The sequence below is a fragment of the Cyprinus carpio genome, chromosome B13, assembly GCF_018340385.1.
Source record: "Cyprinus carpio isolate SPL01 chromosome B13, ASM1834038v1, whole genome shotgun sequence".
Classification (NCBI taxonomy): domain Eukaryota; kingdom Metazoa; phylum Chordata; class Actinopteri; order Cypriniformes; family Cyprinidae; genus Cyprinus; species Cyprinus carpio.
In genome coordinates, this window is record NC_056609.1 from 10,076,555 (window position 1) to 10,220,733 (window position 144,179).

The window sequence follows — 144,179 nt, forward strand, 5'->3', positions numbered from 1 at the left end:
ACTTATAGGGGGCACTAGGACTTTGGCCCTCAGGAGGATCTCTTTACCCCCCGAGGGGACAATGAGCTTGTGAAGGCAGGAGATGGAGATGGAGATTTCATTCAGAGCTGTCATTCCATCACACACATCTTTGTTCCCTTTGACCCAGGAAAGCACATGAAAAACAAAACTGACCCAGCAGGCGAAAATGAAGGGTGCAATGCGAGCAGGAATCCTCGAAAATCCTCCATATTCATTAAACACATGGGTCTAATGAGTCACTTTGAGGTGAAAGGCTCTCTAAGTGAAATAAGCAAGTTAGGCCTTGATCATGGTGGAATCTCATGATAAACACGTTCTTAATGGCGGTGTGACTTCATGAGCCAAAGGGTTTTTGGAATCAACACCATGGACTGATTATTCTCAAGTGCTCCGTTAACTAAAAAAAGCACATGTTTTACAATGTTCCCTAATTTGCTTACTGATTCAAGTCATTATTACAACAGACGTGAACCTTTTTATTACAGGTCAATGAGTATAAAGAGTGTTTTGAAGATTCCTAATTCTTTTTGGCTTGGATGGATAAAACAATCCCTGAGCACAGGGAATGCTGGGCCACATTCTCATTAGATGAAGTCCACATTAAAATGCCATAGTGGTTTTATTGGACAGGTCGTAAAAATCTTAAGTAATAGCCTTTTTTAGGAGCTCTGACCTTCCCTTTATGGTTTGTAGGATATTACACCCAGGCCATCTACATAATGTTCATTTTAAGGATTTATTTAATGTCCAGTGATCGGCTATTCATCACCATCAGCTGGTGTGTGACAGTTTTATGTACTGTGGGATTGGCCGTGCCATTGCCTTGCCTCCGGTAAGCAGAGAAGGCTATAAATACACCCGCCCACTGCTGACCTAACATCCACATTTTCTCTGATCCCATGCTCTTTTAAGTGACACAAAAAGAGGAGGTGAAAGAGAAAGGCCTTGACTGACAGTTAATAATAGGTTCACATAAAGCGCTATCGATTCCACAGCATTTGTGATATAATGATGAGTATTACCAGAAATAATTTCGACTTGGTCCCTCAGCTTAAGACAGAATATCACACAAATCTCACACAAAAAGGCCAAACCATGTGTGACACCGTAAAGTGGCAAGAACTGGTTCCATTTTCAAACAAATACCAGAACTGAATGACGCCGTTAACAATAAAAATTTAATCTCAACACAATTTTTAAACACACGCTTTTTGCATTTGTGTGGTGTCCGTTGTACAGTTTTCAATAAATTTAGAATAAATGTTAGTACAAAAGTTATTGGTGAATCCAGATTTATTCTTGAATATGTTCATACACAGATTTCTAACACACATCTTTGTGTACTTACACAATGAGACTCATTATTTGTCAATAGTATTTTAGAAACAGTGTAAAATAAGAAAACATTTTATTTAGTTGGCCTATTGTGCACTCTGCTCACATATTATTGTAGCACAGTTTGAGCTGAATACTTTAGCTATTAATATGTTGGCCCTAAAACCCACTCAGTCCCCAAAGGGGTTAATATATAGTTAAGACCAATAATTGAATTGCATTTGTGCTGCCTATGAAAAAAGACTGTGAAAAATCACAATTTTTTTTTTTTTTATCTCATCTATTCTTTTTCCCCACAAATATTTATTCCTTAAAAGTACTAAAAGAATCATAAGAACTCTTAAGGAACCAGAATCATTTAGAGGACTCAAACTAGAATTGTTAAATGTAAATGTTCCATCCCAACAGTGGAGGCTAGAAACATGTCATTAAGTAACCATGATTTAGAAAACTGAGGGAAGAGTCTAAATATATATTTTGTAGTTAATTATACCACAAATGCTGTAAATTCAGCTAAAATGGCGCTAGACCTCGGAGTGCTGCCCTAGTGGAAGGACTTGTGTTGGAGGAAGGAGACAAAGAAAGTGAAAATCAGGATGAGAGAGAGCTGGAGACATGAGACGCACAGCAGGTGTGTCGTGCAAGAGACAAGAGATCGGAAGAGAGAGTGAGAACGATGCATTGCAAGAGGAAGATGCTTTCATTACATCCCCTATCATGTGTCCTGATCACTTTCCCAGTCCCAAAGCCCAGTCTCACTAACACAACAAACATCTCCCTCTCGCTCTCTCTCTCCTGATTCCCAAACCTGCAAAGCCCATCAGGGCAAGAGGGGAGGGAGCATCCCGCCATTCTTTCCCCAACTCCCTGCGGCGGAAAAAAGACTGAAACTCAACAAAAGACAGACAGCTGGTTTTTGGGAGAAAGAGCCGCTCTTTAGATTGATCTGTCTCGCTGTAAAGATTGGGCGGTAATGAGAATGTCTCTTCATAAAGCCCAGCAGCATATTGTCCCCTGTTGGTTTGTAAATGACTTCCTTCTTGAACAAAACTTCAACCTGACAGCTAATTATCGAAGGGCATATACCTTACCCTGGTTTTGTAGACCACATCAAGAATTTCACAAGAAAGCCAAACCATAGACTTTTTGGAGCCAATATCATAAAGCACATGGATCAATGACATATAAGATGGTCTAGGTTAAAGTAAAGGAAAAATCATTTTAAAATGAGGATTAAAATAAAAAACACGTGCCAAGTTCTTACTCATTGTATTCATGTTGGTGTTATATGGTTTTAAACGTATGTACCATTTTCAAAAAAAATTATCTTAAATTGTTCTTACAGTTTTTTTTTCAACTACTTACATTTTCAAAATTTGCCTCTTTTTTTCAGAACTTTAGACACTAATCCAAGAATTGCATGCACAAAATGCAAAGTGCCTCACATCTCTTGCAAAATGAAGCACTGCATTCAAAATATCACAAGCACATCTCAAAAGCAAACATTTGCCAAAACTAATATTAATTCCTGTTAGATTTTTGTGTGTTACATAAAGAATTAGCAGAATTAGTGTATGGTTTTACAGATTAGGTGTGTAGTTCTGGTTTCGGAAACTGTGTGACTGGAAAAGATTTTGAAAAACTGGAAGCAGTAAAAAAAAAGAAAGAAAGAAAAACCCAGTAATTTGAATGTAATTTGGTATAACATCAAGTAAAAAAGTAACATTTTCTTTACACTTTGAACATTTCCAAACATTAATTTTGCCATTGATTGTAATAATCCAGTGATATTTTTGTTTGTACAAGGAGTCTGACAGCAGCCAGTGCTCCACAGAGAGATCTGATCTGATCATCATGAGTCTGTCTGAAATAACATGAAGAAACAGAACAAACTGAGACAGACTCAATCCAGAAGAACTGTGGCAACGTCTCCAAGATGCTTCAAGAAACCTAGCTGCAAAGCTACAGTACTGTTATGCTGTAAATTCTGTAAAATGAGGATGCTGTTAAAAATAATGTCATAAATAGATTTTCTTTATAAATTAACTTCTATTATCTAAATTAAATCAACATTTGATAACTTCAGCTCCTACTCGCTGATATAACCATCATAAACAGACACTGTCGATAACCAGAGCTCCTTTTCCACACAAATCCTAGCCAATCTGCGTTTCTGCTTTGTTTTCGAAAACATCAGAAGAATGGTGTTCCACCCCAACAGTGGGATATGTGAGAAAAGGCACCTTGCATAAGTCCCGCTGGGCCTGAATGGGTTATAGTCCTCTCAGAGAGACTGCTGATGCCTTTTTCAGACATGGACTTGAGAAACAACATGAGAGGATGCAGCGGAGTGTTTTATCTGCCCCGACTGCTCTGCTCTATCGATACTCTCTGCCAGTCCTCTCAACTCAAGTCATGCAGAAACTGCTGGAATCTGTAAAGACAAATTTATGATTACAACATGATTTAGAGCCTAATCAGAAACCACGTAAAAGGACACATGCGTCTGGAGACTGAAACCGCTATAAGTGATTTTGTGTGATGACTGAATGCTTTAGGGCACAAGCTATTGTACTGTCCTTACAGTCTTGAGCTAAATTTAGAGGCAGATGTTCTGCTTTTTAAAGTTCAGGTGGTTTCATATGATAGTGATAAATGTCCTGTGTGATATTGATTCCATCCGTTGTTGCAGAGAGGAACAGACATTCAATTCTAAGGCTATTTTTGGCTTCCGCTGCTCCTCGGGAAGACAGATCAATCATGCTGCTTCAGTGATCAGCGTCAAACACTTTTTTACTGGCCTCACTATGACAGAACCATCAATTTCTATTTTTTAGCAGTGTACACTACTTATAAAATGTTTTGGGGTTGGTAAGATTTGTTTTTGAAAGAAGTCTCTCATGCTCACCAAGGCTGCATTTAAGTATAAAAATAAATACGTACATGCATGCATACATACATAGATACATAAAAATAAAAAAGTAATATTGGGAACATTATTACAAATTAAAATATTTTAATATATTTATATATTAACATTTATATGTGTGTGTGTGTGTGTGTGTGTGTGTGTGTGTGTGTGTGTGTGTGTGTGTGTGTGTGTAATTTTATAATTTTTTAAAATGATTATTATGAAAATATTTCACATATAATTTCACAATTCTTTCTAATAAGATGAATAATATTGAAAACAACATATACATGTATATACTTTTGTAACATTGTAAATGTCTAAATGTCTTTCCTGTCACTTTTGATCAATTTAATGCATCCTTGATAAATAAAACAATTTCTTTCAACAACAACAAAAAAACTTGCTGAAACAAATGTTTCAACTGTAGTGTATTTTATACGTATATACAGGTCCTTCTCAATTAGCAAATTAGCATATTGTGAAAAAGTTCATTATTTTCCATAATGTAATGATAAAAATTAAACTTTCATATATTTTAGATTAATTGCACACCAACTGAAATATTTCAGGTCTTTTATTGTTTTAATACTGATGATTTTGGCATACAGCTCATGAAAACCCAAAATTCCTATCTCAAAAAATTAGCATATTTCATCCCATCCGACCAATAAAAGAAAAGTGTTTTTAATACAAAAAAGTCAACCTTCAAATAATTATGTTCAGTTATGCACTCAATACTTGGTCGGGAATCCTTTTGCAGAAATGACTGCTTCAATGCGGCGTGGCATGGAGGCCATCAGCCTGTGGCACTGCTGAGGTGTTATGGAGGCCCAGGATGCTTCGATAGCGGCCTTAAGCTCATCCAGAGTGTTGGGTCTTGTGTCTCTCAACTTTCTCTTCACAATATCCCACAGATTCTCTATGGGGTTCAGGTCAGGAGAGTTGGCAGGCCAATTGAGCACAGTAATACCATGGTCAGTAAACCATTTACCAGTGGTTTTGGCACTGTGAGCAGGTGCCAGGTCGTGCTGAAAAACGAAATCTTCATCTCCATAAAGCTTTTCAGCAGATAGAAGCATGAAGTGATCCAAAATCTCCTGATAGCTAGCTGCATTGACCCTGCCCTTGATAACAACACAGTGGACCAACACCAGCAGCTGACATGGCACCCCAGACCATCACTGACTGTGGGTACTTGACACTGGACTTCAGGCATTTTGGCATTTCCTTCTCCCCAGTCTTCCTCCAGACTCTGGCACCTTGATTTCCGAAGGACATGCAAAATTTGCTATCATCCAAAAAAAGTACTTTGGACCACTGAGCAACAGTCCAGTGCTGCTTCTCTGTAGCCCAGGTCAGGCGCTTCTGCCGCTGTTTCTGTTCAAAAGCACACGCCTGTGCACGGTGGCTCTGGATGTTTCTACTCCAGACTCAGTCCACTGCTTCCGCAGGTCCCCCAAGGTCTGGAATCGGTCCTTCTCCACAATCTTCCTCAGGGTCTGTTCACCTCTTCTCGTTGTGCAGCGTTTTTTGCCACACTTTTTCCTTCCCACAGACTTCCCACTGAGGTGCCTTGATACAGCACTCTGGGAACAGCCTATTCGTTCACAAATTTCTTTCTGTGTCTTACCCTCTCGCTTGAGGGTGTCAATGATGGCCTTCTGGACAGCAGTCAGGTCGGCAGTCTTACCCATGATTGCGGTTTTGAGTAATGAACCAGGCTGGGAGTTTTTAAAAGCCTCAGGAATCTTTTGCAGGTGTTTAGAGTTAATTAGTTGATTCAGATGATTAGGTTAATAGCTCGTTTAGAGAACCTTTTCATGATATGCTAATTTTTTGAGAAGGACCTGTATATATGATTTGTTTATTAAACTGTTACAAAAAAAGTGCAACATGCAAGAAATTACACATCTTTATCTTGTGTAGCTCCATAAATTCATAAGCACATTACTTTTGCTGAAAAATGATGGCATATTATACAACATATTACTGGTTAGCTTTCCACACATTCTTATTGATGTTTCTGCAGTTCTGCAACTCGTTACTGCAATGCAAATCGGCAGAATTTGCATCAAAGTTGAATACATTGGAGAATAACAAACATTTATGTATGTAAGGCATACAAATTTATGTACGATACCAATAAATGTCCATTGTTTAGTGGCAGTGCAGAACTAGCCTGAAAGGACAAGAGTTTTATCAACTGACCCAAAACTGTCTCAGACTCGCCCCAGGCCAGTAGGCTTGTTATGTGATTCTACATGAGGAATTTATAGCTCAGGTGATTGGCTCAAAATGTTCTGTGACACAAAGATGGCAGATTATAAATTGCATACTTGTTCAGGGACCAATCGAGCAACTGCCATTGAGTAAATTGGATTGCTAATGGAAAGCATTTTTCCTTCAGGGTCAAACCATTAAATGTTTTTTGAAAACACGGTTAACAAGCATTGCCAGTATGTTGGGATAATTGTGTCGTTTTGCCCAAAAGCTTAACATCATGAGGTGGCTTTTGTTTGAAGCGTCCAAAGCTCCATGCCACCTTTATCTACCATAAATACTGATTGCTGAGAGTGTGTTGCTGTGATTGCCCTCAGCTGTGGGACGTATGCAGCCCTTTTTCTAACAGCTCAAAAGGCCTACAGGATGACTTGGATGCTGTCCATCGGTTATTTAGGAGATCACAGGAGAGAACAGTATGCTTAAGCATTAAATAGTCTACTTTTGAGGAAAAGTGAAAACAGCTGGCAGGCTCTGGATGTCAGCACAAGTAATATGGATGACAGATAAGTCCAAGCTTTAGTGAATAGAGAATACATTCACTCTCAGAAGCAGACACGCTGCTCTGTTTGGCCAGTGGGTGAATGTTTTTACCGAGATCATTTGTTATTTCATTAGTATTTTAAAATGACAGTTTAATGAGAAAATTCTTGCCATAATAATGTGCACAGGAACTGCTATTACCTAAGAGCATTTTCATGTCATATCCATTCTGTTTGTTCTGTTGGGGTTATCACTTCTTATATTTAGATCAATGATGTGATATTTTCCTCCCAGATTTATTGTTATTCAGTAAAAACTACAGTATTCACTAAAAATCCAATTCATAACAGTGCTTTGGATTCATTTAAAGTTTGAAATGCTTAAAAAGTTTACATAACATTTATGATTCCAAAATTCTGAAAATACATTTAACCTTGAATTATGTTTTGATTGATTCTTGAATTAATCTAAAATGCTTTCAATGATAATAAAATTTGGTATTTTAGATTTTAGTATTTTTTTTATGAAAATGTTATAATCAATTTTCAAAAATATATCAAATAAGCATGGAAACAAAAAAAATATTTTTCTAAGAACTTGGCAATTAAAACTACATGTTGCACATTTGAGTTTTAGAATAGAATTATATGTCAAATATTATTAAATTATATTAAATGCATTAAAAACTACTTTAGTAAAAAAGGAAGATATTTAAAAAAAAAAAATATTTAGTACTATATAGTTTAAATCCATTAACATATTTATTGACATATCACTCAAGACTTACTGATATAAAAATTTAAATTAATAAATAAAAAATTATAAAATAATAAAAAAAATTGTAGTACTTCTTGTGCACAATGCACATTTCTTTTTGGGTGTTTTTGACTTTTGACCACTTTGACACAATAGTGGACAGCAGACAGGAAGTGAAGTGGGAGACAGAGAGGGGAGATGGATCGGGAAAGATCCTCAAGACAGGATTTGAACTCGGGACGCCCGTAGTGTAACAGCACTACAGTTTATGTCGGCACACTTGCCCTAGGCTATTGGCACAGACACAATGCACATTTCTTACTATCTTATCTTTTTCACTGGGTAGCAGAACTATCTTTGTGTGTGTGTGTGTGTGTGTGTGTGTGTGTGTGTGTGTGTGTGTGTGTGTGTGTGTGTGTGTGTGTGTGTGTGTGTGTGTGTGTGTGTGTGTGTGTGTGTGTGTGTGTGTGTGTGTGGGTGTGTGTGGGTGTGTGTGTGTGTGTGTGTTGAATGGAAGTGTTTTTAGATTTTTTCCAATTCGTATTGAACACTAAGCCCCTAAATGCAACACCACCCCTTTCAAGTAGGTGTTTGGTCTTTAGCTTTAATCACTTTTGTCTCTTTCAAGCAGCTACTATGAGTCTAGTGAAAGCAGGGGCCACATGTGTGGTCTGTGTTGTTCCTTTGTTTCTCAAAATATGCCAGTCACACCAAAGCAGAAAGGAGCAATGTTTTGACAGGGTTTGACAGGGGCGGCAGCATCCTGGTCCAGGATTGTGCTCTGACTGTTAATAAAAGTACAGCCTTCTTTAAAAGTGTTTACTCTGTGTCAGAGTGTTTTGATACTTCAGCAGTCACGCTCCACTCAAAAACACCCATCTCCAAAATGGACTGGCCTCCTACGTCTATCATAACAACATCAATTTATACGCATGGGAACACTTTTTTTTCTTCTTCTCTGAAGACGTGAAGCATTTGCAAATTCCTTTTCAGTGTGACCCAGGGACATGTTGATGACAGGTTTCATCTCCAGGTTCTTCTCTAGACTATACAAAGCAGCTCGCTGGTCCACAGTGGCATGCTTTCAACAGGTATCATGGAAAGTCAAAAGAAACCGTTATGTGAACACTCCGAAGTGTGTTAGTAATTTGTGTCTCCAAATGTGAAATCTCCATGTCTGACGCGAGCAATGACCCTGAAATAGTAGCTACTGTGATTTCAGAAAGAAAAACCTGGAGTGGATCAGGAGCGGAGTGAGAAAGAGGAGAAATCGCTCTGTTCCATTCATATACAGTGTACCAGACCGGGTTTTAATCTGTTTTGGCTTCTGTTGGAATTATTTTTCTACTCTTGTAGAATAAATGAAGCCAGTTTTGTGGCCAAATGAATTATGCCTACACTTCTGTGCAGATTTAGTTGTATGAAAAGTAAATAAGTGTTCAGAAGAAGCAGACATGGCTAGCCTGAGCCCACCCTAGACCAGCTCTAATGTTTCAATGTTTATGCACGAACACATCTGCTTCTCAAAGAACTCAGCCTTTCAAATGCAGTGCAGATGTCAACTGTGTTTATAAGAGAAAGAGAGCATTTGGATTCAAGCGTTTTATGAAGAAGTGTGGTCAGTCTCTTGCCCTTTTCTCTGTAAACCTGTCCTTGGCTCACACAAGCACCTGTGGCTAGTGGAAGCAGGTCAGACATCAAAAGAACCTGTGGTTTTGAGACTTCACTTACTGCAGTTACTGTCCACTCGTATGAATATGTATAAAAAAAAAAAATTAAAAAAAAGTGCATATATTACTATTTTGATTTTCTTTCAAAAAGGCTTAAATTATAGCTCAACCGAAAATTAAAATGTACTTGTATGTCTTTTATTGAACACAAAAGGAGATATTTTGAAGAATGTTAATGCTGCTCTAAATGGGCTGTCATTCTCCAAAAAAGGACAATAAAAACATAAGAGTAGAATATATGACTCACAATATGTTAAAAATCTGAAGTCATAGATTTGTGTGAGGACTGTGATTAAAATTATTATTCACTAAAAATCTCTCTCACATTGCTACAAATTCATGTATGATGATTCATAATGACACATTATAATTTTTTACATTTTTATTGTTAATATAATGTCAATACACATTTTCTGATTCTTTAAAGTTACATATATGAAAACACTACCATTTAAAAGTTTACTTTTATAAAGAGATTAATGCTTTGTACAGCAAGGACCCATTAAATTGATCAAAAGTGACACTAATGACACTAAAAATGTTGGAAAAGATTTCTACTTCAAATAAATTCTGTTCTTCTCCGTTTTCTTTCATCATAGAATACATGACGTATTAGTTTTGCACAAAAACATTAAGAAGCACAACTGTTTTCAATATTGATGATAATAAAGAACAGCAAGTCGGCAGATTAGAAAGATTTCTGAAGGATCATGTGACACTGAAGACTGAAGTAATAGAAATAAATTACATTTTAAAATATATTCTAATAGATATTAAAGCATTAGTGCAAAGAGACTTAATTGAAAATCTTACTGGCCCCAAAATCTTTCAACAGTACAGTATGATTTTCATAAATCTCACTGATCAAACATTTCACACTAGATATTTCATAATAATCACACTTGCTATTAAACAACAGAACAGTCTTGTCTCCAGATTGTACTTTCTTTAATAAAGATGGTTAACAGAATCAGTTTTATTCTTGAAAATCCTTTGATTCTGCCAGTTTGCAGCTTTGATCTCACAAGTACCATAACCTCTTAAACTGACTGTGAGTTTCTGCTATCATTCATCTTCTGAACAACAAACTGAACAAGTTTGATCTGAAACAAAGGACAAACAGGATGTCTCTCTGAATTTCTCACACTAAATCACACGGCACTCAGTACAGCACTTAAGAAGTGCAGATTACACATCGCCGTATACACCAGACTGGACACTTGGGCGGCCGGTGGGCAGGTGATTTATGGCAGGTAACTCAGACCTCCTCCTCAAACCTGCTGACGTCTGTTATTACGATGTGATTCATTCTTCCTCCAACAAGCCGGCCTGATGGTTTTAGCAGCCTTGCTGCTGCAGCAGTCTGGTCTGAGGAGGAGCTGAAGGAGGAGGAAGGGGGCGTCCAGAGAAAGGGTCCAGCGCTGGTGACAGGGTGGGACAGAAATTAGTAGTTTGCACTGTAAACGTACGTATCATTACCCTAATATTGGATATTGGATTACTGGATGACAGTAATCTGAATGATGGTGCCTCACAGTACTTAGTACTGTCGTTATATCTTCTTTTATTGCATAAAAGGTGAAGGGTGGAATTTCTTTCTTCTATGTACAGTAGTATAAAGTGTAAAGACAACAGCTGATTTCCCTAAAGAGTGTGTGAACATCCTGGTCAGACTGACAAAGCAACAGTGGTTCAACCAATAGCAATAACCAATTGCAATATTACAAGTTAGCTAAATATATATGTGTTTTATATATATATATATATATATATATATATATATATATATATATATATATATATATATATATATATATATATATATATATATATATATATATATATATATATATATATAACCGATGCAAATCCCAGTAAAATAGATTTATCTTAAAGGTATTTTTATGACTCACATACAGGTGTATGAATATATTCATATTTAATTGCCCATTTTTTTTAATGAATATGTCTTAATTACAAATTTTTATACTTAACCCATAGCATGACATCACATGAGAGGTTAATGTGAAAGGCTTTCTGAATGCACTTGTGGTCCATATATAACTCCCATCTATAGGGAATGACTCATTTTGCTTTCCATTAAATGGCTGTGTGCTCACAGAGGTTCAGTGGGGCACACCAATCCAGAAGGTGGACAGACAACACAAACATCCCTTTCCGAGGGGGACAGGAGCAGCCCTTTGGAGTGCTGGAGCTGTGTTATTGATAGTTCCCAGGCATGTGGGAGTATTATCCTTGCAGCTGAACAGGCCCTAAAGATAGAAGCGGGCCCACTTTTATGCCATTCATGTTTACACGCATCCACAGAACAGTGAAAGAGTGCGTCACTGTCCACCTCATTACCAGACGACACTTCACATGCTCATTTATTAGCTTCTCTTTTACAGGATGTTTCTTTGTTGATGCTTGATTTCCCTGCCTCTTTGAAGCTGTTTTTGCTATGCTACAGAACATGTATGCTACTGTATGCAGTCTTATGCTTTCGGTTTAAAATCTGATATTTATAAAAAAAAAAAAAAAAATTAAAAGAACAAAACAATTGAAAGAACATTAACGAGAAAAAAAATCTTCACGTTACAGTTTTTCTCAAATGCTAAAACACAAAAGCCAATCCTCTAAACCAAATGACCAGTTGTCTAAACACATTTACTAAATCTAGCCATCATTTTCCAATATCATAAACACATTTCACATGAAGACACAATTCACAAAACACAATCCTCTGTTCTCATAAATCTTAACACATTTTTTTTTTTTTGCTAAAACACAAGTTGCAAAAGAACTCTGCTCATATTCTCAAATGAAAGCTCATGTGATGCAAAATGCTTGCCACAGTCAGCAATATTTGAACACAATGAACACACCTGGTGTCATTCATTACACACAACGACTCAAAACTGAAGACACTTGTTGCTAATGCTGTGACCACATGTAAAAAAGCAAGTTCAGAGTGCACAGTTTGCTGAAGATTCCAAACAAACACAATGGATGAAGGCAAAGTCAGGGGAAGAGGAATTTGAGTCAGAGGAGGGAGAAGAGCTGGCCATGGAAGAAGAGGAGCAGGCCAACGAGGAAGAGGAGTTCAAATCAGTGGAGGAAGAGGAGCAGGGCAACGAGGAAGAGGAGTTCAAATCAGTGGAGGAAGAGGAGCAGGGCAACGAGGAAGAGGAGTTCATGGAGGAGGAGTTCAAATCAGAGGAGAGGAGTTCAAATCAGAGGAGGAAGAGGCAGGCCAACGAGGAAGAGGAGTTCAAATCAGAGGAGGAAGAGGAGCAGGCCAACGAGGGAGAGGAGAAGGTCCAGGAGGGAGAACAAGACAACCTCGCACCATCATTACGGACGAGATGCGAGCAACAGTCATTGACCATGTCATTGTCCATGGCATGACAATGGCTGAAGCAGGACTACGAGTCAGTCCAAACCTGAGTAGGTTCACCGTGGCCACCATTATCAGGGCATTCAGACAACACAACAGGTATTGTACTCTATTGCTTTCTTTGTCACAATACAATTTTACAAGCCTGTGAAAGTAGTCTATTGGTTTCAAATCAGTTATTACTGTATTGTAAAACATGTCAATTGACAACACGTTTCTTTCTTTAGATTTGAAAGAATGCCACATAGAGGTGGGAGGGTTGCCATATTTACAGCGGCACAAGAAACCCTCATTGTGGATATGGTTCGTGAGAACAACCTCATCAGACTCCGGAAGATCAGAGACAAAGTCATTGCCGATAATGTCAACTTTGAGAGCATTGATGATGTCAGCTTGGCCACAATAGACCGAGTTCTCCGGCGCCAAAATATGCGGATGAAACAGGTCTATAGGGTTCCCTTTGAGCGCAACTCTGCGCGACACAAAGACCTACGTTACGAGTATGTGCAAGCAAGTATACATCCATGTCCACAGTACAGTTAGTGGACATACTGTGTTGCTCAGTGGCCTACATTACTTCTGGACAATACTGTGCTACCTGATTGACTGTTGTTCTGAACACCTGTGCACTTTCACATTTTCACAGAGGATATTACAGTTGGACGCAATGGCCAGACCTCATGAGTACCTCTTCCTGGATGAGGCTGCTTCAACCTGCAGAAACGAAGGCAAAGAGGCCATAACATCATTGGCCAAAGAGCCATCACTGAGGTTCCTGGCCAACGGGGGGGTAATATTACTCTTTGGGCCATGGGTTTGGAGGGCTTGTCAACCGGCATGCTGTCCTTGGGTCTTACAACACCCAACGTCTCCTCACCTTCCTAGAGGAGCTAAAAGACATCCTCCTGGACTGCCAACAACACCATCCTGGGCCCGCATATCACATGTATGTGATCATTTGGGACAATGTACGCTTCCACAAAACAAACCAAATCAGAGAGTGGTTCACCACCAACAGTAACCACTTTTTAAACGTTTGTCTGCCACCCTACTCCCCTTTCCTGAACCCTATAGAGGAGTTTTTCTCATCGTGGAGATGGAAGGTTTATGACAGACAACCATACACTAGAGAGAACCTCCTAAGGGCAATGGAGCTGGCCTGTGCCGACATCCCAGTGGAGGCCTTCCAAGGATGGATTTGCCATTCCAGGGCGTTTTTCCCGCGGTGCCTGGCAAGAGACAATATAGCCTGCGATGTGGATGAGGTGATGTGTCCCGATGCAGCTCAGCGACATGATGCCGCACAGTGATTGTGGTGTGTGTGGTGTGAATAAAGTAAATAAAAAAACTTCACACCCTGATCATGTTTTCAAGAGTACTGTTGTGTGCAATAGATTCTGTTTTTGCATTGAGTTGTGTTACAGTAGTGTACATGCAGAATTTACTATAGATTTATACTCTTCATATGAAACTCACAAATCTAAATGCCTAATCCTCTGCAGAGATCTAAGAACATCCATTACTGTAAAGTTTCTAAAAATATGCATTGGCAGTTATGAAACAAAGAATCTTCTCACAAATTGAGCATTGGGTTTTCAATTGTTTTGCTGTAGTGTGTATAGTGTTTACATTTTTGAAAGCTTTGAGCTGCTCTTTTGGTATGAAAGTTTGAGTTTTGAAGTGAGAAGGTGTGGTTGTGTTTATGTAGCTTTATAAAAGGGTGTTGTGTTTAGACATTGGGGAACATGGAGGAAACGTTTGTGAAATGTTTAAGCATTTGAGAAAAACTGTAATAGCTATAAGGGCTGCACGATTTGCGGTAAAATATAGTTATTTTTAAATGTGATTATGATTTAATATGCAATTTTTTTTAAAGCTCAGTTTTTGTAGTGCATGTTTATATATATCAATATGAGTATAATATAAAAATTAGCAGGTAACACTTTACAACTGTCACAATCTGGTGCACGAGGAAACGAAATGAGAACAAAGATGAAATACAATGTCTTTAATAATCCACAGAGACGGTAATCCACACACGTACACCTATAAGTAAACTCAATACCATTCAGGAGGAGGGCCTGCAGACAGAGACCACGAATGAAGGAGCCAGAGAGGAAACGAAGGAGCGAGGTGCCAGGGAGGAGACAGGAGGGACCCGGAGCAGGAATGGCACAGCAGGACCCAGGCCACAGCCATAACAGCGGCCCAAAGTGGAGCAGTCGGTGGGAGGAGACATGAAGGAGGATCCCAAGATGGAGACGGATAGCCAAAAATCCAGGGTGACTGGGAGGATCCGGAGATCCTAGGTGGAACCGATGGCGCAGGATGGTCGACACCCAAGGCGGAGCCGGAGGAACGAGGGAGCCAGGCGGAGCTTGTGGACTGCCGGGCCACAATGAAGAGAAGGGTGCTAGGAGCCATGGTGGAGCCGATGGGTCAACGGGCTGAGGCGGAGTCCAGGCCTAGGGCGGGCATTTTTGAGGAGCAGGCACTGGAGGGCCAGAAGCCCCCTCAGGGCTAGACGAGGTAACCAAGGACAAAGGAGAGCTGGATGGGACCAGTGGAGACGACGGAGAGAGGAGAGGGGGCAGTTCAACTTCCAGTTCTGACTCCCTGTCGATGAGATCCTCCTCCTTGTTTTGGCCCTTTTGTCATGCCATATCCAACTCACCCTCAGCCGCGGTGCAGGGGGCGGACCTCCTCTCTGCACTCACCCCATCAGTGTCTTTCTCCCTCGGGGAGATGGTGGGTTGGGCTCTGAGTCCGGAGTGGACCTGGCGAGATCCTCCATGGGGCAGATGGCAAGTGGCGACCCGCTTCTCGCCAGAGTCCACTCCATGAAGGTGGCGAATTCCTCCCGAGGACCATCTTCGGGCGACAACGCTCTGCACTTGGCATTCAGGCTTGCCTCATAGAAAGCACAGAGTGCATCGTCCGGGTAGCTGGTAATGTGAGCTAGCAACAGGAACTGTCTGGTATGGTCCTCGAGAGATCGTTCTTCCTACTCCAGCAGGAGGAGGAGGAATTTGGGGTGAAGGAGGGGATCCATGAACACACAACGGAAACAAAACACTGAGAAAAAAATCCGAAACAAAACGGAGGGTAGACAAACAGAGGTAACTGTTTAAGGTCTGGTATTCTGTCACAATCTGGGGCACAAGGAAACGAAATGAGATCGAAGATGAAATACAACATCTTTAATAATTCACAGAGAGGGTAATTCACATCTAAGTAAACTCAATCCCGGACAACCAAAGACTGAACAGAGTACAACTTATAAGGGGAACGTTAATGAGAATAATGAATGACACACCTGAACATGATGACATAATCAAGGGAAGACAGAAACTAGGTCATACTGAGCACATGGGGAATGGAACACATGGAGGGAAAACACAACATAATGAGTCCAGGGGCGTGACAACAACAAGGTCCCACTAAAATTATTATGGAGCAAAATTTAATGCAAGCCACTGAAAACACTGTATCATGAATGGCTCATGTGTAAATGAACACATCACTCTGAAACACTGAAACACATTTACTTATTTATTTTGCAGCCTTTGCGATTTGACAGTTGCATTAAGCCATATCATGATTTTGATTTTATTTCAATTAATAATGCAGCCTTAGTACTAAAGAAGTGTTTTCTCCAGTCAAACAATTGTATATGCCTCATCTAAATGGTATCTCCACATCGTAAAAACAAGTCTTAAAAAGTTGAAAATCATTCAGATAAATGTCTATGATCTCATTTAAAGTGTCTGTTCTGGGCAGGTAAGTCTATGATTCTCTGAGAAAACCATCTGCAACTTTTATTAATGGAAAACATAAAGGTTTTTGAGCCAATCACTAGAGCAACTAGGAAAACGTTGCATATTGCTTGCAATATGGCAAAAAAATAAAAAATAAATAAAAAATTGTGGCCAAAATATTTTTCAAATATTTGCTAAATATATGTTGCAAACAGTGAAGATAAATTAAATTAAATTAAATTAATTATTTAAATGAAAAATTAACATTAACAAAATGTAGATTAATAATGATTCACAAATGTTTAATATTTTATATATTGCAATATTTCAGTTTAAACAACATAATTTTAAATGATGTTCCTTGCTGAGGTTTTTTCAAATGTTTTATATTTTCACGTATTATAGACAACAAATCAGGTTTTTCACACAAAAATTGCCAAAAATGTACATATATTTTTAGAAAATATAATATATTTCGAAACATATTTTAGCTTTTTTTTTTTTCTTTTTTTTTCTTTCTTTTTTTCTTTTTTTGGTTATAAAGCACTTATTAATGCCTTATTCTGCCTGACCATATTTAAGATCCATGAATCCTACCCCATACCTAAACTTACCAACTATTAATTAACTATTTAATAAGTCAAGTCAAGTCAAGTCAAGTCAAGTCTGCTTTATTGTCAATTCTTCCACATGTACAGTACATACATACAGAGAATCGAAATTGCGTTACTCTCAGACCCCCGGTGCATACAGATAACACTAACAGTACAGCCTAAAAATTTAGATCAAATATAAAATATAAGATAAAACTTTACAATAAGGGAATGTAAAAAAGACATAATAGAAAAAAATAAAATAAAAATAAGGTTAAATAAAAGCAGTGCAAGGCACATGGCAGCTAGAGTGCAAACCAGTGAACAAACAGTGCAGATAAAAAGATTTTTAGTGCATAAAAAAAATAGCTTATTCAGTCTGATTAAAAGTGACAAAGTGACAAAGGGCTCAAGAGCAGTTATTTTATTATAAGTAGCAAACTGAGAGTTTAATCAATCAATAAAGGTCAATGAAGAAAGATTTTTCGGGGGGTCCAGATGGTGCAGTTATGATATCTACCAGCAGCAGCTAACTGGACCAGCTAAACAGAAACACGTGCTTTTACAAGTCATGCATATGAAAAGAAGAAAGAAACAAGAACAAAACATACAAAACCTTGACGAATTTCAAGATGATAGAATAAAGCAAGATATGCAGTTGTATTTGCCTTTCCTTCAGTGATAAACACACTAACTTTGTCTGTTTGGCCTACCTACTCACAAATCACTCCTGCACATCTGCCACATTACTTATGATACACATTTTCCTGTGCTGCTCTGCTATTACTCAGCTTCAAATGAGTCAGCCAAATTCACCTAATGAACTTTCATTGCTTGCAGAATGATAAACACAAAGAGCTAAATAAATCTCTCTCTTCAAAACACTGCAAACTAATTCTCAGCTGGATTAATGTGACATATATAGCATCTAACAGAGCATACAGTAGGTGCTATAAATGCTTCAATATTTTTAGATCCAGGATGTGGTTTTGATTTCGGCAGCTGAGATCTCTATCTTTGCTGCATGTCTACATTTGGGCTATTCCCTTCGAAGCACTCATCATCACGCAGTTTTGTGGAAATGAACCATAATGGGCTTTCTAGGGGCTGAAAAATCATTTTTCAAGCAAAACCATGATTTAATTAGGAACAGATTTAATTTAAGTCAGATTACGGGAAAAGTGCAGTAATTATGACTCGTTATGAGTAAGTGAGTGAACAGCAACTGGGTAAAATGAGTTCTAACTTTGGCATTTTACATGGCTGCTTTGTGTCTTGTATAGGTGCATTTGACTAGCTCTGCTTAATAGAGCAGACTAAGTTGTCATTCAAACTCAGAAGGTCCATTTCAAATATGCAGCAAGCAAAGCAACACACAGGCTGTAAAATGTTCAATAGAAAAATAACAAGCTGTTTTCATCATTTTACTGCAGGTAGACATGTCTTTTGGTGAGGGTTCGTGTCATATTGAGATGATCCTGCAGATCTGAACATCCGTTTCCCATCTCTTCATCGTGACAGTTATTCACACCTTCCTTAAGGACTTGTCTTCAATGTGTGGTATGAGAGACATGAGACGCTTCAAAGCGCAGGGGCGGAGCTAAATGTTCTACTCGTTTCCAAATAGACACCTTTCAGCCATGTAAGCTCAGCGTCTCATTGGCTGATTCACTCGGATCTAGTCTTACATAGTGCATTAAGACACTGCCAGTCCATTAAATACCTGCATAACTCTGCTGCTTTTTTAGTGCTCTCATATTTTGCATAACTTTCTGCAACACATTTTAAACTTGTGGTTTATGCTAGGCACATTAATGAATTGTGGCCTGTTATGGTTTTTGAAATCCAACCCATCATTGTAATCATTAGGATATTATGGAAGTATTAGGATATTAGGATAAGATCATGTTCCATATAAATCTCCTACCATAAATATATCAAAACTTAGTTTTAGCATTCTTCAAAAGGTCTAGCATTCTAGCAAGTTTCTAACATTCATGTAAATGTTTTTAACTCTCATTCTTATAATGTAAAAGAAACCTGTAATAAATTTAGAAAATAATACAAAATAGAATAATTTTCACTATTGTCTCAGCAGTGACCAATTAAAAACTGCACAATAGTTCTCTTCGCAGAAAAAGGTAACGAAATAAAATGTAATAACATTATTAATAGTACAAGCACAAAAAAAGTTATGTCATCTAAGAAAAGATCCAAAAGCAAAACTAAATCATCTAAAAGATATTGCGTGTAACGCAAGTTAGTCTAACTATAACACAGTTCTTCTGCAGGCATTGGTCAGGATCAGGGTGATATCACTGGTCTTCTGTGGTCACAGCTCCTCTTTGACAGAGTCCCATTCTTGACCGGGACCTTTCATCTCCCTCTTAGCTCTGAGGGTCGCAGGACAGGCGGTATATCATTTCAAAAAGAACAGAAAAGCTTTCAAGTGAGGACGTCCCTTGAAAGACTAGCCAGAATGTAATTATAGTGTTGTGAGGATTTGAGCTTTGAGCTGTGCTGAAGATAACTGTGGTGACGCGGACGAGTGCCGCTCTGCATCTCCTGAGAGAGAATGAAGAGAGGGAAAACTCACAGGGAACATGAGCAAAATCTACTGAGGACATAATGGCTTTTGAGGTTAAACCACACAGTACCTCATAGTAAACCACCACAGAGACCAGCAGAAGAAGTGAAGACTTGACAGAAAGTCTCTGAGAAGGTCCAAAAGTCTGCCACCATAATAAAAATCTGATATTTGACTTTTTTGATTTAAACTTGTTTTTTTATTTAAACAAATTTGTGATGCTGAACATGTGACTTCTTTATACAAAAGGTCAGATGTTCTTGCTTGGTTGCACTATAGTTGCTTTCTACCAAGCTATAGTCTCAAATGCTGTTTGAAGACCTTCCCTTTTTTGCTTTGGGGTAACTTAGTCATACACAGGCCCTTCAAAAACCGTTTTAACATCTGTCCCACCAGCATACTGTTTTTAGTGGGAACACCATTTCCAGAATCCGTATATCTGCCTTCAGCATTTCAGAGGAGGAGGAACACACAAAACGAAAAATAAACCAGATGCAAACCAGATGTTTGGGTTAGGTGATCAGGTCAGAACTTAATCCCAAAACTATTAATCCAGTATTTTGCTCTCTCTGTACATTTCTTCTTCTTTCAAAATGTGAGGCAAATGCTTCAATGTGGAAAGAGGAAAGGCCTGCACACATCTTCATACACTCACTCACTCACTCTTTTCCCCATTCAAAACACGTCACTGCCAATTAAAACGAGCATCAATTTGTTATAATTAAAGCAATCCTTTAAAAATAGGATGGTAAAACAGCAGCTTGACAGTAGACCATAAATAACCATGGACTGACTCACTCAGACGCCTTCTGCTGATGCACACACAGTCTTAGACTTATTCTTTTCTTCACATTCTCTGCTCTGATTTTCAAAAGAAAAAGTGTTATTTTAGTACTGTTTATATACTGTTATAGTATTTATTGTTATTTAAAATTGGCCTCTACTTTTAAAGTTTTTTTTTTATTATTGTTTTACTAACTTATGTGTTATGTGCTCTTGTCATTTATTTTTTATTGCTATTTATCTTTAAATTACTTTAATTTCAGTTTAAGTTTTAGTAATTATAGTACATTTATATCAGTTAGTTGCCAAGGCTACACTTCAAATTTCTATATTTTTTTTCATCTAATATTTTATTTTATTTTATTTTTATTTTATACATACAGTATATATATATATATATATATATATATATATATATATATATATATATATATATATATATATATATATATATATATATTACGACATCTGAGAGTTGCCTTAGGTTAGCCATAATATGCAAATTGAAGAATTGCTATTAAAATATTAATAACAATAATATTTTAGGTTAAAATTCATATATGGATCATGTAAAGTGCCTTTCTCAAGTCCTGTTGTTTTTAACCATCATGAAAATCATCTATATTGGTCTCTTATTGTGAACGATTCACGATGTACAGTATGTATCTTCTTTTTTTTTCCAACCTCACAATGTTTAATCAAAATGTTATAACTTCTTGGTCTTCTGGTGAAAACGACAGTCTTCTTCCTGGTTCATTTAGTCCACTTAAACATCCATGGTCGACTTTAAGAGTTCATTTTTCATCTGTTTGATTACGTCTTTACTTAATTTTTCCGTATATTTCTGCAATATGTACATAAACTGACAGTCACCACTGATAAGCTACTACTGAATATTGTAGAAACTTTGTTTTGTATTGTAAAAAGCGCTATACAAATAATTTTGAATTGAATTGAATTGCATTTTTGCATCTCCCACATCTCAACATCCAATCAATAACCCTTTTTTTTCGATAATCCATTACAGTATTCTTTTTTGATAAACTATTAATCTTGGATGTACATCGCAATATGTTAAGCATCTTAAATTAATATAAGATTGTAAAAGCTGCATGTATAAATATAACAAAAAAGGCAAACTTTTGTAAAAAATATATTTTTAAATATAAATGTCACCGCAACACATATATGAAATTTAAGTAAAGTTTTAGTAAACAGTACTTAATTACAACAATATTGCATTCAAATAATAAAAGACTGAGAATTACACTGAAAATAAGACACAGATTGGCTGGAGATCAAATAAAAGACTGGTTTTGGTTTTGCTATAGCATTTTGAGCACACAGAGAGAAGTCCTTGAGTTCAGGTCAGAGTAAGCGGTGACCACCTGGAGGTGTCACATGTCCTGGGCCGTGGATCTCATCCTCTACATCTCTAGGCATGTGAAGGCTGCAGAGCTACTTTAGGCCTCCTACAGGGTCGCTGTAGCACAACCCTTCCCTTAACATCCACAAATCACCCTCTTTCTCAAGGACCTGTCATCCGTACAGTGCTGAGATAGTCCAAGACCAGTTAGTCGTGAGATTGCGTTTGTTTCCTTTGGCAGCTTTGTCAGTTATATACTGAATACTGTGGATATCCATAACATGTTCTATTGTCTGCATATGAAAAAACATTATATTACAGCAATGGATAATTTCACAAAACAGTGGGGTCCAAAAGTCTGAGACCACCGGTGAAAATGCCTCTAATTTGCATCCGGTAACACTATATTACTTAATTTAGATACCAAATAAACATGGCATTGTATAGCATGAATACTGTCGGATCTTTTGCCGAATTGTTTTATTCCTCTTTTGTAAATCACTTTAGATAAAGGCATCTGCTAAATGCATAAATGTAAATGTATTTTAAGGTGTAGTTGCATGTTACATGTATGTAATATATACTTTATAATAACAATAAAGCAGGCATAATTACAAGCAACTAACCCTAACCTTTACAGTACTTGTAATTAATTAATATTACAGAGTATGTATTTATGTAATTACACTGTAACACTGTAAAGGTGTTCTTGTTACATTGTAATACTGAATAATATTAATTAACTGAATGTACTTACTATATGGTTAGGGTTAGGTTTAGGGTTACTTGCATGGAATTATGCATAATATTATAATAGCAACGTGTAACAAGGACACCTTAAAATAAAGTGTTACCAAAGAAAGTATAACCTTGCATTCTTCTAAGCTGAATTGAAAAATTAACATGAATTAATATGTATATCTTAGTTTTTGAAAGTTTGTGTCAAACATCATGAACTGACGATCTGACCGTCTGTACAAAGAGTCACACGATCAAAGACAGAAATGTACTTATTTCATACAGACCTAGAAATAGTGCAGAATATAATTTTTGTATTTTTTTAATTCACAAGAGAGTGTGTTTTCCTTTTCATTATTTTTTAAAATCCTAAACCTTTTTGTCTCTGGGCCTCACTTTATATTTTAGGGAAGGTCAGAGGTCAGTAGGTGAGTGGGTGTCACAGGGCCGGAGCAACAAGGCCGTGTTGAAGAGGTCTATCATGGAGACATGGCCTGTGTTGACCTCAGGGGTGCACCGGGTGACATTCTAACTCAGGTTAGCATGCTGTGTCAAATCACAGGAGGGTCTGCTGATGGAGGAGTGGACAGGTGTCTTTCTTCCACAGCTGTATTCATAAATCATAACAAGCAGGACCAGTAGCTACCAGCTTCACTTCTTTTGCCTTTATTTGCAGGGATTAGGTTTGACTTGATGGATTGATCAATGATTTAATATGAGAGCTGTAAATTCTCTTCTCTGTCATTCTCCATTCTTAATACAACTAAGCACCAGGTGTGTCGTTTTCATATTCATTTATCCATATTTTCATCTTCTGGCTGAATTAAACACACAGCAATCTTATTTGGAAGTTTTCAGAGCCATTAAAGGCAATGAGGCGATACATACCTGAATGCCACAGCGGAGCCCAAACAGGCCATGCCCTGGGGCTTAAATAAACTCTTCCTCCCCAGGGTCAAGGACTTCTCTCAGGTTGCTCTGCCAACAGGTCAGCACCCCATTATGAGTGCAGCTCCAGAGGTCACTGAACCTGCTCTACAAACACTGTGCTCAGTCACGTCTAAAATAAAGTGGAGATGCGATGAATGGAGCTCATGTCACAGCCTTCGTTTCCATATTCAGACCTCAGTCGGTCTGCTCAGATGTGAGATATTTACATCCACAAACTCCATAATGAGTGTCAAAATACTAATCTAATGACTTTGATAGAAATTGAGCTAAAACAACACATTTTTATAATAAAACATACACTGCTTTGCAGGGGTTGGTAAGATTTTTCAGTGTTTTTTGAAAAATGTCTCATATGCTTAGCAAGGTTGCATTTACTTGATAAAAAATATTCTGTAACAAACACATTGTGTAATATTATTACAACCATTTTCTATTTGGATATATTTTAAAATGCATTTTATTCCTGTGATGCAAAGCTGAATTTTCAGCATCATTACTCTAGTTTTCAGTGTCACGTGATCCTTCAGAAATCATTCTGATATGCTGATTTGCTGCACAAGAAACATTTCTCATTATTATTAATAAAAAACAGTTGTACTGCTTGATATTTTTGTACAAACCCTATTTTTTATGATTCTTTGATGAACAGAAAGTTCAAATGAACAGCAGTGTGAAAGCCTTTTCAGTCATTTTTTGAACAATTTAACAATTTCATCCTTTCTGAATAATGTTTTCCGAGAAAAAAAAAAACCTTTTTTATTTATTTACATTTGACAATACATCGAATAGAAAAAAAGCTTATTTTGTGAATACCAAGACATTTTTTTTTTCAGGATTTTCAGGATAAGTTAAAAATCCATAAGCATTTAACAGCCTCCTTCTCCACCTAAAATAAAATAATACAAAAAAAATCTTTCACTATTTCTATGCTCTTATTTGTTTATTGCCATCTTATGATGAATTACTTGTTGTTTTCCTCAACTGTAAATGGTTTTGGATTAAAGCATCTGCCAAATTAATAAAAGTAAATGTAAATGTTAAAAAGAACAGAATTTATTCGAAATAGAAATCTTTTGTAACATTATAATGTCTTTATCTAATCTAATTACTGCATCCTTAGTAAAAAATAAAAGTATTAAATTCTTCTGCCCCACACCTTCTTCCCCCTAATATTCTTACTAACCCCAAACTTTTGAACAGTATATATATATATATATATATATATATATATATATATATATATATATATATATATATATATATATATATATATATATATATATATATATATATATATATAATATATATATATATATATATATATAAACACACACACACACACTGCTTATATATACAATTATAATTAAATTACAGATTTTTTTTTAACCTAGCATGAGTCTCATCTCTGATGGTGTGTGTTTTAGGGTTTTATGAGTGAAAGGTGCAGAGGTTCCGCTCTGCTTTTCCACGTAATACCTAATGGTACTGCCTCTATATTTATCCAGTATTGTTTGTATCCGATACTAGTCATGGGCTTCAAAGGGATGCACACATGAGCAGCCTGCATGCCGCCATGTCTTTGAAATTCAACACTGTTATGTGATGTTGTTGCGGTAACTGTCCTTCAAAGTGACAAGCCAATAAACAAGGGGCCTAAACAGGACGTTTCAGAGTTGTCAAGACATAGTTAGTGTACAAGACTTTCACTACCTTTTTGCATACTGCATTAAAAGGATATATTTAAAACAAAAAATAACTGCAGATTACAAAGAATGGACACAAGCTATGCTGACAAAAAAAGTGGATATGTACTACAGCAATACTATGCCATTCTTTCAGGTACCATGTAAATATTATGGAATATGAATATTGTAATATATAGATATGTATATCTTACACAATGTCCTATAAAAGCACTTTCAGAGCTGTTAGTTTTGCAACAGTGTGTCTCAACTGGTTTGCTTTAGTGGACAAATTTACTCTAGACCTCAATGGTGATTCAAAACAGTACCAAAACTGTTTATCATCCAAAACAAAAAAAAAACACACTTACAATCAAACATCAAAACACATTAATATTTGCATGAGCTACACAGGCCTAAGAATAGGAGGAAGGCATGTTGCACAACCTGCCCACGTTACATCTGCTTAATTTGGCTTCTATCAAGTGACAGATAAATTTGTGTCAAAATACCTTAGCGTGATTAGTCATCTAGTGTTGACATCAACAACAAAACATATGGGAAAGATTTTCTCCTCACTTCCCACAGCTGATATATATATATATTAATCTGCATGATTATATGGTTACTTGAATAAGCATTTGCATTTAAAATTGTTCTGCACTACACTATCAAAATACATTTTTGAGAATTAGTTGAGAATCCCTGTTTTAAAGGAGTTACCACAAAAATATTTAAAATCACAACTGTGTTCATTGATAATTACTGAGCAGCAAATCAGCATATTAGAATGATTCCTAAAAGAGTAATGATGCTGAAAAATTCAGCTTTGCATCACAGAAATAAATTACACTTTAAAATATATTAAAACAGAAAACAGATCAAATTGCAATCATATTTCACAATATTACTGTTTTTATTTCTGCTCAAAAAAAAAAAAATGCAGCCTACGACCTTATTTCAAAAACATTCAATTCAATTCAGTTCAATTCAAGTTTATTTGTATAGCGCTTTTTACAGTACAAATCATTGCAAAGCAACTTTACAGAAAATTTCAATATTTAGTAGTAACTTATCAGTGATGACTGTCACTTTATGTGCATACGGCAGAAATGTTCGTAAAAATCAATAAAAGACGTAAACAAACAAATGATTAACACTATTAACAGCAATTATGCAATCAAACTTATAGCAAAATGTGGTAGTTCTGTATGTTGTCTCTGGGTTAGCATCATCTGAGGTCCTCTGAGGGGTTGAATAACATGAATAATCTTTACCATTAGTGTAGACTCATTCCACACAATCAAAGCTGTGCTTCCCCATCAGTGCTCAGATTCTAATGTTCTACTTGACTTGACTTCTCTCTCATTTCACACAACATAGCAGTGTTTATCTTGGGTAAGCGCTGGGTGTGCAGGGGTACACAGAAAAGGTGAACTGAGCGATTCAGCAGATGGTGAACGCTGTTGCTGGGAAAGGAGCTGCTGCGTTTCCAGAAACATCTGTATTTGTGAGGGCAATTCTATATGTCGCTGTCGTAACTTTTCTCTTTTTTCATGATAGACCCCCATTTCTGTTGCGTGTCCTGTTGCCAGCCCGTGATAGCATATCTCGCTGGATCCTCTGATTTATGGGCCAGACTCGTTTTCCAGATGTATGCAAAGCTAGGAGGATGCTGGCCAGATCCAAAGCTTTCTTCTCCAAGTCTGACATACGCTGCATGACACACTCCTCCAGGTATCGAGTGAGTGTTGGAGAACGGTCTGCACCTCTGTGTGTCAAACCACTAAGACATTAAAGGGATAGTTCTTCCCAAAATGTAAATTCTGTCATCATTTACTCACCCTCGTGTCATTCCAAATCTGTACAACTTTCTTTCTTCTATAAATCACAAAAGAAGTTATACAGAAAAATCACCTTTTTGTCCATACTATTAAAGGTTCTGTATGTAGGATTGACACAGAGTGGTTGAACTATTCGCCCGGCCCCTCCTCCTCAGACTTGACGCACATGCAGGTTGCCAGATTGATGACACCAACAGGAACGAGCACACTTGACTATGAATGAAATGAAATACGCTGTGTTTTCCGCCAACTGGCAACCCGGGGTGCTGAAACACAATTGGGTAAACTGGCAGTGGGCAGGATTCACAAACCAAAACAGAGACTCACATTCTGGCCTGGAACAAACATTTTTAAAGGAGAATTATTGACTGTAGCATTGTTTTTCAGATAAACAAGTATGTTAACTTAGCATGTTTCTTAAATATCTGCAAACATATTATGGTATTTTTATGCTTTAGTAGAGTCGAAAACTTACATACAGCACCTTTAAAAAGTAGGGTATTGTTTTGGTTGAACTTGTTATAATAGTGATAATTATACTAGTGAGAATAATAAGTAAAACATTTTTATGTTAGGAAACATTCTCATAATAATGACATAGCATATCATAATAATGAGAAATGTCTCAGGTTACGCAAATAACCATGGCTCTCTGAGAATGAAATGAGACACTGTGTCCTCTACCACTAGAAGACACAGTTCAAGTTCCGTGGTATTTCACCCAAAAATTCAAAATAATGCCATCATTTCCTAACCCTCAAGAAGATATTTTGAAAAATATTCAGTTTCTTGTCTCCATTGACTTCCATGTTTTGTTTTTTTTGTTTTTTTTTATGAGAATGTTCTCATTATTATGAGAAGTTAAGTCAATATTAAAATATATTGTGTGTTATTATTAAGCTACGATTACATTTTGCTGGCAGAAAGGTCCATTGTCCTTTGTCAATAGTGTAGTAATGTATGAAGCACCAAAGTAATTTTCAAACTTAGCAGATTGTGGTTGGTGAGCACAGTGAATCCACATGACCAGCCTGAACCCACTGCAAAACCTACATGAGGAAATCTTTTGCCCTCACAAGAAATTCCAAAATGCATGGATTGCTATTGAAAATACTGGACTTTGGCCACAAAAATGCACCGAACAACAATAAATGTTGCATTATGCCGTTTCACTTGGACAAACATCAAAAGACGTAAAAGGGTTATAGTTCATATAGTGTTGTCAACTGTCTAATATGGTGAAGAAGAAAAATATATAATGTGGTTTATAATGCAGTTTAATTAAATTTCAAAATACATATGTGGTATAAAAATTTAACATTTTCTTTGATGCAGTTGGCAAAGGTAATGTTGATTAACTCACAGGTGAAACTTTCAACCATATTCATAAGTGTTAGGTCATGGAAAAGACATTAGTATACTGTCTTGAATGTAGATTTTACGCTTTGGAAACAATAAAAGAATTTATGCATGAATTTTACTCATAACATCGTGGAAAAGGGCCAATAAAACTCTCAGTTTTGTCTGAGGATCATAAACTCAGATCCGATAATGCCAGTTACGTTCAGCCTTTCGTCGCCAATTAGCCTATGTCACGGAAAACACTATCTTTAGGAAACACGCTGTCATCACCATCCTGTCTATCCTGGCTCCAACAAAAAAACAGGCACTTATTCAAGCATCTGTGACACTAGGGCTGATTTTAACTGCTGCTGCCCTTGTTAACAGGGAAGCTGTCTTGTTCATTTCACACACTTCCAGTGATCTATGTGTCCCTGTGGCCAGAGTCAATTAATGCAGAGCAAACATTAAGCATCAGATAAGTGACAACTTGTTTTCAGATATGGAGATGGATCTAATCCAGTTTTTTGCAAGGGAAAATAATTGGACTAAATGGAATCCTGGTGTACACTACTGTTCAAAAGTTTGGGGATGGTTTATGACATAAGATTTCCATTTCAAATAAATGCTGTCCTTTTGAACTTTTTATAATCTTGAAAAGAAATGTATCACGGTTTCCACAAATATTAAGCAGCACAACTGTTTTCAACACTGATAAGAATTAGAAATTTTTCTTAAAATAATAAGAAATGTTTCTTGAGCAGCAAATCAGCACATTAGAATAATTTCTTAAATATCATGTGAAAATAGAGTAATGAGTAATGCCTGAAAATTCAGCTTTGCATCAAGGGAATAGATTTTAAAATATTTTAAAAGTTATTTAATATATATATATATATATATATATATATATATATATATATATATATATATATATATATATATATATATATATATATATTTTTTTTTTTTTTTTTACATTATTATAAAAGCGGACTTTCAGGGACATGGCTTAGTGATTTGTGCACTGTAGTGCTCATATGGAGAGACCATGTTCGAATGCTGCTTGCAACATTTCCTTTTCCTGTGACCTCTATAGGCCAAAAAAAAAAATGACATAAAAAAAAAACCACCACAAATACAAAATGCATATTGTGCTATAACCAAACCTTACTGTAAAGCAATTACACGGTTGATTGGCAGGGAGAAACACAAGATCTCAATATTCTATGCCCATTTATAAACATCAACAAGATCATACAGTATGTAATGTTCAGAGATGATATGACACATCAAGTTACAGATATTGCCTCACCAACAAATAAAACCTCCCATCAAATGACTAGTGGCCTAAATGGCGCTTGCTGAATAATAGCTGATATTTCAACTTTTAAAATCGGCTGACCTGGGCTAACCTGTTTCAAATTAAGCCACTTTGAGGAATGTCTGGGTTAGCTAGGTTGGACAGATGACGTGTTGGCCATTCTGGCGCTTTGTTCATAAACAGTGATCAAAGCAGCCGCCCAGTCTTTTCACAGATCTACATGTGTGTGTATTTCACCGTAGTTTAGGTTGGACCAGGACCACAATTCATCTCTTTCAGTATTGAACAGCAATGTCAACAATGCTCTGTTTCAGCACAACACAATGTGTGCTGGTTTATAAACGAAACTGTAATTTACACATCAATAACATATAAAATTGAAGTAAAACGTGGTTGACATGTCTATTTTTAAACAGGCCCTGTCTGGGTGGGCATTTGCGTCCCAGACCTCCCTCTTTTACAGGAACAGGAAATACTGCAGATTGCCTGGGAGTTGATACTCTGCCAACTTTAAATGCCACCTCTAAAAATATCCGGCAGGAATGTTCGGCTTGGCAAAGGGGTAAGGTCGGTGGCCCACGGTTTGTCGCCACTCTGAAGGCCTATTTTGACACGACAGCCCCCTTTGAGTGTAATCTGAGACTCTTCCTCCCTCGCTATCTTGTACAGCTCTTTCTGCCTTGGGACTCTCTAAGGGTCCTTTGCAATGACACTGGAGCTTAGAGGGACGGGTTAAACAGAAGGGGGGCTATTCACAGCATCCCCAAGGGTGGCTCTTTTTGTGGACTGTGGTCTGGGAGAGGGAGACACACCATCGCCTGCTTGTCTGAGGCCTAAAAATACCTGGCAAAGGTAGCCGTGCTGGAGCTGCATGATGGGGATTTTTTGCTGATGGTTTTTTTAATCATGCCACTGGCAGGACAGCTTGTTCCTTTTAAAGAGCCCTCACAAAAAACTTGCGCATCATAAAGAGAAACATCAGAAAAAGAAAAAAGTAACCGTACACCAACATCTGCGATTTCTGAGCGGAATATCTCTAATCAGCTGACCCTGCTAAGCTACATGAAAAACTATGTGTAAGTGCACCGAGGGCAAAAGCTGCAAAAGGTTGATTTAATTTAGTTAATTGATAAAGAAAATCTATTTATGACATTATTTTGGATAATATCCTCATTTTATCTGCATTTTTACTTACTACTTATACTTAAAAGCTACCTGCAATAGCTTTGCAGCTAGGTTTCTTGAAGCATCTTGGAGACGTTGCCACAGTTCTTCTGGATTGAGTCTGTCTCAGTTTGTTCTGTTTCTTCATGTTATTCCAGACAGACTGATGATGATCAGATCAGATCTCTGTGTGGAGCACTGGCTGCTGTCAGACTCCTTGTACAAACAAACATCTCACTGCATTATTACAATTAATGGCAAAATGAATGTTTGGAAATGTAAACTGATATTTCCTACTGACACACTGTGGCAAAAGATAGAAATAACTGACTTAAAACCATTTTAGCTGCTGAAAATACTAGTGTTCTAATAATTTTGGCCACCACTGTATATAATGTAGTTAAAATGATAATAAAAATGAAATCCCAACATATATAATAAAATTATAATTAATAATAATGGAATGAAAAATTAATTAATGCATTAACATGAGACAATTATTTACATTTAGAACTTGCTATTGTTAAATAATAATAACTGTTAAAATAAAATGTATAAAGGGGGTCCTATATCTTACTTAAAACATCTATGTTTCCAACAATTATATATGTCAGTTTCTCCAAAGCAAGAGTACAAGACCACAATACAGTAAATTTAAAACTAACAGAGGCTTACAAGATACAAGACCAGGCAAAACTTCACCATCTCAACAAGACAACAAGCTAACATCAAATCTTCAAACAATCTCACACAATCACTTCTCATTCACAAACACATAATCTTTCGAAAATTACACATCATCAGAAACATCCCTTAAGCAAAAAGGTTTTAAAATGTTTATTTATGATATATTTCTTTAAAAAGTGCATAATGGACAGTGCTATAAGGATATATCTATTGACAGGTTCCCACAAACAATAACTTGCTCACACTCCTATAGAGAATAACAAGGTATATATCAGTGGCATATTACTTGGAAGAGTGCTAAAATAAGCAAGAAGGGAAAATTAATTCAGCGACACCAAGTGTAACCAAACGGCTATAAGAAAACAGATGGAAAACATTAAAAAACAGCTTAATTTTTCATGTAACACAGGTTGGAATTTATGTGATGTTATACTCTGTAAGATGTACAGTATATTTTGAGAAGTCAGATTTCACCACAAATAAGCATACTGTCTGTATTCAGCTCGCACTATTAATATAAAGGAAAATGATTTTCTCTTCAGCTTGCTGATGCAGCACATGTCATCTAGTTTTCCTCACTAAAAGAAGATGTCATTTCTCTAAACATCACCAAACCTGAGACAGACTGAGTTTTATGTCATACTTCTATCTGAGCTCGATATCACAGAGATGCTGGAGCCGAGGGCCCCTGTAGGCCAGGTCCGGTCTTTGTTTAGATTGCTGGAACCAGGTGTTTAGATAATTCAGTCTGGCTCTGCTGACTAAACGCACGCATGTCGCTCTTCCCAGCATCCTCCTGGGCCCGCTCTGAAGGCAAGGCTCACTTTATCCTTAAAAAATTGGCCCAAATAGGGCTGCGGAAATCATTTTCTGTGGTAGCGTAAGGAATCTGTCACACAATGTGTATTTCAGACTCAGCCGTCCTCTATATTTTTTGTTATATTCAATATTTTTTAAAAGATTGTTTATTTATTAATTTATTTTTACTGTCTCTTACCATCTAAATATTTAACACAGATGACTTCAGAAATTACACACTGTGTTTGTTAAGAAGCAGTTTTAACATAAAATCTTGTAGGTTTCTTTCAAAAGTAGTTTTTTATTAATTTATTTTTAGACAAAGTCATTTAAGAAAGGATTGAGTAAGAAGGGTCTCTGTGGATATGGTTAAATAAGATTTAAAAAAAAAAAAAACAATCTAGTACAGTAAAGGTCTGCTCACACCAAGGACAATAACTGTAACATTAATGATAATGATAATATCAACAATGAAGTTTTAATAAAGTCCACACCACAGCTATTATGATAAGGACACCGAGGAAACAATATAGAATCAGAACATTTAGAACTGTCAGATTTTTTTTTTTTTCAGCTGAAGAATAATCAAAACTTGACACCCAGTACAGTAATTTAGTGAGCAACTAATAACTCTAATTCACAGTAGCTATAATTTGGGTCTTCTAAATATATAGCTGTCTTTTAAATTTTAGGATGGGGTTTCTCACATAAGGATGATCATATTTGGGAACCATGGCATCTAGAAGATTAAAAACCCTTCAGCAAGCAATATTTTGGATGAAAACCAAACCTGATTAGGTGTCTGATTAAAGATGTTTCTCGCAGTCCTGCTATTTGTAACTTGAATGTGCAAAATTACAAATTTAGAACATATTTTATGCAATGTGCATGCTTGAAATGTACATTAAAGATTAATATTTGATTCTGGGTCGTCCCAGAGCAGAGCTGGTCCTTGTCTGATGGGCTCTGGGGAAACATAACCCAACCCAACACAATACAACACCGCCCCCTACCGGCCCACAGCAACACACCAGCGCGTCCGAATTCTGGTCTCTGACTGCCCTCTGCAGAACCAGTTCGGTCTAGCACAGGTTAATTTTTCAAAGCGCACATCAGATTGAGTTCATTAGGCGCCAGGAGAGGTGAAAATGAATGAAGATCAACACGCCATCGTGTAGAGACCAGGTGAAGAGAGATTTTTACAGTAAGTATCCATCTCCCAGTCACCTGCAGCTGTCTGTGATTAATTATTTTTGCACGGTGCTCTCAAAAACCGCCTCTTGGATGAGATTGATAATGCATTACATACACATAATATATCCCATGTTCGCTTACATGTGCATTTAGCATGAGCTGCACTGGCTGCGCTCTAATGTATTTCATATTTTGAATGCAATGTTTTTTAAATGAGAAGCAGCAGTAGCCTAAAGCCTGCCTCCATCGACAGTACGCTGGTACTGGCTGCTGTAGTTTTTCGCGGTGTGTGTGTCTCTCTCTTTCTCTCTCTCTCTCGCTGTACATTTTTTTTTTTTTTTTTTAAGGAACAGCAGAGGCTCAGCACACAAGGACAGGGAATAGGAATAAGTCCAGGAACTCCTCATTTGCGCCTGTCAGAGGACAGATATATTTCGTACATGACGCATTTGTAGAGAACAAACAGGTAAATACTGGCACGAGATATTGAGTTGATAAGCGCGCGATGCGATGCAATGCATGCGAATACGGCTCGAGCACACTGTACGCGACGCGCGCGACGAGACGACTACCGCGTTCGCATTAAAAAACACGGAGCTGAACGCAGCTCGCCTGCAGATGCGTTGATTAGAACAACAACGTTGCAGTTGTGTCGCGTCGCGTTCAAACGCATCACTCGCGTGCGATGTTTTACTGTATGTAAATGCAACGAGGTAAAAACAAAATGGGGGTGAGTTGATGTGGGAGGAGCGGGGTTAGAAATCAAGATTATGAATTTGTGCACGACCTAATGTGTGCGGAATACAGACGTGTCCGTGTTTTGTGCGGGTATAATGGAGAAGCAGTGAAGTTAAGGCGAGGCCTCGCTTTGAATCGCTGATTTGGCGATGGCCTCGCGATCACGTACCGCATCCTGACTGAATATAATGGTGTTAACGTGCTGCTGCTGGCAGGAGGAGGCTCTTTTGTCACACATATTTGAGGCGAAACTTTTTATAGCGGGGAGGAATCGCACTCTGTGTTTATGAATGTCTGTGTTTATCTTAAAACAAGCGCTGCGCCTTTAATTGGCGAAGGCAGTGCGGGGTCGCTGCAGGCTGAGAGACGCGCCGCTTCACAGCCTCTCAGACCCTGGGTCATGTTTGTGTAGTTTGTGCAAACTTTTAGTCCACAAAACAAACAAAAACTCCACAAAATAAACAAAAAAAAACAATACAAAATAGCAAACAATAATGAATACGCGAGAAAATGCAATGATTATAAACGATTTTTATATGGGTAAATATCATGAAATATGCGAGGAACGTGTCCTGGACACGTCACATTTCACATTCACAGAAAAAAAATAATAATAATAAAATAAATTGAAAAGAAACAAGTAACTAAGCTTTTTTTTTCTTTTCAATATCGACCACCAATATGTACATTATCCTGCTAATTGTATGGCTATTTATCAAATAAATATGTTATAAACTACTGATTTGACAGTGAGACGAACACAGAAACTATTGATTAATAAAAAACGTATTAATTAGGAATCCAAGTAACAGTTTATATGGCTTCTCGGTCTCTCTGTATCTTACCTGTTTGTTGCTGTTCTTACCCTGGGGACTTTTAGCTTTTTTATTTAACTTTTACCTGGAGCACTTTTAACCATTAAAAAAGTATGCTTACTATATAATTATAATAATAATAGACCTTTTTCACATTTCTGGGTTTCTCAGCATCGGGGGGTTAACTTCAAGAGAGTACCACAAATACATTTTTTGCATTCCCATTTGCTCAAATAGCAAAAGGAAACTTTTCATGACTTTCAATAAAAGGGAAAAAATGAGAGAGACTGATAACGGCAGTCAGAAGAGATGTCTTTGTTAATAAAATAAAAAATCAAAAAAGTTTTTTATTAAGCACTGCACTAACTTTGAAGTCACACTACAATTTAAGGCATGCAAATTTTCTTTGGATAAACAAACAGGATATGACATCGCCCTCGGGATTTAGTTTTAATATATAATACAACACAGCAAATGTAATTTTTTTTTAAAAATGTGTAAATATACCATCTTCTCCACTTTCCCACAACACTGCATTCCTGCAGCTTTGAAGAGTGTGTTCTTTGATTTTAGCCAAGTGATCAATATTTCGTTTTTTGGTCATACATCTCGTCACGCAAATTTGCTGATCTTAGTTAACCAAATTTGAACTTTTTGTGTCATCAAACATCAGTGGATTGAAAAGTCCCTCCCTTTATCCTTAAATTGTGGCCAAAAAGCTGTAACTTTTTAATGTGCCCATGTATTAGCGTTGTTGTCGTGCTAATTTAGTCATTAATGTGAATGATCTGTTGAAGCAGATGGAGACTGTTGAGTTCACATTCGGAGATGTTAATGAATGAATCGTTTTGTCTTGATTCCTCTGTAGGTACTCCATCCAGGTGCACTGTGAGTCAAGAGGAGGTGGGTCGCACGACTGATGTTTGGATTACGAGGATCCTTACCTTGATCAAAAGGCATTTGATTTTTTCTCCACAGAAAAGGCAGGATGTCAGCCAGAGGAGGAAAGAAAAAGATCACCAAGCTGTCTCGTTCTGCCCGGGCAGGAGTCATTTTTCCTGTCGGGAGGATGATGCGTTACTTGCGCACAGGAACCCATAAGTATCGCATCGGCATGGGCGCCCCCGTCTACATGGCAGCTGTCATTGAGTACTTAGCAGGTGGGAATCCAGATCCTCCTTTGCTGTGGAATGAAATAATGTTTTACCAAAAAAAAAAATCTATTGCTATTATGCAATCATTTCATTATATTACATGATATAGAATACTTATACAGAGTCTCTGTTGCACTGATGTTTTTGTAGCTGAGATCTTGGAGTTGGCTGGAAACGCAGCAAGAGACAACAAGAAGGGGAGAATCACTCCAAGACACATCAAGCTGGCTGTGGCCAATGATGAAGAACTCAACCACGTAATGAATTACATGTTAAATAGACTGAGGTCGGGTAGGGTTAATGTTTAGCACACTCTTTGTAAGCAGCTGTGGAGAGCATAAGAGGCTTCTTTTGACTGGAGGTGTAGCTCTGCTAAACGTTTTAGGATCTGCATTTTGACAATTGGAGTCCTTGTAAGTGAGTTGGTTTTTCTATATTATTGAATAGTTGCTCAGAGGGGTGACCATATCAAACGGTGGCGTTCTGCCTCGCATCCATCCTGAGCTGCTCTCCAAGAAGAGAGGAGGCAGGGTGAAGGTGGAGACTCAGGTGACCGTCCCAGAGAAGAGGGTGAACCGGAAACCCATCAAGAAACCCAGCAAAAAGAGCAAAGGAAAACCAGGCCGCAAACCCAAAGTGCGTGCAGTGTCATGCATGTTTTGCCCTGGTACCATGTTTGTCTGCGAGAACACTAAAAAATGTTTCTTTCATGCAGAAAAGCACAGAGAATGACAAAGAAGCAGACGCCAACACAACAGTGGAAGACGGACCAGGAGAGGGCTTTACTATTCTCTCCGCGAAAAGCTTGTTCCTTGGACAAAAGGTGGAGATAGCTGTGCTTATCACTTATGACAGTTGTGCTTTTTAAAAATCTGCTTATACACTGGTGATTTCAAACTTAATGCAATAATGGGTTAACTGGTTTGTTTATCAGCTGTCCCTTACAGAGAGTGAAATCAGCAAAATCGGCACGATCAAAGTGGAGGGAATCATCAATCCCACAAACGCAGAGATTGATCTGAAAGAGGGAATCGGTCAGTGCTTTTAGCTACTATTATTATTATTGTCAATTACATTCGCTAGATGGTAAAATGCTAGATCTGTGTAGCAAGTGTCAGTTTCCTGTATATTGAAATGTGTGGCAAAAGCTGATTTATTTTCTGTGCTATAACAGGTAACGCTCTGGAGAAAGCAGGAGGAAAAGATTTCCTAGAGACCGTCAAGGAGCTGAGAAAAAGCCAGGGTCCTTTGGAGGTCGCATCAGGTTGAAGTCTCATACATTTCTTGACACAAGCAGACTCGAATTAGTGTGTGTGTGTGCTCTAGCAATGTTCAAAGAGGCAGGAAATGACCTTGTTAAATATATTAATATAGGAAAAAAGTACAACCATCATGGATACCAACGATTTGTAGCGATTAACGTGCCTGGAAAAGTCGTGGAAATGAGCGTAATCTTCAGTAGTAATTGAAGATTTTTATAGCTTGGAGACATTTGTACACTAAGAAGTGTTCTACGAAGATTGTTACCTGACATACCATATTTAATCAGCCCAAAACAAGTACTCGTTTCCCTCAGTCCTTTGATTGTTTGATCAAAAAGTGTGGAAAGAAATCCCCAGTAGATACTGAAGCAAGACTGCTGCTGTTCTGACTGGAGCGTTTCTTATTCCCTCTGCTCTGCAGTCGCTGTGAGCCAAGCCAATGGGATGGCAGCACGTTTCATCATCCATTGTCACGTTCCTCAGTGGGGTTCAGAGAAGTGCGAAGATCAGCTGGAGAAAACAGTCAAGAACTGTCTGTCTGCTGCCGAGGAGAAGAAGCTCAAGTCGGTGGCCTTCCCTTCGCTACCCGCCGGACGGTGAGCATCACAATCATGGATAGTGAACTAGATGTGCAGTTCTGTTCCGATGCAAATGTGGTGAGAAATCGTTCCTAGAAACCAGAAATCATCTCACCTCTTTGATTTTTGTTCCCCCAGAAATGGTTTCCCGAAGCAGACAGCAGCCCAGCTAATACTGAAGGCCATTTCGAACCATTTTGTCTCAGCAACCACTTCCTCTCTGAAGAACATTTACTTTGTTCTGTTTGACAGCGAGAGCATTGGGATATACCTGCAGGAGATGGCAAAGATGGACGCCAAGTGATGTCAAGTCGTGGGTTTGATTTCTTTTGAAAGTGTAACGCCTCGATGCAGCTCTGTTTTAGTTTGCTTTGACTGGTTTTGTCGGCCTCGTCGTCGTGGGAAGGTGAAATGAGTTGAACGTGAGCTTTAGCGGAGAGTGTATCCAGGCTAGTAGGAGCGTACTAAGTGGAGTGTAGTGCAGCTTGGTGAAAGATGTTGTAGGTATATGTTTTTGACAACAGATTATTTGAAGGTGTTTAAACAAGGATATTTGTGAGTGATGTACTGTACACATTTATGTTTCACTGTTCTCCTTTAAAGTAAAGACATTCATTTAGACTAGATCTACTTAATCCTCATTGTTTGCCATTTTTATCCTTAGAATGATCTTTTTACATTCCATGTTCAGAGTTGAACTTTTGACCGTTGTTTTTGGCTAGATATCATGTGTGGTTTCTGACCGTTTTGTTTTATCAAAAAAAAAAAGTGTTTCTTGTTCTGCTTTGAAATAAAAAAATGTTTTACACCACAGGTTGAGTGCTCTTTTTCCATACAAGTTTCCATTCACATACGACTTAATTTACTCATACTTGTGTCATTCCAAACCTTTATGACTTTCTTTCTTCTGCAGAACATAAAAGATATCTTGAAATATGTTGGCAACCAAACAGTTTCAGTTCCCTTTGCTTCCAGTGTGTGGACAAAAAACACACCATCTGTGTTACACAGAAGAAAGTAAGGCATACAGATTTGGAACAACATAAACTTGGCATGCGCATATTAATACGGTGAAATTTATGTCACACTGTACAACAATAATGACTATTTTTGCATTATTGCAGAGGTAGGTTTAGGGTTGGGTAAGTGTAGATGTTAATAAAACAATTGAATAGGTAGAAAATTAAATTTCACTGTTAGTTTCCATTCGGAGATGTATCCTGTTCTAGCCACAACCGTAAAACTGCACTACAAACCAGTGTGTTCATATTTAGGATAATACATTAAAATAATACAGTAAGACACCAGTTTGCAATAACAAGCAGCAAATAAAGTGGATTTGATTCAAGAGATTTTTTATTCGTCAAATACACGATTATATAGAGAATATATAACCAGCAGTGAAATGTGAGTCTGAACTGCTGCAAGTTCCCTTCGCTGGGAACTAATTAGATGCATCAGATGTCATCAATGGCAAACCCTAAAGGGCTCACACTAGTCACGTGACCTATGGATTGCTTTCATTTTTTTTAATGAGCTTGGCAGTATAAATCAACCTCCAATGTAGATTAAAGGTATAGTCTGCACAAAAATGGAAATTATACCCTGCTGAAAAAAAACAGCATATGCTGGTTAGGTATGTTTTGGTGCTGGTTTTTGCTGGTCCTTTGCTGTTTTTTTAATTTTAATTTTTATTTTTTTTCAGGTCATTATATAAAATAAAAGTACCTAATTGACATTGTTGTTGTCGTCGATTTAATGTAAAACCCTAATAGACACTTGAATATATTATAAGACCAGACAGATATAGAGGTAAAAAAACCCAAAACAAAACAACAACAATATTAATAAATATTATATACAAATAATACTAATAATAATTATATTAATATACTAATATTAATGAAAAACTATCATTAAAAAGGTTATTTATCACACCTTTAAAGTCCTACATAGCATTTTCAAAGCATGGTTCTATTTGGAACCCTATAAAAAGGGTTCTGCTATTGTTACAAGCCAAAGAACCCTTTTCTGGTACTGTTTAGAACCATTTTCCTTAAGAGTGATTGGACTAAAACATTCTGAAATTATAGCATGGTTTTATAATTTAACCATTAATGAATTAATTAAAAAGAATAACAATAATAGCAACATTTATTTAATATTAAAGTCTGGTTTAAGTTATGTAGGCTACCAACTAAAACAATAAGGAATGACACAGAATTATCACAACGTAAACTTTATTATGCCACGAAGGATGCATTTATACCAGTTGTCAACAGTTTTACAGACTCTCAAAGTAAAACATTAGTACACAACAAAAATTACTTAAACTAATGAGCCAACAGCCATTAAGTATTTTGAGTGTATATCCTCCTCATGACACCCCTTGCAAACCAACTGCTGTAATCATTAAACCAAACATAAGGACACAATCTACAAATGAACAGGTTTAAAAAAAAAAAGCTTAAATTAGATAGAAGGTAAAATTAAATTTTAGTTTCTGTGATCCGAAGAGCACTAATAATTTTGGTGGTGCTTTAACGCCAAACAGGAAATTCATGAATATTCATGTAAGCTCCGCCCAGTGTCACAGAAAATCTCAGACACCAAATATTTCAGAACACCGGCACGAGAGTGAGTGAAGAGCAGAATTTTTAGCCTCCTAAATGATTCTAATTAAAGAAATAAAACATAATTGACATGTAAGAGAAAACAATGACACAGGATTAGGATATTTTACATTATATATTTATTACACTGTAAAAAGTACATTAACTTTTATTCATATATATATATACAGATTATTTTCATTGAATTACCTGTTGACTACAGAAGTAGTTCCTGATGTATCTAAGAATGCAATACAACAAGTGAACATACAAAGAAAAGAAAACGTCCATCTGTTCACGGCCACCTCTTAGGTTTGTGATGGTGTGATCATTGATCTGCTGTCACTGCAGTGACAACCTACATTAAATTACAGTATCATTCTCTGACGAACCTACAGTCTCGGTACTGATCCAAACACAGCATAAGTCTCAGGTCAAACGCTGATCGCTAAACGCACTCGAGCTGCTCGTGGGTGGTCTTGGCTGATGGAAGGAGGTGCAGGTCTGAGAGCTATTATACTTTTATATTAGTGAATTTTATAGCTCTCTTCTGAGATCTACTTCTCATGAAGCATTCATTAAATCATAGCAAACTAAAAGTGGTCTGTAAACTTTCCAGAGCCGAGATCACCGCAATAAAGCGATACAGTTAATAGAAAGAACAGCAGACACATATATTTGGAAAAAATTATGTATTGTCCAGGAGTAATTCTTGAAAGGGAGAGCTACAAAGAGCAGAAGTGCCTCAGTGATACAGCATAAACACGAGCAACAAAACCACCTCTCTTTAAGACAACTTACCAATAAAAATACCCATCAAAATAAAATTAAACCTGACATACAGAGTTTCGCTGGTTCGTTTAGTTGAAAACATCAGTGATGTGTCTGGAATGTTGTAGAGATGCACAATAATTACATGGTGTCATCAAAACAAGCCATATTTTATTGTTTTAACTAAAAGAACTGGACTTAAAGGGACAGTTCACCCAAAATGAACATTCAGTCATCCTTTACTCACCCTCATGTTGTTCCAAACCTGAATGACTTTCCTTCTTCTGAGGAACATCAAAGATATTTAAAGAAATGTTATGGTCCATACAATAGATAGTCAATTGGTGACTAGGTTGTTTGGTTTCCAACTTTCTACAGAATGTCCACAGAAGAAAGAAATTCACACAGATTTGAAATGACATGAGGGTGAGTAAAGGATGACAGAATTTTAATGTTTGGGTGAACTGTGCTTTTAATTTTCTCACTAATGAACCATGAATGGCAAACATTATGTGGCTACATTTCTCTGGAGCAATTTACGGCAAAACTATATAATTAAAGTGTAAAAGCCACAATAAGAAACAATATGAATTGTCAAAATAAATTATGTTTTCTTCATTATACTGTACAGTTTTATTTAGCTGGAGCGGTGATAAAAGCTGCAACACTAATGTAGATTTTTTTTACGGTTTCATTAGTTGAACCCAGTGTGCAGTACACACTACCCATCAGCCATTCTCTGTGATCACTGCCTGAGTACTGATACATTAAAATCTGCTCTGACCTAACCGACCGAAATCCAGTCCCATCAATAATGATCTGTCCTCCAGGGTGGCACCTTCCTGTTTTGAATAAATAGGACCATCTATGGAACATCTCTAACTGAAGGACATTCAAATCCGAGCGGTTTGGAAGTTGCTTTGATGTTTGAAAAGAGGAGAGGCAACCATGCATGTCAATGTCCTCTCACGCGGTCTTGTTCCAGGTCCCGCTGTTACATAATTCAATAGTGTGGGCTACAGCGAGTGCACACGTGCAGGAGAACAGTCAAATCAGATGCCTCTCCTTCAGACGCACTCTTTGGGCTGATGTTTGAGGGGCGGGTCAGTCGGTGGTGGCCGGGGCAGCAGGGGCACGGGTGAGGTAGCCTCTATGAGAGCTGGGTTCAGGATGATGGGCAGGGACATCGGCGGGACGCCCACTTGCAGCGGAGAGGCAAGGGGCTGCAGGATGAGTGGAGACTGGCCCAGAGGTGGCAGCAGGGACTCAGGAGGACCCATCTTTGCTGGAGTGGGCATCGGAGGTGTTGAGGGAGGAACTGGAGATGATCTGTCTGATCCTGCACAGAGGAAAGAAAGCAGAAAAGTTCACAATTTTGACAATATTCATTGAGAAAAAAATATATATTTTGATATACAATATTCTTCAAAAGTTTGGGAAATTTTCACAAAAATATTGTGAAATATTACTGCAATTTGAAAACTGTATATATATATATATATATATATATATATATATATATATATATATATATATATATATATATATATCAGAAAACATTATAAAATTTCAACATCATTACTCCAGTCTTAATGTCATGTGATCTTTCAGAAAACATTATAATATGTTGATTTGCTGCTCAAGAAACATCAATGTTGAATAAACTGAATTATGTGCATCATTAGTCACATTATCAATTTTTGTGGAAACCATTATGTACTACCTTTCAAAAGTTTGTAATAAAGAAGAAAGGAAAACTTAATGCTTTTATTCGTCAAGAATGCATTAAATTGATCAAATGTGCCAGTAAAGACATTAATAATATTACAAAAAAAATAATAATTCTATCATCTATCAAAAATATTAAGCAGTAAAAACATATTAATTTTAAAAAACTTTTCATCTAATGACTAATCATCATATCAGCATGATTTCTGAAGGATCATGTGACACTGAAGACTGGAGTAATAATGCTGAAAATTCAGCTATGCATCACAGGAATAAATTACATTTTAAAATATGTTAAAATAGAAAACTTTTATTTACAATTTTAACAATATTTCAGAATATTACTGTTTATACTGTACTTTTGATGAAATAAATATAGCTTTTTGTGAAAAGTAAAGTAAACCTTTGGTAAAAACTATACCCATAGTAATGTTATACCACCCACTCCTATTCAATGTGTAAAATGTGTCTAAATGATGCTTACGATCACCGTTGGCACTAGGTGTGGGCGTATCCTGGGGTGACGCGGGTCTGCTGGGGGTGTTTGGCTCTGCGGGGGCAGCTGGCACTGGTGAGGGGGCTGGCACAGGGGGAGAGGCTGGGGTAACGGCAGCAGGCGGTGGGACAGGCTCCACAGGATGATTACACGCAGGTTCTGCACAAAAAAAAAAAAAAAAACGGAGGATATCAGCAAACCAAATCCAAACCTGTGTTGTACATGGTTGACCTAAAATGTTAAATGTGAGTATTGTGTTTGAGTGCTCAGTACCTGGAATGACAGCTTGTTTGAAGAGCTCCTCCTTCAGATGGGGCAGGAAACAGTCAATCCTCTCCCAGGTGATTTCCCACAAATCTGAGTAGCCTGTACGGGAGTCTGCGCTGTGAAAGATCCCTGCTGTGTCCATCACCAGCAGCATGTTCTTCAGAGACTCTGGGATGGCCTCCAGCTGTGCACCAAAGTTACACACACAGACTCATCAGCGCTCAGGGTTTAAGAACTTTTTTGATGTTAATCTATGAACATCTTATTTAGGAGTGATTGATAGCAAAATAACATATCACAATTTATTTCAGACAGGAACACGATTCACAATCTTATCACAATTCTTCACTGTATGATTTCTTTTCATAAACACTGATTCTATTTAAAGCTTCAAAAGCAGTGAGTGATTTTTTTTTCTTTTGTTGCTTGATTAATATTAATGCAGACATATTAGCAGCTGCTGTCACTTTAATGCACAAATCCAATATACTGCCACTCAATATACTGTAGATAAATAGATAAATAGAAAACAAGTATCAAAGTTTCATAAAATCCATTCATGCGATACTACACCTTTGCTTGAGGAATACACTGAAACGTTAGTCATTGTTAATATAATACAGGTTTAAGATGACATGAAGGTAAAATGATGAGAACAGGTTGGGGGGTATAATTTAATTTAATATCCCTCGCTATATTCCTCACTATCTGAGAGCATCTTACCAGAAGGTCGCTGGAGCCGGCGTGCATGTACTTGTCCATGAAGTCTAGAATGGTGAGCCAGAGGGCAGCAAATGTGGGAAGAGAGAGCAGAGGAGAGAGATGCTGCAGGAACACCTGAGGAGACAAAGACACTTACAATCACTCTTTAAATAAGGTTTAAGTTATTAGGATTAATAAGTAAAGAAGTCCAAGGCCAGACCTTAGAAAGCAGTGTGCAGGCCCTCATCCTGGTCTCCTCCATGCCTCCCACATCAGCTGGACTGATGTTATCTAGGAGTTTTGTCAGCAGAGGAAACAGGACCTAAAAAAAGACAGAAATCACCATCATTTCTCAGTTTTACATATTAGAGTTTTGTGAAAATTAAAATGCATGTCAAACTAACACTATATAGTCACACAGAACTAGTTTACCTTGTTGAAGCAGGACTCCCACTCCACTGCATCCAAAGTTTGTAAATCATGTACAAGAAGTGCCCTCTGTAGGTAGGTGAGAGCTTGCATGCGGACTTGCCTCCGTGCATCACAGCACAACCAAGCCATACCTACAAAGCCAAAACGCACAAGTTATACAGCATCTCTGAACATCCACCTCCTTTAAAGGGATAGTTCACCCAAAAATTAAAAATTCTATCATTTACTCTCTTTACCTGTCAGACTTTCGTTCATCTTTGGAACACAAATGAAGATAATTATAATGAAATCTTAAAGATGTCTGTCCTTTCATTGACAGTCTACGCAACTACCACTTTGACACTTCACAAAGTTCATAAAGACATCGTAAAACTAATCTATATGAATTTAGTCAAAATTTTCTATGGAGAATTAATCACTTTATATCACTTTTTTTTTTTTTGGCATTTCTGCCTTTATTTGACAGAAGAGAGTAAGTGAAGTGGGAGAGAGGGGGGACAGGATCAGGAAAGGTCCACAAGCCAGAACTCAAACACGGGACACCTGAAGCACAACGGCGCTACACGTCAACACACTATCGAGGCTATCGGTGCCGACTTAATTTAGGCTTTTATTCACATATAAACTTTAATCAATGCACACATCATATACAGTGATCGGATCTCTTCGGTTTCAATTCATATAGGTTAGTTTAACAATCTCTTTATGAACAACACAAGGGTGAGTATGGCAGAATTTTTATTTGTGGGTGAACTCTTTAATCTCATTAAAGCATTCACTATAACATCAGATATAACAGATTGAAATGATCACTCTTTTTTTTTTCCGACAAAAACCTTTGTAATTGACAATGAGGCTTGCTAATATGCTTTTTGGCTAGTCTCTGACCTTGAAGGAGAGGACACCAGCAGCTGGACCATAATGTTTGAGAGTCTGCCTCGATCTTTCTGCCAGCATCCTCTAGATGGCGCTGTTCCTCTGCCCAAGAGCTGTAGATGCCGGCTGCTCGAGTGTGCAGTGTATGCATCAGGTCTAACAACTACACGGACAAACAGGCTGTTTCAATAATCACTGAACACTCAGGGGCATATCTGGTCTATTAAATGAATATTTGCTTTTCTAACAGACTCACTTTCATCTTATTAATGATTGTTTTACAACCACTACTGAGACAGGAGAGGTAAACAGGTGGAAAGAACATGACAAAAAAAAAATCATGCTATATATTTGATACTGTTCAGACATCATGCTATTGCTTTTATGTGCACTATTCAGGTTATGAATATGGGGAAAGCATGCTTCCCCAGGCAAGCATCACAAAGACATGTCAGGTCATATTTCAACAGGAAAAAAGGCTATATTTGAATAATTAACATTTTTGTAATATGCCTTTTTAAATTACAATTAAGAGCATATTTCGATCAATATTAAACATAAAACCCGTCAGTCATTACTGTGATAAAGCAATAAAATCATCTTGGTCAGAGATTATTTTTAACAGCAGTACAACATACTACTAGGATAACTTGATTTTCCAAATGTACTTCACATATTTAAATAATAAGATTTTAAAATTTAGAATCTAAGAATTAGGAGGAGGTGTGAAAAGTAGTCATGAAAATATGTCACAAAAATAGGCTTGATGTTCTTAAAGCAAAATATGGCTATCTGTATAATAAATTAAATTCAGCAATAATATAATTGTATATATCAAAAATTATTGAAAACATTTAGATAAAAAAATGAATACAAAGTTAGCCTTAAAGGGGAAAAAATGACAGATAATCGTAATTACAATGCAATAGCAGCTTCTCAGTGAGATTCAGACAAATTTTTATTAATATCTAATAATTAATGGCAATGTCATTAAAGACAACTAGTAACAATGCAGTCAAAACTTAATTAGTTTAATTAAACATTAGATATCTTTTGAGCTTTTGTTGTCAGCTTCTAAATTTTTACTTGAATACTTCATGCTGCTGTTAGAGACCTAAAAATGTACTTTTTTTTTATCATATTACTGCTTACTTTAAATCAATGTGTACTTAATTGTGAAATACTTGGACTATTGTTTTAATTGTTAATTAACTATTAATTTTGTTAATTTATTTTGTTATTTAATAACTCACATTTAACTTTTTTAATAAAGCTTTGCTCGATAGCATTTTAGTTTTTGCTGTGGCATCAAATGTGAAATTGTACTGGTATTAGTATTGACAAGTAATATTTTAAAAGTTCTAAAATGAAACAAACCTCAAAGAACAGCATGAACATTTATTGTTTTTACTATAGTGTAGAGTTTCAGATGTGAAATGATCACACGGCACTCCCCCACCGAGCAGATCGGCAAACATGACGATGGACAGATCTAGGAATTAGGGAAAGGGCTGTTGTACTTACGTCCAGACTAACCTGAAAAGACACCGTGTGGTAACTGGCTGGGACGCTCTCGTCTTCCTCATCGTCACTATGGGAACGGGCGGGCCGCTGACTGGACGCTTTGGTTCTCCGCGATGTGCCTTCCTTCTCGCGTGGCTTCTTTCGGAGCCGGCTGGATTTGGAGTCGTATTTGTGGCTCTTTTTCTTCTCATGGGTGCGGTACCCTGCGGAGGGCGTAGAAACAATCAACAGAGTGACTAACAAGAGAAATCAAATTAAGTTTTCAAGTGCACGCCACCCCATTCTCACAACTGTCAAGCATGGTAAAAACCTGCACCGCATGATGAGAATGAATCACAGGTGCTGATTTTTTTTTAGCGACCTTTTTTCAATGTGACTGCCCATCTTCACACCCTTTCATTTGCTGGTTAGAAGAACCTGTCTCTGACAAATCTTGGTCAATTTTGGGATTGCAATAGAAAATATTGTGTTCTGTTTCCAGTGAAAGAAGAACAGAGCTACCATACCATTATCACAGTACTGCATCCAATGCATGTGCAAAACTCAAAACTCTGATCTGCCGCCCTAAAAGTGAGCATGTAAGCCCCTGATGACAGCAAGTTTCTTCCCATGTAAACAGAGGCCTCCAGCTCATGAAAAGGCCATGCTGATTGGCAGAGCAGAGCTATAGAGTGCTGAATGAGTCTTGAATAAGCCTACTGTAGATCGCCGACCACCACAAATAGAAAAACTGAGAGACAAGAGTGAAGGATAAATGGAGAGGGCACACAAGACAGTTAAATTGCCCCCAAGTTAAATAACTCACCAGTGGAGCACAGCTCAAGATACAGCACTAAAGAGCTTACAGGCACTGACACATCCAATTACAAAGCCACGGAAGTGAGGCAGACACTCTAATCCCCCAAGGAGTCTAACTTCCTAGGTGAAGTTTAAACAAAATGTCCTCCAATAGGTTTGTTTGGAATGACAATTTCAGTGTTTGAAATGTACCTTGTACTATGGCAACACTAAATATTTTGTAAATGTGGCAACATGTTAACTGGAGCAATGGCTGTGTCGTGTGGTCATGTGAATATGATAATTCATATTTGTTAGATAATTCATCTGTTTCCCATAAGATGGGCAGGTTTCAGTGTCAATGATCAACATATTCAGCAATGAAAGTATACAAGAAATAACCATTTCACATCGCATGCATAAGCAGGGGGCATTTTTACCTTCATAAGGGCATTTGATTTCTAACAGTATTAAATATATTTATCAGTAACTGTAATTAGAAAAATACACTATAGGGCTGTTACCAATCAAATAAATTTGGTATCAACAAAAGCTATCGTTTCACTGCAGAGGTGGCAAATTTCTTAAATTATAATTGCATTAATAAGGCCATTAACTGGCAATAAGCTACTGTCTTAAGTGAGTCTTAGAATCATTAAGACTTCAGGAATGAAGCATGGGACTTTGTATGGGTCATTGAATTATTCACTCAATCAATTTAATCTTTGTGCTGATATTTGTGAAAAACAGCACTCTTGCTAATGTGATATTGCTTAACTACATCATATGTTAGAAATTTAACAAGCATGAGTACAGGGGGATTTTTTGATCTTGTATCTTGAATTTTAGGGAACTTTTATTCATTTCAGTGGCATTTTTACCAAAAGCCCGGGTTAATTTCTGACTCTGTTACTTTGTTGTATAAGAGATACGTACCTCCATTAAGGCTAGCCTCCACAAACACTCGTATGGCTTTAACACAAAGTTCAAAGTTTTCTGGAGTGACATGGGCGGCATCGCGTACGATGAAGGAAAGAGAATCCACACACTTGATGAGGGATTTGGTGTCATGCAGACACATGTCCTGCCCAAGAGTTAAACTGTACTGGTTAATGAGAGGATAGTTCAGGGGCTTTGAACCTGGAGTCACTGCTGCCTTAGCACCATCCAGATCATCTTTACCCACCTGCCCAAAACAGAACGAAGTTATATGTCCATCCAAGCCAACATGCATAATAATGATAGGCCATACACAGAGCGTGAGCGTGAGCGTGGATCTGTCTCTAACAGACTTCCTGTCTGGGGTTTTATGTGAACACTTACCACTAGCCAGCCCACATCCACATCCGTAGCTGAACGAGGTATTCTGGATTTGCCGTGCTCGGTGTAAACCTCAGAGTCAGACGTATATCCCCGATCAAGACTAACTTCACTCTGATGATATGAACTCAGTTCGCTATCTGACTGAGCACCTGGAACAAAAGGATTACACAAGATAAGCCCATCTGGAAAAAGACTTTAGGCCACCCTCGGCTGTTTCTTGAGGTGCATTAACAGACAAAATGGTTAGAAATGACCGACTCACCTGTGTCATTGTCTGGGTTGGTGTTGGCGACCTGCAGGGCAGCCGGAGGTTTGACCCCAGCCCCGATGCACTCCAAAAGTGAAAAGAGCGTATACCAGTCATCAGTGCAGTGGATGTTGGCAGCATTGGTTTTAAGCAGCTCATGCAAGCCATAGGCCACCTCTCGACAGACTCTGGACAGGACGTGAGGCTTCATCATCAACAGCAAGCGCAGAGAGAGGAGAACCTGTGCAGAGAGGGAAGAAACCGCTTAGATGCCGGTCTGGCCCGCTTTAGAGTTTGTACTGCATGTGTCGAGTATGTGTACCTGTGAGCCTATGTCCTCTCTGCGCAATAAGCGTATGGCGAGTCTGAGCAATCCCACCACTGCTCTCTCCACCAGGAAGCAGCTCTCACTGGCATGGACGCATAACTGGTACAGATGATCCCGTACCGTTTGCCAAACACATGATACTCTGTCCCTGCAAACACACAGTCATCTCTCTATTAAAATCTACAAGCTCTCTATTAAAATCTTCGGCTGACTCCATGGACTAGTAATTCTCAATGACATAATGCAACGTGTTAATGAGTGCAGTACCTGTTTTCAAGAATAATACGCAGCAGCATCTCCAGACAAAAAGCAGCATCTTCTTCGTCGTATGTTTCCTCATCAGGGGTCACCGATATGAGAGCCTGGAAACATAAAAATTACATAACGAACAAACCTTTAAGTAATACTGTAAGTAATACACTAAAGAAAGAAAATGGTTTCGTTCTTGTATACACCCAGCCTTTCTAAGTGGACCTCACCTTCATGAGTTCCTGTAAAGACTCCAGTTGCAGAAACTTGCTTTCGGTAATCAGCTTTTCTGGGTCACAGTGCTGACGTGAAGAAAGAAGAATGGTGAGAAAATTCTTTTATTCATGTAGGCCAGCATATTTTTCAGATGGAGTAATGATTCAGACCGACTTCTTACCACAATGGCTTTTGTAAGTGAATGTGTGTTCTGTACCTTTATGCAGAGCAGGGCAGCTTGTTTGGCCTCCTGGTTCTCAGTGGAGGGGCCTCTGAGCCCAGACTGTTCACTCAGTGTTAACCAGCTCACAAAACTCAGTACAGCCGACTCACCCCTGACAGAAGCACAGCAGTAGAAAAGAATAGATTAACTTAACTAATTCATCCAGGACCTTCAGGCACATCACAAAAGAGCTGATTTAGCTGTGTGTGGGTTAAACACACATTTCCAAAAGACTCGTCAAGATTTGGGCTTTTTTAGATTTCCAGCAAGATTTAGACATCATGATCAGGTGGCTTACAATTTGACACAAATCATGATATTTCACGGATCACAATCAACATTATTGTTCTTATAAGACTTGAATGAATCTATTAGGACATCACACAAACATAATGGCTGATTTGCAATTTTAAAGTGTAAACACCAACAAACCTAAAGAGAAACCAAATGCATACCCAATCTGTGCAGCATCATGGTACATTATGGTTTAGTGAAGAAACACTAATAAAACCGAGCAATACTGAAAATATGCATCTCTACAATTACTTTCAATGTTTTAGGACCTTGTAGAATCAGATGCATTACTTGTGAGGCCAAATGTGCATATAAGCAATAAAAAAAAATGGTACATTTCACAAAACAAATGTGAGAATGCTTTCAACATGTCGGTCAAAATTAGTTAAAAAGTGCATATATTACTGCACTAGAATTCACAGGTATAATAACTATGTAATAACTATGCAATACCTATGTAATAATTAAAATTAACAATGCATTATATAATGTAACAGATGAGGATAACAGATCTTTAGAGCCATAGTGCTTTCAATGTCGATCACTAAAAGCAGCTTGTCTAAAGAACCTGGAAGCATCTGTGTATATTTAAAAAAGGTTGAAGTACTTTCAAAGATTATCTTCAATATACCTGTTTGATGGTGTCTCTTCACGTTGTAAGGAAATCTTCTCATTAGGGTCCACAAAGTCCTCAACCTTCCAAAAAGAATGACATTTTCTCAAATGTGACAGTAGGTGGCACTATTGCCTGATTTAAATAGGACTACCTTCTCCTAAGCATTTTGTACTGGGATTTAATAAAGTGATATGTTTGCACTCTCGTCTCACCTCAACCATGGACTTGGGTAAGAGCTCAGCCCTAAAAAGCTGCAGCATGGAGTCCATGATGTTCTTCCATCCTTCTCGTAAAATGTCACCATGACGATGGGCCAGGCTGAACACGGTCTTGGCAGCAACTTGAGCCTTCCTGTTACTGCCAAACACAGTGGGCAGGTTCTCTACAGACTAAAGGCACACAAATCCCAATCAGATCTGTTCACTCACGACTTAAAGCTGCTGCAGGAGACTGAATGCATCTGATCAGGATGCTTTAGGACTTACCTCAGAGCTCAGAGTAGTAAACTTGCAGAGTGAAATGATTAAGTTATCAAAGACATCACTGAAGCCATAATGTGCAGAGATCATGGCACACTTCCTGAAAGAAAGAAAAACGAGTGTGGCATCTTCAGCAAAATCGTTTGTAGAAAAAAAAACTCTGGCAAATCATTAAACATAGTTTAGTTTTGATTTAAACGCTCTGTGCAAAACCAGTCTACCAATCTGCAGGTCTTACCTGAACCCAGCAATGGCTTTCTGAATGATAGCGTCATCTAGGCTCTTGTCAAAAACGTAGGAGAGGGCAGCAATGGTGGGTCCCCAGGTCATGGTGAAGAGGTCGCGGTCGTAACTGCTTTCAGGCACATGCAGGAACATCCCTTCAGACGAGGCTCCTCTGTGCAGCAGAACACTCCACACGTAGTTCTCCTTCACCAGCCCCGTCTGCTCATCAGGCATCACAATCTCCTCGTTCCTGCAGCACCACATACGTTTATTTCGGGCCATTGTATACATCAGTATATCCATACACTTAAAGACCAGAGACATGAGGTTTATAACACAGATAATAAACATAAGAGCTCAACAAGAAGGACTTTTTCAGTTGTTCAGATTGTACTTATAATAGGACGCATTAAATTGATCAACAATTAATGATTTCTGAAGGATCATGTGTCACTGAAGACTGGAGTAATGATGCTGAAAATTCAGCTTTGCATCACATAAATAAGTTACGTTTTAAAATATATTCAAATTAAAAACAGTTATTTTAAATGGTAAAAATATTTCACAGAAATACTGTTTTTTTTTCTATTTCTGATCATATAATGCAGTCTTGGTTAGTGGAAGAGACCTCTTTTCAATAATTAAAAAAAAAAAGAAATATCGTACTCTAACTTACACCAAACCTTTGAAAGGTAGTGTATTACACTCTAAATGTAAGCAAAAATCAAAATATTTTATTATTATTCATTTGTAATAATACTTGGAAATTTTACAGCAATAAATTTATTAGCTGATAAACTTTTGCTGCCAAAGAGTGGTATAAAATTTGATCTGTCCAAGACAACCAGTCTCACAAATCTCTACAAACTAACATACTGTATGTCAGCCAGACAGATTACTGTACTTTAGTGCCAAATTAATATCAGAATTTGCAACAAAATTCAATACAAAGAAAATCAAATGTTAATTTTCTGAGCCATTTGTACATTATCAACAGTCTCTGGGTCATCCTGAGTTCTGAATGTGGTTTCATAAACCTGAAGTTCACAAAACAATTATTGTATGTCAAATTACCAGTTATATTTCATATTATCATATTATCAAAAATCATGTTACAAGTGTCCATAAGTAAGAGATAATGAAAACTATATGTGAGCACTAACTTGATGGCATTGTAGATGTCTTCCAGCATGTCTTGATCAAAGTCATTTCCTCCATTCACACCTTTGAGATTCTTCTTGAATTGCTAGACAAATCAAACAAAACAACAAACAGGAGGAGGAAACTGATTAAAATGCCTTCATTCCATCCAATTACAGCGACATCCTCCGACTATCACCTTTCAAATCCAATAATTGGTCTCGGTTTATTACTGCTGGTGTCACTTAATAGGTGTTAGTGTTAAGCAGGCTGGTCTAAGGCCAGCCTCAGCTCAAATAAACACACACACGGCCGCTGCTGAGTGATGGCGTTAGGCCACTGTTTTACTGCATACTTTCTTAATGGCAGGTAAAGCAAGGGAAACCTGAGCTGCCCCACGAGAGAGGGATGAACAGAAGGAGAAATAAACAGAGGAGTAAACAGAGGGTCTTTCCAGGACTGCATTTTCCATGGCTGGGGCGCCGGAGCAGACGCACACACGCTAGCTGACACAGAGACAAGACAGCTGGACGCGCTCTCTGCCAAAAGCCCAGTCCCGCCTCGTCTCCTGCTGCTCGCCTTTCACTTCGCCGCTGCTTATCCCCTCTGTGCTCAGGCTGAATACCTGCTGATTACCATTCCCACTGCTCCCTGTATTCCTTTACAACACCAGTGCTTTTAGCAGGAAGATCTGTGTGATCATCTGTTTAAATGGATCTGGTGCTAATGCATGGAAAACTCAAGGTGTCTGTGGGCGCCGACGAAAAGAAGCCACCAGCCGCAGCCATGTATCTAAGGGTGAATCTCATGAAAACACGTCCAGGTCACATTTCACACCAAAAGAAAAAAGGCATTATTATTAATTAAATTTAATAGATTTTTTTCTTTTTTATTTTGCTTGTGTTTTAAGCCTATTTTTAGAACCATGAAAGCGAAAATCAAGCAAATATCCATTCATTCTTTGTGTAGTTCCCATTATTACCATTACTGTAATACAGTAATTCTATACTCATTACTTCATATTTTCTTTACGTAATTATAGTACTGTAATATCATTCCAACAACAACAAATACAGTAAGGGGTCGGTAAGATTTCTTTCATGCTTTTAAAAAAAAATATTCATTGTGCTTTTAAAACTCTTTTATGCTCGCATGTTATTAGATTTAAAATGCAGTAAAAATGTAATATTGTAAAATATTATGACAATTTAAAACGTTTTCTATTTTAAGATATTTTAAAATGTAATATATTTATCCGCATCATTACTCCAGTCTTCAGTGTCGTGTGACACAGTTTCCTTCAGAAATCATTTATTATTTGAAACAGAAATCTTTTGTAATATTCTTCTTTTCATAGTTCTGTACTGTCATTTCTGATCCCCAAACATTTCAAAAGTAGTGCGCATATCTTTTCACATTTAGGTAATCAGAATTAATTATTTACATTTTTTTGTTTTAAATAATGAATTTTTAAATTATTTTATTTATTTATTTATTCTGTGATGGTAATGCCAAAAGTTTTTTTTATTATTATTATTATTATTATTATTATTATTATTATTACAGTAATGACATTTGCTTAACCGTCAATGTCAAAATGCACAAAAATCTTAACGACAAAAAAAAAATGTATAATATAAATTCATAACTGATCTTTTTTTGCTTTTGGTGTAAAACATGATTTTTCTATTGGGTCCCAAGAGATTCACCAGTAGTTTCTTACTGTAATACATTTGAGAATTAAAGAACTTTAGTTTCGGTGAAGCATGATAGATAAACATGGTTAAGCGTAATGTACAACAACAACAAAAAGCAAAACTTCCTTTGAAATCATTAATAATATGTCTGCAAATGCTGTGGCGGAGCTTAAAGCTCCACTAAATCGAGGCCAGTTGTTTGAAGCACGTAAAAGTGAGACATGGCTACATAACAGTAATCTGCATGTGTGGCAAGTCTAGATAGATGGTTTCATAACATACTTACATAAATAACACATAATACACTTATCTCAAACTGTCAAGTCATAAAGCTGAAACTGACCTCTCAGAAAGGGATTGCATGTGTGGTCCTAAACATGTGAATGACTTTTGGATGTCGCTGTGGTTAACAGGAACATGTGTGGCTCACCTCCAACGTCATGGGGATGTTCTGCTTTCGAACGTTATGGTTGTGCTGATCGGTGTTTAGCATGATGACTGCATAAGCCAGGGCGAAGCCAGCGTCGTTTGACTGGAAGGGATTACCGTTCACTTTCTGCACACAAAAGAACAAGGCCGTACAATTGACTGCGAGCGCAAGAATAGCATCATCAAATCACCTAATATGTACGCCAATCTTTACAGGAGCATTTTGAAGATCATTCGCCACTAGAAAAATATAAAAGGGCACAGTAATTCCTCCGGGATCTCCTACTAGTGTAAATGTCAGACACTGAATCCATTCCAGGTTTGATACATCGCTGCTTCGGGGAGGGCACAACCCCCTGTGTCTACGTAGTGATTGAGAATGGCACCTAAGAAAATACATTTTCTACGAATACTTTCCAGGTCACACGCAGAGAGCTGCCTTTAATATGCTGTAAGTAAGCGTGTTTGAAATGTCCTCGATCGCCTGAGCTGCTTTCTGCAGGCCAGATGTATGTGTCTCACCTCCCAGTGCAACATTTTCCTCTTCCCTGATTACCTGCGTGACTAATGACCCCGTCCTTGATCCCAAGCGAACTGCTGTTCTGGTGTCCCTAATTACCTGATGATGGGGCCAGTTGGTGGCCAGGATTGCCTTGGAGTGTGGTAATGGAAGAACTATAAGAATGCTTGTGTCTGTGACTGCAGCGAACCTACAACCCTATTTAAAGAGTATATGTGTGTGTTCCTGCTTGAGTGTATATATATTCATGTCAGTCCTTGCTAGTCCATGCTTGTGTGTGTGTGGCAGCTGACTTACTTGCCAGTTGTCAGTGAAGGTTTCCAAGAGCCGATGAATGACAGGCGCTTCGCCAGGAAGACGGAATGCCTCCAGATACAAGCGGAGCGCCTCATCTATGCGCAGGCCCTGGAAGGTGAACGTGCTGAGGAAGAGATAGAGATGGCCTTAAAATAACTTTAAGGTATAATTATCTCAAACTCCGTACAGACAGTTAGTTTGAGTCTGATAGTAATCATGAGCGAGAATAACATTTATAGCTAAAGGATCACATCCAGTTTTCAGGTATTCAGGTAAACGATGTTAACACCACAACCATCTCAACTACTTGATTTAATGGTCCTACCAACTCACTTTAAGCCTGTTATTACTCTATTTATTATTTTTTTTAAGATTATGACCATATTGATATATACACATACATATATACACTTATTATGTTACAAAAAAAGCCTAAATTAAATCTGTACATCACATAAAATAATTTCTTCAGAAGGCCTGGGTTAAACCACTCGACTCATATGGATAATCGTCTTTATGAACTTTTTGAAGCTTGAAAGTTGCATGGACTTGCAGTGGAGAGAGTTCCAGTTTCTCAGGTTTCATTAAAAATACCTTCATTTGTGAAGATGAAAAAGACTTTGGAACTACATGAGGGTGAGGGGTTTTTCTTTCAAAGATGAGATTTTTGGTGAACTTTGCCTTTAAATATTCAGTGGCTATTCTCATTTGATTCTTTAACTTTTTTCTTCAGGTGTGAAATATGACTTTAACATTTCTTCACTATTTTCATAAGATTTAATAAACTTCACCTCCGACTGATGCTTTTGAGTTGGCAATATGCAGCTAGCCTAACCCTCATACCCAAAAACATGTTATGAAGAGGAGGTTTACTTGACAAAACTGTCGAGCAAGTCCGTGTTCCTGCGGTCACTGATAAACTCTCCGATCATCTTCTTGTCCAGGCGGGGGTTTTCTCTCAGCCACTGGGCCACTTCATTATTGTCCATGGGACTGCTGAGCAGGCCTTTCTCCTGCAGGATCTGAATGCCCTTCTTGGGCTTCTGATTGAACTGCTCTGTACCCGTGATCAGAAGCTTTGAAGCATGAAGGAAACACATTTTAGTACAGATTTGAAGGTTTTAATATTCACAAAGCAAATAATTGCATATGAACAGCTCACCTTCTTCTTGTTCTTGATCTCTAAAAGTTCCTGAGAGTCTGGGAGACAGCTGTTGAAACGATGAGGCTTCTTCAAGCTTTTCTTCTCTGCAGATTAAGACAAAGCAGCATTTGATTACTTTAAATCCTTGAATGTTTATTGCAAATCAATGAGCATTTTGTCTTGGTTGTTTGTTGCACTTCACAGGCAAAACATCAGTAAGGTACCCGTGTCTGTCTCCTCCAGGTCCTGTCTACCTAATCTCATCTTCTCTGCCATCAGATGACCACTGGTGGGAGGACAGGCACTCCACGTGTCTGACACTACAGCATTCTGCCCATTAGAACTGGCTGTAGATTTGCCAGCCTCTGTATGCAGTGAACAAAGCAAGAAGAGTTTGCCATTATGAGAAACAAAAAAAAGCTCATTCCTTTTTTACATTTGTTACATCACTTCTGTTAGTGTATCTCTGGGATTGTTGATTCTGCCCACCTGTTGTTGAATCGTTGACTGTATTGACCGAACTGTCTCCTTCTATCATCGTTGATTCTGACTGGTCTTGCTGTGCAGCACTGTTGAGCACTTTGGCCTGACAATGAGCCTCTGTGCTGTCAATCACTGTCAGCAGGGCTTCGAGTGACAGGAGATGGGTTGTGTAGAGCTGCCCAGACACTGGAAAGGCATTCTGGAGAACAAAAGCACTATAAATCAACTTCATCATAATGTCAGAAACATTCAGGAGTTTCTATTAGAGGTGAAATCTCTCCTGTAAAAAATAATAATGGTAATAAAAAAAATCAATAAAAATAAAATAAAAGACAGTGTAATGCATTTTGCTAAAGTGTGTAGCCTACTCCTTGTAGCAATGTGCTTCTAAAAAGGTTTCTTTGAAAAATTAAAATTGGCAAATATATAAAAAATATTGGTCTTAATGTTATTAAAATAACACTGATACAAAATCGAACCAAGTGTATTTTCCACAATTGATACATTTTCAATCCATTATAATGTCATTATGTGATTTATTTTGTTTTGTTTTTAACTTTAACTTTAATTTTTAACTTTTGTTTTTTTAAATTTAACTGTGTAGCTCACAAAATATTTATCAAAAGGTAATGCAATTAAACTTTGCATAACTAAAGGCACCAAATAGTATCCAATGACTCCAGATACACTTAACTCTGACTAGTCCCTGAGTTGGAGTCGCTCACCTTAGAGAGCAGTTTGGTGAGGTCCTCAAAAAGGTTGGAGCAGTAAAAGTCACTGTCATAATTGATGTAGAGCTCTGTGACAAAGCTGGGGATTCTCCAGAGCTGCACGATGGCCTCCAGAGCCATCTCTTTCATCTCATAGGGCATTTTAGGGTTCTCTGAGGTAATGATGTCCATTAGCTTCTTCAGATACATCTGTGGAGACATACAATACAAAGAGTGACTTCTTGCATCTAAGAGGACTCGTATCTCACCACAGGAAGATCATCGTTCAGTCACGTACCTCAAGCTGAAACTTCAGATGTTCTCGCATGCTTTCAAAGAGAAGAAAACACACGCGTATGGAGGCGGCATACAGATTCATTCGGTCCACGCTCAACAACTACAAAGAGACCGAGAATATTTACTGATCCTGAAAACATCAGAGAAATGCACAAGTTAGATTAGAGAAGAACCAAGTTTCACCTGTATGAGGTGCCTACAGAGCTCATCTTTGACAAGACAGAGCAATGACTGGTAGGGGGCGATGTGTGCGGCTTCTAGGGCCACGTTCAACAGCTGGAGGCCCATGTGCAACATCACATCAGAGTTATGGCGGTCATGTGGGTTGGTGAGAGAGATGAGGAACCGGAAGAGCTCTCTCAGGCACGGGAGACCGTATGGGATTAGAGCAGCACCTGAAGAAACACAATGGTACCAATTGGTGTGAAGCCATTTTTGATGTCAGGCCTTTAAAGTGTTGGATACACTATTCCTCTTACCCTCTTTCTGGGTGGACTGTGTAAAGCGCACACCTCTCGGGTTCACGTAGTCCATGTCGTGAACCGATGCCGAATCCGACTGGTCAGCCAGCAAGTCTCGGTCTTCCAGGACTTCAGGAATGGACTCGACTGAGACCGACTGGGCACGCTCCACTTCCCTGCCCTCAGACTGATGACACAGTGCACCATACCATCAAGCTCTGAACACATACACTTGAGACAGTTTATTGATGGTCTGAGGGATACCTGTGATTCCAGTCTGCCTGGCTCTGCGGAGGGTGTCATGGGAGTGGTGGCCGACGAGCTGCACTGCTCCAGGTCTGTGAGATCTTCCTTTGATGTGGTTTTAGAGCCGGTGTCTAAGCCACTGTCAGCGGTGGGGCTGGAGATGGAGGAAGCTGCACTGTCTAAACCAGGAAGAGTAGAAGAACCTCCACTGTGCTGCTCTATGAAAGGAACTCCACCTGAAATAGACACAGTGGGATGAGGACAGGGTGACAGGACATGCTATTCTTCTTAACATCAAAACAGGATGATACACTGAATGTTCAGAGGATGATTGTGATGGCAAAATACATGGTACACAAAATACATTTCAGTGAAGGAATCCACTATTCCTTCTTGGTTCAAGTCTTGCAAGTAAGAGAGCGTACTCACAGAGATATTTAACAGCAAAGTTCAAAAGCTAATTTGTCAATGAACATTTAAAAAAATTGATTCATTTAACAGTGATTCAACTATTTGTCACTGCTCAAAAAATGCCCACAGAAATAAAAATACTACTGTCATCATTATGTATTGGTACATATACACCACTGTAAGATTGGCTTAATTTTTGTAAGAATTTAATGTTTTTATTCAGCACTGATGCATTAAATTGGCCAAAAATGACAGTAAAGCATAAAAAGAGACTTAAAAAATATCTTACAGACCCAAACTTAATTAGCAATCTAAATTAAATTGACTTAAAAACACAAGCTGAATGAAGTGACTTTTTATGTCAGTATACCTGAAAGGTTGTTGGTGAAGGTGCTGGACTGGCCTGGATCCATCTGTCCTGAGGGACTGCGTACCATGTGACGAGGGGGGCGGGGAGAACGCTTTTGTTTCTTCCACTTGGATGACTCGCTCATTCCCCCGGCTCTCATCTTTAGTTCAAAACAAACACAGACTTGTTAAATCAAGCCAGACGCTGCAGTTCACTGCACAAAGAACCAGGCAAGAGCGCAAGACGAAAACATAATCTCATGACACCTCAAATTACCATAAAAAACAATGCCACCACTCAAAAAGATGCATAAGCACACACACAGTCATGTCATTTAATCAAAAAACTCTTGGGTATGCTAAGGTGATCGTGTTCACTTTTATCAGTATATAAATGTTTAAATCAGCAAAACTAATGTGATTTACATACAGGAAGTTATTATTTGTATAGAGATGAGAAGAAACAAAAATGGTACCAGTTACTTAATCAAAATAATGTTTCTTTAATTATTTTTGAAGAAACATCTGACAGTAGTGCACCCTCACACACAGAACAGCAGAACAGAATGATGTGATTCTGGAGAAAGTTTTTTTCTTTCTTTCTTTTTTTGTACATTTTTTCTTTAGGCAAAAATGTTGTTTAAGAATATAGTTACCCCCATTTCCAAAATTCAAGTAGTAAAATTATTTTCAACTGATGTTTCTACAGTAACAAATCAACATATTTGTGATGTTAATGGCTTTTGAAAACAGAGTTCGTCAGCGTGTTTTAACTGTATTTCACATTTAATTCAGACTGCAGGCTCACAACTCAGCTACCCATTCATTCTCCTATAGGGAATTTTAAAAAGTCTTCAAAGCAAACAAATATTGAAAATAGGACAAGTCAAAGGTACAGGACCGTGTATTTAATGGCTTTAATTTGGAAAGAACTAGAATCCCATAAAGTAGGGCTGCAAGATTAATTGTATTTTATTCATGATCACAATTTCTGCTTTTCTCAATTAGTTCATTATTATCATCTGTAATATTGGTCATTGGTTATTTATCCTGAAGAAGCTTTTTTTTTTTTTTTTTGACATTTCCCTTCTCCTGAATTAGTAACAAGCCTCCACAAGCTTTCATGCTTGTGGTTGCCAGATGTCACGAGTTTAAATTCCCTAATCAAAGCTCCTCTCTTAAATGGATACATTTTCTGCCCATCTTTCCAAGCTGGCAACCTTGCGCACATGCTCTCTCCACAAAGGGTGCTGAATAAAGGCACTTACGCAATATCTGTGCCACCACATAATGTGTGTTGTTTTAATAGAAAAAAAAAAAATAACAATCTGGAATTATTGTAATTAACAAAAGGAGTTTAACTGCATTTTAGAAAACCTTCCTGAAGGTTTTACAGTTTTTCATATAATATAGACTGTTAATGTAGATGAAATCAATGAAATAAATCAGCAAACTAGAGAAAAGTAAATTTATTCTCTTGATTTATGCTTATGTGAAGGTGCAATAATTCAAAAAAAAAAAAGAAATTAAGAAATTCTCAAATGAGAACGATTATAATTCGATTATCAGTTTATCCATTATTGTGCAGAATTATCTGATTGATGATTTATTTAAAGAATCATGGGTAACGTAGTTATTCACCATGAATTCCACAACAAACCATATACCATCAATTAACAAACTCACAGTGAGTTCACAGTCAGTCTGTCTTTATAGCATATTGTTAAAAAACAACTCCGCTATGGAGAAAATGAATGGGATTATTACTTCCAGAACCCGATTACTGCACTCTATTGTGGTGCAGGAAACGGTCTAGCATTTTAGTCTGGCTTTTCATATGCATTAGCAGAAGAATGCAGTTAAATGCATTTTTAATTCAAATATATTAAAAACAACCTGAAACGGTAAAAAAAAAAAAAACATCTAATGCTTGTCTCAGCTTGTTTCACTAGCTTTCAAGAAACATTGTATTCAGTGAAATCTAACATCAACATGAGACCAAAAAAGTAACAAAGAACTTCAACCTGGACCTGTTATACTGTCAAAACACTGTCATAGGTTAAATACATGGGGGTTGTACAAGGTTAAAGTGAGTCTGATCTCTTCTTCCTTACCTGCACTCGTTTGTTTTTCCATAAGATATTGTAAGCCTCAGGAGAGAAGGGGCAGGCCCCGGGATTAGTGATGGACATGTCACAAGCTCAGAGGGAGACGCATGACATGGGAGCACATAGAACTTCATGCATGGGGTGTACATGGGAGAAATCGACACGCATACCAGGACGACATCCATGCACACACATTCATTATCAGGAACTCATTCAACGACATTAACCCGATGCATCTTTGAGAGGAAACGGGGGGGGAGTAGCACCTCAGCGTACGTTACAAACAAACACCTATTAATTGGGGAGACTAACCAAGGAAAAAAAAATAATAGGTGCAATAAACAGACCAAGAACACACAGAGCATGCAAAATGGCAGTCAAATAGGATTTCTGGTCTTTAAAGAATAAACAAAAAAACCCACTCGAAAGAATATAAATTCAAATACAGAAAGTAACATTCAAATGAAACTATGGAACCAAAATGAAAATATGAAAATAAAAGTCCTGATGTGGTTTCACCTCAACTCAGTGAATTTGCATAAAGTATAAAGCTGGACCTAAACTACATGTATGTTACATTGTTTACCCATGACTGTTCATCTAATATTCTTTCTTCAGAATTAGACATCTCTCTAAATTCACTTCATACTCATTTGAAGTATTATTTACAAACCCTAATATTTCCATATTCAAAAAACATTGTTTAACAATCCATAGAAATAGCTACTTGCACATTTCCATTTTTTTAAGGGATGTTTTGGGTCTGGAACAAGTTAAGCTTCATTGACAGCATCTGTGGTATAACGTCCAAGGGTTCCCCAAGTTTTTTGCCAGCCAAACCCCTCTGACAAAAGATTTTCTTCAAGCACCCCCTGAGATTATAAGTAAATAACTATTTAACAACACATCTGCTTATGAACTCCTGTTTCAAAAGCACAAAATTCTGAACTGCTTTTTGTCTGTGAAATGTAATAGTAAAATTATATTTAAATTTTTCAGTTTAGGTAATACAAAGTTTTGTCTTGAAACTTGAGCATTTTGAACAAGAAGAAATTACATGCCACAGATGTTGTCAAAATAGCTTCAATTGTACTGGATTGAGAATATCCCTAAAAAAAGATGATAAGAACTCATTTTTGTTGCTATGAAAACTGGCTGCTTTAATTCCTTAGCGAATCTCCCCACCATGCATTCAAACATAAAGCCATGCGTCCCGGCATATTTTAATGCACTAGCTGCAACCCAATAAAAACTGCTGTTTTAATGCATGTAAATGTGCTATACCCTCTCTAAGCCCGTCTGATTGGTGTTTCTAGGCTGATCTGCATAAATAAAATCCTGTGTGTCCAGAATACAGCCTGGGATCTGCGAGTTGGAACAGGTAAATGGGTACAGGATGAACTCAACAACAAAAATCAGGTATGAAAAGACAGGAGAAGAGTGAAAATTTGATCCCTAAACAATTGAGGTCTTTCAAATACAGAACCAACTGTGGCTGGAAAACACAGTTAACTCTCACTACATAGCCTACTATTTTTTTAGCTCTTGACCTGATGGATGACACACACACACAGGTATAATAATTATGCAACAGCTACTGACCTCACTTATGGATATGGAGACCTCTACGTAACAAAGCTCAGAAAGTAAATGAGAAATAAGGAAGGCAGATGGGAAACAGGTGTAAAGGGTCTGGAGGGAGAATGGAGATCTGGGGAGGATTTTATATTTACCTTCTTCATGTTAGTGCCCACATAACTCTTGGCTTCCTCTTTGAACTGTGGCAATCTGAAAAACAAATATTACAATATTACGGAGAGGTACTGCATGCATTTATGGCGACACATTTATATGAGTGTTATAGAGGTGAAGAGTGACATTTTTGAACTACTACTAGCACAAAAACAGAACTGTGTAAGTGCCCCAACTGGGTGTGGTTATTTTACAGAATGACAGTAAAATTACAATACTATCATTTATGAATGTTAATTGAGTTGTTGCTTTTTCTTGGCTTTTATTTTGGCAGGAACCCGCAGGAAGATCTCAGTGCTTCTTTTTGTTGACAACAGCATGCAGATCAGTGTTGCCAAGTCCATGGTTTTCCCGCAGAATTGGGCTACTTTTACACAGTTGCCGCGGGATGTTTTTTATGTCCGCGGGTTAAAGCGACCCCAGTAACGTGATATTTAGCCCCTGGAATGTGACTTTTTCCAGGGGATTGCCCCTGAAAAGTGACTGGGCTAGTTTTGAGTAGCAATTGGGAGGGTTTTGCAGTGAAAACCTGACAACCCTGATGCAGATTTATAAATGATTCTCATTACGAATTTGGGAAGATGTTTGTCGCACGTGTCACATTGTCACATGCCTTTAAAAGATTCCCAAAAATGTTACTGAGCAACTGACGAGTAACAAGTTCAGCACAGTTTTTCCTTGTGCTTTGGATTTTAAACCCTGGCTCCACGAGCTCGTGCAGCACTGTCAGAATGCATGCAATTCGTGCGTGCATTAGAAAATATAACATTCTGCAGTTTATTTACTAATAGTTTGAGGTAATTTCGCGATTTCAATCATCATAAAGGAACCTAACCACCAGCAGCAGCCACCTCTTCTTCTCATCGGAGACGTGATGCAGCACTAAACAGTCTCTCGCTGTCGGTGCTTCGTGCTTGTAATAATTTCTGCGTCTTTCTCTGATAGTTTTAAATACTTTCACAATGCCAACATATTTGCTGCATTAGTTCGTGCCTCTATTTGATCGCTTTAGTCATTGTTCGGTACATATTATTCTGCCTTTTTCGCTTATTCGGTTGCCGAATATTCATTGCATCCCTAATTTAAAGGTCAATGTCTTTCAAAAAATTTATTTTAAAATGATTCTCTAATGTACAAATTAGAGATTTTTAAACTCCATACAAGCTTAGAATTCAAACCTTGAATTTGTTTCAGAACTGATAAACTTAGTACTGAATTGAATACAAAACTAAACTATTGTCATCTAAAATTCACGTTTCATAATTGCTAAATATTGCAACATTAACTGTTACTTTCCTGTGTTTCTTACTATGAAGCTGCATTGAAACAATCTGTATAAATAGATGTAAATAATATAAATAAATAAAAAATAAATAAATTTGACTTGACTTTAGGGGGCTGCAAGGAGGTGCTTAGGGATTGGTGGAATTTTAGAAAATGTATTTAAAGCTGTCAAAGAAAATGAAATCCTCCGAATGTTCGGAGTAAAATTCAAGCCACATCTAGTTTCCCAAACTTGCCGATTAATTAACTCATTCGGAATCATCATTCTGAGAAATCTCTCTAAAACCAAATCGGAGGAGAGACAATATGTCCGCAGAGTCAGCATCTCTGTTCCCAGGGCGTGACTTCTGACCCCCTGCGCTGGTTCATTAGCTGAATTAGATGGATGATGTTCTCAGCCTCGAACGCATTGTCTGCATGTGTGCGTGTTGTGTGGACACTGCGGCTTTTCCTCGAGTGAGATGTCAGCGCTCGCACAGGCAGGCTGGGAGAGACGGCTCCTGATGTTAACTCTGCTCCGCGTTAATGGAGTGTTGTCTTGCCGGCTTGATTATAGGATGATCTGTGAGTCCAACAGATTAACATCCCTAATGCTTTCAGCAGGCTGCTTAAGCCTCCTTCTGAGCACTCAATAAGATCCGCTGTTCATTACTCTGGCTCTCTCGACCACACACACACACACTACACTCACTGCTTATTACCCTTAGGCACACAGAAATACACACACTCATTATTAAGGCCTTTCACACTCTCATTGTGAAGGCGACGTGGACAAGAGGGTCTGGGCAATAAGAACATGCACAATGGGAGCGGCAAACTCAGGTTGTGAGTTTGTGTGTGTGTGTGCATTTCTGAAATTAAAAGGCGTTATCAGCTATAATTAAAAATCATTGATGAGTGCTACTCATCTGAAGGACGTTTACAGTGTGCAAAATTATAAAAACAAACAGAGGATGTTTACATGGTTTGAAAAGCAGGTCAAAACACACTTATATTATTCAGACGCTTCTTTTTAATGCAAAAAATATGATCTTTTTTTTTTTTTTTTTGATTAAGCATTTCATAAGAGACCAAATGTTGTCATTATGTCTTTGTTGCGCACACATATGTGTGTGTGCGTATCCCTAATCTATATGCAGATGGGTAGAGTGAGATGTGCTCCGCGGTCTCATCCTCTCGTCTGTGCGGGGTGTGACTGGAAGTCTAATGCGAGTGGATACGCACCTCTGATAAATGCCACCCCATAATCATGTTATTGCATTAGAGCAGCAGTACACTATGACCTGTACGAGAAGACTAAGGGCTTCTGCTCACAACTACACCACAATCATAGAGCTGCATGTTAGATATGAACTAGTAAGAGCTAAAATTTAAAACTACATATTTCTAGATCCTTCATGATTATGATATATGGGCCATTTCAAGTCCATAATGATGTCAGTGAACTATATCTGCATTTAATACTTGTATCTAGACAATTATGACAAGAACATGTTACAAATTTTACAGGAAAATGCAACATTTGAATATCACATTGGAATTTAATATTCTTCATATTCTAACATACGTAGACAAATGATATCAAGAATAATTTAAGGTTCTAAAAGTTAACTTTTTTCAACATTTTCCACATTGATTTTAAGGGAACATTTGGGAAATTTGGCAGAATTTGTTTACTTCACTCCTATTTGGAGCTTTTTCAGTTGGACATACTGATAATTAATTAATTCAATTAAATAAATACAATTCAATTCATCATTTGGGGAACATTTAAGGTTTATTTAAATTAATTTATTTTTAAGTAATGTTTTAAATGAATAAATTGATTATAATAAGTGTAAAATTAGTATTAAAATGTTTATTTATTAAATTGACTGTAAGTGACAGTAAAGACGTTTACACTGTTTAAAAAAAATCCTATTTCAATAAATGCTATTCTGTTGAAGCATCCTTACGAACAATTATTCAAAGCCGCGCAACTGTTTTCAACATTAATAATAATAAGAAACGTTTCTTAATGCAATAAATCAGCATATTAGAATAATTTCAGAAGGATCGTGTGGCACTGAAGACTGGAGTAATGATGCTAAAATTTCAGCTTTGCATCCCAGGAATAAATTGCATTTTATAGTAGGGCTGTCCGATATGGACAAAAAAAACCTATCGCGATATCTTTGAACAATTTTGCGATTTCAGTTTTAATCACGATTTTGACACATACAGACATGCTTTACAGTCATAAATGCATTCAGTATGAATTTTAAACATATTTCCAAAAGAAAACCAATTAGAGCTTTATCAAAAAGTTGTAACGTCTCTTGAACAGACATAAGTCAAAATAATCACTAAGTAAAGGTGTTACAAAATGTCTAGACATATGACAAAAAAATAAAAAATTAAATCCTGTGTCCAGGGATATTTTTTCCTTTTTTGCCATGCATTGGTCATAGAGCTCATTGTATTGGTGCCTCAGGTGTTGAAATATATTTGTTATACATTATACAGGTTCACACGTACAGGTCAGCAGTGTGTATACGGTATGTGTATGAGGTGCAGAAGCAGCAGCGAGAGCGCGTTATTGCGTTAGCGAAAGCACATTAAATTAATGCACGAGCACGAATCTCTCCGCTCGCACGCAGATTTCCTTTGCTCTGTCACAAAACCAGACGCGCTTGCTCAGATACACGCTCCTCTCGCCCAGAGAGAGTGAGTGCACTTAAAACGTGTCTCCTCTCGCTCAAACTGTGTCCTGTGCACTCACAACTCTCTCTATGCTCATGTGCTAGATAAATTATTTTCGCACCTTTCTATTTCTAACATTTTCTATTCACATCTTTCGCATCTTTGGCGTGCAGTGCAGTGTGAACGCTCTGATCCGTTAACATGGGCTCGGAAAAAATACGCATCACAGACAGTGTGTGAACCTAGAGTTACGTAGGCATATTCCCAGTCTGTTCTGTTCTTGCGCTCCATATAGGCGCGCTGCATTCTGATTGGATTGGATAGCATATTGTGGGAGGTCGGAGCCGCGGAAAATCGTGCTATAAAGCGATTTAGAAATCGCGCACGCTCAAATCGTGATTTTATGACGATTTCGATTAATCGCACAGCCCTATTTTGTAGTAATATAATATTGCAGATTTTTGGTATTTTTGATCAAATAAATGCATCCTAAGTGAGCATAAGAGACTTCCAAAAACGTTTAAAAAAACTTTTGAAAGGGACTATTTGAAGCAAATTCTATGTTTCCCCCCATACCCTGTGGTCCAGAGAGAGGGCACTGCAGAAGCAGATTCTGTGTGGGCCTGGTAATTAGCCATGCTTTGCATTGTCAGAGACTGATGCTTTCACCTGTCCCTATCTGCGTGTGAGGGGAAGTCGGAAACCTCCGGAGCTAATTGAGAGAGGCCTGAGAGTGAAACCAGAGCCTGTTACGGAGACAGACCCAGTTCCTGTTGTGTTTGGTCTCAGGTTTGGTTTGATTATGTGAACAGCAAGAACACGACTGTGTTCCTAATCCCCATCTCTACATCCCCTCTTCCATTCTCTCTCTAGTTACCTGGAGAAGAGCAGCTGCACCATGTCCACCAGCGTGTGCTCAGCTGACTTTCTCAGCAGCTCTGTGATGAAAAAAAGAGCAAAACCAGAGGGGGGAAAAAAAACAGAGAGAAAGAAAAGGAAATGTTAGTCCAAAGGACAAGAGCAGCACCTCAGGGGCTCAGAGTCCAGATTCTGTTTGGTCAGGATTAGAGCAGGGGTTTATTACAGTCCTGAGAGCACAGGAGGCAGATTCACATATTGAGCAGCTCAAGATTCAGGATGAACAACATTTAGATGTTATACAAAGCTATTTACATGCACTTTAAGCATACATTTTCCTCTGGGGATCAATCTCATGACCTTGGCATTGCAAGAGCCATGCTCTCCCAGCTGAGATGACAACAGAAAAGTGAAAAGCACAAAGAAAATCAAAAAAGACACTTTTTATAGTTTCCACTTAATTCCACTTACCACTTAATCTCATTTCAAAGCATATACGGAAACAGGACTGCATGATCTCACAAACAGATTCATTGGTCAGATGGGCTCCAACAGGAGTCAGCAGCAAAGTCCTTAAAACCTGGAAATAATAATATAATTAATAATATAATAATGATAAAAAATAATAATAATAACATCTTGTACTCAAGCCACTTATCTGGATGCATTTCAGACTTGTATGTAGTACTGGTTTATCAGATTAATCATCTGATTCCCCAGATTTTTGCGTTTCAATATGTTGCAAACTAACAATATTTAACAACAATAAATAACAATTATTAAAAAAATATCTATTAAGATATCTTTTGTTTATTCAATTATTTTTATATATTTACTGTATAATGAATACTATTATTGAAAATATTCACGATCATTTAAAAAAAAATAATTATTACAAAACAAAAAAAAAAGAAAAGTTGGCACTACCACACAATATGTAAGAGATCTAGTGTGATTGTTTTCTATTGCATTACCTGGAGGATTTTCATCAGCACCACCTCATCACTGGCAGGGTCGGTGCCCACAAATCTGGCATGTGTGACTGCGTCGGCCATGTTCTCGATGCCCTCCGCTGCCCCTTCATGATTGGCATCTGTGGAGGACAGAGACGTGAAATTTAAAACAAACTAAAAATATCCTAATATATTCCCCCTCACTCTCTCATTAATGTTCCTGATTCTCAGCCAGATAAGTTGTACGTGGGTCATAATGACATGACCATGGTTACATGATTAATCTTACACAATTAACCTGGTCACCGGTTCAACCCCCACATCGCTATCAACGGACCACGCTGCAGGTGAAGAGCGCCGAACAGCCATCTGACATCTAATCACCAGATGTGTACGCTTTTGTGGACGGCCTGGTAAATTGGCTGTCTAGGCAACAATGTTTTGAAACCCAAGTAGAGCCAGATAGCAGGCTGGAGCCAGGCTGCTTTTTCTTTCCCATCGCCTTTAAAGAGCATTTCATTAACTAATAAGCACAGGCTGCCTGGGGAGGAGGCTGGGGCTGTGACTGCAGGTAAAGCCTTGACACAAGAGTGCATTCCACTTATTAGCAGGCAAATAGCACACAGAAAGAGAGAGAGACTGAACCAGGACAGCCTTTACTCTGAACTCTGAGAGTGAAATCAGATAGTTATTAAGGTCTGGAGAAGGGCTTCACATCGCCCAACAATTTAATAATTGCCCAGTGATTAAATAGGAGGGCAATATACTGGCTGAAGCCAGGTTCATTTCTACCACCATTATGCAAAATGTTGTCAGATATGGAGGAGGAGCTTGTGTGGTGTTGACCCTCTGCTAAGCCCCGCCCCCTGTTATTGTTGCCAACACTTTCGAGTTTTACTACGAGAACCTGCCTGTTCTGACACTATCAAACACAGAGAAACAACTGGATTAAATAAATGAAGACAAAAACTATTAGATAATGTGCTTTTAAATTTAATATAATCTATATAGTTACTATAGATAATATATTATACAAGATACACTAATTCAAAAGATTGGAGTCAGTATGTTTTTTTTATAGTTCTATATTTATGTTATATATTTATAGTAAAGATGCTTAAAAATGATCAGAAGTGTAAAGAAAAGAAAATACGTTTATATCGGAGGAGACACTACAGGTAAATACTATAAAAACTAAATAATACAATTCCAAGTTGTTGTATTACAAGGTTTCTCCAAAACACATTAATACAATATTGTATTAATTAATATAAAACTGGTAATCATTTATAATATATTAAACTGAAAACATATTTCTTTCCGCATATAATTAGATTTGGAACAAAATATTATATTCAGAAAATATTTAAAGCTGCAGTCCATAGGTTTTGCCTCTTTGTCACCATGATGACAAATTTAAATGGGTTTTAAACATCAGTATTTTTTCTTTTTACAAATGACTGTTTACAGAGTTAAATAACTTGCTGACGTGGCACAGTGACTGAGCAACTAAATTTCGAGTGAAAATCTATGAGTGAACTGAACGGCAATGAAGAGGCAGGCTCACAATAAACACGGGACCCCCTTCCAAACAGCCCATCTCCACGGAAACAAGAGCCATGGTCTATTCAGCACAACATCAGAAGTCATCTAAAATACTAATCCTCACTTGGCACGGTCTACACAGCCAAGCGGGAGAGTCATTGTTGAAATAACTGAAGTCTGGGTGGGGCTGGTGGGTCTTTGTGCATGTGTATGAGAGTATCAAAGAGGTTCAAACAGCTGTTGTGTACTGAAAGGTTAAGTAAAAGTACATTCAGACACCAGGGTGTCCCTTAAGTGAAAGAACTGCTCATCACAGAAAAGCAAGCCTGCGTTAGCCCCTAAACCATGTGTGCATGGGCACTACTCTGGCAGAAAATAGCTTATGTCCATTTTTGATCTGCTTGAAATCTGGTGTATCGTGTCACAAATTATGTAACTTTTGTAAAATCCGGTCCCAACTTTTGAACTCAAAAACAGGTAGGATCTGAAAAACGCTTTATTAAACTTTACTCCCATTTACTCCACATACATTGGTGCGTGTGTGTGTGTGGCTGTTGTAGTTTTTAGAGGGATAAGTGGCTGTGTAAGTGAGCCTTTGGTCTGAGTACCGGCCTGGGAAAAAGTAGAGTGGGAAAGGGAGAGTGGGAAAAGTGGGATCTGGATATCTGTCAATACGTCCGTCCCCCCGAGCCCACCGACATCAGGCCTGAGATTGAGGGGAATTAGCCCTCGCCAAACAAATTCACAGGGTGTGTGTGTGTGTGTGTGTGTGTGTGTGTGTGTGTGTGTGTGTGTGTGTGTGTGTGTGTTTAGTGAAAGTCAGACCCCCCAGTGTGCTGGAATAGCTCAGGTCTCACTGTACACCAACAGCAGGACAGGCCTGGTGCATCTGACAGATAAAAATCAGATGTTGTGACTCTTGGTGAGAAAATATAAAATACTCCTGCTTCAAAAGAATTGCTCGGTTTGATCGTTTGGCAACCAAAAACTGCAAAATACATCAAAAAGAGCTGCTCACAACTTCAGTGTGTTAATGTACGACTGGTGAATGTCCATGAATCCTCAAAATGTACCAAAGATCACTGTATTCATGTGTCTGGCCAATAGATGGCAGTATTCTGTCTCTGTACTGTCATGGCAGTGAGTTGAACAGTCCCTCTCCAAAGACACTCCAGTAACCTCACAGGACGAGCAGCTCACTTCTGTCCATTGTAGAGGACATACGGGTTTTGTCAAGACTATGCATGCATCTTACAGAAGACATCCCGGTCCCAAAGGTTTAAGGGTTTGGACATGAAAACCTGATTTTCGCATTTTGTCTTGAAAATACACATCTGAGCAAACAATTACTGAATTTTGAATGAAGTTGAGGAGACACTACAGGTAAATAGTATAAAAACAAAATAAATTCCAATTTAATATGAGATATTCGAAGTTACTACTCTTATTATTACAGTTTTTGTTTTATAACAACGTATCTCCAAAACACATTATTACAATGTTGTATTAATTAATACAAAACCAATAATCATCTATAATAATATATTAAATTGAGAGAACACATTATTTCCCACATATAAATAAATTAGAAGCAGAATATTATACAAACTATTTTTTTTTTTATTAAAAAAAAATCCATAATGCATTACATATAGTCGAGCACATATGTGCATACTTTGGTTCATGTATATTTAGATGTGATTTCAGTGTTCAGGAAAATAATAATAATAATAATAATAATAATTTTCCCATGAGTCCCAATGTCCTCTACAGTTGATGTAAAGTATATAATAAAATTAAAAATAAAATATTTTAAAACTGTAAATAAACAAATAAATAAAAGTATAAAAATATAATGTATTTTATATATAGACAGAGAGAGAGAGAGAGAGAGAGAGAGAGAGAGAGAGAGAGAGAGAGAGAGAGAGAGAGAGAGAGTCCACACATCATATTCATGATCATTACTGTTATAAATAAATATAAACAGATGAATACATTTGTCAATAATGACTCCCAATAATAGTTCCCAGGAATATAAAGTTAGTTTTCAGCATCTCATCCACACAAACCATACAATAACAGTCCTGAAAGATCTGAAGAGTCAGTGATCATTTAGTCTATAACCAACATCCAAAGTTAAGAGCCCTGTATCAGAGCAAGTTGTGAATCAATCAGAGCTGTTAATGTAAGGCCTATAGCGTGTGGCTGTACTGTATGTCTATGGAATGCTAATTGGAAGTAATGATAATGTCACTCTTCATGGCAGATTAGTGCAGTCTGAATGAGCATAACCCATCAGTCAGCACACAGCCTCTCACATACCTAAAGGTCATTTAATCACACACTCGTACGAGTGCATTAATATGTCACGCTCGTCAGGAGTGCTCACCTGGGATTAGCACAGCTCTGCGCGTGTGTGAGAGAGAGAAGAAAAATAAATGTGTGCGAGAAAGAGTACTGAAGCTCCGCTAGGAAAAAAAAGACTACATTCTGTATGTTACTCAAAAAAAACAGACAGACCTATTATATGCAAAAGTGTTCTTTCAATTCATATAGCATTTTCCTAACCTGACAGAAAATTAAGCCAATAACATTAAAAATAAATAAATAAATAAATAAATAAGCACACTTAATTGCTTTAAAAAAAAACGCTATATTTACAGCAGGTGTGCTTCTGCTAATACTGTTTGAGAGCATGACTTCATTTGTACTGTAGGAATCGTATGCATTTGTGACTACTATGCCTCATCCTAGACCTAAATAGAGACCAGGTTTGGAGTGCAGGTTGCCGTAGCAACCCTTCCTGAGCTTCCTGACGAGATACTGGCATCATGGTGGATTATGAACAATGGTGCATCTGGGGTGACAGCAGCTCTCACAGTGTCCGGGATTCATTTATTTCATCTGTGTGACTGTGTCAACTGCATTCAAATAGAAATCCGTATGATTAACTTGAGGTGTAACTTTATTCAGTTTCAGTTATAACTTTAATAATTTATTATTTACTTATTTTTATTTATCTTTTTACTTTTTTCCATGGCACAATGTAATTTTTCTTCTCTGTCACAAATTTACTCATTCGATTGATGACCAAAAAAACAGTGTAGAATCTTGAAAGTGATAGTTTAACCAAAAATTTAAATTCTATTTTACCACCTTTCTGGGCACTGAACGTGGTACACTGCGTTGCTGTCTATGCAAGGCCAGAAAGTTCTAAGATTTCATCTAAAATATCTTAATTTGTGTTCTGAAGATGAACGAAGGTCTTACAGGTTTGGAACAACATGAAGCGAGTAATTAATGACAATTTTCATTTTTGGGTGAACTAACCCTTTAAGTCTTTTTGTGTTTTAAATCATAACTTTGGTTTTGTTTAACATTTTTCTAAACCCTGAAACTCTTGTTAAAACTTTAAATTTTAAATTGTTTACATTAGATCTTTATTAAATGTGCAATGTAGAAAAATCTAATGGACAAAATATCTACTTCTCATAAATCCGTTGATTCTGAAACCAAGCTTTGAGCACCTTTAACATTTGTAAAACCATCTATTAGTTGTGCAAAGCATACAGCTGCTTGACAACTGCCGTCATAGTATTTTTATTTTTTTTAAATTAGAGATGCCTTGTATCTTGAACAGGGTGCTGCTTTCACACTTTGGCAGCATTTGGTCATATTTCCCTAACAAGGAAGAGGACAGTCTGTGCCGATCACAACTGCTGCAAAACAAGCTCTCCTGCGTCAGTGAGAAAATACAGTCCACCCATCAGGAACAGTGACTCTGGTCAAGTTACATCCGGACTTCACCACTGAGAAGTGCACTCGGTAATGTAAAAATGTGTTCTTAACATCGACCAATGAGCTTGTTTTTATAATAAGTGTTAAAGTTTAACAAAAATTAAAGACCATTAAAGGGATTCAAAAATGCATTCTACCAAAAATCCTCATGTTCCAAACCAAATATGTTTTTTGTTTTTTTTGTTTTTTCTGAACTTTCTCATTAAAATTTGGAACATCATCATTGGTTACGATGCATGTGAATACATAGATAAGATTTTTGTCATTTTTGGAGCCTGACAGCTCCTGGTCATCATTCATTTTCAATGTATGAAGTAGCTGCTAAAGGTTTCTTTAGTGCTTCACAGATGAAACTAGGTGAACTATTAAAGTTATCAATATTTAAGCTAATATGCATTAATATTTATACAGTATACACCACCGTAAGTGTGTGGTCTGTAAAAATTTTCAAATGTTTTTGAAAGAAGTCTCTTACGCTCACCAAGGCTTTATTTATTTGATCAAAAATAGAGAAACAGCAATACTACAAAATATTATTACAAATTTTAAAAACTGAAACATTTGTTATTAATGTTGAAAATGGTTGTGTTGCTTAATATTCTTGTGGAAACCAAGATCAGCAGTTTTTTTAAATATAAATCTTTTGTAACATTACAAATGCATTTACTGTCATTTTTCCTCAATTCTATGCATCCTTACTAAATTAAAAAAAATATCTTTCTGACCCCAGACTTTTGCACAGTAGTGTATATTATATTTTGAATGTGTTCATAATCACGCTTAAGATTTGATATCTGTTATTCTGGAAGAATAAACAGCAGGCACTGTTTCTTAGGCATAATAAAAACTCACCTATCAGGCCATATGACAAAAACTTGTTGACCGATGTGAGAGCGAGGCCTGTGATTGGTCCAGTTGTGTCCTCTGAGCGGACCACCTCCAGAAAGGGTCTAAGAAACACGTTGGGTTCCACATCGGACAGATCTGGAATGACAAAAGAGAAATCTCTAGGTCAGAGGAGGGCAATTCAGCCTACTGACATAAACACATGAATGACATACGAGTCAGTTACTATTTTCAGCTAGTAGGACAAATTATTCAGTTGCTAAGAATAATTTTGTGACATACAGTATAAATGAACAATGATTTAGGAGAGGTGTGTCACGACAAACCTGTGTGCATACATGTGCAGATGCAAGAAAGGTAGAGCCAGGGAGCGGGTAAAGCGAGGGCTGTTTCTTATTCACCTTGGTAGAGCTGGGTATCTTATTACAACTCTGTTTCCAAAAGCTCTTGTTTAAAGCAGCTGTGTAGGATGTAGGATTTAGCATTAATGAAAATGACTGAACTGGCCGGGGTGGGAGGACTCTGCTGCGAGCCCGCTGAAGCAACAGCTGCTGGGAAAATTAAAGCCTCTCTCTCATCATTAAGAATGCAACGATACCGCTTTTTAGAAACAGAGTAAGAGTAGTACTTTTCTGGTCTTTGCCGTTATTGATGCATGTATTTTTAGTAATGCTATAAAGCCTACAGTATTATATTTGACACACAAATTTCTGAGGCTTCTAAATGATCAAGATGCAAACCTTTTGTATACAATCTTCTACATGCCTCATATCACCTGACTGATACTTCATACTGTTGTAATACAATTGTAAAAATGTGCCACTTAAGGCTGTCTTTTTGTTGTGAAATCTTTCGTAATTTTTACTAGAAAGCAAACTTCACAATGTTTTCATATTTCAAGATTCTGAACCAATTTATGTTTACTTATTATTCATACTTCATACTAAAGAAAAATCTAATTAAATTTGTGTTTAGCAAATGTGATCCATCAGACTCGTGGGAAGTGTTTACTTGCACATCTCTCAATAAACACAGTATTGTATTGCATTGAGTTATATGTTTTGCCCTCCACAATAAAAACTACAGATCTCTGATCATAAACTAAGCATTTAAATATAATCTTACTAAGACATATTAATGGGAGATAAAGAGTAACAACTGATATTTACATGCATTTTAAGTAGTCTGCTACACTGTTTTAAGGATGTCATGGATTTATATTATCAGAAATTTTATAATCCATCTATTTTTGACCACATAAATATCAGCAACTGTAGCAAATTACAAAGTTCTGCTCAGATCGGGCCTCTGAACAAAGGTTTTTTTTTTTTTTCATATAATTCTAGCCATAAAAGCATTATTTAAAAAAAAAAAAAAAAAAAAAAAAAAAAAAAACACATACACAAATTAGATTTTGTCTGAAGTTTCAAAAACCTGCTGCATATTTAAAATAAATGTAGATTTCTTTTTGGAGTATTATTTCTAATGTCAGGCTTTGCAGGGTTAAATACAGGTCGACATGAAACAAGGATCAACTTTTTTTTGTGCCGACCACAATCTGTTTTGTGCAATGAATTATTGGCTACAAGTGAGAATTAACCATCAACATTTAATAAAACACAAACTCAACTTACAATCTTTTTTACAGTAATACTAATAAACCATTAATTTTGAATCCAATACACATACTACAAAATTCTATGGTTGTGCAGCCCTACTCTTACTAAAAGTATTATGTTTTAATGCATTAATGACGAAAAATCAGATTCATTCTGCACAGTGTGTCCCATACAGTAATTTCTGATGAGAACAGCAGAGGTCAAGAAATAATCGTCCAGTTGCACGATACAAATTTAGGCCTGGAGCGCTGAGTTTATTGATGAGCTTTTATAAGAAATAAGCCGAGTCCACCACACATAAAGCCTTAATCTAACAGAGCCAACAAAACACAGCTGCAGCCGAGGATGCAACATACTTCATTATCTTCGCCGAGCTCTTTATTTGTGGATGGGAAAGCACCTCGGGCCAATCCACCCGGGTGCAGGGAACAGCCCCTCTGAGAACGCCGGCGAGAGGGGGCGAGGGTTACCAAATACAAACCAGGTAAAACAACAATGGAAAAATTAGTGGAGTCACGAAAACCTGCTGCGAGTGTCGAGCTGAGGCGCAGCTTGCCATAGCAATACTGGGCGGATTAGGGTTCCCCCGAACAGCTACTTTGACGCAAAAAAACAACTCGTGACTTCAAAGCCAGAGTCGAGCCTCAGCCAATTTTACAGAGCGCACATATGACCACAGAGTATTAGCTTGTGATATCTAATACGCCTGCAGCTTGTTTGGAGATAAAATATTAAATCATTTGAAAATTTCCACACTTTGTCTTATCCGTGGCCAGGTTGCTTCAAGACTCGCTTCCAAAAGCAAATCTTCCCTCGCACACTTTCTTTGGGGAACTTGATGTTTTCTTTGTATTCTCATGGGGGAAAGGCTCAGTAGTGCTCCGTTCCTACACTGAAAACTCTTTGACGGTGCTGCGGTATCTGATAACAAGGGTCTCAAGTGCTTAGCACTTAACCCGAGTTCACAAACAGCGAAAGAAATCATGGACGGCAGAAGAATAACAAAAGTTACTTTGAAATCAAGTCAAAGAAACGTTCGCGAAGCTTCGAAAACACAGGACAAAACAACTCCACCGTTAACGCGTTTCATCAACCCCAGAAACTTTTAAAGGTGGGCTTAGACTATATTACTTTACAGTGGAAGAGGGAGTCTGGAGTGAAGTGGGGGCGATGAAGGGAGAGGGATCTCAAATGAATCTGTCAATAGAGGCTAATAAAGTCTTCATCAGAGGCGATCACCCCGTAAGTGCCACCTAGTCTCTCAGATTGGAGAACTCAATTGTGCTGTATTGATCCGGCCGGCCATCGGCGGCCTGTCATTCTGCCTCCCCCCACGTGCAGCAATCTTCTTAAATAAAGGCTAAATATGACTCTGTACTTCAGCGCAATCTCCAGGTCCATGCAGGGAAATAAAGAAATTGAGGTGGTGGACCATGATGGTGAGACAATCACACAGTAACCAGGGTGACCTCTGTGTGACATTGGCCAAAATAAAAAAGGGATTAAAGTCGGTCACCCATCCATGTATGCTCCGGCTAAGGGTTTTGAGTCTCCAAGTATGTGCGTGTCCTTGGAGAACAAGCTCAGAGAATTGAGCAACGGCACGGCTCCTAACAATCTCCCTTAAGATTCAATTGTGCCTGTACATAACTAACAGAGGAACTGTTACCAAAAACAGAGACTATATCTCTCATGTTCATGATATTTTTTGCTTCATTATGCACAAAAAACACATTTTCATTGGATTTCAAGTTTTGGAAAATGTCAAGTTTTTCCCCATCACATTGGGAATTGTGCAACTGCCCGTTCTGTTGTGCTGGCTGTAGTTCTAAACTCTGATGAGTGGACCGAGTCTGGTTAAACAGCCGGCCTGTGCAGCCGAGTGTGACTGGTACCTCTGCAAATAGCCCTGGACCCTTGGGCCCCTGGGAGCACCTAGAGGAGAAGATGCCGCCGCCACACATTACACATGCACATCAATTGGCAGTGATGCAGAAAGGGCTTAAAACAGAGCACAGTTTAAGCGGTTGAGGGTCTGAGCTATAAATGTTTGTAACAACAGAGCAACGTTGAGAATAGCATTGAGAAAGCACATAAAAGCGGTCTTTAACTGACTTAAATGCATCCTGAGGAAGTCTTTTAATGTCAGCTGTAAATGGGTTTGAATTCAGGCTCAAAACATGCATTTCATCATTTAGGTTTAATTGTTTTAAAGTTGGCATGAAATGAAAATAATGAATCCAGATACCAATGATAGACTTCTTTCTGGTGACGTATGCAAGACTTCTCCAATCATTTAGCAGACTTAAACTTAAGTGCGATAGTCCCATCCTACGTTTTGTGTTTTTGAGAATCTTCCACCTTCGTATGTACATCACAATACAGAAGAAGAGATCTGTAGCTTCTTTGGCTTTGCTATGCCCTTTGATGTTAAAACCCTTTATACTATAAATAAATAATAACTATGAGACAAGTAAAATGATTTATCATTTAGTTTCAAGTTGACTCTTGTTCAGTCAGTGTTTCCTACAAGATGTTATTTGATGTGATGCCAAACTTATTCATCTATTATTTACATTTAGGCATTTAGCAGATGCTTCAATCCAGTGCAATTTCTTTCAATGCATTGAAAATATACAATAATATTTTTTTATTTATTAAATTACATTTTTTAAGTTATTATTATTATTATTAATCCATAAAGCTCCAAATAAAGTGTTCAAATCATCATTAAATTTAGTAAATTATTTAAAATAGGTATTACCACCAGATTATTTCAAATATAAGCCATTTTATGAATTTCCAAAAAATAATAATAACTGTATTTTGACATTTATACAATGATATAAAATGGCTCATAATGTAATAACATCAACATTTTGGACATACCACCCAATATATATAATATATAGCATTAGTAGGTGATAATTTAGAGCCTATAAATATTCTTCTGCTCTCAAAGAAATAAAAAAGAAAACAAAATGATCCAGTATCCAGTTTCCTAAACTGTTTGAGATTTCCCCCCCTGTAGTAAATGTAACTAAAGCACCACTGACAGATCAGAATTCCATAAGAGCCACATAACATCACACAAACAAGAGGAGGCAATTTTCCAACTGTCTTTATAGACTAATGTGTGTGTGTGTGTGTGTGTGTGTGTGTGTGTGTGTGTGTGTGTGTGTGTGTGTGTGTGTGTGTGTGTGTGTGTGTGTGTGTGTGTGTGTAGGACACTGCTATTCAGAGCAGCAAATGATCAGGCTACAGCAGCAGTAATACAAACAGTGGCTGACTCTCAGTACTAGACCTGCTGGGCCTTTGTGTTTGCCTAATTTAATCACAAAAGAATGAATAACTCAATTTGTCAGACTGCTATGTCACATATTTTAGCCAATCATACGGGCCAAGTGTCTTCTGTCAGGCTGAAAACAGCTATGCTTGATTGATCAAACTCTTTCAACTGCTACTGAGAATACAAGAGCATATAAAAAATCTGTTTGGAAATTTGTGTAACATTTCTACAGTCTTTGAATAAAAGAATAAATGAATGTGCATCAAACCTTCCTGACCCACTCACTCCATGCAGACAAGCGCCAATTGAGACTCAATTGAGACAGTTCACAAGCTCACGGTGAAAATTACCTCCGAGCAAAACGACCCTCAGCCCACAAGGGTTGCGAATGGGGGTGAGCAGGGGTGGTGGGGGGTGGAGCATCCCGTGGCCAAGCCAGCAGCCCAAAACCAAACACTGATGGTTATTGATCTGCTAGTGGAATTAGAGCCGGGTCTTTCCAGCAACCTGCTCTAATGCTGCGGGAGATGGGACGAACTAACAAGGCCAGCACGGCTAAGCAAACCCAGGGAGACTTCTCATCTCAGGCCCCAAACACAGCCTGATCCATCTGCGGGGAGGAGTTTGACGCATGTCAACGCGCCTGCTCTTTTCTCTCCTGCCTCTTGAAGAAAATTGGCACTTGTCGAAGAGGGCAATTAGGTTGTAACAATGTTATGGAACTCCATATGGTCATTCAGTACAACCCACAGTGGTGTTTTATAAATGCGTCGAACAATGCTCGCCACAACCTAAACAGGCAATTTGAAAGCCCCAGAGAAATTAAAACTTTTCAGAGAGCTTCCAAAGTAACTCATTGAAGATTTTTTTTTACCCTCACTGTGCGATATCAAAGCTGTATTTTAGCATGAAGGGATGACGTTTATATTGCACAGGATGTTGAGGTACATCTGATTTTGCCATTTGGCCAAGAAAAAGGAACACAGCTTTAAAATATATAAACTTAGTAATCTCCCCCAGAAGCTTTCTCTTAACAGCTGCATACTACCATTCAAAATTTTGGGGTCAGTAAATTATTATTATTTTTTTTTTATGGATTAAGTAATTAAAAGTCAACAAAGATCATCAAAAGTGGCAGTAAAGACATTTATAACGTTACAGATTTTAAGATTTTTACTGGAAGTAATTGCTGTTCTTTTAAAAGAATAGTGAAAAATGTATCTCAAAAGTATTGTCAAGTTGTTTCCACAAAAATATTATCAGCAAAAAGTGTTTTCTATATTGATAAAAATAATAAATGTTTCTCAAGCACCAAATCAGCACTTAGTACACTCTAAGTAAAGTCTGTAAGAACAGTGGACCAATATACTGTTAATATAAAGGAATTTACATAAATATTTTTTTTCACAAGTGTTTTCCTCATATTATGAATTATGCATTTTGTATTTTAGGGTTGAAGGACATGTTCATACAATTAACAGATAATGAATTGGCACAAAATTAACAGTACCTTAACCATTTTCCTGCAAATTTTCTTCTCAGTGTATTATTTCTTAAAAATCATTTGCCACTGAAAACTGAAGTAAGGGCTGCTAAATTGTAATAATTATTTCACAATACTACCATTTCACTGTATTTTTGATCAAATAAATGCAGCCTTGGTGAGCATAAGAGGCTTTAAAAAAAAAAAAAAAAAAAAAACTCACTTCTACATTTTTGTAAAAGTAAAAAAAAGCATAGGAAAAGAGAAGGAGTGAGGGTGGGCCATTATAAATATAATTAATTGTTGCAATGCATCAAGAGCCATGGTCTTCAAGATCGAAGCTCTTAACATTAGGTAAGCTAATGAGAAGGGGGTCTGGAGAAGTGGTCTTACATTAAACTACTTCTGACCAGGAGCCCAAAGCATGAGGAGGAGTGTGTTTTTTATGTGAGGAATGAGAAAGTGACAGCACAGCATTACCTTCACTGCACAAAGATAAACAAATGGCCTGTTTAGCTAGCCCTCACCCCTAATCCCAGCCTTTTCTGCTCTCTCCTCCACCTCATCACTCTCTCCTGCACTCAAGGGGCGGCCAGGGCTTTGTTTGCTGCACCTTGAGGCCGATATTAAAAAAAAAAAAGTGCAGAGGAGATTTTGAGTGACAAAAGCAAACAAACAAACAGCAGGGCTGAGGGTGACCTTTGACCTAGAGGGCTTTGTTCAAATCACCCTGCAGTCATTCTGAGCAGATTCAAACGCTGTTAGTTTTGACAGAGGTGAAATGCTGCTAGTGTGAGAATGAACTCTACTATGAGGACAGAAAAAAGACAAACAGAGGGAAGAAGGGAGGGACAAATAATTGTGCTGTATATGAAGCTAATTTTTTTATGACATCTAGACAAAACCATTTTTGTTTCTGTCGTTGATGATAATAAATTTTTACTGAGCATCAAATCAGCATATTAGAATGATTTCTGAATGATCATGTGACACTGAAGACTGGAGTAATGGCTGCCAAGAATTTAGCTTTTCCATCATAAGAATAAGTCACATTTTCAAATAATGAAACAAAAAACTGTTTTCATAACATTGTACTGTATTTTGATCAAATAAATGTAGCATTGGTGAGCATAATTTTTTTTTAAATTCTTTTAAACTTTTAAACTGATAAATAGTTTCAGGTTATAGTAATAAATAATGATATTAAAAATCTAATTTATAATATTAATTATAAACAATGTTCAGAATTTTTGTTGCATTCACAAAACTTGTCAAATACGTACACTTTGTACCTTACATTTGATTAAATACTGTATTATAACAACTTTCGCAAAACACTTAACAGCTTTAATCTACTCCTTGATGAAATATTTCTTATTAATTGGTACAAAACCAATCATTTAGAATTTATTGGGGAAACAACAAGAGGACCCCAGTCCAAACATGATGCATTCACAAACCATGACTTCATTAGTGCACATTCCCTGCCTAGCCTGCACCTGTTATCCTGCAAATAAAATGTATTTTTTATGCTGCATACTTTGAACAGAAGCCACATTATTCCGGCTGACCACAGAGCGGAGAGAAGCCGGGCAGTGAAGAGCAGGCCCGAGCGTACAGTAATGTGTTTCACAGCTTGCTGTCTACTCATGATAGATGGACTTGTGCTCCAAAATACTTTACGCTCAATCACCTTATAAATAACGGATGTTTTATCATGCTGAATTAAAACATTTGAGAGATGGCAAGCATACGGATAAGTTCCGCTGAGTGTGCGTGTGTGACTGTGTCTCCACCGAGCGCTTCCTGAGGAATGTGTTGCTGAAGGTTACTTCCTGGGCTCCATAAGTCTACGGTGGGAAGTCTTCAGGAAGAATCCCAGTAGCATCCAGAGTTGATTTACTGCGTGTCACAGTGGCGGAATGATGCGGCCATCTCAATGTGGCAAGAGTGTCAATTCTGATACATCACTAATCATGTAAAGCTGCTACAAATTTTACAATACCGCTTGCCTGATGTATCTAGACATGGAGATTCTTTTCTTCTGATGCAATTCAGTGTATTAGAGTTCACATTTGGAAACATCCAAGTCTGTCTCTCTTACTAGGAATATCCCTTTATAAAACAAAACAAATCCATATAAATATAGCTCTGTTTTCTGAGAACATGAATCACGAGAATCGGATATTATGGCTCACTCGGTGTTTGTTGCTGCGTTCACTACGACGCCTGATGAAATCTCATTTGCAATTTTAATCAACATACATATGCATATATACACACACACACATATACGTGTGTGTGTGTGTGTATATATGTATGTGTATATGTATATATATGCATGAATCACGGTGCCCTAAGAGAGTCAGTCGTGAATGCATCTGAAACTGAATCTTTTTGACTATATATAAATATTACTCTGTTTAGTAAGAACAGTTCACTATAAGCCAGCTGCGAATAAAACTAAAAATTAATCTTTTTTTACTGACTCAAACAAATTGATGCATAAGATGCAATTCTTCATGAATCAGACATTGTTCATTGTTGCATTCACTGCGATGTCTAACAAAAGCTCATGTTAGCTCACAGAATTTCCCAACTGTTACCAAAAGCAACTTTATAGTCTTAACTAACCTGAAATAACATTTTCGTCAAAGTCTGGAGCATTATCAGATTAAACTAAAGAAAAGGCTACATGATCACTGTTAGCATCACTTACAAACAAAACATTCTTTGCCCAATAATAATTTCAATCCACTCATGCTTGGTTCTCTAATTAAATTCAATCCTTATCCTTTTTATTTAGAAATGGCGCGCTCAGACGTCCCCCAGTGTGTCCTTCAGCCGAGGCGGCCCCAAATTAGCGCCTCTATTTAGAGGAAAAACAAACAGCCAATATGAGACCCGCTGTTTCCGTTGCCTCCTTTGAACGTGTACCCTTGCAGATACCCTCCTGTGTGTCTTGAGGGAAGGTACGGGCATCCGCGGGGGGGTTGACTTGTGTACAGCGAGGGGTTAAGCCTGGGAGAGCGGTCAGCTCGGTACCATAAATCACCACACATGCTCTGGCTCGGAGCTCATTTCACACCACTCCTGATGACTACTATCATCCACAACTGCACAGAAAGAATGAAGGAGAGAGAGCAGACTGAAAGAGGAAAGAGGAAAAGAACAAGGGGAGCGAGAAAAGGAAAAAAGCGAGGTGACAAGAGGGAGAAAGGGGGAAAAAAATCTGGCCCTTATTTGTTTCACCTGCTGTGTTCCTTCAGTTCCACACTAATGGCATTCCCATGGGGTGTGAGAGCATATCCTGCAACCACGCACTGTAGATTTAGACAGCAGGCCTCGGCTACTGTGTTAGCAAGACACTGTGGCGCATACTAAAACAAGCCCTGCCTACAATTAGACCGCATTTGAGTCAGTATACAAGGGGAAGAACAAAGGTTGAATGGTGTGCTTGTGCATAAAAAAAAAAAAAATCCTGATCCATATTCCCTTTTAAAAGTTTGGGGTCTCTAAGGCTACATTATTTGACCATAGACAGTAATAAATGTTAAATAAAATTACTATTTAAATTTTAAATATTTTAAAATGTAATTAATTTCTGTGATCATTACTCCAGTCTTCAGTGTCACATGATAATCCACCAAATCATTCTAATATGCTGATTTACTGATCAAGAAACACTTCTCATTATTATCAATGTTGAAAACAGTTGTGCTGCTTAATGGTCTATGTTTTTATGGAAACCATGTCGCATTTTAGGATACTTTGGTGAACAAAGTTCAGAACAGCAGCATTTATTTGAAAAAGAATTCTTTTGAAACATTCTTAATGTTTTAGTGTCACTTTTGATTAACAATGCATCCTTGCGGAATAAAAGTTTCATTCATTTCTTTAAAAAAAAAATCTTACTGACCTCAATCCTTTGAACAATAGTGTAGTTCAATTCAAGTTGTTAAGCACTCTAATTAGTTTTAATTGTATAAATAAAAACATAAATCTTTGAACTCCTTCCTAAGCAGTGTCAAATCGAGTGCATATGCATGACTAAAATTTAGGCATTTCCATAGCTGGTTTGTTTGCTTGGTCTGAACTAAACGGACAATTTCATTCTAGCTTTATCTGTACATTTGCAAAATGCACTGTACTATAATAAATGTGAGCATACAAATACTCAAACAGTCAATGACAGCAATTCAAAGCTTTCAGGGCAACTAAACTAACCCTGATATTATCATCATCATACAAGTGTGTTTAAATACATTATGATTAAAAACTGCAACACTGCTGAAGAGACAGACATTGTCTTGTCTTTCTTGATCAGATGGTAGAGTGGAGTTGTCAGTGTGAGTTATCTACTGGAGCGTGACACTGGCCGGTGTCCAGCAGAGCTCTTCACTGCAGAAGAGTACAGCTGATTAATCTCAAAGGTGCTGAGCTCTCTCTCGGCCTCCTCACTTTAAGAGAAACCAGCTGTTTTGCTGCTACTGCAGTATGACTTGATACTACCATAAGCCAGAGCACAAGGGATTCACAGCCGCTTGACCCAAAATAAAAATTCTGTCCTTCCTCACACATCTTTTCTTATTTCCTTGTTCCAAACATTTCAGATTTGCTTTAATCTGCAGAGCAGAAAATGTGATTTTGACTTGAAAATTCACACAGAACAAAAGCCTGAAAACTGCATGAAGGGTAGTAAATAATGCCCGAACCATCCATTTTTTGGTGAACTCTTCTTATCAGCATGAAGTCACCTAATCTAACATGGACGCTTACTTTTCAGTGAAGGCCTCTCTGTCCATTCACACTCCAGCTCAACACGAGCTCTAGATTTACATTTACCATTCAGCGAAGCCTTAATCAGTATTAAGTGTCAGAGCGGCCTGTATTTATACGTGATGCTGTGTTTCCAGCCTCCAAGCATTGACAGCAAATCCTGTGTGTGTGTTTTAGAAAGCACGGAGGATAGATGGGCTGGATTAGGCTCAAGTCACCTAATGACTATATTATGAGCCGGTGCATTAAGGAGGATTAATCTTAATCTGAGCTGTTTCAGTTTGCTGTGTGTGTGCTTGTCTTAGATGGTATCTGATTCTTAATAAATGTGTGTGTGTGTGTGTGTGTGTGTGTGTGTGTGTGTGTGTGTGTGTGTGTGTGTGTGTGAGAGGGCAGAGGGCCTAGTGAGGAACAGCCCAAACACAGCAGAACAGCATTAACGAAGACCTCTGGAGGGTCTGAACTGATCAGTCCTGTGTGGACCGACTCCCAAAGATTAGAGACAATGACTGTGTTTATACATTAGGGGTCTGTGTTAATTACTTGTGGACCTGAGGACTTTAGCAGCGCTTGTTTTATTCATGACGACTAAAGAACACTCTACTGTCCATGAACTGTATGGAACCTGCAACACCAAAAAACAATTTGAAATTTGGGGGGGGGGGGGGTGAACCGGAGCAAAAGCCTTCCCATAGTGTGTTAATATACAAATTAAAAATATTGTGAACAGTGCTATGCTGCTTTTAAGCTTCCAATCAGAACTGAATAAGATGGCAAGCCATGAAATAATGCATTAAAAAGATTAAATATTTTTGTAGTTTACTTTGCTGGTTGCCCACTACAACAAATATCAAAAGCATATATTTACTAAAAAGTTTTAAGTGTAAAAAAAAAAAAAAAAAAAGTTTTAACAACATTTCTGTCATTTAACAAAAAATGGTACTGGCTACACAGCATTGAAACTGTAATCCTGGAAAAACAAAAAAGCAAATTGTCAGGACCAGTCAGAGTGTAATCATCCACCAAGACCAAAGGAACTCTCTCCATGGTAACAGCTGGTGACTTTGAACAACACAGGGTCGGGACCACATTGCTGTGCAGTGATACCACAGGGTCTCCACGGCGGACAAACATTAAAGCCTATCGGGTGTACTCCCAGCGGGATATTGAAATGCTATGCTGAGAGTGGCGGGCAATGCCCTGCACAGCTTATCAGACCAAGGCGACAACTGTCATAAATTACTCCCCTGTGGGTCAGCATGTCTGCAGTACTGTAAGCAGCCCAGCATGGAAAGAGGGGTGAGAGACCGCAATGTGCTTTCCACAGGCAGAGACTGACATCAGTTATGACCGGTTCAACTACCGTAGCTCTCAAAACAAAACGGCACGCACCGAGACGCATACACAAAAAGCTAGGAGAGCCGTTCCGGGGAAGAAAAATTACAGAAGGACTTGAAGACTCGTGCGCGGCCTCAACTCCCTCTTAGTTTCCATTCATGGGCTGAGAGTTTGAAGAGCAAAAGCAAAAGTACTCGAGCCAAATTCCCATCCCATCTCAACCTTTTCTAGAGATGTCTAAAGTGCACTTCCCTGGGGCTTGCTGTTTGTCATAAAACATCTCTCAGCACATAATTTACCCCAAACCGGAGAAGCAAAAAAGAAATACAAACACAATTTACAGAAGTGGTGGTGGACCAGAATACTGCAGCCGTTTGCCAGTAGTGCGGTAATTTTAAACCGTGCGGTGTTAAGTGGCTCTTCCACCATACTGTGTGGTAATGTGGGACAGCTGAGCACATGGGCCCCTGGCCAGGGAGTGCATTATCTTTATGAATTCATGACAAAATTCTTCCTAGATAGCAACAGCAAGATAGGTGTTTGTAAACATTCAAGCTCCGTTTTCACATGAGAACGTTTTGAACAAATGGAGAGCAAGAAGTGACGTCTATGCACTACGCAAGCAATCAGTCATGCCCTCCTAGCCAACTCTGGTGATCAGCTTGCTTTACAAAATCACTAAATTAACTAAACACAATTTTTATTATGTGTTATTGACCACCACATATTGTTTAAAATAAACAAAATAAATGTATTTTAAAATTGTAAACAAAAAGGTAACAATGCACTTTTTGAACAGATCATTTTCAGGATTTTTCACTGACCTTTCCAATCATTTGTTAATACTGAATAAGGGTTTGAAAACTTCTGAATCAGGCTAATTCAGAAATTAATCAGTTAGACTGTTTTAACATAACATAACGTAGCATAGCATAACGTAACGTAGTGTAGCAATAAATTTAAAAGAACTATTCACTAAAAAAAAAAAAACATTTCTGTGCATTTAAAATATAAATGACTTTTTTTATCAATTTCCATAACTTTTCCAGCCTTGGAACAAACAATTTTAAAATAAACTGATTTTTTTATTTCGTTATTTATTTTTTCCATGGAAAGTCTGACCATGAGATCTAAAAAAAAAAAATTATGCATGCATGTATGCATTTATTTATTTGTTTGTTTTAATGCCATATCAGCAACAACGGCTATATTTATGCCAACATGGAAAGTATAATTTCAATACATAATTTACAATAATACAACATTTTCTTAAGAAGCAATCAGTATACAAAAACAAAGGAAACAAAAATAGTAGTGATAAAAATCATATAGAATCTTTCAATTTAATAAGTGATAAATTCAAACTCTTCTGGGAAAGACCTTTTTAAAAATGTCTTTTAAAGTATTTTCTGAGTAAAATGTTGTCACTTAAATTTGGACATTCTATTAAAATGTTTTACACTCAAAAAATTCTTACATAAGTCACAAACTGATTCCTCTTCCCTTTTCAATAAATATGAATGAGAGAGTCTTGAATGTCCATTTCGACATCTCACATAAACATCTATTTTCAAAATAGTAATTACTTCTTTTATATGTATTCACCTCATACAGTTTGTTGCACATACATTCATTCCATTTATATAAAACAAAAATTGTATGTAGAATTAAATAAAAAAATAAAGAAAGAATAAAGAAAAGCAAATTGTCTGAATAAAATGACATTGGAAAAAGTTTTCTACCAGAAAGCACTCTTGAATGCTATCAGAATCCACATGCCAACAATGCTCAGAAGGTTTCAGACTAAACTTTACACAATGTTGCTTACATTACGGGCTTTTCTAGGCTTAGTTTATAAGTGCATAATTGAGACCCTCATTCCCTTTCACACTTGTCAACTAGCTCAGTTTTTTTTTTTTTTTTTTAACCAGTCCTGAGATAAAAGTATGACATTGATATGGATTTATTAACCTCACAACAATTCAATTCTACTCAATGAAGTGTTCTTTGTATGAACTATTTAAAGGAGGACTGTAAATAATTACACAATGCAGAAATCACTGTATTTATTATGTGTTGTTTTGTTTTTTTAACCTTGTGACAGAACTATTTCCCATAAATCGAATTTTGCAGTCTGTTGCGTCTCCATCTCGGCCCGTTCGTTCTGCACACGCAAGGCTGCGCCTATCCAATCCGACTGGCATCACTGCCATGGAATGCTGAAGTCCACATTTTTCCCATTCAGCAAGGAAAAACGGCCTTTCAAAACCAATCAGCTAGAAATGTTGCTTTGTTTTTATTTTCAACTGAACTTCCTGGAACCTATTATGAAGCTGTCAGGGATGTATATTTAGCTATGGCAACAGTGGGCCTCCTCGCCCACTTGCGCCAATGGTCATGTCACCTCTGATAAACAGAAAAACAATTGGCTATCCCCTTTGTCACCTTAAAAGAAAATGGCCGAAAGAGTGTTGGCAAAGAGATGGCTAATCGTAGGCAGAAGTAATGGAGACCTATGGGACTTTTTACCATGGTTGATAAGTTCCTTTGTGTTTCTTCTTTTACATAAGATAAACTATTCATTAATATTTACCTAACATTTAGATCTAACTTTCTGAGGGCCCTTCTATAATCAAATAACATCGCTGCCTTGCCTTATAATGTTGGCCTTCCTTCACCAGATCTTGTGCAACCTAATTGAATGAAGTCTGTTATGATATGTTTTTGTTAAAAGATTAAAACAACAATTAAGAGATTCCATTCAAAGTTTCTAAACAAAATATCAGTGAAAAATCTACAGGATGACAGAACTTTAAAGACTGAACATTGTCAGTTTTTTCTACATCGTTCGGTCCTCACGAATTCCCAAACCCTGCAAAAATAAGAGTGTTGTTCATTGGCTTGCTATATTGAGAGCAGACCCATATATCAGTGCTGTTGAGTTTGGAATCTGTGCATTGAGCCCAGGATTAGCCCAACCTAAACTTGACTAAACAGTAACAAGTGAGCCGACTGGTTCACAAGTTCAGCCCACTGTGCCCTCCCTCAGCCCTCTTTAAAGGGAAAAAGAAACAAGACACAGCAACTGAGTGCATGTTCCCAGGTTATAAATTCAGGGTCAAGATTTCATCACTCATAACCACCGTCAGCACTGCCAGTTTAGCAGGAATTTTTACAGTTTAAAACCAACACGGGCTTATGTGCATAATTGGGATGCCTAAAGACTGACCTGTACATACCAGAGCAGCTCAGCGGGGGGAGGGGGGGTTGGGGGGGCGAGACGTGACAGAACGACCATGTCAGTCAAAACACAACCAAGACGAACTGATGCTAAACATACTATCAAGCATTTCCATGTGTGCATTTGGTAGATGCGGTTTTCCTACGCGATTGCGAGGTGCACATTTGCCCTTTATAAATGTGCTGGGATCGCATCCATGACCTCCGACATGCTCTCCCAGTTGAGCTAGTATAAGTAAGTTTAATCTCAGTATTGTCAATTTCATGTCATTCTGTTTCATGCTATTATCAAGACATTTAAAATGAATACATAAAGGGTGCTAAATATGAAATGAAAATTCAGTTCAGTGTTAATCAGTTCAAACTTTTCATTTTAATGAACTCATTCAAGCGCAGTTCAACATTTTCTTTCTATAATAACTCAAAAACCATTTCATATTTTTTAATATTACACCAGCCATTTCTATTAAAAAAGTTTTGGTAAAAAAAAATTGATAAATATTGTACTTTCTTAATGCTTATTATATTAGTGAAAATTGGGAAACACATCTGATTTCAAGTATTGTTTATATTATTATTATTATTATTATTATTATTATTATTATTATTAATAATAATAATAATAATATTATTAACGAATTATAAAAATTAAACCTAAAAATAAACAAGGGACTATTGAACTATAAAATACTTAATAATTTCAATTTGTAGTAATAATAATAATAATAATAATAATAATAATAATAATAATAATAATAATAATAATAATATTATTATTATTATTATTATTATTATTATTATTATTATTATTATTATAATATACTAACACAACAATTAAAATAGTAATATTTATGGTTGTTTTCTTTGCTTTCAAACATTAATCCAGAGAGCTTTTATTTAAAAAAAAAATATTATTATTATTATTTGTAGTAGTAGTAGTAGTGAAATAATAATAATAATTATTATAATAATTATTATTATTACTACTACTACTTCATACTCAAATACACATAAAATCCTTGATATCCTCACCCTGTATTACTATATTTGTAGTTACATCACTCAGCCCTATTTACAGCATTATGTCCAGATCTTTAAATGCTGTTAAGTCTTTGTCTATGAGTGGAAGACTAAATTGCAAAGCCTGGATAGTACCATGCAAGGCATTAAAAAAAAAGCACGAGCACGTGGGGAGGGATGTTGGCACGCCGGAGTACCAGCAGGTCTATTTTGCTTTCAGAGCAATCATCACCTCCTTGTTGTCCTGGGTTGTTAGCATGTCGCCTGGTCAGCTGTGGGGGCTGTGCCCAAGCCACAGTCTCCTGTCCCTGTCAGCATGACGGCTTTTGTCAAAATTTGTAATCGGCGGCGCTGATCTGATTCTATTTAAGAAGAGCTCGTCAACAGGTTTAAAAGAATGGCCGCACATGTCACCTCTTTCGATTGAATATTTATGCAGCCACCCCCCTCAAACGAATGGCTGGCAGTTGTTTAATCATCTGAGAGCGTCTGTTTCTCCCCCGATGGCGACAAGAAAGTTCTGACCCGTGTCACCTTTATTACGAGCTCTGCTCTAAACTCAGCTGCTGGCCTAAAATAGGAGCTGTTTTTTAATGCCAGGACACTTGAATGTTATTGACTTTGCCAGCGTTCTGTTCTTTGCCGACAGCGGGCATAAGGCCTTTAATCGTACGGTTGAGCTTTGTCACAGCATTTCAATGAAGAGTAATTGAGAGTGATGGGCATCACTGGACAACTTCCACGGACAGTGATTAATGAAGTGCTGGTAACGCACAGGCTCATCAAACACGGACACTGAATTATTCCATACATCTGTCATGTGATTTACGATAGTACTCATGTCTTTTTAAAGAAACTGAAGTTGAAAGCATAAGGAAAAATCCATCCGCTCCCCTTCAGATGAAGAGCGCAGTCATTTTTATTAGGCGAAGAGAGTAAGATGATGGATCAAGGAATGAGTGACGGCCACAGCTTGACAGTGGAGACCCAGAGGCTCAAAATTTCAGCACAGAAGGCTACAAATGTGTGGTATTTATCAAAATAAGCTCAACGGCATTTCTGTAATCGGGGTAGTATTATTTTTGCCCATTCATTTTCTCAGTAAGCATTTTTATAAAATGCTTTCTGTAAACCGAACCAACCAGCACAAAGAATCACAACATTACAACATTTGATTTCAAGCCAACCATAGGCCTATGCACAACATATACTGTAGCTGCAAAAAAATTACATAAATACGGAAACATACTAAATAGGTTTTACATATCTTTCCACAAACCACATCCTTACTGTCCCCTTCACCAGCTCCAACATGCCCTACAAACTTTGTGTGTACGAATACAGACTCAATCTCGAACCCGTGATGGTTGTCAGGTTGATCACCACAGCAATGTTTTGGTGTCTCATGGCTGTAAATAAGAAACTTGGTTTACAAGAGTGTATCCCGTTTGGGTGTTAGCTATTTTTGATGAAAGACACATTAGCAACCCGAGACATTAACATGCGGCAATTTTTTGTAAACCGCCATGTTGTTTATACTTGTTCTCAACCTTTTTGACACCCATTGTCAACATTAAAAGTGCCATAGCTTCTACGGTTTTTCATGACTTACAAGGATTAAGAAAAATATATTTTTTTAAAATATTCACTCTCAGTTTCAGTCTCACTTTTTTAGATTTTGGCATAGCTAAAAAATATATAGAATTCATTAAATTGTCAATGGATTTATGAGATTTTATTAAGTTACATTACTTTCCTAGGTCTAGAAATCAAACTTTTAAAATTAGGCTTCTTCATACATCCAGGATTTTAAAGGATTAGTTTACTTCCAGAAAAATTTTCTGTTAATTTACTTACCCCTGTCATCCAAGATGTTAATGTCTTTCGGTCTTCAGTGGCAAAGAAATTAAGGTTTTTGAGGAAAACATTCCAGGAATTTTCTCCATATAGTGGACTTCAATGGTAGCAACGAGGCTGGGCAATTTTGAAGTTGGAGGAGAAAAGGAGATGGAGTTTTTCACCATACCCTACCTTTTTGAACCAAAGTACAAAGTAGGGTTGGGGCGATGTCTTCAAATTTGGCATCGGATTATGTCTACAGTGAAACATCGCATTGGACAATGACATCGGCGGGGCAAGTGGGGGGGGGGGTCCTAACACCGTGTCTACACCGGATGCGCCGCGACAAAATACTATAGAACCTATAACCTATAGATCTATAATAGATTATATATAGATAATATCATTATATATAGATCAGTCAATAGAACTCATATAATCAGTGATGCTGTCTACACTGGATGTGGCGCGGCTTGACACCACAAATCCCTGACTGTAAACTGTTGCCGCGTTGTATTTATGACGCGCTGACACAAATTTCAAATGATTTTCAACAGTCCCTTTGTCGTGCCTTTAGCTGATGCGGCTTTCGCATCCGGTGTAGATACTGTGTAAGGAGAGATGACTGACAGCAAATGATTTGCAGATCCTCAGTACCACTAACAAACATAATCTTGTAAAATGTTTGGTAAGTACTGCCACTCCATAGTATAAACCGAGTATGTGCGATCGCGAATCTCGAAAGTAATAGTGAAAATAAAAAGCGATCGTGAATTCATATTTTATTTCATAAAATAACATGATCATGTAATGTGTGAAGCCTCGGTCACGCAAAAATTATATATATATATATATATATATATATTTTTTTTTTTTTTTTTTTGTTTGTTTTTTTTTTTAAGAAAATGACCGATCATTTCACTAGACAATACCCTTATTCCTCGGCTGGGATCGTGTAGATTCATTTGTAGGTGCGTTAAAACTGCAATTTGGACCTTCAACCTATTGGCCACCACTGAAGCCCACTAATATGGAGAAAAAACCTGGAATGTTTTCCTCAAAAAAAAAAAACCTGGAGAAAGAAAGACATGAACATTTGGATGACATGGGGGCCTGTGGACTAAAAAAACAACCCGTGGCAACAGCATGAAAGTATCCCAATTCTACAGGAAAACCATGGACTTGGCAACACTGGTTCTGTACATTCTACATGGTTTAAATCCTAATGTGAATTTGAGTGAAGAATGGGGTTATCACTTTGTAAATAACCAAACTATACAGTACCTTTACAAAATGGGATTACCAACTCAAAAGAGGAGTGACAGCCACATTTAGCTGCAGTGTGCATGTGGGCAAAGTGTGTTTGATCATTTACACATGATTACAATAACACGATTTCTCTGTATTCTCTGCCTGCACTTTAATCTTTACCCAAATACAGCTTTGGCTTCATGATACAATGACAAATTCCTCCAATAATTCACTCAACAGTGCACTGAATAAAATAAACAATGCAAAATGCTATAAGAATGTATGGAATAAAAACAAGGCCTATATAAATTGCAAAAAACAACAGCAATTCAAAACACAGTATATACATTTGCTATGAAATCTCATCTGCCCATAAAACGATGGCTTTTGTCTGCATGCTATATGGGTGACCGCGATGGAGTGTTTGTCCTGGCATTGCCAAAGCAAGAGCGGTTTGAATTTTATTCGCCAATAAGCCTGTCAATCTGTGTGTGTGTGAGCGTGTGTATGTGTGTGTGTGTGTAGAGCAAGGAGTGAAACAAGACAGTTGGACTTGAATGCACACACACCGATGCCTATTTAATTAGAATTGTGTATTAGAATGTTCGTGGTCACAGGGTCCTTATGGGGCATGAAATAACAAGCAGCTGTGTTCAGGGTGTGTGTGCATGTGTGTGTGGAGAGGTTTATTAGCTCTGTCCATAAAGGCAGTCTGGGATCCACACAGGGACGCCCTAGGCTTAAGATCTGAACGCCACACAAGCAAGGCGCTGCCTCTGAAATACTAATATTGGCCCTTATTTCTGCAAACCCCCCATCCCAGACCATTCCCCCTCTACCAGGGCTTAGTCTACTGCTGGTCTGCTATGTGCTTTGATTTCTCCAGCCTGACAGCCTTGCAAAAAGCGAACCCCCTCAACATCATAAGACTCTCCATTGTCAATAAAATCTGAGTAACCTCTACTCTTGCTCTAACGTTACACTCCTCAATGAAATCAGACACTGTTAATCACACACCTTTCCTCTTTTAGCATTACTATTTTGGTTGGCTTTACGCTGACCAATGTAAGAAACCAGAAAGCACAATACCTGATATACTTTTTTCACCCATCAAAAAGTAATCGCTTTGGTCAGAATCAGAGAGGCTTTATATTAATTTAACCAGGCCTACACGTAAGCCAGATTTAGGGAGATTCAGTGTGATAATAACTACAGTTATGCCTCCTGCATTTAGCTTGCATCTATTTCTAGCCTCAGGCATTCACATGTGGAAGCTTACTAAAAGAGATAGACAATAAAGTGCTCATGCTCTGGATTTTTACCCAATTTCCCAAAAATTCCTCCAAGGTGGACAGAGTATTTGCAAATCAAAACAAGCTATATGAAGCCCATTATAATTCTTTGATTATGTGACCACATCCGTGCTGATTTTCTTATCTATTACTACAGGTAAACTTGCTTCAAATACAGTACCATTCGAAATTGTGGGGTTGGTAACGTTTTAAAAACATTTTTAAAATGCTGAAATGTTTAGAAACTCTTTTGAAATTCAATGCATTATAAAATGTAATTTATTCCTGTGATGTAAAGCTGAAATTTCAACATCATTACTCCAGTCTTCAGTGTCACAAGATCCTTCAGAAGCAACCAACAACAATTTCTATATTAGTTAATTAGACCATTTTTAATTGTTTGTAGCAGCAATCTGCATTTAGAATTGATAGACAGTTTAAAAAAAGACTAATTCTTTTAGTCTTAACTTGGCACCTTACTGGTTTACTGGAATTCAAGAGGATAGAAGTGCATGTCTGGTGCACATTCTCTAGTATGACAGGAATACAAATGGGCTTCCTTCAGAATGATTGATCAGATGTGAAACCATGCTGGCAGGAGACACCAACAATACAGATGATAAAAACAACCCATTAAAAAAGACAATTGAGCCACTCAGCCTTTGCTAAATTTATTCCAGCCTCCTGTTGGTTAAACTTAGCAACAGTATGATTTGCACATTGAAAACTAGCACATCGCACTTACAGAAACTGCAGATACCTGGTCATTTTGTCAGTCTAGGAAATGCCAACTGTCCCGTCAACATGTCACCACACAAAGGGCTGCGGGACGAAGGCAGAGGTGTTGAAATGGTCCAAAACCCACCTTAATACCCATCAGTTTATGAGTGTCCTCGGCACCCAGTGTAGAGTTATGAGGGGCCAGAGCCCTCTCCTTTTGCGGTAACAAAATGAGCAGGCGTCTAACACAAGTCTCCCAACCCTGGACCAATTACCACCTCATAATAATATGCTTAACAGAACATTAAAGAACAATCCAACACAGCCACACAAAAACACTCAATACTTCTGCCAATTACGGCTGACATCTCACATTAGAAAGGTACAAGAGACTAACACCAACCTGTAATAACCCTCTGTATTACAGTAATGAGCCTCCAGTGAAAATAATCAGAATTACCAAAATAAAATGTGTGCATTGGAGTAGTGACAAAAACGTCTTAATCTTTCTACTAGAAGCATTATTTTCTTTAAGCAAAACATGTTGCCTTTTATCTCACTGAAGAAAACTCCCTTACATGAGCATCTCATGCCTCAAAGCCAGTTTGAAGGACATTTCAAGCTGCACACAAACAGTGCTTTCAAATCAGCAGAACGTCTGTTTACATGAGAGTAATATTAATTCAGAAGGCAGAAAGTAATTAAGCAGTCTTGTTTGCTAATCATCATCTGCTGCGCTGATGAGGGATTACTGCAGACCTCACAACAAAAGCTGCCAGTGTAACTTGAGTCAATTTGCACTCTCTACAGAAGGAGCTTGACTATTTTGAGAGTCTCGAGTACAAATCAATTTTTCTTCGGTGCCGTGTTGAACAACTACAGTGCATTCAGGTGACACATGATCTATCATTGAAGCAGGAAATTAGACAAACGGGCAAACCGAATTGGTTTAGTACATTAAAAAAAAAAATTAAGTCACTACAATCCACCCAGGTGGACAGTGTCTTTGCAAACTAAAACAAGATGAAGCCCATTATAATAATTCGATTCTGTCATTACGTCAGTGCTATTCTTTCTTGTCTATTACTACATGTTTGCTGCATAAATATAATAAATAATATGCTAAAACAGTACCATTCAAAAGTTTGGGGTGGGTAACAATTTAAACATTTTCAAAAAGTGATATTGTGAAATTTAAAAAAAAAAAGAAAATGAAACAATTTATTTGTGTGATGGCAAAGCTGAATTTTCAGCAGTCATTATGATCAGCATGTCATATGATCATTCAAAAACTATTCAAATGTGCTAATTTTGCGCTCAAGAAATGTTGAACAGTTGTGGTGGTCAATTTTTTAGCTGGGAACCATGATGCATTTTTTTTCAGGACAGAATAGAAAGTTTAAAAGAACAACATCTGAAATAGAAATCTTTTGTAGCTGTAATGTAAAATCCTGTGAATTTTGATCAATTTAATACATCCTTATAATATAGGGAGATATTATATTTACATCTTAAATTATGAATAGGCTGACATGAAATTTTGAGCTGAAATAGGCTGATGATTTTTTTTTTTTTATATTTTTTAGTGAGAACCAAGTATGAAAGCACAGTGTGAAAAAAAGGATACTGATATTTGTTGAAAATTACATTCACAGTGTTATTAAATTATTAGTGCTTTTAAAATTAACTGAGCATTGGCTAACACTGATTGTGGTAAATTGCAAAATCAATCAATCAATCTCTAATACTGGCTAATAACCATTAAGGTAAGAACATACAGTGCATCCCTATTTTATATGTCAACAAAACCTTACAATACTTGGTTTTAACCAGTAACACACTAAATGGAAGCTTTCTCAAGCAGAGCAGTATATAATTTCACTTCTCTGGCCCCTATAATTGTTTTAACCTTGCAGCTCACACACCTTTTAACGTTTCTTCTCTAAAGCACTGGGTTGGTGAGGTCAGATGTTTAGGTCGGGGGGTGTGGACAAGCTGCATGGAGTCGGTCGGCTTGTCGTGCTCCATCTTGTCCTCTGTTCCTGTCAACATAACACCCCACCAACGTCACCTCCACCTCCTCCATACACATGTACCCCCGCCCCGTGAGCCTTTCATAGCACAGAGTATGATTAATAGTTGTGCGCTGGGCCCCTCCGTGCACTCAGCACACTGTTGAGAGGCTCTGAAACAAGACAACAGTTGCATCCCCACCTAACACTGGGCCTAAGCCCTTACTGTCAGTCCCCGGTTAGAGCACTGTTAACTGGCCAGATTTACAGCTACTAACCAGCACTGGGTTGCTGCTTGGCAAAGGAGAGACAAGCATCCATCATCACGACTTATGGAGCATTTTATTACTGCAGGACAGAGGCCATGATGAGTACGCTGCCACCCTGATTGACACCAGTACAATGCTGTGGGTATTAAACTTACCACAGGGACGGATGACTTACATATGAAGCATGTACTGTGGATTTACAGAGCTAAAGTAACACTTCAACACACCTTCAGAAAAGCATCTGCACGACTTCAAGTAATGCATTTCATTATTCAAGCCCAAGTGCTGCAGCTACACTAAAGCCTTTGCTATGCAATCTGCATTTACTACAAGGAGCACGCAACAAACATAATGGGGAAAAAACTAAAATAACGTTACATCCGAAGAATAATCACTGTAGTTTTTGTTTTGAGACTCTAGCTAACATAAGTGAATAAAGTATTTTCAAAATCAATCAGTCACCAAACTAAATCTACATTATTATAAATTACAAACTAAAATGACATTACTGCCCACCGAACACTGGGCCACTTTCATGAAACATTAGTAGAATCATTTTTTTTAAATCATATGCTGTTCTGATGTAAATTTTTGGATTCATGAGTGTACATTTACATTTTCAAAATGTAAGTTGGTATGAAAAACAATTTACAACCACTGCCAATTATACGTAAATGTGTAAAAACATCCAAACTTTTTGTTTTGGTTTGTTTTTTTTAGCCAAATGGAAATGTATTAATATCTATTAGTATTATAATTAATTGTGAAAAAAAAAAAATCATTGATAAAAATTATTTAAAATAGCCACATAATCAGTATGCCTTCTTATCATAAATTACTATTATTCTGAGCACCAGGTGTTTCTACAATCTGAGCACTTTAATTTTTTGTTAGGCATCTCCAACTAGTCTCTTTCGCATTAAAGGGATACTCCACCCACAAAATGAAAATTTTGTCATTAATCACTTAAACCAATGTCGTTCCAAACCCGTAAAAGCTTCGTTCATCTTTGGAACACAGTTTAAGATATTTTGGATGAAAACCGGGAGGCCTGTGACTGTCCCATAGACTGCCAAGTAAATAGCAGTTTCAGGTCCATAAAAGGTATGAAAGTCATCGTCAGAATACTCCATCTGCCATCAGACGTGCAATCTGGGTTATATGAAGCGACGGGAACACTTTTTGTAAGCATAGAAAACAAAAATAATGCCTTTATTCAACAATTCCTTTTTTATCAACAGTCTCCTCTGTGTCTCTCCATATCACTGTATGTTTCGTATGCTTTTCTGTATCAGCCACGCCACAAGGATGCGCAGTTTTCATTCAAAACAAAGTAAAATACATGCAGAAACAGTGCATCCTTGTGCCGGATGGACTATTCTGACGATGTCTTTCATACTTTTCTGGACCTTGACAGTGTAACTTACTTGGCAGTCTATGGGACAGTCACAAGTCACAAGTTTTCATCCAAAATATCTTAAATTGTGTTCCCGAAGACGAACTAAGCTTTTACGGGTTTGGAACGACATGGGGGTAAGTGATTAATGACAAAATTTTCATTTTGGGGTGGAGTATCCCTTTAATGCAATATATTGGAGCCAAACCTGAAATAGGAGTCCAGAAGATCCCACAGCATTCCTGTATGCAAGTTATTCAGGTATGTAATTCAAGGGTGAGGATTATGCAAATCGTGACCAAGCGTGCACGTGCACCCTTTTTACGAAGATTGGAATTCATTAACATACACACGATTAACTATCAAATCTGAGGTTTATTATATGTGAATCTGGAAGAGACTTTTGGGAAGGTCCATTTTACATGCACAGTAACCCAAATTAACTCATATTTATGAAAGTTTCATGAATGATGCCCATCGGTCATACGGGTAGTCCCACCTCGAACTTGTGCGATTTCTTGAGCCAATATTACTGTATCTAGCTAATCAAGATAATGATGCAAATAACGTCATAATGTTTTGGGAAAAATTAATCAACAAATTAACCTAAAAATGAATAGTTGGATGTTTTTGCATAATAAACAGGGGCTATGACAAGCATTTAAAATTAATTCTTTAAAAAAAATGTAAAAAAAAATGAAAATTTTAATGCTTAAAAAGTGAGTAGGGTTGGGTATCGAAAACCTGTTCCATTTTAGAACCGGTTCCAAATTTCCAAGAACCGGGTATTTGATAAGATGCGTGCATTTCAATTCTGCTTAACAATTCCTGTATTCGCATTTCAATTTGATTAAAAACGATTAAGTGCAGGAACGGAAAGAATTTGCACCCTGTTTGTGCGCAGGGCACATGAAGCGCAAGCGCATGCACAGAGAGCAGCGGTCGGCGGTCACGCTGCGGGTTCCCGGTTTGTGTCCGTTCTCGGACCGTTCCGTGTATTTCCACTGTAGAAAAGGTTGTTCCGAGCCGAAACTGACTTCTTTCATATTTGTCGACCAATATACAGAAAACTACATCAGTATATCATCATTAACACAGCCGTTTTTGTCTTACGTGAACGTAAACAGATGAGAAAGAAAACACACGTACAGTATTTTTGCTTACAGAGACAACAGCCTAATAAACGTGCTGCCTGTCATTAATGTTAATCAAAGAACAAAAGAAAATCATTCAATGATCTTGACTGAATATATTTAATAACTTTAATTGATTAATCTTTATTTTATTTATAAAAAGAAAACTATGCAGTGTTTTTAAACTTTTACAGTTTCTGTACCTGAAATTTTGTTTAGTTGTATTTATGATATTGCCAATTGATTTGTTTGTTCCTATCTTATTACTGACTGTTTAACTGTCTTTAACACTTTAATATTTGAAATTTATATTAATCTACTTTTTTAAAGCACAGCACTCTTGCAGTGTTTTGTAGGCTGCTGATTTTTGCCCAAGTTATTCAGCTGCAACAGAATGCTTTGTAAAAAGACAGAATACATGTTTGACATCTAAATGTTTGAATTAATTTTTTTTTTATATTGGATTTTTTATCTTATTGGAATCAAAACTAGGAATCGATAAGAATCGGAATCGATAAGCAGAATCGGAATCGATAAAATTCAAACGATACCCAACCCTAAAAGTGAGGTTGAGTGAGGTTTCTCAATTTATAATACATAATGATTAGTGCCATTAATCGATTAAATAAAATACTAATGAACACTTTTTAAATCATGTGAAGATTGTTTTAAGGTCACTTGAAGTCTAATAACTGTTGAAACTGATAGCGCTCAATTATACTGTAATGTTAAATGGCTATAGTCGATGGTTAAATATTTAGGGGAAAAAACAGACATCAGTAGTATCTGTATCAGTTTTCAAATATACTTTAACACTGCAATAATTTCACATTCAATCTTCAAATTAATGTAAAAACAAAGGCATTATATTTTAAATATTTGTTTAATGGCATCTTTTTTTATTACTGGAGGCAAGCATCACTGATACCAATACTACTGATGTCTGTTTTTTCCCCTAAATATTTAACCATCGACTATAGCCATTAGGGATGTCAACGATTAATCGATGATCGATTAATTGTCGATAAGAGATGCAATCGATTAAGGCTGTCGATGGTCGGTTAACCGATTTAATGTTGGGCTGCGTGCGGCTCATGCGCAGAACACGTGCAAGAGGCTCTGAGTAATGGTGAAGGTATATAAAGGCATCAACATTCATTCACAATGTACAAATTAAGCTTTAAATGTGATTTAAACTTTGAAGTACATTAAAATAGAAACAACATAAAAGTTCTTCAGCATGAAAAGCAATAGAAATGTATTAACTAAGTCATTTCATCAGACTGTTTCAACTTGTTAATTCGTTCCTACGACTTATTAATTTGTGGCAATTGTCCATGTTTCATTAATTTTGTTCCCTAAATAACCCATGATTTAACTGAAATAAGGGAATAAGTTAATAAATCGAACGAATTCTTAATTCATGAAATCTTTAATTTCCCTTCCCATGTTTACCACAGTAAAAGATGCGAAAACAGTGATTAATAGTGAAAGTTAACAAAACAAACCTACTAAACTAGATGCACAGACTGCCCGATCTCACGGCAATTCGTACATATTTTACGAGGTGGCTAATTCATACTCGTACAAATTCATACGATTTTTGCCAAATCGTACGTATTTTACGAGTTGCACATTCGTATGAATTTGTACGAATTATCTACACCAAACCCCGCCCCTAAACCTACCCGTCACTGGGGTCTAGGCAAATCGTATGAAATCGTACGAGTGAGGTCGTACAAATTCGTACGAATTAGCCACCTCGTAAAATACGTACGAATTGGTCGTGAGATAGCAAACCAGAACAAAGCCATGTAAATAAAGGGTGTGGGCTCAAACGGCATCCAGAGGCATGCTCGCGATCTAACATTTCCTATTATTCCTCTAATAAACAAAGCTTTTATACCACACTTGTCATAATCAGAGCTTATTATTTGTAAATAAATAATTGCTGGATTCAAAACATCGATTAATAGGCGCTGTGACCGACACTGACAATACGTTTTCCCGGAGCATTCACTGATTTCACTAAACGGTGACGCCGAGCATCGTTCACTAGTTTCTGCATGGACCTCCATAGGGCACAGGTTCTCAAGCCCTGGGACAAAATTGGATGCTTTAAGGAAAATCCAAAACAAATAATAAGCAAAAAACAAAAATAATTTGTTATTTGTTTTCATAATTGTATTTTTTTTTTTTTTTAATATATGCGAAATATATCCGACTGCGCTCCATAAGCTCACGGAAAAAAAGGATGACAACGCATTCTGTTTGTTTGCTTTATTTTACAAGAGCACAAATCTTCTGTTTTTATTGTATGTGCGCACAAAAGAAAGTAAACACTTTTGCGGAAAATGTTTTTTTTTTTATGTCTCAGCTGTTTCGATCGCGCCGGAGCCTGCTGCACATGTATATTCTAGCGATTCAAACTTACATCGCAGTTCATTATCAAAATAAAATAGTCAACTAAACATATAAAAGGTTACACTGGTCAGTTTAAATAGACCGAAGTATACCGGTCCACTTTGCTGTTATGAATGACGTTTTTGCTCATATGAAGAGGATGATCTTTTCCCGTCTATATGTGAATGCGTTACATTATAAATAATAGTTTAACATTCAAATACATTGCGAATATGGAAACATTTGGATTTTTTGCCGAATGACACATGAGCAATAACCTCCAAATAAATCTAGCCAAACACGCGCTCGCTCGTCCTCGTCTGCACGCGCGCACTGTCACTATCTAATGCACTGTATGCCGGATTTTTGAAAACAAATAGGCCTACCGGAATGCAAAAATAAAAAAATCTGACACTTTCTAGGACAGAATCCAGCAGGATCAAATTAATGTGAGCAACAGTCTGTTTTGGTGCAGCAGCGCCGATGAAAGCGGTTCACTTAATGTGCAGCGCAGTCACACAAGCGCCACAGTTACGTTTGGGATGATTTTATTTTAATTTCCATAATGTCAGTTGAAAACATTGCAATTGTGTTTTAAAATACAACAACGAGCACCACCAAACCATTTAAAGAGGCGCGTTCATCGGTCTCCGTGCGGGATAGGAAACAGTCAACAAAGTAAAATTAGGCTACCTCAAAAGTATGGCGCTCTCTTTCATTTTATGAAATCAACATAATCACATATATTCATTATAGAATCCTGCTACTAGCATTTTATTCAGACTAAAACCCCTTTAATTCAAGTGCGAAATCTTTGTGTGCTTTTGTGTGTGTGTGTGTGTGTGTGTGTGGCTTTTCCACGTCCTGTCATGCCGGTGACTGCGTGCCTGCAATAGACGCATTTTGCAGCATTATGGTTAACGATTAATCGATTAATTGATCGTTAATTTAAACGACGATCGATCATGGAAATAATCGGAATTTGACATCCCTAATAGCCATTTAACATTACAGTATAATTAAAAGCTATCAATTTCAACAGTTACTAGACTTAAAGTGACTTTAAAACAAACAAATCTTCACATAAACCCATTATAATAAATTTCATATATAGCTACCTGTGCCCTTCAGCAAGTAGGATAACAGAAATTGTATAAAGTTATTAAACACTAAATTCTAAATATAGATGAATCCTAAAAGTTACAAAAGTTATATCGATTTCCTCTTTTTTCTTTTGTCCTTTGATTAACATATATATATATAGCATGCGTTAACACGCTAATTGTGACAGCACTAATAATTATTAAAAAAAAATGTACTCATGACAATTATTTAGGCATCATCAACAAAAAGAAATCAGACATGTGTGGTATTAGTTACAAGGTTAAAGCATTAGCAAGTGTTCTCTTCTTATCTCTCATTAGGACATGAGATCAATGTGGAGAAGAGGAGCCAGGGAGAGTCCAGAATTGTTTTTGATGGAAACCTAGGATGGGAGATTGGGCGTAATGGAAGGAGGCCTCTCTCCTCAGGGGACAGCAGTTGTAAATTCCTTCCAGTGAACCTCTCACTATTCACCAGGTTAGGTCATCTCATCTCTCTGACATTCACATCGGGACAGTAACCCTGCCTTTAAACCTTCAGCTTAGCATTAGAGGTTAACGATAATAATTTGGATATTACGTATGCATCACAATATGGTGCAATGTCAGCATGAGGCAAATATCAAGGCTGCTCCAGTGACCAATTACTGTTGACACGACTTGTCAACTTGCCTATCATTGTGACCCATCCTTCAGTGAGGCTGACTACATTACCAGCTTAATCAACTCAAATGAAGAAAAAGAAATAAAAAAACGGAACATGTTGTAAAGAAATAATACAATTAATGTATTTCTTAATATCTGTCCTAAGAGTCATTACTTTTCTTTCTGTCTATAATATTCTGTAACTTTAAATCTAAGTGACATCTCTGTAGAAGCATTCATCACATTGATATTGAGAACACTCACACTCTACTTTCTATTTGTTTGCAATCTCAGATGATGTTACCAAGGACATGAGTGGCAGACCCTTGTGTTTTCTTTCTTCTCCCTTCCCTTGAAGGGAATAGGGAATTTATTTGCTCCATTTGTTGTGGTATGTAAATATATTTGCATTTGTGTCAGTCTGATCTGATTTAGGACACTGCTCTTTTCTGTGCACATTCTAACAGATCATCTAGGTATGATATACATGCACATATCAAATGGCAGTGTCCATAGGTCCTCAGAGGAACAGGATATTCCCATGTGCCCCGGGAGAAACCCTTGTTGGGACGCCAGCACATAGGCGCAGCTGTGAGCCAGAGACAGATCACACTTGACCTTGAGCTATAGTTCACTTTACATGCGTGTGTTAAGACTGAGGAAATGCTCTCAACCATTAAAGCAGAAAAGATTTAACATATGTGCAGGTTGAGATGTCAAGTATAGTTTCAAATATACATATGTATGGAGACAAGAATTTGCAAATACTGTACTCAGGACCTGTCAAAGGCATGGCAAATTTCTTAATCAAGAAGACACAGTCAAAGAATTGATCCACAGTCCTTTGTTCAGGTGATGAAGAGATTGCAGAAAGTGCCTCAAAAGAACCAGCGATCAAAGTATCACTGTGATGTTTACTACAAAACTCAGACGCTATCCAATCATCGGATGGAGTGGTCTGACCTATTAGAAGAGGAATTTCTTTAGTACCTGAAAACCAAACGAGGGGAAAGGCTAGGAGTACAGGCTAAGTGAGAGAGTTGTCAATCAAACAAAGCTCTGGTATTGGATCTACTGGGTGGCATCTTTAAACCTGTATTTGTATGAATAAAAATGAGAGGATTTAGTCTGTCGGCTTCCTCTGCAGACTTGTCAAAAAACCTGACCTTTGACGTGAAGGGAGGGGGAGGGCTGGAGGAAGATTCAAAGCTTTAAAGGACTAAGGCTCAGGCTGACTAGTGTATAAAAAGTGAATACTATGAGCAGGTGAGACATCTTCATTCTCTGGGATATCAAAAATATCCCAGAGAATTACTTGACCCCAGACTGAATCCCAGTTCTCAATCTGATGTTTAACAGACCACGTATCAGAGCTAGAATATCTCCCTTACAAAACCAACAGATCCATCGAGCACTTGTCCAACAAGCTAGACGCAAGATCTAAAGCTCATTTCTCCAACACCAGTGTGTTTTTGGATTTCAAAAAAGGAGAGTCTTAAAGCTGATGACGGAAAAACACTGGCATTCGTTTGTCACCCCAAGATGCTTGTTTGTAATTCCAGAGGGGTTCAGGATTAACAAGAACATCCGAGTGGCTTCTGCTGCCTACAGAGGGCTATTGTCATTTACGCTTATTCTAAATATTGCCCAAAAAAAGGCTAACATAATTTGATCCATTTTCTATTAAAACTTAGAGAACATATAAACATATTTGGACTCATCTGCAAATGCTTTCAGCTATCTTTAAGAGCAAAATACTTTCTGTATGACTTCCTTTACACATTGGACCGAACCAGCTCTCATTGTACAGACAAACCCTGGCTGAGACATTGTAAAAATCTTATTTTTTTACAGAATAAAGTCAGTCAAACAGGTTTAGAACAACAAGAGGGAGAGGAAATTACACAATTTAAATTACTTCTTTAAGCAACATGTCCCTTTAACATATTTTACAACATAACTTTCCCCAAAATTAGGGCAGAAAATGCTAAAGTCTGCAGAATCAGCCATGGCCTGCTTATCAGCAACTAAGCGCAGCTCACTCCATGAGTCTTGTGCAAATAACACCAAATGAAATAGATCATTGCTGTCACCACCTTCATGCTTAAGATTCCAAGACGAGACAAATCGAAAACTCAGCAATGACTTCAGTACGTCCTTAAAAAAAAGTAAGGTACTTGTGGCATCTATAACAAAATGTAACCTATGTTCCTGTTGAAATAGAAAGCCAGTTTCCATTTAATTTCCATTTAATCTGCAAAAAGAATTTTGCCAACATGCAATTCCAATTTGTTGGGGGGAAAAAAAAATGTTAGTCTTGTTTAGCACATTTTACAAAAACCCCACTAACTGCTTGAACCAGGTGTACTGCATGTGTAGGTGAGGTAGCATGAACTCATGTTTCTGACATCCTAAATTCAGGAAACTCTGTTTCATAAATACAAAAATGGCCTTATTCAAGAAGAGAACACTTTTTTTGTGGAACGAGAGACAACACTTCCTTTCCCAGAACAATCTATCTCTCTGGTTGACAAGCCTCTCTGCTATATTTACCCAAACTAAACTGCAGATGATATACTTCCAGCTGCACTCTGCCGCCATACGGCACATGTGCCTGCCAATCAAACGGCTGGTGCAGAGGAAGGAGAATGAAACCTTTATCAAGCCAGCGAAAGTGGCTAGTAAACCTTTGGGGCTAATCCACATTTCCTTCAGCGGTATCTTTTGTTGTTGGCTAAGATAAAATGGCCACAATGTGAATGGAATTACTAGGCTTTCATTAAGAAGACAGCTGGGCTACAAAAGTCCATCCAACACCATTTAAGAGATACACATATAAATGTAATTCACAGTACAATGAGCAAAACACTGGCAATATAATATGACCACAGTTCAACTTACTTTATCATTCTTGAAAATGCATTAAACAATAGTTATGCACACTCACTAAGCACTTACTCTCTTGAATCATTTGAATTGATTATTAAGATACAAATAGTAAAACAAAGCAGTAAGGTAAAGTCTGTAAATCAAATGAATGTTTTTAATACTTCCAGAAATAACTTGACCCCTTATTGTGCATCCAAGAGTACTATTCAAAAGTTTGGGGTCAGTAAGTTGCTTTTTATATATATATCTTGTATTCAGCAAACTGATCAAAGACATTTATGATAAAATAAATGCTGTTAAACTTCCTATTCATCATGACTCTTGGTTTCCACAGAAATATTAACCAGCACAACTGTTTTCAACATTGATAATAATAAGAAATATATATATTGAAAAGATTTCTAAAGGATCATGTGACACTAAAGTAATGAAAAAGAAAACTATTTAAATTTTAAGATGCATTAAAATGTAAAACAGTTATTTTACATTGTAATAATTTTTTAAGATATTTTTGCTTTTTATCAAATAAATGCAGCCTTTGTGAACATAAGAGATCTTCCTGACCCCAAACTTTTGAACGGTAGTGTACCTAGGCTTGGAAAACAAGCATCATATATGCAGGGCTATGAAGTAGGTGAATGAAAGTCAACACTTTCTCAACAGCGCAAGAGAACTAACAAGGCCTTTGCTGCGGGTCAGAGGGGGAGTTTGGCAGATTTCTCCCTGTGTCCAGACACAGCCGCTCCTGTCCATCTCAGAGCAGCACTATTCTCCAGAGAGAGGACTCCCTGTCCAGGGCTTCCATTACAGAGGCATGACGACATGCAGACAGAGTAGAGAGCTGCTGCACATCTCATCAACTCACACCCCTCCATTAATACACACTGAAATTCACTATGATGAATCAGACTGGCGTGCTCAGCAGGACTTTCAGCTACCAAAGGGAAGTCATGTTAGCCAAGAGAGTTTGTGCCCCTCTTACCCAAAAGACAGTCTTAAAGGGCTTGTTTTAATCAGTCATCACACTCATTAAAGTTCCTTGAACTCCTAAGCCCTTAAGATTCTACTGTAATTCTGTAAACAAACCATAGGTGTCACTGTCGTGGTCATAAGTGAGCAATTTATAGTAAAATATAACTGGAATTGTGGAAAAGTTCTCTCAGCTTATTTGGGGATTCACTATGTCTTCAAAAGTCGCCTTCAAATAGCTGTCATGACATAATAAAATTATTATTTTAACAGTAAAATAAATCAGGAATTTTCATTCAAGATCAGTTATAAAATGATTACAATACCGCTTTAAGTTAAAGAGCATCACAGTAAGAAAGAATTTTCATTTCTTTTTGAACAGAGGAACAATTACATAAAAACACAGCATAACATTTACCTTAGCGGTCCTATTCATTAAGAGGCATTTGTATAACTTGATTGAACAAACACTGACATAGTTTCAATGGGACCCCAAACATTATGAGGTGCCATATAAGAGCCCAATAGTAAGACACGGAGAAAGATAATATTGACTGATTTGAAAAGGCCATCCCTTTCCTCAGAGGAAATTTAGCATACACCTGGTTAAATATGCTTTGGTTCTGTAGCAGGAAAGAAGCACTTTTGCGAATGCTGAATGAGTCTGTTTAGTTTGATCCTGCCTGACGTGCTTCATTCTAGTCTCAAATTAAGGAAAAGAAATGGATCTTTGGCAGAATGCAGCTTTTCCTTTTGTTTGAGCTTTTTTTTTTTACTTCTATTAACCAAATCTGTATTAATTAGACTGATGGAGAAAAGAGCATTTCAACAGTTGCTATTATGCAATTAAGAAGCTAGATAAATGGACTACAAAATGACAGAAAGCTGTCCAAACACCTTGTTCAATAACTTAGTTAATAACTTATCTACTGTAATCCTGAATTTGATCATGTCTAACCTTTTATGTAATTAAGGGTCTCTTTCAAGTGGCTGAAGCTGTTGAGTAGTGGGTCCTGTTCTTCATCCTGTGGAGAAGAAAAAAAAAAGAGAGAGAGAGAGAGAGAAATCATCATTCTAGGTAGTGACAATTTGGCACGTTATGATTTCTCGAACAATGTTATTTAAATATGGGATGCATGATTACGTTTGAATACCATATCAAGTATTTGCCAATATTACAGATTTTCCATTAATCAGTGATTTGATATTCTATAAAGGTTGATTTTGGATATTCAATAATGCATGCTAATTTCTCCTGTTATCACTTGATGTTTTAGTTTTACTTTCTTTAAGACAAAATGGTATAGAATTTTAATATCAGCCATAACATGAAAATAATTATTGGCTTATCAATTTCAGTGCATCCCAAATTTAAATATGAAAGAATTATGAGGAACATATGGTCATAAAGTGGCCATTAAATATAATTTTAAATATCAAACGTGTGACGTCATCAGACCATGCAATTCAGACAACTACTATGTTCCTATAATAAAACTAAATTGGACAACTTACCAAAGGAGTATGGGTACTCCATCTAGAGTTCCTCTTGATAGCAGCAACGACAACAGAAATCTCTCCTTGAACGATGTATATATTCAAGTACAAAATCAACAACAAACAAATAAATTATAACAAAATGAAAACACACGTTACAAGTCAACATTATGCATATAATCATATTTATGAGGCCAAGAAGGACATATGCACATTATATATGATCCTCCTAGTCAAACAGCTCAACTAGACAACAGGTTATAAAGCAGAGCTTAAAGCTGGAGGTAATCTCTGTGCAAAGCATCAGACAAAGCAGCAGACAGGTAGTAGCAGCTCAGATTTCATTATTCGAGATAGTGCCTTGTGGGGGCAAGACAGGCATAACAGAAGTGACAATGTTTTTGAAGGACGTGTTGATGCAAGGATACATCTCTCAAAAAAACTATAATGTTATAAAATATGTGAACACCTAAAAATAAAATAAAAATACAGACGATACATAAAACTAGGAGGCTTTAAGACAAGAAAATTTATTTATATAGCAACTTCAGAAAGTAGTCCCAACACACATAAAAAATCTATCTGTTTTTGCAAAAAGACAAACATTTGGCTCATGTTCTGGAAGAGTGAAACTAAGCCATGGCATTATTAAATCTAGATATAATAACAAACGAAAGCATTCACCTAAAATAACTGATGTGCATTCGGAAAGTATAAAACAGGTTTTAAAGGGTTCTTTTTTAACCCTAAAGTCCACAGGATCATATGATATTCTAGAAATAAAAATTTCTCAAGCCTCTAAATTATTAACAAGGGGTCAGAGTACAACTGCTGCACACAAGCTACTAGTCTTTTGTCGTTTAGCCTAATAGTGTATACTTTTTCAGCAAGTAACAGGCCTTTTAGTACAACCACGAAAAACATCCCCCAACATGAGTCTAATTGATGTTTATAAAGTAAAAATAAGAATAACTTTTATATTGTTAGTAATATTTCAAGATGAATACTTACTGAAGCAATGGACTGAAACAACTATAGTTGATTTGATTATTTTGCCTCCCTACACAGCTTTGATCATAAAACTTAATAACATAATAAGAAACATTAATGGGAGATATAGAGTCATGCCTGACATTTATGCATTTTATGCAAATAGTCAGCAATACTTTTAAAAATCTCACTTATTTACAAGCAATCAGAATTTAATCTTATTTTTAAGATGTTTTTCTTTCTTTTTTTGTCAAATAAAAAAAAGATTTTATTCTGACTTATTTTATTTGTCAGGCTTTACAGGGTTAAGTGTAGTTCACAGCCTACATGCAGCATCCTCCTCTAGACCTACACATACTGAAGCCAAGTTTGGGTGACAATTACACTCTGAAGTCAAACATCTGTGCATGAACATCAACCCAAATCTAATGGAGCACACATAGTTTGCTCTGTCGCAAGCAGAACATCCAGCGAGAGGGCCTGGGTCATTCAGTGAAGATGTACTGACACCGGCATCATGATGCTGCAGACAGTCACTTCTTCACGACAGCCTCGGGCATCTCCAACAGCATTCACAACACCAGCATCCTTTCATTACAAACAATCTTTCCACAGTCTCTGTCTGTGTACAAAGGCTGATGAGGAGTGTGTGAATTGATTACAGTTGAACTGATCAGTGAATCAGGCCAATAAGCTTAGCTTCTGGCAATGACAAAATATAACATGCTAAGCGACCTATAAATCACACTGTGAACATATATCTTCACCTGTCGTCCGCGTATCATCTACTTCGAGATGCGACTATGAATGAAGACACCAAAAGACTTGTGAATAAACAGCAAAGCTGATGAAGCAGCTAACCAACCTGTCAACAAGCTAGCAAGCGGTTTGTCTTACTAACTACAGCTGCTAACCAGCGCAAATAAACGTGTTAGACGTGACCTCGTGGCCCCCTCGTTGTGTTTTATGAGAGCTTGCTCCTCTTTCTGCGTGTATGCGTCTATCAGCTGAGAAAAACATGAAAAAACACTGCTGCTAAGGCAGAGAATCCAAAATGGCGTTCAGATTCATTTCTACTCGTTTCGGCTAACTAGTTTAGCAGGCTACCAAACGCTTTCAGATCTATAACAATGCTTGAATAAAGGCTTACATTTTAGACAGTTCCACGTAGTGTTGTCATGCCCTGCTGTTTTTCTGTGAAAGCACTAGACAGATCTTCTGTCGCCGGTAGGTAATCTCCTCCACAGGCAAATTCACTGACGTGGAAATGGTGCAGGCGCACACTACCGTGATATTTCCTGTCAACTGACAGCTGTTTCAGCCAATGATCTTCTGAGTCTGGGACCTTACTTCCCGTGGATTTAAAAGTGTCGTTAATTTGGAAACAAGCACACGTCAGTGGCATACTTTTAAGATTGCCAGTAATACACTAAAAAGCCAATTAGAATGGCTATCATCGTAGCCGTAACATTAATATTCTCCTGTTAGCGTTCAAAATGGGGCGGGACTTCGGTGACGTCACGTCCAAACAGGGTTGGTTGAGTTTCAGTGATGACGAAAGAGTGGTGTCCTCAAGACGGAGGCGCTCAGAGTTCATAAACACAGGCTTGTTTTTCTCTTGTGACAACCTACAAGTGCTCCAATAACGCAGTTCGTTGAAGACAATTAATAAGCAATGCCGTTTCCAAACAGATATTTATTGTTAGATCGCAACTGAAGAAGTAACGGGTGATTCTGACAGAAATGTAGCCTACAATCCGCGTCAGTACTACGGTAGCGTTTCAAACGTATTGGAAAGGAAAAGTTGTTTGCTAACATGGGTAGCATATACCCACTAAATAAAATAAAAATGCAGAACCTTTCGAAAAACACAGAAAGTTCATATCCACATTCAACAATGTTGCCCAATGAGGGCAGTATTGTTTGACTTCAAGTGTTGCATGACATCTATCATAAAATACTCCACCAAATTACTTTTCTTAACTATCAAAACCTTCATCAATATAGGCTTCTAGGATAATGTACGTGACTAACGTACGGTGCTGAACTGTGAACACCTAAAAAAATCGTATTTATTAAGACTAAGTGCATTGAGCTATTCTTATACCAAAATATACATAAATATACATAAAAAACATAATGAAAATATCTTTCTAAATTTTTAAGAATTATTTTTTTTTTTTTTTTTTTTTTTTTTTTTTGTTTTTTTGTTTTTGTTTTTGTTTGTTTTTTTTTTTTTTCTTTTTTTTTTTTTTTTTTTTTTTTTTTTTTTTTTTTTTTATTTTTTTTTTTTTTTTTTTTTTTTTTTTTTTTTTTTATTTTTTTCTTCTTTTTTTTTTTTTTTTTTTTTTTTTTTTTTTTTTTTTTTTTTTTTTTTTTGATAAATAAAAATAAAACAGTTACGCAGATTTGTTTGATAAATAAACATAAAACAGGCTAATAATGGCACCTCAAGAAAGAGTCATAACCTATCTATAGCCTACATATCTGCCTTAAACTAGCCTAATTAGTTTTTATTTATTAATTAATAGCCTACTAGATGGAGTTTGGTCTGAACTATTCATTCTAAAATAAAGGTTTCGACAGAAGTAAACAGTTCTTAATAAAAGAACCATTTTTCTCAGTGTGAAGAACACGGTAATAATCTGAAGAAGTATTTTTCCCATAAAGAACATCAAAAAGTTCCATAATCATAGATGCACATAAAGAACCTTTATTTTAAGAATGTTGAGAAGACAGAACGTTCTATTTACTGAGAAAGGAACGGACGGCTTTTAACGTTATATTAACACGCACTACGATAAATCTTAAGAATGTCTCGTGTTTTAAATCTTAAGGTTTTGAAGAAGCTGTGCAGGTGAGCACGGGGTGACTGACCGAAGCTCTGGTTCACTGTGCGTATGTTTAGCGAGCGCATGTGTGAGAAAGATCTGGAGAGAGAGAGAGAGAGAGAGAGAGAGAGAGAGAGTCAAGGGGTGGGCATTCCTTTCTGCTGCGGACCTGTCGCGCGAGATATTTAGCATAAAGTCAGTCCCCCTCTGCATGGGGATCAAGCCTTCACTCTCCGCTAAAAACTTATGACAGACAACACCGAGAGAGAGAAAGGGAAAACTGTCTCTTTTCGTTTGCTCATCCCAAGGAACTTTCTACATAACGACTGCGTCGTTTCAGAAAAGCAGCTAAGACGCGTAAACGCAAAAAGTTAATTTTTCGAGGATTACCTCCACTAGACCGGGATTCATGTGAGTAGATGCATGACAAAAATCACTGTGGTGCTGATGATATGTGCTCTCGTGCGACAGGGGAGCTGAGGGGATGTGATCTCCGTCCAGTCTCACAAAAACGGGCTACCTGAGTCCAGACCTGTCGTGTTAGACAAAAAGGATCGTGGCACATGTATCGCTCAAGAAGAGCCCGTTTTGACCGACGACTGCGGAGAAACACGAGCGTGCGAGTGTCGTTTATCCTCGAGCTGAAGTTGATGTGATGAACCCAATGTACAAACCTATAAGTGCATCATGTGTAGTAGCTAAACTATAGTGTTACAGGTTACTTTAACTTTAAAATATGCAATATCTTGTCTTTAGGGTTACAATAGGCCTACTTAGCCTAAGTTGTTATTATTTTACGGTTAAAATATTTAATCTATAAATTAATTAATTTAATGTATTAGACTAGCCTATTTAAAATATGGATTAGGTTATCAGAATTGTTCGACTTGGTAACACTGACAAATTAAGAAAAACCGAGAAAGATCCTAGCAAGTTTCTATGATGTCTGCATTAGCCATAATTTTGATTTAATAAACCCTGTTTAAATCTTTCTAACACGGGTAGGCCTACATTTTTTTTTTTTTTTAAGTTAAACGCTGCCTTGTGAAGGCTTTAAATGTTTTAAATAAGACTAGTTGAAGCCTGTTTGCTTATATTGATTTTTGTTAAAGTTAATTTTAAACCAATTTGTGCCTTCAGCTAAATTTGTTGAATTGTCGGCGGTTAGTAAAACTTTTTTAGGCTATTGTTTTAATAAACATAGCTGTCATACAGCCAACTCATATATTGAATTACAAAAACAACAATATAACATAAAACCTCCAAAATATCTCCGGATTTCTCTCTCTCTGTATTGCTGAATAGCCTACCGCAGTTTTTTGGGATTGTCTGTTATAGTGAAAATATTCATGCAATATAGGCTACCAAAAACTGATGGGTGCCAGGTGCTCCGAAGCCGTGAGAGACCCGAGAGAAAACCCCCGCGCCAATCAGTTATTTTCTATAAAAACGAATTTTAAAAATATAATAGCCCATTTTAAAACAGTTCGCTTTACAAAACTGTAATAAAGGAACAATGACATGCAACAATTTACTATAAGTTTCATACAGTGTTTGGGGGCATTTATGTTCGTCAAAAAAAAAAAAAAAAAAGTAAAAAAAAAATTATACATATTTATGTGCGGCGAAATAGTCAAACAAGATTGACTGAAACATTTTTGCGAGATATTAAAAAACGTGAGATCAAAAATGCATCCGGTTCTCCTTTATTTATTTACCCTATTTATTTATTTGTCTTAGTTGTTTTTTTATTTCAGTATTTAAATTGTAGATCTTTTGTTTATTATAAATGCTTGTTGAATATTTGTCAACAATATTTATTTGGCCTATTTTAGAAACGCTAAATATCGTTAAAATAAAAAATGCTCAAAAGTCAACCATAAAATCTAAATATCTACATTTAGATAGGCTATCTAAAATCTAAATATCTATTACATAGGCTATCTATTAAATATATATTACATTTTTAAAAAAAATATTAATTAAAAAAACAAATCAGTTCATGTGTGTGGTTACGCACAGAACAGCGCGTGACGCTCTTGTGTTTGGTTAGCCTATGTTAAATGTTGCCTTTAATACACAAACAAAGTACAAGCATATGCTTTTGCTTCAGCTGCAATCATATATCTAAAATTATAACTAAAAACATATAGGCCTATCTACTTTTTAAAATTTTGTCTGTTGCGAGTTGTTGTGGGTGTGATGTTTTCACATTTCAGTACAGGCCTACCAAAAACATTTGTAGCTATCTCTCAATCGAACGTGAATAGTGCGTGCGTACTGTGTAATGGAATAAACCCGACCGATCTTATAGAGATGAGCATCTCCTCGAACACTGATATTCGGAGCTGTGCGTGCAGGAAAAGCCGCGCTTTGACATACACAGCCAAATGCAAATGGGTGTTAGGAGGGGAGAAATTAACATCTACAAACACTGGGTAGAAATTCCATCTGCCGCCGGCTCGAGTGGGTCCTTAATAAGTTCTCAGACAGCAAAGTGACACACATCTTAATCAACTCTTAATCCAAGGAATTAATTCTAAACGCGTTTATGAATAATTCCTAAGATAATGCAGCAGCCCGTGGAAATGTATGCTGTCTGCCTCTGTCGAACCAACAGATGGACCCAGCAATCTCCTCGAAAACGAGAGGATTTTACCTCTATTATCTCTTCTCTTATTAGAGATATATATTTTAATGAGATCGATGTCGTGTATATAAACTGCCCCCCTCACTGACATGCATTCCAGCCTACGAATATCTCAAAAGCAGCGCACATCTCCTTTCTCCAAATGGCCTCAACACATGATGTGTGCCACCAAAGAGAGACATAAAGTTTGAGCCAAACTTTATTTCACACAAAATTTAGAAGAAAAAAAACCCATTAAAATAAACAAATAAATATTATAAATAGGCCTACTTAATTATTATCATTATTATTATTATAGTCCATATTAACCTTTTAACAATTTGAAAATAAACCCTTCAGATATTTATGGACAACTGGTTACATGCCAGTTCTATACATAACCATGAGATAAACCAAGTCAGAAAAACCTGGTCACTTTCCTTTTTGGTCTCTCCATATTTTTTTTTTTACATTTAAGAAATCTATCAGTGCATCTGTGGCATTTGCATGGAGTCTTTGATCACTGGCCTTGTTGGCCCACAACCCTTAGAGGACCCTTGATAGAGTTTGAAATGTAATAATGTCATAAGTCCTGGCAGGGGTGGGGGGTGCATTGACACCTTGCTTAGGATGAAATAACCAGCTTACATCACCTATAGTTCTGGCCAAAAGATACAGCATCTGAGCAGCCTGCCTGACAGATACCCATTTATCAAAGTCACTCTGGGTATGTGTTGAACTATATCTATAGTTCTGATTGTAATTCGGCATTCTCATGGTAGCCTCCCCACAGGCCAGCTGCACTTACTAGGCAAGTTACACCAATTGTTAATTAGATTTAAAAGAAATGTGGTCATATTTGATTTTTTAAAAATGACATTTTGATTGATAATTAATAAGGTGTATGGAGCAAGAAAGTATTGCTAGAACAATGTTTGTAGGATGCAGAAAAAAATCTTATTTTTGTGATTAATATGAATTAATTTATTTATTTGGCCACATCATATAAATCTGTGAAATCATGGCATGCCATCCTATGCTCTGAAACAAATCATTATAATTTAACAGGACACCCTGCTTTGGTAAAGCACATATTTGTTATCCAAATGTTCTCAGCTCATCATTCAACAGTCTGATGTACATTGGACACACTTTTCTTAAATTTAAATTATTGTATTTTTTTACATTGATAACAACATATCTACTAAACATAGTCTGTTGTTTTTTTCACCATATGTAATATAATTTCACTGTTTATCAACAAGCAACAAAACATAGGCTACTTGGAAATGGGATTTGCAGTAAACACTAGTTTTAAGTGTAGAAAGTGTTCAAAATCAGTGATATAACATGTTAGCCTGTCGGTCGTTTTATCACCACTGATAATCTCTACATCCTCAGGGTCGGTCGCCTCATGAATACTGATCACTTCCGTGATCACTAGTATGGCACTTGTTTGTTATTGAATTCTGCTTTCTTAATGGATGGAGGATTCCATGTTTTAGGAGGTTTTATTGATTTTACATGTACTTAAAACTGTTTGAAAGAAAGAAAGAAAGAAAGAAAAGTGGTGACGTTCTGAAATTCCATTTATAATAATGAGTATTTTAATTAATATTTTACTAACTTTTCATTAATATTCCACTAACTAACGAATGTATGCTCTGAATAACTGGGCTGGTGTATATATTGAGACGCTGTTGTTGAATACAGTAGGCCTATGTTCAAATAATGTTTATAATATTTTACGCTGTGTAATAATGGCCGATTTTGTCGCTCGTTTTAAGCAGAACTTTATGCGCGTCGTTAAGGGAGCTGTCAGGTCTTAAGGTGCTGAACTAAGGTCACAACTTTCTCCAATATCCACAATTTTTTAACTCCCTAATGCAGGAATAATGCGGAAATGTTGCCATTGTGTACATGCACAACACTGTTACTAAAAGAAAAATGGACGGTGAAAAGGGGCGCTCATTTACTTATCACTAAAAAATGAATAAATAAATAAAATAGAAAATCAAACTTAGGCCTACTGCAGAATCACAATAATAAAAAATCTGTGAATAAATAAGAGTAGCCTATATTATTATTCTTATTAAATTAAAGGCACACATGAAGCGATCTGCAAAGGAAATTCAGGCCTATCATGTGGCGTGCGCAGTGGATTATCATTTTAATTAAGTTTTTCACCAATGTTTTTATTCTGTCGTTGAGAGTATATTCTAACTGAATGTGTGTATATTGATTGTCCTTTAATGTCTGTGAAAGCAAGTGAACCCGACCGATCTGTTCTTTTATTATGAGCGTTTTTACGCGCTATTCAGATAACGCTTTTGGGAAATGAAGAATGTAGCCTGCGCTTCTCTTTTGATTAATTGAGAGTATAAGAAAATGTCCATGTATCTCCACGAGATACGTTTCAGCTAATGATACTTGTTAGAAACTTGTATGTATCGAGCTCAAAAACGTGTGTGTGTGTGTGTGTGTGTGTGAGAGAGAGAGAGAGAGTTCGTAATGATGATTTAATATATATACATATATTTGGAGGTCAAAAATGTGGAGAAAAATCCAATTAAAAATATTATTTTAATTATAATATTTATTTTATTTTAGACAAATAACAGCCAAACCTTTACGCCTTTAACAATTTATGAGTCCTTCAAAAGAGGTGAAATCCAACAGCAAATAAAAAATAGAAAATCACACATGTCGACGTTCAGTTCTGTAAAACCTCTTCGGCGCGCGAGTTCGGGTGCTGTTTGCTGAATTCTAATCGGATTTTACTCTTCATTCAGTCACATCACAGATTCCAAACGCAGTAGTGATTATGTTTCTAAATCTCTAGGGTGTAGCATAAATAAACAACCTGTCTATTACGAGGCTGATATTTAAGGCTGGTTGGTTCACGTAATTTTGAACGTTGGTTGCTCGGTGTCTAAAGTCCAAAACATCTTCAGACAGTTGTACACGGATGATCCCTACCTGACATTTTGGAGATTTGCAACACAAAACAATGCGTTGGCCTTCATTACTACATTTCATTTGATATGATGAAACATGCAAATAATTCGTATTGCGCATTCGGTTTATTGTTGCCCATCTAGCTGTTCTGATTTAGTCTAGACGTGGGTTTATTTATTAAGGTTTCATTTGTTTTAGGTTTGTTTTTTATGTTTTATTAGGCGAGTCTGTTTTCATCTCGCTTGTACCATTTTTGCGCAGCAAATTGTTCCAAAAAAATGACCAGTGAAAATAAATAAAGCATTATTATTATTATTACTATTATTAATAGGCCTTATAATAATAATAATATCGAAGTCTATTGACAAAACATTGCTTAATTGATAGACGGACAGTCAGATTGTGAAAATAATTTTTCATCATTAAAAGCATTTGTTTCCATCCATTTAACCTGTTCATTTCTATTCTATTCTATTAAATGGGTTCTTGGAGTTTCCAGTTAATTTTCCTCATCTCAAATAAAATCCATGGTTGTGGAAACACTGTAATGAATTTATCAGTCACCAACTTTGACTTCATCATTAGCAAAATAGCAAATTAACAAGTAGCCTTTTTTGTTTACCGTGTACAGTAGGCTAACTGTCCTCCTCTTTTTTTCTTTTCTTTTTTTTTTAATTATAAGCAACATTGATCAATCGTGAAATATTATATGTATATTTAAGTAACTCTGATTAACAAGAACATGCAAAATCTAAAAATCTATGTCTCTAAAGTATTTAATATCTTTATTTAGGCCTAGTGATCACAAGTCAGAATAAGATGAGCAAACAATACAGTCTCATGTGTATTAGCCAATAGCCTGAGCGTTTGTGTCTTTATTGGTGAATCATCACTAATGTAAATATGTCTTTGTGCCGTTCGCAGAGCCTGGCGGTCGAGGTGATGGATTTTAACCTTCTAACGGACAGTGAGGCCCGTAGCCCGGCACTGTCTCTGTCAGACTCCGGGACTCCTCAGCATGATCCGGGATGCAAAGGCCAAGACAACAGTGGTCAGTTCATGTTCATGTTCAATTAACACACAAAAACGCATTCACATATTAGAGACTAGCCTATTTAGCCTAGGCTTAAAATGAAGTTGAATATAGAAGAGGTTAAATAAAGAACCTTTCAGTGACAGTTCTTAAAAGAACCATTTTTTTTTCTTAGTGTGAAGAACATTTTAATATTCCAAAGAACCTTTTGTGGAATTAAAGGGTTCCATGGATGGTAAAGGTTCTTTGTGGAACCATTGATGCCAATAAAGAACCCTTATTTTTAAGAGTGTCGGCTATGCCTGCAGAATTTGCTATTTTGTAAATTTTCATCGTAACGCAAACCCTCATCTTCTAGTTTTGCGATATAGTCCACATTCAGCTATTCGACCTAAATGCACGAGTGAAGCATCTGAAAGCCATTATGAGGTCATTCTGTCGGGTGTTTTAGAGTTCACTGTGTTCTTCCCCAGTTAATTCGCGTTCAAGTTGAATTGGGCTAGTAATAACAGCACCGCATCTTTGGTTGTAGTTTTGAATAATCTTGGGTCATTTGAATCTAGGCCTACCTTTTACAGATGTTGGACAATCTTTCTGTGTGCATTGTGTAGCTACTGATGACAGTCGCCATTTGAAGGAGAAGATCCCGGCTAGCCAGTCACGTGCTGAAGGAACGGTGCATAAATTATTCATTTCTGTGCCTCAAATTTGGTATCCAAATGATTCAGTCAGTAGGCCTATACGAATAAACCTTAACACCTGTGAAAAGAGCAGAGGTCTGCAAGATATGCCCTTCACTGAGACACTGCACGGCCGAGGATTGTGTAATCCTAAACAAACTAGGAAAAACGTCTATTTATCGACTTAAATTACTGTTAATAGGCTTATAGGCAGGCTGTGTTAAACCGCATAAACTAACGAGTTACAATTTGACAGTTTTAACGCGCAGGTCGGTGCAAAAATTAGGTTGACTGTTAAAATGTATTAACATAATGAGCAAAGCGATTTTAGTGTTACGTGCTTTTTATAATTTTGAACCTACAACGGAGGACTCCTGATTTTTTTTTTTTTTTTTTTTTTTTTTTTAAGTTTGATCGCATTTTATATCAGTAGAAGATAGCTAAATAACCCTAATCTAAATATATCCGTAAGAATTTGTGGCTTTGTAACGTTTACATTTTTAGAAACATAAGCAATCTCATAAAGAGCGGTTGCGCGCTAATAAATAATGAAAAGCGCAAAAATAGTGAACGCCACTCAGTTAAAAGCTATTAAGCTATTAAATTATAATCATGCAACTTTTTTTATTATTATTTACAGCCTACTTTGTTATAGGCTAGGTGTATTTAGACCTTTTACTCTTTCAGAAGCCTTACCACATTTCTGAAAAGTGCATGCTTTGCAGTAAAAGGAATGTTAAATATTCATTATAGCCTTCTTTACACTGCATTTATGAAAAGTTATTATTAGTCCTATTATTACTAAAATGTTTATTTTTAAACATGGCCCCATTCAAGAATTTAAAGTCACTCTGAACATCATAGGGACAAGACAAAAAAAAAAAATTCTAAATAATATTTTCATTTTAATTTAATAGAACGGGGCTTTTGGTTGAGGTGTTGAACGAAAAGTGAACACGTGTATTTTCAGTCAACTGCTTCTGACGGTATTTAGCCTATAAATATACATCTGATCTGTTTTTATAAACAAAATGCAACAGATGTAACACAAAACGAACTGAACAAGAATCAATGAATTCTAAACGTTGTCAGTAATACAACAAAGCGACTGAAGAAATGTAGCGTGTCGGTGTTGAAGGTTCTGTGTTCCTCTGTGAGGCCTATCACTGAAAGGACACCTTTGATTTCTCATCAATTTCTTCTTTCATCCATGATGTCAAGTAACAGTAACTCAAATAAACTCTTTTAGTTTAACTTAAAATATATCGATCTTGTTACTTTTAAGATTTAATTGAATTTATTTTTTGTGCCTTCTTCTTAATAGATGATGTTGTAAGAGTTAAAGGGTAGCCTATCTGTGGACTGACAGATGGCAGCATGATGTCTTGTTGGTTTTCCTAGAGGCCCTGTGGAGTCTTGGAAAGCTTGCTGATTAGTTCGAACTGCTCCTAGAGAGTTAAGCTCTTGCCAAACAGCCCCAAACCTGCCCTGTCACTAATGGCTGATCCCAGGATTATGTGGCCAGCTAATTTAGCCCTTTCTGTGGGGTCTTGAATTTGCAAAATCTACACCACAGTGGGATGATTTTCATCACACATACAAAAAACATTGCAGTTGATCTTGCTCTGTTTTCAAGCCAAACAGAAACAAGTGCTTTTTTTGTATTTAACACGTATGTTTATCCACAGCTTATTTTTGTAATCTATTGTATTTTGTGATAATAGTGGGACTTGTGTATATGTACATACTTTAAAAAAAGTTTCCAAAAGTTAATTTTTTTTTTTTTTTTTTTGCAATTCAGTTCTTAATTTTTCTTCTTAGTTTGAAGAACATTTTACAATCTGAAGAACCCTTTTCCACTATGACCCTGTTGTACAATGTCAAAGGTTCTTTAAGAGTGTTTAATTGATGCCTTTTCCTGTGACCCGTACAGACACAGAGAAGTCCCATCAGAACCACACAGATGAGTCGAACCCCGAGGACGGCTCTTTAAAGAAAAAACAGCGCCGGCAAAGGACACACTTTACCAGCCAGCAGCTCCAGGAACTTGAAGCCACCTTTCAGAGAAACCGCTATCCTGACATGAGCACACGAGAGGAGATCGCTGTGTGGACCAACCTCACAGAAGCAAGAGTACGGGTACGTGTCCCTGCCAAGCTAAACCACTACAGCACATTGCGTTTCAGAAAAATGTGCAGATGCTATAACCAAAACCACACTGAGTTGACACGCTGACTGACAAAGATAAGAAGTTATGTTCACTATGCTGTCACTATGGTGCATTTGGATACTGTGTGTAATGAAAGGGCGTCCTTTTGAACCACGGGACATAAATTATAGGCCCGGGCTATTCCAGGATTTTCAGGAACACTTAAACACTAGACATCGGCTTTGGTATTGGCTGTGGCATTTTTTTTTTTTTTTTCTGTTTCCAGAATACTGCTAAATTGAGATTTGTGATGTAACGTGAGGAATAGTTTGCTTAGAAAAGCCTAGAAAAGTTTTGTGACCTTCTGTTCCATCAAAAAGCAGAAGTTTGATGGCTGAAGCACACAGAGAGCAGGTGGGCTCCCATGCTGATGGATGACAATACAATCGCTACCTCCTCGGCTGGCGCGCATCTAATGGATCAAATTCATGTTGGCCAGAGGAAAGGTCACATAGCACACAGTCTTGGTTGTTATTTTGAAAGAACAACAGAGGTAGAGATACCTCTTTCCTAATGTCTATCAGTGGCCTCCTGAACCGTGCATGTATTTCAGTAATCCCAGCTGGAACCTTATGCCACATATTCCGCATGCTTCTGCTGTCATATTGATTTACGCAATTGATAGAGTATGTGCTCCTAATAAACTCACAAACCCTAAATCATGGCCCTGACCTGATGCCAGCTTGACCCAGGATACTTTAAAACCCCCCACAATGGACCACACATGACTGCGAAGGGTTCTTCTCCATTTGATGCTGTTTTTTACACTCATTATATCAATATTGAGATGACGGATGTATATTTGTTAACCATTCACTCACGATTTTGTAATTTAAAGTCAACAGAACTTCGGAGTTGCTGGATGAAGGTTCAACAGCAATGCACCTTGCACTTTTCATTGAACACTTCTTAAAAGAACCATTTTTTTAGTGTGAAGAATAATCTAAAGAACCTTTTTTCCGCTATGAAGATCATTTGTGTATTTGAAAGGTTCTGTAAATGTTCCTCAAGGAACCATATATTTCAATAAAGAAACTTTATAGCTTTAAGTACAAATTCTAGCCATTTAATATATAAAGAAATACCTGTATGGCAAAAATATAGAGAATGAACACACCAACCACTGAACTATATTTGACATTCAGTTATTTTGGAAGGCTTTAAACACCATTGCCGAAGTGTCAGTGGAACATTCACAGAGGAGGGTATTCCCTCTCTCCCAATATAAACTGGTATCATTTACAGTACACTGGATAAAAGATGTCATAAAATATTCCCAGAAAACAGGCTGAATCACAAGTATAATTACAAGCACAAGTGCAGCAATATTGAATCATCTAAGATTTTATTTTAATATGTAAAGACAGTAACTTTGAGTCATAATATAAATGATTGTTTATGTCTTCATCATATTTCGTTAGAAGTTACTAATATTAAAAAAATGCCATGAGTTAGCTATTGAGTCATGAGGAAGGAATTTTTGTGCCGCTGTCATATAATGGATGTTACTTTTAAAGCAAACCATTTACATAAAGGTCGGTATTAAAACCTAATAAATAAAGGAGTTCTTAATTTCTTATTTTCCTCTCCTGTGTTTCTTTACTAATTACAGTCTTTGAACACATTCAAAGGGAAAAGACCGACAAGAAAACAGCTTTATAATTTCTCAGAGAGCTAAATGAAATATATTCATTTAAATTTTCACCTTAAAACTTTAATCCACCCAATATCCCCTAAAAATAGGATATAAAATTGACTAAATGTGAGGGAAGCTCTTTTAATGACATTTCTCACTGGGGAAACTCATAATAAGTGAATAAATTAGTTTAATAAATGAAGCACTTAAATTCTGCCTGGTGGAACTTTTCTTGCTCCAATCGGAATATTAAAGTTCTGTCTTTTATATTTGATATTAGGAGCACGCTATGAATATGGTGTTCAAACGTATTGTTTTGCATGTAAGCCCTGTTTTAACTCTTTCCTCATTGTCTTTCCAACAGGTGTGGTTTAAAAACCGCCGTGCCAAATGGAGAAAGCGAGAAAGGAACCAGCAAGCCGAGCTGTGCAAGAACGGCTTCGGCGCCCAGTTCAACGGACTCATGCAGCCCTACGACGACATGTACTCTGGCTATTCCTACAACAACTGGGCCACCAAGAGCCTGGCCAGCAGCCCGCTGTCAGCCAAAAGCTTTCCTTTCTTTAACTCCATGAATGTAAGCCCGCTGTCGTCCCAGCCAATGTTCTCCCCGCCCAGCTCCATCCCTTCCATGAACATGGCCTCCTCCATGGTGCCCTCGGCGGTGGCAGGGGTGCCGGGCTCAGGCCTCAATAACCTGGGAAACCTGAACAACCTGAACAGCCCCACCCTCAATTCTGCGGCAGTGTCGGCAGCAGCCTGCCCTTATGCCACCACGGCCAGTCCGTACATGTACAGAGACACCTGTAACTCCAGTCTGGCCAGCCTCCGGCTCAAGGCCAAACAGCACGCCAACTTCGCTTACCCGGCCGTGCAGAACCCTGTGTCCAACCTAAGCCCCTGCCAGTATGCAGTGGACCGGCCAGTATGAAGTCCTAACATCTAGCTCTCCGAAAAACCCAACCCGAATTTCAAGCTCTTGTCTAGCCAACCCCACATTTGACTCCGAGGCATCATGAACTTGTTATAGTTTCTGAAAGGACAGAATAGGAATAAGCTTCACGAGGGAAGGAGCCTCACAATGGACCAGGACTCATGCGATAACATGTTGAGACTTTGTCGCTGAAACGACCAACTGTTTAAAAGCTTTTGTCCACTGCATGATTAGAGAGAAGTACAAAAGAGGACCTAAACACTTCCACTGCGCTCAGCCAAACGAATACCTGCTTTCACCATCAGTACAGATGAGAGGATGTACATAATGGACTTTGTATTGTGATATGTGATAAAAAAATAATAATAATATTTCGGACATGTAGTGTATTAATGATGAGAGGAGCATGTTCCTCACGAGCGGATGTACCTCCTTGAGGAATTTTAATCTTTGTTGTGAATTCCATTCACTTAAGGTCAGAGGTCAAGGGTCAAAGGTTGTTGTAAGATGACGAGACGAAATCTAGCAGTGAGTAGTTTCAGATGAAAAGCAAAATAAATACGGAAGAAGAAAAGCTCTGAAAATTAGGACTTTTTTTAAGAATTAACTAAAAAGCCATTGAGTAAATAGATTTGTGTGGTGTTCTAAAAAAAGGGAGTCTATGACTGTAATATAATGTATGTAAGAGTGCAGTTGTTATAAAACAAGCTTTTTCTGGTGTAGCCTGCTTTGTCTCATTAAACTTAAAATAAATGATTATTTGTTTTTATGAATAACCCATGCTTTGAAAGCAAATAGCACTCACCACACTGGGCTGGTCGAAAACACAATGTCCTTGTGACATGGCAACGCAACCTCAGATCCATGGCAACGTTAAACAACAGAAGTGACGGCGCGGGAGGCAGAGAGATATAGATGTTCTCGCTGGCCTGTCACTGATCTGTTTGACCTACAGTCTTGGAGGGGCTTCCATCAAGTGCCACTCACTATCCTGTAACGGGGGGGAATTCTTGGTGCCGTGCCTCGTACTTCCGAGGGAATGATGCCAAAAGATTACGTAAGTATATGAGAGGCATCCCTCCAGAGAGACGCAACGGGGAGCTTGCTCAGGTTTACAGCTATTGCAACCTTATATCTCTCATTGCACCTCACCCAAGAAAACAAACAAACAAGAACTTACCCATCCTAGGATTTAAAAAAAAATAATTGCAGTGTTAATTGGCATTGCATTATGGAAAATTAGATAGCATTTCTATCATAACAAAACTAATCAACTGCAAAAAAAAAATAAATAAAGTTTAATATAAAAAATAGATAATAATAATAATAAAACACATACATACATAAACATTATTCTTCATAAACCATATTCAATTGTATTGCACAAAATACACATGCAGCATATGAAATACAGAACAAAAACATTTCTTTTGGGACAAAATTAGACTTTCTATATATCTTATCTTGTTCTTACAATATTATATTAACAATATTTATAGCCAAAATATATAACAAACAAACAAATAAATAAATGTATTCTCTTTCCTAAAGAAAAGTATTCATTTGTGTGTGTATATGTTAAAAAACACACACACACACACACTTGGGGGACAACATTTTTATTATTATTTATATTTTCATTATATATATATATAATTATAAAAAAATATAAACTACTACTACTTATAACAACAACAACAAATATATTCTCCTTCACATGCAGCATATAAAACGTGGGGAAAAATTTGACATTACACAAAACAAAAGTACATTTCTATCATGACAAAATGAATACATTGCATATCTAAAAAAATGTTTTACAGGATGACATAAATACATACATTCACCTTCATTAAAAAAAATAATACACATGCAGCAAAAGACATACAGGACAAAAACATTTCTTTGACATATAGTTTTTCTTGTCTATTGCCAGATGCTTTTTTTTTTTTTTTTCTCCATGTGTAATATAATGTGCAAGTAAAACCAGTTTGGACAGATCCAAATATGATGTTTAGTGTAAAAGGACATAGATACAATGCAATGAAATTAAACAATAGTGTGACAACGACATTCAGTTACAGCTTTCTGGCATGACGGACCAGCATTTGAAACTGGATTTGAGAAAGGCATTCTTTAAAAATGAATTGTCACACAAAGTACAAGCAGTGGAGTCTGTGCATTTGTGCTCACACTCATGTTCCACTGAGCACTACAATTCAATATCTCACTGCAGGGTAAACATCCGCTGCTCCCTTATGTTCACATCTCAAAACTCAAATCAACTGAAAAGAAAACACATTTACAATATACACAACCTGCAAAAATCCTACCTTCAAACATGGTTTTAACTTAACAACTGCTTTTATTTATTTGGTTTTGCCATTTTAAAGCAGTGTGAATAAAGTAGGCCTATATGTGGCCTAATCATGCAAGACATTTATCTAGCACCTATTGGTATGGACTCTATTTTAAACCATTTTAAATCAAGCACTGCACCCAAACAATGACTCAAAGAGTGTTGAAGCATGTGGCCTTTATTCAAGCGCGACACCATGCAAAAGAGCCGGGACGCCTCAATTACCTTGAAGTGAATGTAAAGCTTTCAGAGACAAAGAAAGAAACATTTGGATACTCAAAGGCATTGTGATAAGCTGCATTAGTCTCTTAAGACTTACTGACAGATATCATCACAACATGAAACTATTACGTATAATACCGTTGGAGTTATCATTTCTTTTTTAAAATAGCATTGAGATTCACAAACACAAGTGCTGTTCATTTACATCCAATAAAACATACAAAATATAAATAAAACACAATCCGAGTATGAACCACCATTGAAGAGCTAGGAACAGAATATAATAAAAACTTGTAACACAAAGGCTGACTACTTTTGAAATAATGAAAGCTTATTATTAACACTTACGTAAGTATTGCATTTTATAAAAAGAACCGCTCCTCAATTGGATAATTGCATATATTATTGGAGGCCGATGGTTTAATTAGGTTTTGATCATTTTTTCAGTCCATGGTACAGTGAATTCATGTCATGGGGCACTAAGACGAAATTAAAACTGAAAATTGGATAAACGTCATTGAAGCCTGAACAGGTTGCCTTTGTCATAATAATTAGTATTTAAAATAAAAACAGACAGACAGATAGACTGAAGAAATGTCATGTCTTTTTATACTATGTTCCAAATGAGGATTAAAGAAATTAAAGTCTGCCTGGCTCCCTCTCCAGACTTATTAACAAGACAAATTGATCAAAGACAGATGGAGCCTCTCTTGTCTCAATAATACTTGTTTCATGACCTCTTTGCACGACTTGGCAAATGATAAGTATATTTAATGAACGTTTGAAATCTGCCTGTTATTGTGAAAGTTCATCAATAAAATTCGACTTTGAAAATGAGAAAAACACTCAACAGGATCTTTCCAAAATTATCTGGTATATGCTAATCACATTTCTTTTGTGAAGTAAAATGAAACTTTATTTAAATATTTTCATTTAGAACGGCAATGATTATGAATTTACACTAAAAGGTAAAAAAGAAGTGTGCTTAACTGGAGTAAATGTGCACTTGTAGTGTACTTCAAATCTTAAGAGTACTTTGAAAAAACTGTACTTGCAGATAGAGTTTCGTATTAATGAAATAAAAGGCTACTTAAGTGTACTTAAAGACAACTTTTGTTTCTTAACAATTAAGTGCACTTTTTAAAAGTTTTACTTAAAAAGTCTATTTTAAATAATTTTGTTTAAATAATCTGTTGAAGTTTTTTATTTTGAAGATTTGACTAACATAAATCACATATTAAGTACTTGATACTTGATGTTATATTACATATAACATTTAAAAAGAATAATAATAATACTTTTGGCATTTTCGCCTTTATTACGATAGGACCAGAACTGACAGGAAGCGAATTGATGGGGAAAGGTCCAAATAAAGTAGGCTACTAAATTTAAACTTCATCATGACAGATATATTTAAAAACATGATATACAACTTTCATCAGAAATAAAGTATGAAGTTTACCATAAATGATTTTCATGAAATACATTTTAAGCATATTTCAAAGACAATAGCAGTAACTGTGAAAAAAATATAAAGATGTATTAAATCCTACTTAAGTGGATCTAAAAAGCACTCTTAAGTTACAGTAACTGTATTTCATATAAACTCAAGCTAATATATTTTCAGTCAATTGCAACTGACATGCAGATAAACATCCTGAAAACATTCACATTCAGTTTGCACTCTTTCAAAGTATATTATTTCCTTGAGTTCAATTAAGTGTGTTCCACAGAAGTCCTACTGCTTTGAAATGCCATGAGGGTGAGTAAATGATGACAGATTTCGCATTAACCCTAGCTTACGTTATTCTCTCAAATACACAACTGACACAATTACCACTGGATGATGTACTGATGCTCAATCCATACAGCAGACTGTATAAATGACACCTGGAGCCTTAGTTTGCCAAATTCTTTCTGTCCACAGCTCTTTCAAAACATTTTATCCCAAAAAACGACGGTGTTAGCAGGTGCTAATCTTCCATTACATAATTAGTCGCAATTGCTCTTTGTGGCCTATCAGACTGAGCTTAGAAAATGGATACAATAGAAATGGTTTGAGCGGCCCCACGCACCGATGCCTGGGGCAGGTGTAAATTCACAGACCACACAACGTCTCACACCCTGGGAGGATACGAGCTCAGAGCTGTTCCCTCACAATTACCAGCAGTTTCATCTCAATAGGGATCATAACTGATGTTTCCATGACGGCAGCAAAAAAAAAAAAAAAAAAAGAAAAAGAAAACACCTAACCATTTTGCAAGACTTAAGCATGCAACAAAAGAACTAAAAGGTGTCCCGGTTCAACATTTCATCTTGTGTGGATTACACAAACACATATGTGGATTACACAAGCATGATTACCGTCTGAATTACTCTTCCAATCACTCCTCCTCTAGATAAGAAACCTTTCTGCCCCGGAGAACGTGTCTGTGCTGCAGTCCAAACCCCCGACTCTAATACATTAGCAGGATTAAAATTCCACAGGAACTGCCAGGTATCTTACACTCTTCCCTTTAGCGTGAAAAAGAAGTGTGCTTAATTGTATTGAATTGTAGTGTAATACAAAGTACTTAAAAAAAAAAAAACTGTGCTGGCAGGTAACATAATATTAAGGAAATGAAAGGCTCAGTGTGCATATCTTTCATGTATACTTGCTTGACTGATTCCTAACACACTTTTTTTTTTATTTTTTATGGGAAGTCAATGGCTGCTATCAACTGTTTGCTTGCTAACATTCTTCAAAATATATTCTTTTGTGTTTAACATCTGAAAGAAATTTATACAGATTTGGAATAACTTGAGGGTGAGCAAAGGACATAATGATATAATTTAAATTTTCTGGGTGAACTATCCCTTTAAGTACTTGAAAATACACATTGTAATAATGTCAAGTAAATTTTAAATGACTGTTTTAATAATCTTTTGTCATGCCTTGAATAAATGAGTACACTTATTTTGAAGTATTAACTAAAGCACATTTACAGTACTTTACAGTACAATGTTTCTGATATTACATTTAATGGTAATATATTTCAAATGTACTAAATCATACTTCATCTTTACAAATGTGCAATTATGAACTGGAAAATATTAAAGTATATTTTACTTTACCAAAAATGCTTTTCAGTATATTCAGAAGTACACTATATTTTAAAGACAACAGAATTTTGAAATTATGGTCACACTTTAGTTTAGGGACCAGTTCTCACTGTTAACTAGTTGTTTATTAGCATCCCTATTATTAACATATTGGCTGTTTATCAGTACTTATAAAGCACATATTCTGCATGACCATATTCTACATCCCTAAAATACCTTAACAACTACCTTACTAACTATTAATACGCAGCAAATTAGGAGTTTATAGAGGCAAAAGCCTTAGTTAATGCTTTGTTAATAGTGAGAATTGGAGGGAAATCACATTTAAAAATGTACCTAAGTTCCACTTAAGTGGGTCTAAAAGCACTCTAAAATCAGCTGATTGCATTTAATATAAATTTAATCTATAATACATTTACAATTAATTATAAATAACACACATTTAAGTGTCCAAAAAACATTAAAATCAGTTCACGCGCAAGTATATACTTTCAAGGTGTTTTATTTCCAAAATAAGTACTCTTTTTAAAAGTATGCTAAAGTGTACTTCTTTTTCACAAGGGCCTGCTTCATCTTGCATGTCATTTTCTTTTTCTTTAATTATCCATTTTTTGTTCTCAAGCAATATTATGAGTTGCACAGAACAACACAACGGCCTAAACGCTGGCATAATGTCATCTCTCCCTAACCATTAAAATATACCAGCATCAAAACCTATTGTGCTACATCCGGCAAACCACCGCAGTCCTGTCGGAGCTGTTAGCCTCACCCATTAGGCCCACAATGCACCAGAAACCTTTCATAAATCAGTACTTGCACAGGCATCTCACAAAGACAAAAATACCTTGAGGGTATTTTCAAAATAGGATTATCTTGGGCTTGAGAACTAATTACTAGAAAGCCATTTAGGCTTCTCGTCTAGCAGAAATTACAGCCTACGCCTCAATTGTTTTACTTTTGTTTAATATTGCCAGTTAGCTAATAATTAGCTTTATTTGCGTGTACAGCTTCATTATAACATTCTTACAATAACAAAGACATAATTAAGCCATCCATTTGGCCTACATGATTTAAGCCTTTTGGCGTCTAAAAAGAATGAGTCCCATGTGGAAGAATTACAACTTTCTATAAACTGTTTAATAAACCATAATTTGTTTATTAGTCATAAGCATCTGTTTTATTTCTGTTGCTGTGATTATTTATTTAATTAGTTATTAAAAAAATAAAAAATACCCAAGAAGTGCAGATAGAAAGAGAGCACATGCGCATAATGCACTCTGCTGCCATCTATTGGTAATAAAGTTTAATTGTCAGCGTCCAGAATGGAGATTTTCATTCCTCCAGTCTGCTATACAGAGTAAATTTCATCATTACAAATGTGTAATTTGGTCAAAGACGAGATGTCCAATTTTGGTGTTCATTTTTTATAGAAATTAAAAAGCATATTAAATGCAAGTGTCTACTTTCATTTTTAAAATCGCTTGTGAAAATAAAATGTCAGAATATGGGTAAAATAATGTCCCTTCATCATTCAAATGTAAAGCTGTATTAAACTTTTATTGTTTTGATGCTTGAAAACCCCCCCTTTTTTTTTTCTTTGACCCACTTACAAATATATTTCAATACATACAAATTTCAGTGATATTAAAGTTATTTTAAAGTAGATAAATATCTGAATGTTTACATTAAATCTCTTGAAACTATACATTCAGCACACTTTAACCATATTTAACCAAGACAATTCATTATGAAATGATCAAATCCAGCTAATTGCTTTTAATATAAATTTAACCTATAATAAATTGTTTTTAATTAGCATGCATAAGTGCTGTTATAAATATGCTAAAATGTATAAGTGCTTGTTCAGGTAATATTTTGAGAGTATTTAAGCTTTAGTTGTGTTATAGTTTGAAGAATGTGTTTCAAATGTGGCTGCTGGTTTGCTAAAGTAGAAAATAGAGTCATAGTTTCTCTTTTTCTAGCAAACATTTTATATGAACCTATGAATTTTTAGAAAAGGCCAATAGACAAAACAGCTTATCCATGCATTCAATTACAAGCCAACCAGATGGATCTGATTTCTAATCCATGGATATATTGACAAAGGCGATGAGAACTGGCCTGTTGACTCATGTAAGGACTTACTGATGGCTGGTGTTGGACAGGGTGGACAGGGTGAAGTGTTTTCAAATCCTTTAATTTAAATGCACTCGTCTGACATCCAGCTCATGTTGACAGCTGAAGATGTGAACTACATACAGTATGTGTGGACTGGAAAATAGTGGGTGGAAACTTTACACTCAGACAGCCAATAACATGAGAGCGGTTGAAACTCACATGATCTCAATATATAAAAACAAGCTGAAACAAGACATCCTCACAATTACCCAGAAATGTATGGCTGCATGTTGAATGATTAAAACATATCTCCTAATGTTTTGGCAGTCTTTAGATAATAATAATATAGTCTTGTGAAGCATTTATAGGCTTCCACCACAGACACCATTCACATCAAAACATCTGTCGTCAGAGTGGAAATTCACACAGACAGTAAACAGCACATCACACGAGGTCACCGCTAACGCTCAGTGGCTTCACACGCAGCTTAAACCGGATTAAATAAATCCATGTTCAGTTCAATTCTATTCTTCTTTCACTTACTCATTCTGTAATATATTTAGTTCACATTTTTATAATAATAAAAACATCTAGTAAATAATGATAATAATTTAATAAGACAAAAATACATATGTACATATTATTTACAACTGTTAAACAAATCAAATCTTATATTTGAGCTAATGTTTTTGTCTATATTCTAGCTCTGCTCACTCTGTTTATTCTTTCAAGCAACTTCATGAAGTGCATTGTGCACAGTATTATAACCCAAATGAGTTTGCATGAATGCTTCAAAAAATAAATATATACATATGTACACTACCATTCAAAAGTTTGGGGCCATAGGATTTATTATGTTTTTGAAAGAAGAGTCTTATGCTCACCAAGGCTGCATTTATTCGATACAATAAAAACAGTAATAATGTGAAATATGACTACAATGTAAAATAACTTTTTTTTCTATTTGAATATATTGTAAATTGTAATGTATTCCTGCGATACAAAGTTGTATTTTCAGCATCATTACTCGAGTCTTCAGTGTCACATGATCCTTAAGAAATCATTCTAAGCTGATTTTGTGCTTTAAAAGACATTTCATGATTAATGTAAAAAATAAATTTTCATCAGGATTCTTTGATGAACTGAAAGTTCATAGGAAAAGCATTTATTTCAAATAGAAATAACTTGTAATGTCACAAGTTAAAAATCTTTACTGTCTTTACTGTCGTTTTTGATCAATTTAATGCATCCTTGCTGAAATAAAACTGAATTTCTTTCTTTCAAAACCTCCCATAAAACTATAAAGGAATTGCTATTTCTCTACAAAATGAATTTCAAGCATTTAAAGCAGAAATCTACAGATTTTTAAGATCATGGGACACATAAGATCAGGCAAGCATGTCGAAATATTATATTAATATTTGCTTGTCAAAGATATAGAAAATGGATGAGTTTTTGGGCCGTGCAATTTATATTTTAAGGTTGTTGTTTTTTTTTTTTAGGAAAGGCTCATACAGTATTAAACCTAAATTGAGGAAAGCACATGTTTGGCCTTTACATTATATTATTCGACAGTGAGAAGACGGTTGATTTATGATACATGAATTAAAAACAGAACAGTTAGAGATCTATAACATTCCTAACAACACAGTGACATTTTATATTCGCATTAAATGCCATAAGATTTGGCTCTTTAGGAAAGTTCTCCTGTACTTTTAAAGACCACTGGTTAGTATGACGTGCACAGTACATTATGTTTTACACCATGTCATAAAAACTAAGCATTGTGCACTGTCATGCATACATGTGCATGCAACTGGTCAGTTTTAACAAGACAGCAGGGCATCAGAGAGTTTTGTGAAGCAGAACCACTGGTTAAGCACCATTTCAAACTGACAGCAGGTTTCTTTTGAAATCAGCTGGAGTGGGTGAGCGGATGGGGGTGGCAGTGACATCGCGGCTCAAGTGGCAACATTTGTGCAATTCCAGCGGGACGGGATCGGAGGCCACAGCTGAATCTGTTCTGTTTGATCCGGTCGATGAGAAAGACTGAAGGAGCCAAAGCTACATAGCTAAACTCTTTAGACGCATGCTGGTTAACTCATGGTGTGAAAAAACAAGACAAATCCCACTGACCCATTCTCTGATCCTTCTTCCTCTTTTCCATTCATCCCTTCATTCGGTTTATCTCCTTCTCCCTGTTATTTTTACTGCGCTACATTTCCAGGTGCCTGAGACGACCATCTGAGAGCCTATAAGCACTACAGCGACAGCTTCCAAAGCCTCAAAGGTTTATGTGATACCACTGCTCTGACAGAGACAAGTTTGGGTCTGTAAGTGGGATCTTACCTTAGTCCGAAAAATACAAACCAAGCAGAAAATATTTGTTTAGACCTGCGAGTGTCCACAGGTCTAATGTGAAAACTTGAGACAAAGGGGGAGGTTGAGGGACTTCAGGGACCACCTGTTGTAACACAAGACACTGATATGGCTGTGAAAGGTTTCTATAGTTTTAGAAGTTGATTTGGGCTCAGGCCCAGTGGACGGTTTCTGCTGTGGCTGCTGACAGAGGGACCGTATCTGCAGCTGTCCCTGTTAATTATACTGTTATCCCGGGTTTGGGACGCGTCCCAATCAAACTGTGGAGAAGACACAGAGCATGACTTCATTGACTCCATGTCCACAGGGAATGGTATCTCACATAAATGTCTTTGGGTGTGATTGCTTTATCTAGCTCACACCTATAAACTCTCTGCTGTTCCCACACTGTAAAGCATGGTAAATTACCACCCTCCCCTTTGAACAGATGGTGTACAGTCATAAGAAAAAAAAATCATGCTTTTGAAAATAATGAAATTCATAATTATGACATACAGTCACATTTCAAAATGTTATCTTATAATTTTGACTTTTTATATCACACTTTCAACTTCATCTCATAGTGACATTGTATGTCTTAATTTAAAATGTTATCTCATATTTGTGACTTATTTCATAATTTTACATTTTTTAAATCTCAATTATGACTTAGTATCATAATGTATCTCATAATGTATTAGATCATAATGTATCTCACAGTTTTGACCTTTTGTCATAATTTAATCCATTATGTCATAATTTGGTTTATGCTGTAATTTTGACATTTTATCTCATAATTATCATCATAATTTTGTCTTTTTATCGCAATTAGTGTCTTTTTTATACTGATGACTTTATAAAGTGGTTATTGTTTTTATGTCATCATTTCAACTTTTTGCCTCATAATTATCACAGTGATACTTGTCATTTTGTCAGAATAGTGACATTTTGATAATTTGACTGTTATAATTTCAGCTTTTTCTCATAATTGATTTGTAATAATTTTGACCTTTTTGTCTCATAAACATGAGTAAAAGGAAAGGAGGTGACTTGTGACCAAGTATATTAATCCATACTCTGAATTTGTGCTCTGCATTTCACCCATCCAAGCACACACACACAGCAGTGAGTAGTGAAACACACACACACACACACACACACACACACACGGAGCAGTGGGCAGGCAGGTGGGGTTGCAGCACCTTGCTCAAGGGTCTCACCTCAGTCGTCATATTGGCAATCCCTGCCAGACCTGAGACTCGAACCAGCGACCTTTGGGTTACAAGCCCGACTCTCTACCATTAGGCCACGACTGCCCCCAAAACAGGAAAATATGACTAAATATGACTTAGTATGTCACAATTTCAACTTTTAAATTCATGATTATTACTTCGTAGTATCTCACAGTATAGACTTTTTATGTCATAATTATTATTTACAACTGCATTTTTTTATGTGGCCAAAATAGGCTTTCATACATGAGAGATAAAGTAGGCATATTAGAGATGGTTGCATAATAAACCCATTGTAACTGGTTTTAATTTTAATCATATAGTCTAGAAGATCCATTCAGGCTCTGTCAGGCTGAATGGAAAGCAGCTTTTCAATAAAGTCTGGGGCATTCAGTGACATTCAAAGACTTTCCCCGAACAGCATCATTGCTTTGTCTGTGTTTCTGTTGTCATTCTCAAAGTAGTCTGCCAGAGCCAGACGTCTGACTTGCACCAATAGGTTGGGAACACTTTGTGGCTTATTCGGTCAATAACTGCCAGCTCAGACAGAAATTGACCAACCGCAGTTCATGTTGTTTTATGTGTGAGGTGTGTTTATTTGAAAATAAATATTCAGTCATCCTCTACTCACCCTCATGTAATTTCAAACCTCTATGACTTATTTTCTTCTGTAGAACACAAAATAAGATTTAATGAAACATTTAATGAACATCCAGCTGGGTGAACTTTGCCACCTAGTGGACTGGAGTGTGTAGTGCTGGATGGCACACTGGAGACTTACAGTACAATTGCTTAAATGCTGAGTTTTCATTCATTCATTCATTCATTCATTCATTCATTCATTCATAATGATCTGAGCACTTGGACGATGATTACTTGGTTGATGCTAACACCAGGGGCGATTCCAGGATTTTAATTTTATCATTTTATAAAGTATATGCCTTCATATCTGCTTCATTTTCCCTGGAGGAAACCTGTGGTGTGATGAGGGGTAAACGCAGTGACCCCCCAATACATATTACTAATCAAAAATTAAGTTTTAATATATTTACAGTAGGAAATTTACAAAATATCTTAATGGAACATATTTACTTAATATCCTAATTATTTTTGGCATAAACAAAATATCTAGCATTTTGACCCATATAATGTTTTTTTTTTTTTTGGCTATTGCTACAAATATACCCCAGAGACTTAAGACTGGTTTTGTGCTCCAGGGTCACATATTATATGTTCATTATAATATAATAAACAGGATGTGTTCTCTCAGTTAAGAGATCAAAACCCTGAAATAACTTTGAGAAGAAAAGAAAAGAAAAGAAAAGAAAAAGCCAGAGATGATGGCTTATTAGTATTATAAAAGTTATTGTCATATCTGTGTCCTTTTGGGTTCTTATTTAATCAATAAATTAAATTGAATAATAAGACATGCTGGCTATTAACAATCAAATGAAATCACTATCAACAAAATTCATAGATGAATCGTGCATAAATGTCAATAGGCATAGCTATGTTATAAAAACAGAAACTCCTTAAATTGCTAATGGCAGTAAGACGAAGGAGGGCGCTCAAAACTCATCAGATGATCGCAGAATTTAGTGGAACATTAATATAGCAATATAAAATCATCCTCTGTAAAGAAATGAGGTGTGAACATTTGAGAATGTATTATTATCTTTATAAATGTGTGCTCTTTGGGGCTAAAGACTTAATAGAGCTGTTTAAAGTCGCCATGTGATAACAAACCAATCGGTGCAGAAGCGATTCAATACATGTGTCCTTCTTCTATGTGAAACAATCATAAATACCAGTTTATGCTGTTTGGTTGTAGCCTCGGAGGTCTTAGTTGTAAGCTGTAGCCCCGGCTATAACGAACAAATCAAACAAACGTAAACGGGTAACGGTGGGGCCCACTCAAGCCCAATGGTGTTCTGAAATATTCAGTGTCTTGAGATATCTGGTGTCACTTGGTGGAGTAAACATGAATATTCATGATTTCCTGAGAATATTAGTGTGTTTCCACCAGATCAAAAAAACAAAGTTAAGCAAGCTTAGAATATAGTTGTTCGTTTGTGCACAAAATGTTATAAATTGTTTCCTGTGTTATATGTTTATTCAATGATTACAGACTGATTTGCCAGAGGTAGTAAATGGGCCAACAGCTGTTAGATATTTTCTTATGTTCCTTGCTATTAATGTATGTCGTTTGAAGTGTGTAGCCTATATAGGGTGGCATAATAAAATTGCTCACTGTATTGTAAGACTGTAAGGTGAGAAATAAGGAACAAAATTAAGACTCTTAGGAAGTAACAACTTTTAAACTTTTTTTTTCTCCTTAAAAAAGGTGTCACATGGAAGTGCATGACAGCCTACAGCAAGATTGCAGTTATGAGGAGAAGCTGTTTGTTTGTAATTAATGTTTCTGTTACAGATCAGTAGTTTGCTACTTGCACTTTTGCCTAGTTTGCAGAAGTTCTTCTAATGGGGAAGACTTACATTTTCTCAAGTTATGTATGAGGCCACTATTGCACACATACATGAAGACATGGGTAAACGTTCTCAGAATTAACTTTTGTTTTTGTGTTTGTTTTTGTAATTCGATGCAGGGGATGGTGGATGATGACCAACAGAATGTGTAGCCTGCTTTATCACTGTAATAGTTAAACAAATCAAATATATATATATATATATATATATATATATATATATATATATATATATATATATATATTTATATATATATATATATATATATATATATATATAGCATTTGATTTGTTTAACTATTACAGTTATATACATATATATAAGTATACTATATGATACATATGTTGTATTATTTGACCAGTTTTAAAGTTTAACTACATTTTGTTCCTGAAATCCACACTTTTGGAATCAGGATAATCAAAGGTAATCAAACCAAGCACGACCTAATAAAACATGTTTCATGGATAAAGGGTTTTGGCAGAAAGAACATGTTGGTGAATATTCACCTAATATTGAAAACATGTGGGTCACTCTTGAATGGCCTATTCTGCAATGGGTATAAACAATCTGGTCCCACTGATTTGGAAGTATGTTTCTTCTCCCAACATTTAGACTGATTTCATTGAGTTTGTTTGTGGTGTATAAATCTCTTTTTGCCATTAGTTGTTCATATAGGAATTTATAACAGGTTTAAGATCCATGAGAGATAGTACTTACCACAGAAGTCCTATAATATGTGCTTGCTTGCGTTGATCAGTAGTCCTAACCCTAAACACCTATACAAAGAAGACACTTGTGTAGCTTTCACCTGTCTTTTTTTAAAAAAAATTTAAAACATGACCATGTATTTTATATTTATACAGGTGTGTTGTAAATGTCATTTCTGTAATGCCTTCACCACATCTGTTAATAAAACTTCAACACAGAATCAGTTGCTGTCTTTATTCAGCAAAAGGAATCTACTTTTATCTTTGAAATGAAAATATACAGATTGCTGTATGGTTTGATTTAGCCATTTGTTATTAAAATATAACACATTTGAATTGTTATAAGTTTGTAGAATATAAGTAAAACATTGTTAAAGTACTGCAAGGTTGCTGATTTCACAACTTGACCAGTCAAAATGATTTTCATCTTAATCTCCAGTTCATCTCAAAGTGCACCACAATGCAGTATATGATTAAAGACAAAATTCACGTGGTTAAAGACATTTTCACAATCTTGCCCTTTTTTTCGATATGATTATTTTGAAGCGTATAGGCTAATTTAATTCAGTGATGCTCTACAGTGTTGTAATCTTTTGTCTTTTCTACATTCCTTTGTGGAAACCACACACACACACACACGAACACTCTTTTTTTTTCACCACTAGATGGCAGCATGCACTTATTCACTCACCTTTGTAACAAAATAATGACAAGAATCTGTACAAAATTCCAGACAACCCTCCAAAATACAATATGCTACGGCACTAAGTACCTTCAAATATTTAACACAAAGCAATATTTCGTTGTTAGTGTATTGACTGGGATTGGGCCACAAGCAGTT

General features: G+C 36.9%; 3 protein-coding genes across 6 annotated transcripts; 2 read left to right on the forward strand and 1 right to left on the reverse strand.

Moving 5' to 3' along the window:
- Positions 1-33,586: 33,586 nt before the first annotated feature.
- LOC109101027 (core histone macro-H2A.2-like) lies at positions 33,587-39,084 on the forward strand. Of its 4 annotated transcripts, XM_042736425.1 has the most exons (11): positions 33,587-33,736; positions 34,074-34,192; positions 36,148-36,182; positions 36,258-36,439; positions 36,584-36,690; positions 36,881-37,069; positions 37,149-37,256; positions 37,368-37,467; positions 37,608-37,697; positions 38,117-38,291; positions 38,412-39,084. In XM_042736425.1, exons 4-11 carry the CDS (start codon positions 36,268-36,270, stop codon positions 38,575-38,577), a joined length of 1,107 nt encoding a protein of 368 aa, XP_042592359.1. In that variant the 5' UTR covers positions 33,587-33,736; positions 34,074-34,192; positions 36,148-36,182; positions 36,258-36,267; the 3' UTR covers positions 38,578-39,084. The 4 variants fall into 4 exon arrangements, with proteins under 4 accessions (XP_042592359.1, XP_018969983.1, XP_042592362.1 ...); XM_019114438.2 differs by lacking the exon at positions 34,074-34,192 and having other exon boundaries at positions 33,601-33,736; XM_042736428.1 differs by lacking the exons at positions 33,587-33,736; positions 34,074-34,192 and adding an exon at positions 34,279-34,439.
- A 1,412-nt stretch (positions 39,085-40,496) lies between these two features.
- Positions 40,497-112,961, reverse strand: LOC109101265 (Golgi-specific brefeldin A-resistance guanine nucleotide exchange factor 1-like). The gene is made up of 40 exons (XM_042736429.1): positions 112,872-112,961; positions 112,315-112,381; positions 76,674-76,805; positions 70,500-70,618; positions 69,997-70,105; positions 69,545-69,605; positions 64,683-64,737; positions 62,956-62,991; positions 60,864-61,008; positions 60,101-60,318; positions 59,855-60,023; positions 59,559-59,770; positions 59,377-59,475; positions 59,094-59,288; positions 58,375-58,567; positions 58,110-58,250; positions 57,904-57,989; positions 57,615-57,817; positions 56,742-56,865; positions 55,926-56,051; positions 53,822-53,904; positions 52,672-52,908; positions 52,440-52,533; positions 52,167-52,343; positions 51,970-52,034; positions 51,039-51,156; positions 50,836-50,907; positions 50,624-50,718; positions 50,351-50,504; positions 50,044-50,269; positions 49,782-49,930; positions 49,395-49,644; positions 47,682-47,884; positions 46,170-46,320; positions 45,282-45,412; positions 45,070-45,171; positions 44,871-44,984; positions 44,154-44,331; positions 43,869-44,039; positions 40,497-42,995 (listed from the first exon to the last, which is right to left on the reverse strand). Exons 4-40 carry the CDS (start codon positions 70,578-70,580, stop codon positions 42,724-42,726), a joined length of 5,295 nt encoding a protein of 1,764 aa, XP_042592363.1. The 5' UTR covers positions 70,581-70,618; positions 76,674-76,805; positions 112,315-112,381; positions 112,872-112,961; the 3' UTR covers positions 40,497-42,723.
- Positions 112,962-116,849: 3,888 nt separating this feature from the next.
- Positions 116,850-129,475, forward strand: pitx3 (paired-like homeodomain 3). The gene is made up of 4 exons (XM_042736430.1): positions 116,850-117,085; positions 123,186-123,312; positions 125,908-126,113; positions 128,184-129,475. The coding sequence occupies exons 2-4, from the start codon at positions 123,204-123,206 to the stop codon at positions 128,748-128,750; spliced, it is 882 nt and encodes a 293-aa protein (XP_042592364.1). The 5' UTR covers positions 116,850-117,085; positions 123,186-123,203; the 3' UTR covers positions 128,751-129,475.
- Positions 129,476-144,179: the final 14,704 nt, after the last annotated feature.

What these genes read in the sequence shown, in the direction of transcription:
- LOC109101027 (XM_042736425.1), top strand. Translation starts at nt 36,268, where the DNA reads ATGTCAGCCAGAGGAGGAAAGAAAAAGATCACCAAGCTGTCTCGTTCT. An exon ending in GCTTGTTCCTTGGACAAAAG is followed by an intron (nt 37,257 to 37,367) that starts GTGGAGATAGCT and finishes TTTGTTTATCAG; the next exon opens with CTGTCCCTTACAGAGAGTGA. An exon ending in TGATCTGAAAGAGGGAATCG is followed by an intron (nt 37,468 to 37,607) that starts GTCAGTGCTTTT and finishes GTGCTATAACAG; the next exon opens with GTAACGCTCTGGAGAAAGCA.
- LOC109101265 (XM_042736429.1), bottom strand. Translation starts at nt 70,580, where the DNA reads ATGGCCGACGCAGTCACACATGCCAGATTTGTGGGCACCGACCCTGCC. An exon ending in TGGGCACTAACATGAAGAAG is followed by an intron (nt 62,992 to 64,682) that starts GTAAATATAAAA and finishes TTCTCTCCTGAG; the next exon opens with GCTTACAATATCTTATGGAA. An exon ending in CTTCACCAACAACCTTTCAG is followed by an intron (nt 60,319 to 60,863) that starts GTATACTGACAT and finishes TGTCTATTTCAG; the next exon opens with GTGGAGTTCCTTTCATAGAG.
- pitx3 (XM_042736430.1), top strand. Translation starts at nt 123,204, where the DNA reads ATGGATTTTAACCTTCTAACGGACAGTGAGGCCCGTAGCCCGGCACTG. An exon ending in CAAAGGCCAAGACAACAGTG is followed by an intron (nt 123,313 to 125,907) that starts GTCAGTTCATGT and finishes TGACCCGTACAG; the next exon opens with ACACAGAGAAGTCCCATCAG. An exon ending in TCACAGAAGCAAGAGTACGG is followed by an intron (nt 126,114 to 128,183) that starts GTACGTGTCCCT and finishes TCTTTCCAACAG; the next exon opens with GTGTGGTTTAAAAACCGCCG.